At 37.5% G+C, this 144,179-nt stretch overlaps 2 protein-coding genes across 4 annotated transcripts; one reads left to right on the forward strand and one right to left on the reverse strand.

The window, feature by feature from the left end:
- Positions 1-31,805: 31,805 nt before the first annotated feature.
- On the reverse strand, positions 31,806-77,949 carry TMX3 (thioredoxin related transmembrane protein 3). The gene is made up of 16 exons (XM_030868138.2): positions 77,707-77,949; positions 76,628-76,682; positions 69,979-70,018; positions 68,643-68,766; positions 60,786-60,831; positions 59,152-59,232; positions 56,939-57,038; positions 56,169-56,246; positions 53,802-53,868; positions 50,094-50,192; positions 47,245-47,302; positions 46,994-47,047; positions 43,821-43,877; positions 39,801-39,930; positions 38,408-38,476; positions 31,806-36,928 (listed from the first exon to the last, which is right to left on the reverse strand). The coding sequence occupies exons 1-16, from the start codon at positions 77,750-77,752 to the stop codon at positions 36,668-36,670; spliced, it is 1,365 nt and encodes a 454-aa protein (XP_030723998.1). The 5' UTR covers positions 77,753-77,949; the 3' UTR covers positions 31,806-36,667.
- LOC115859328 (uncharacterized) lies at positions 77,216-109,779 on the forward strand. Of its 3 annotated transcripts, XM_070046968.1 has the most exons (5): positions 77,216-78,229; positions 82,262-82,402; positions 108,636-108,723; positions 109,573-109,623; positions 109,708-109,779. In XM_070046968.1, the coding sequence occupies exon 1, from the start codon at positions 77,515-77,517 to the stop codon at positions 78,160-78,162; it is 648 nt and encodes a 215-aa protein (XP_069903069.1). In that variant the 5' UTR covers positions 77,216-77,514; the 3' UTR covers positions 78,163-78,229; positions 82,262-82,402; positions 108,636-108,723; positions 109,573-109,623; positions 109,708-109,779. The 3 variants fall into 3 exon arrangements, with proteins under 3 accessions (XP_069903069.1, XP_069903068.1, XP_060166335.1); XM_070046967.1 differs by lacking the exons at positions 109,573-109,623; positions 109,708-109,779 and adding an exon at positions 109,349-109,424; XM_060310352.1 differs by lacking the exons at positions 108,636-108,723; positions 109,573-109,623; positions 109,708-109,779 and adding an exon at positions 86,814-88,015.
- Positions 109,780-144,179: the final 34,400 nt, after the last annotated feature.

Genomic DNA, 144,179 nt, shown 5'->3' on the forward strand with positions numbered 1-144,179 from the left:
AAAAGTGCACAATAAAAGCACCTCATGTTGAAAGATGATTAAATAACTTTACAGGACATACAAAGGGCCGTATAAGAAACGAGAGAGGCAGCAGGTAAAAGAGAAGTTAATAAAGCCATAGCGAGGATTGACACAAAAAGAGACAAGAAAACCAGAGAGAAAATGCAATTTAAAAGAAAAAGAGTTCCCTACTCTGTTCAGAGTTCACGTGTTGAACAAGTAACAGACACCCAGCTAAGAGGGGGCATACGACGGTGCCACTAAGGCTATTGTTACATCCTGAAAGGAATTCCATATCAACATGAGGCCTGTTTACAGGATTGGATCACTGAGACAATTCCCTATACATTGAAACTCCCAATTTATCCTTACAATAAAACCGGATTAGCTAAGCTGCCTGAAATTATGTTTTTTCCCTCCATGTGAAATGAAAAGTACTATTTTATATAATCTAATTTAAATCTACAAAGGTATTTGTAGATTTGTATGCGTGGCAATATCCTAAATATGATCATGCAAAGAGATCTGCCCCCGGGCTTCCCTGGTGGCGCAGTGGTTGAGAGTCCGCCTGCGGATGCAGGGGACATGGGTTCGTGCCCCGGTCCGGGAAGATCCCACATGCCGTGGAGCAGCTGGGCCTGTGAGCCATGGCTGCTGAGCCTGCGTGTCCGGAGCCTTCAATAGGCAATCTATTTTTTTTTTCAAATTTTATTTTAAAAATTTTTTCCTGCTTTATTGAAATTTAATTGCTAAAAATTGTATATATTTAAGGTGTACAAATGTGATGATTTAATATATGTATACATTGTGAAATGATTACCATAATCAATTTAATTAACACATCCATCATTTCACATAGTTATCTTTTTTCTTTGTGATATGAGAATAAGAGCTAGTCTTAGCAAATTTCAAGTGTACAATATAATATTATCAACTATAGTCACCATGCTATGAGTTAGATCCGCAGAACTTATTCATCTTATAAATGAAAGTTTGCACCCTTTGACCAATAAGTCCTCATCTCCCTGTACTCCTAGCCCCTGGCATCCACCTTCCTACTCTCTGGTACTATGAGTTTGACCTCTTCAGATTCCACATGCAGTATTTTTCTTTCTATGTCTTTGCATACTGTTCTCCAGATTCATCCATGTTGTCACAAATGTCAGAATTTCCTCCTTTTGATGACAGAATAATATTCCCATATATATACCACATTTATAATATATTATACATATATGTGTATGTATGGCATCTGCTTTTTCCATTCATATGTCAGTGGACACTTAGGTAGTTTTCATACCTTGGCTATTGTGAATAGCAGTGCAATGAACATGGGAGTATAGTTATCTCTTCAAGATACTGATGTTCTTTCCTTTAGATAAGTGCCCAGGAGTGGGATGGCTGGATCATATGGTAATTCTATTTTTAACTTTTTGAATACTGTTTTCCATAATGGCTGTACCAATTTACATTCTCACCAACAATGTACAAGGGTCCTCTTTCATTCACACCCTTATTGATACTTATCATCTCTTGTCTTTTTGATAAGAGCCATCCTATCAGCTGTGAGGTGATATCTCATTGTGGTTTTGATGTGTATTTCCCTAATGATTAGTGATGTTGAGCACCTCTTCATATACCTCTTGACCATTTGTATGTCTTTGGGAAAAGGTCCAAATCAACTAATAAAGTTTAAATGTAGGTCATGTAAGGATCAAGATCTGGACATTTTAAGGGGCATTCTTATCTCACTTCTGTGCTCCTGAGATCCAAGAAAGGAAGAAAGAAAGAAAGAAAGAGAGAGAGGGAGGGAGGGAGGGAGGAAGGAAGGAAGGAAGGAAGGGAGAGAGAGAAAGGAAGGAAGGAAGGGAGAGAGAAAGGAAGGAAGGAAGAAAGAAAGAAAGAAAGAAAGAAAGAGAAAGAGAAAGAAATAAAGAAAGAAAGGAAGGAAGGAGAGAAAGAGAGAAAGAAAAGAAGGGAGGGAGGAAGGAAGGAAGGAAGGAAGAAAGAAAGAAAGAAGGAAAAGAAAGAAAAGAAATGAAAGAAAGGAAAAGAGAAAGTTATACTTATGGAAAATAATGGTCCATATGTACACATAATTGTGGTCCCAGAGAATAAATTTGAAAATGGAAGAGAAAAATTATCTTCAGATATATAATAAAAAGTAAACTTTCTGGTTTTATGCCAGTACCATCCTGTTTTATGACTGTAGCTTTGTAGTATAGTCTGAAGGCCAGAAGCATGATACCTCCAGCTTTGTTCTTTGAAAATTGCTTGGTTATTTGCGGTGGACAGTCTCTTCAATAAGTGGTGCTGGGAAAACTGGAGAGCAACATATAAAAGAATGAAATTAGAATATTTTCTCACAATATATACAAAAATAAACTCAAAATGGATTAAAGACCTAAATTTAAGACCAGAAGCCATAAAAGAAGAAAACATAGGCAGAAAACTCTTTGACATAAATTGTAGCAATAATTTTTTGGATCTGTCTCCTAGGGCAAAAGAAATAAAAGCAAAATTAAACAAATGGGACCTAATTAAACTTAAAAGCTTTTGCACAGCAAGGGAAACCATCAACATATGAAAAGACAACCTACTGAATGGGAGAAAATATTTGCAAATGATAAGACTTATAAGAGGTTAATAGCCAAACTATACAAACTTCATATAATTCAATATCAAAAAAACAGCCCAATCAAAAAATGGGCAGAAGACCTGAATAGACATTTTTCCAAAGAAAACATACAGATGGTAACAGCACATGAAAAGATGTTCAACATTGCTAATCATCAGGGAAATGCAAATCAAAACCACAATGAGATATCACCTCACATCTCTCAAGATGACTATCATCAAAAAGTCTACAAATAACAAATGTTGGAGAGGATGTAGAGAAAAGGGATCCTTTTACATTGTTGCTGGGAATGTAAATTGGTGTGGCCACTATGGAAAATAACATGGAGATTCCTCAAAAAACTAAAAATAGAACTACCATATGATCCAGCAATCTCACTCCTGAGCATATATCCGAAGAAAATGAAAGCAATGATTCGAAAATATACATGCACCCAATGTTTATAGCAACATTATTTACAGTTGCCAAGATATGAAAGCAAACTGAGTGTCCATCAACAGATTAATGGAAAAGAATATATGGTATACATATACAATAGAATATTACTCAGCCATAGAAAAGAATCAAATTTTGCCATTTGCAACAACATGGATGGACTTGGAGGGCATTATGCTAAGTGAAATATGTCAGACAGAGAAAGACAAATACTGTGTGTTATCACTTATATGGGAAACATAAAAAAATAAAACACATGAATGAACACAGCAAAATAGAAACAGACTCACAGATACAGAAAACAAACTAGTGATTACCAGAAGGGAGAGGGAAGGGGGAAGGGGTACAATAGGGGTATGGGATTAAGAGATACAAACTACTATGCATAAAATATATAAACTACGAGGATGTATTGTACAGCACAAGGAATATAGCCAATATTTTACAAAAAACTAAATGGAGTATAATCTATAAAAATATTGAATCACTCTGCTGTACACCTGAAGCTAATATAATATTGTAAATCAACTATACTTCAATTTTAAAAGTAAATACATAAACTTTCTGAAATAAAGTTTTGAATTTTCATATTAAAAGAGGAAAAAATGGTAAAGAATAACTAATTCCAGAACGTGTACTTACTGATATTGGGTTAGAGGAAGAAAAATATTTTTATGAGAAGGAAAAATCAGGTATCTCAGAATGTTCCACTGAACTTCCAATTCAGCAAACTTTTGAGCAAAAGAAAAATGTGAAGAGAGAATTTTATACCTATTCATTTTTTTTCTAAATGCATTAAGGAAATAGATACTCATTTTCAAGCACATATAATTCAGGGAACATAGGACCCATAAGCTCTTCTTGAAAAGAAGAATGTATTTTAAGGTGAAATCCAGTCAGCCTGGAGCAGGTTTAAAACAAAGAACTCAGGAAAGGAATATATGGTACATGGATTGGTGGTGAGCATTACATTGATTTACATATAAAACCATAACTAAACAACTCTGGGAACTGTGGTTACAGAACAGAATGTAAAAATTATAAACCTTATTAAAAATAAAAACGTAACAAGATCAATAGTTTAGGAGAGTGAATGTGGAAGGAAGTGTAAGTAGATTGATTTCCTCATTTTTCATAATGAGACAGTAGAAATGTCTCTAGTCCTTAACTGACTCTCACCGCCTCCAATTTCGTTCATAGTCTTTGTTGTTAACTTGAGCAGAATCTCTCAGTAAATAATATCTCTTATCATGAAAGCATTTTTTCCCTGAATTTCATCTATTCCTACGGATCTATATGAAGATTCAGGAGAAATAATTTGTATTTAAGTTCTTACCACAACTAAAAAAAAATTTTTAAAGAAGATAATACTCATCCTTAAATTTATTATTCATCCCAAAGAAAAGCACATAATGGTAAAGGAAGGATCTCAGGGCTTCTAGAAACCAATTCAGTTTTTTACTGTGTCCATTTTCATCAAAAGGCAATCATTGCTGAATCAAAAGATTACCTTTTAGGAAAGAAAAGCAATCCGTGGAATTAACCCCTATACAATGGTATGTTCCCTTGTTACTGACATCTGAGTCTGATATGATAAACATAAATCATTGTCTCTTGGCAATCCTTTTTATCATTGTCTCTTTGATATTTTGCTGCACAAATAGTCCTAAGTGACACTAATATCAACAGTTTACTACTCAACAATGAAATTATCTGGTAGAACATGAAACTAATTGACACTTTTTTTTCCTAATCTATTACTGCTGGAGAGTAGAACTTCAGTAAATATTTCTACGATGATATCAGTATACTCTTATTTAACATAAGCATCTAGGAATTTTCTTAACCAAGGGAAGAACTCTATGTGTGACTATTCCTATGCCATCACTTTGGCTCTGGAGGACCACATTCCTGCCTGTAGACTTGAAAGAAAATTAAAATTGCTAGTTCCTTGACTCAGCAGTTTGGCATGCAGACAGCTTCCTGAGAAGTGCAAACTATCCCTGGACATATCAGCACCCATATTTCTCAGCCTTCTTTCCTACTTCCTTTTTTTATCTTTAGCTTTCACTAAAATTCTGTATTTTACTTATTTGTCTTATTTACTGTCTGTTTCCCCCACCAGTATATACACTCAATGATGGGAGGGCTTTATTTTTGTTTACTACTATGCTCCCAGATCCTAGAAATGTGACCATGACATATTTGGAGCTCACTAGTTATTGAATCAATAAATTGAATGCATGAATCTATAAGTTATAACCATATGTTATCTGCCATAAAAATATATTTTAGAAGGAAGGTATTATTTCCTTGAGTCATCACTTTAGTTTAGCCACATTACATTCAGAATGTGGCTTAAAAATGTAAGAACGTGCCTTAAATTTTTTGCATGCAAGTACTTACAAAAAACTACATCTGCGGCCTTAAATCAATTCTGATATTGAAATGACTACTAAGAACTAGGATTTGTGCCAAGATATGTGCTCTAGCAACCAAAAAATATACTTTTCATTGGAAGTACACATTGGACAGATACAGTGATTTGATAGTGTTATTCTAGATGAAGATCTTTGTAATTCTCATTATTCCATCTCAAAATATATAAAAGTATTAGTAGGTTTATATTAAATTCTTCAGTAAAAATCACATTTTAAAAATTTCTCCTACCATAGGTGTTCCTAAACCATATTAAGTAGTCACATGTTAAGTGCAGAAAGACTCGTGTTGAAGTCCCAGCAGCTCAATTTACTAAAATTGTTAACTTACTGGAAATGAAGCTTACACACTGCATATGCAGACCTTGAAAAATTACCTAGTCACTAAAACGCATTTCTAAACTGTAAAATAGTGTAGAGATGTCTAGTGTTTACCCACACCAATTCTTTTCTCATTTTGGTATGTAGTCAGATTAATCTTTTCTACCCCTATAATGTATCAGGACTGTATAACTGGTCCTTACCAACTGGCTATGAACATAAGTTGCTCTGGCAACCAAGGAGTCCTCCTGTTTAAGATGGTGTAGCACAAGACAGCAAAGTCTCCCACAGTCTGGGCCCCTGAGTAATTATGTGTAGCAGAGCTTTCCATCCACTAACCCATCCACTTATGAACTATAAACAAGAGATAAAACTCAGTGTATTAAGCCACTGGGAGTTGTATTTAATCTGTTATTGAGACATAATCAAAATCTTAAATAATATAGGTTTATAACACTGATATTTACCTCATAAAATTATTGAGTGAATATCCAATACATTTAAAGCAATAGGCTCAGCGCCTGAATAGCCCTTTTAAATCTTTGTGATTTATCATTATTATTATTAGCTCTTTATTCACTTAATCCTTTTAAAGTGGACTCAGGAAGATAAGGGAAGAGAGGAGAAATGAGATTAAATAAGGAAGTCAATTTAAAAAGGACATTAAACTGAGCTTAACATTTGTAGTGATGAAGATGACATACAGAACTTAGCTTCTATATCCGAAGTATTAGCTTACATTTCATTACATTAAACAAGACTTCCAAAAAGAGTGAATTGTGAGAAACAGGAGGCAGAATCAATGTATGAAACGATGTATGAAACTATCTTCCAAAGAATCATTCAACTTACCAGCTTTAGTTAAAACAGCTACTAGGAAGTGAAATCACCTACACCCTCCCCTCACCCACACATAGAATATAGGTTAGAAATAAAAATCAGTTACTCCATTTTATAGAAATAGACAAGCTTATTCTAAACTCTATATGGAAAAGCACAAACTCTAGAATAATTAAAACAATTTTGAAATGGAAGAATGAAATGGGAGGAATCACTGTTCCCAATGTCATGGTTTACAATTTAGCTACAGTAATCAAGACAGTATAGTATTGGCAGATTCAAAGATCAGTGAAACAGAAACAGGATAGAGAATCCAGAAACAGATCCACACAAATGCACCCAAATGTTTGACAAAGATGCAAAAGCAATTCAACAGAGAAAGAATAATCTTTTTAATAAATGGTGCTGCCACAATCAGACATCCATAGACGAAAAAAAAAAAAAATTACCTAGACCTACACCTCACATTTTATTTTAAACCTAATTTAAAATAAATTCTGGACAAATGTAAAATTATAAGACTTCCAGAAAAAACATAGGAGAAAACTTCATGATTTAGGACTAGGCAAAAAAGATCTTAGACTTGACACCCAAAGCACAATAACAAGGAAAAACTGTAAAGTTGAATCTAATCAAAATCTGAAATATTTGCTCTGTGAAAGCCCCTGTTAAGAGGATGAAAAGACCAGTTACAGACTGGAGGAAGTATTTGCAAACCACATATCTGACAAAAGACTAGTATCTAGAATATATAAAGTACTCTCAAACCTCAACAGTGAAAATAGCTACAAATACAGTTAGAAAATGGGCAAAAGACATGAACAGACATTTCACCAAAAAATATAGAGAAGACAAACATATGAAAAGATGTTCAATTTCATTAGCCATTAGAGAAATGCGAATTAAAGTTACAAGATATCCTAGAAACCTTTAAAAATAGTGTCAGCACCAAATGCTAATGAGGATGCAGAGAAACTGGATCCTCCATGTGTCACTGGTGTGAATGCAAAAAGGCACAACAACTCTGGAAAGCATGGTGGCAGTTTCTTATAAAACTAACATGCAACTACCATAAGACTCACAGATTGTACTCTTTTGCATGTATCCCAGAGAAATAAAACCACAAAAAAAGCCTTACACCAACATCCATAGCAGCTTTATTCATGACAGCCAAAAGTTAGAAACAATTCAGATGACCTTCAATTGGTAAATAGTTAAATAAACTGTGATACATCCATATTGTAGCATATAACTCAATGCTAAGTTGATACAGGTGACAACCTGGATGAATCTCTTGAGAACTATGCTGAGTAAAAAAAGCCAGTCCCCAAAGGTTATACAGTGTATTATTCTTGGTATAACATTCTTTTAATGACAAAATTAAGAAAGAACAGATTAGTGGTTGTTAGTGGTGAAGAATGAGTTAAAGGGTGTGGTAAGGATGTATGTTATAAAAGAGCAATATGAGAGTTCCTTTTGGTGTTGGAACTATAATACTAGTTCATACCTTGACTGTGGTGGTTTATACAGAAAACTACACATGTAATAAAATGGCATAGAACTATATATACACATGCATACACGACAAGTGAGAACAAGCAAAACGGGGTCTCTGAAGAAGATTAGTGGATTGTATATACATCAATATCTTGGTTGTGACAGTTTATTACAGTTTTGCAAGATGTAATCTTTAGCCGAAACAGTTAAAGTTCATGCCCTCTCTATTATTTCTGACAATTGCATGCAACTCTACAGTGATCTTAAAATTAAAAGTTTAATTAAAAGATGTTAACCCAAAGCACAAGAATGATATTCCTATCGCTAATATAGAAAGTTAAGAAAAAAGAAGCAATATTTTTAAGATTTTAAAGGAAAATAATCTTGAATCTAGAATTTTATGTTTGAATTCTCATTGAAATCTGATGACCTTCTCAGATATAAAAGACTAAGAAAGATTATCATACTTTGACCTATTCTGGAAAACAAAAGACAACAATAATTTGAACATCTAGTTTAGCAAAATCATAAAGGACTCCAAGAGAGGAAAACATGAGATTAGACAAATTACTTAAGTAATATATCATAATAGCAATTATAACTGGAATCATCATTGCAAATGTTAGGAAAGTATTCCTTAAAAATAAAGGCATTAGATTAAAATCCCAGATGGTTCTTTATTTGATAGATAAGTATGTTTAAATCAGCCTTTTAAAAATTTTAGATCATCTTCTAAAGTAATTAAAATAAGATGAAGAGTATAAAGATCACTGGGGAATCAAAAAGAACAGAGGAAATTCTAACAATTGATCAAAAAGCTGAAATAAAAAGAAAAATATTAAATAATAAAGTATAACAAAGAATATCAAATGTCACAAATAGAGAATAACAAATAGAGAATTATCACTAATCTAATAAATGTAAAACTATCAAATCACCAAATTAAATAATATAGATTATCAAACAGGGTTAAAATATTCAGTTACATTCCCTTTACAAGTGATGCATCAAATCAGAAAGGTATCAAAAGGCTGAAAATAATGGAACTGAAACAGAAACAAGCCAATAGAAGAATGAACAGTTTACCAATGAAGAAAAAAAATGAATGGCTAATAAGAATAATATAAGTAATATTTACCCTCACCTGCAAAATCAAACAAGGTTTACTTTTCTCATATTAGATTATACTGTTTTAAAAATAGTGTCTATTTTTTATAAAAGTGTGGGAACTTAGCTCTTTAATAAACTGTTATGAAATAAAATCAAAAGAGTATGTGTATATATTTTATGGATTTATAATTCACATTAGCATGTAATAGTCCCTATGAAATTTGCAGTTTAAAAAAAAAAAACTTTTTGTGATATATTTAACTTCTTTACCAAACATTTTTGACCACAGGCCCCTTTGCTAAGCAAGATATATTAACATCCTGTAAAACAATTAAATCCAGGCTGCCTTAGTCAGTGGATTAGTGAAAGAAAAAAAAAAAAAATGTAGGTACATGGGTCTTCCTACCCCAGAACAAGTGACCACTAAAAAAGGAATAATAAATACAACCAAGTCATTTGAAAGAAAGGGAAAGCTTTTTATATGAAGACTCACAGCTCCTAGAGCATATCTTTCAGCTATCTCCCCTCCCCCACTGTTCCCCCAACTCCCATCCCAGTGTATCAAAACTCAGAACTTACCATTTTCAACTACATTTGAATGTAGTTGAAACTACATTCTACATTTGAATGTAGAATTCAAATGTACAACTACATTTGAATTCTAATCTATTTAGTCTCTATCACAGAGACTAAATAGATTAGAATTAATTCACATTCAATTTTCAGTTTCTCTTAAAACCATTGTTGCTTACTTTCCAAATATGAAAATGATTTACCTGGTTATCTTTTAAGATAGGCCTTGATATTTGCTATTTTTACAGAAAATTACTGGAAGTATTTTTCTGAGCATTTTAGTTAAGGCTAAGTTGTCTCTACCAACTGTCATGGAAAAATAGCCTATTCGTGTGCTATCAACCATATTACATCGGAATATAAAAATGTCGTGAGTTTTAACTAAGAATTTGTGTTTAATAGCAGAGACTGGTTTTTAGGTGAAACAAGCAGAATTATTTACTAATTTGATCACAGAGTAAATATGCTGTTACAAGGTATGTCAGCAGGAAGTGAATTGGGAAAAGCCATTCCATGCCTAACAAAAATGTCATTTTGATCGCATATGCAGAAATATGGTAATCTGTAAAATTTACTATTCCAGAGAGCTGATCTCATCCAAATGCAGAAACCCAAGTGCAGAAAAGGGACTACACCTAGTCCCTTTCCCTAAACCTTATCAATGCCTCACCATTCCACAGACAGAGATGACTGACCCAGTGGGCTGGGGTTGTCCTTTACCTTCCTTTCGATGCTTGGTCTATGGTCTGAATGTTTGTGCCCCACTCCCACCCCCGATTCAAATGTTGCAATCCTAAAGCTAGAGTTGATGGGTATTAGGAGGTGGGACCATTGGGAGGTGTCATGGTCTTGAGAGTAGAGTCCTCATGAATGGGCTCCAGAGAGATCCGTTGCCCCTTTTAAGGAGTTGTCTTTCTTAATTGTTTATGTTTCCTTTTGGTTCTCAGTAGAACGCCCTTGAGCTGGCTGGACAGCTGGGGAGGAATAGAAAGGTAGTTGAACCCACCTCGGGTTTGCTCACTCATCATCAAATTCATAATCTTAAGTAGAGCTGGTCACCATAGGTCAGCACACTGGCTTGATATCATTCCACTGATTCTGCCTACTCTTTTAAGAGGATTTGTGAAGAGCTACCTTTTATTTAAGAACAATTGCTCAGCATGGCTTAGAGATAATAAACTTTACTGGGGAGCCAAGGTGGGTGATCTGTCCCTGGAAACCTGCTCTTTCAAAGTTTGGCTGTGTTTTATTGGAAAGTCTCAGAGTTGGTACTTGCTCCTCCAGATATAATCTTTCTCTAAATAACCACCCAATAATGTGTGGTTAGAGATGAGTGACAGGATGTAATGAGAACATTTGTTTGCTCAACCCCTGGACTTTTTCCTAAGGAGGAAATATAAACCTAAATAACTCATGTCACGCTACCGCCTCCCACACTGTTGATGATAATTGCCAATTTGCTGCCCCTCCAGCCATCCCAACAGGTTATTACGTACAGATTGTGGTATTATTTGCTGCCAGGATATCATTTTTAAAAATAAGTATAAACAGGAGGAAATTTTTAGCACACCAGAGAGTTCCTTTCCCCTTAAAAAGAACATAAGCTGCATCTCTCATTTTTAATTAATCATATGCCAAGAGTAGATCCTAAAATTTCAAGTAGGATCAAAATGAGTGGCAAATGGTAAGACTGAAATAATTGCATAGAGTAAGGAATGGAAGTTCTTAGGATGAATTTTTTTGTGATTTAAGGCTAATGACAGAGTAATCAAATTTTGATCATTTTTACTGACAAAAGACTAAAATTAAATGATACATTAATTAATTAGACTATAAGATAGCAGTCTGTTATAAGGTCAGGCTCCTGGATGTGGAGAGAAAAATATGAAATATGGCAAGCTATAAAAATTACTTATCATTTATTAGCAACTAGGAGATTTTTAGTTAAATATTAAAGAATTACCTTGAAGTGTTTCCTTTTCCTCTTCAGAAGGCTGAAAGAATTCTGTTTATCTTATTCCAATAGCCAGATTAATAATAAGCTATGTAACCAATACAGTGTACAGTGTACACCTTCTGCAGTGTACCAATCTGCAGAAGGTGTAACTAGGAAAAAAAACACTATTACATCATAGAGCAAAAAGTAGCCTCTGGGCTGAATACAAAAGGAGGACTAGGGGGTCCTTTCTGCTTCTTGAAAAATGCTTGGTTTTGATAATCTGTTTCCTCTAAGTCACAGAAGCAACAGAATAGTAATAATTTATAGTTCTAGATTTTCTTGGCGCTGGATCTATTTGTAAATGTAAGCTTCTCACAGTTTGTTCTAATATTTGTGGCAAGTGTTTTCTTACCCCCAAAATTACCACTAATGTACCGTTTCAACTAAAGATGGTTGAAAGAGCTCATGGCAATGGTACCGCAGCAACAGCAGCAAACCGCAAAACACTTTTCAGCCCTCATTCATGCTCCTGAGGCGTGGCACCGGTGTAGGTCAGGGTAGCCGTACTGATTTCTTAATGACACTTGATTACAATTTTCCCATGTATGTCTCTCCCCTCAAGACTGAGGGAGGCCCCTAATGTCCAGATCTTTTTTTTTTAATTCTAGTTACCAAACATAGCATTTGATGTATAGTGGGTGATGAATAAAGTCTTCCTGAATTCAAGTCAGTTCAAACCACTACCCACTTTACTCACAATACAGGCTTTTAAAATAAAATAACTGAAATGATTTGTTTTCTGTGCATTTTCATCTACACGGCCCAAAACACACACAAACACACACCCCACCTCTGCTCTTTACAGCCCTCTGATATACTTTGAATTCAACTACTTATGCCCATTTGGTTCTCTCTTAAAGAATGAAATACATTCTGAATTGCTTAACAAATTGTAGTCACACCCCCTGCCGGCAAGCTTTGCCCAATCATTTGGCACTCCTATAGCGCTTTGGATTTGCTGAGGGCTTTTTTTTTTTTTTTTTAACATCTTTATTGGGGTATAATTGCTTTACAATGGTGTGTTAGTTTCTGCTTTATAACGAAGTAAATCAGTTATACATATGTTCCCATATCTCTTCCCTCTTTGCTGAGGGCTTTATAATAATTTTTATTTTCTTGGCTATCATACTTCTGAGGAGTAATCATATTTCAAATGTACTTATTACCTTCTAATTGATTCTATACATTGATAAGGAGGAGAAATAGGGATCACGTGAGATGTCCTTGAACAATATTAGTTTGAGAGTTTTTATTCAGAATATTAATATTTCAACCAAGTGGAAAACTTTGGAATAAATAATATAATGTGAATTAAGTCATCATTACTCTCCTATAATTTAGATTTATTATTATTCATGTGAAACTGCTGGCTACCTAACTTTCTAAAGCCGATTTTCTGCCATATCAGACTTGTCAGTAAATCACTGATCCGCTGACGATTTTTCAGGTTCTATGACATTTTTTTTTTCTTTGTTTATATCACATCACTCTGGGTCCCTTGAGATAGTCACATTTTACCTTCAACCTAAGAGAGAATAAAAATCTGTATTTATAGAATATACATTTAGATTTTGGGGGGCTTTCAATAATTACAGTGTTTCAGAAATACATCAGCTATGAATCATGCTGCGTTTAGCAATTTTCAGCATCATTTGCTTATATATACTCAGATTATATATCAATATATCTCATGAATTCAAAAGCAGTGAATGATACAGTATTACAAACTGAAACTGCAAATCAACAACCCGTGTTGCCTGCTATTTGTACAACACAGTATTATTCACCATTACTCTGTCATAAACCCTTCAGACTGTGCAGACTAATTCACTTATTACTAGCAACACATTGATTCAGGACCTGCCTTAACTTTATTCTATAATCTTGGATTTCTTTCCTTATTACCAAGGCTCATTTAAATACCAACAATCTTTTCATATCCAATATTCACTTCCTCAAGAACCTGCCGCAACTTTTGTAATCCATAGATTTCTTAGGAAGTGTGTAATAAAAACATAATGAGTTGCATTTTTTTTTTTTAATATTTTTGCAGTACGCGGGCCTCTCACTGTTGTGGCCTCTCCCGTTGCGGAGCACAGGCTTCGGACGCACAGGCTCAGCGGCCATGGCTCACGGGCCCAGGCGCTCCGCGGCGTGTGGGATCTTCCCGGAACCGGGGCTCGCACCCGTGATCTCCTGCATCGGCAGGCGGACTCTCAACCACTGCGCCACCAGGGAAGCACAGTGAGTTGCATTTGAGTCCTGTCTTAAGTAAGTGTTTGTTCCTATAACACTGGGCACATAGTTTACTTCACTTAGCCTCAGATTCCTCATTTGTAAAACTGGATGGTAATTATACCTATTTCTCAAGTATACAGTTGTTCTAAAATGAAATAATTCAAAACAGGTAATCATCAAAAGTTATAACGTATAAATCGTTTTTAAATGTCCATATGCTACTATTACACTTGGGTCTATGCATACGACCTAGCAGTTGAATAGCACAGTGTGTTCTGTTTGTCTTACCCTCCAGAATAGATTGCAACCTTAGTGAGGTTGCTAAAAAATTTGTACAGAAATTTTATGGTGTTCTGCAAAACATGTAGTAAGTACAGTACTAGACAAACACCTGATTCGGTAAAATTTGATTAGAGGTGGATGGGTTCTTTTTTTTATTCTTTCAACTAGAGGACTAAATAGTTCGATTAACAAATGAGTTTAACTTGATGGATCTCATTTGACATTTCATTACCTCTTTTCTTCAGAAGTGATTAAGGCATCTGAGTGATTTGTTTAAGAGAGTTTCTCTCTGGAACAAAATATTGGAGGAGTAAATAAACAAAGCAGGCATACCCTTTTGTGATGGAAATGAAACCTTGTTTTAGGATAAAGCAGTAATAAAAATCACTGAAGAGAAGGTCACATACACTGAGAAGACTAAAACTGAGTAGGAATTAGCCAAGGAAGGAAATAGAAGAATTTGAAGATGGTCTGCCCAAGACAGCTCCAAGTTCCTGCTACACGGAGAGGAATTGGGAAGCTGTGGGAAAACTGAATTTTGGTGACCACCACATTCTAGCTTTGGGACCTTGCACAAATAGGTTAAATTCTGATTACTCAAGTTTTCTCATCTATAAGATGAGGCATAATAACACCTGGTTCATAACAGTAGGGAATATTGCTTAGCAACTGTTAATTTGATCAAAAAGCAAGTTCTCTGATTTGTTCCCTAACTTTGGAAATTTCCTCTAAAACATTAGTCTTAGGAGGAGTGAACTAGAATGATCAAATCTGAATAGATAATTAACTAACATAATTAAGCAGATACCATGACTTTTCTTCATGATTAACTGAAAACTAAACCTTTATCTCTTACTTATGTAGCATGTTTTCTAAAAAACAGTTTCCTAATACCAAGTGAACTATGCAGTGATCGTAATGATTCCATGTAATAAAATACAAAAATATGTATTAAAAATTTATTAGGTTACAGCATTCACAACAATTAACTCAAAATATATCACAGACATAAATGCAAAACTATAAAATTCCTAAAAGATATCATAAGAGAAAATCTAGATGACCTTGCGAATGACAATGACTTTTTGGATGCAAAACCAAGGCATAATTAATTTAAAAAAATTGATAAGTTAGACTTAATTAAAATTAAAGACTTCTGCTTCATTAAAGATACTGTCAGTAGAATGAAAAGGCAAGCTACAGATTGGGAGAAAATATTTGCAAAAGACATATCTGATAAAGGAATGCATTCCAAAATATACAAAAAACTTAAAACTCAACAGTAGGAAAACAAACAACCCATTTTGAAAATGGGCAGAAGATCTGAATAGACGCCTCACCAAAGAAGATATACAGATAGCAAATAAGCATTTAAAAGTTACTCAACATGATATATCATCAGGGAAATGCAAATTAAAACAATTAAAACTACACACGTATTAGAATGTGGAATCCAAAACACTGACAGCACCAAATGCTGGTAAGGATGTAGAGCAATAGGAACTCTCATTCATTACTGTTGGGAATGTAATGGTGCAGCCACTTTGGAAGACAGTTTGACAGTTTCTTACAAAACATACTCCTACCATATGATCCGGCAGTTGTGTTCCTTGGTGTTTACCTAAAGGAGTTGAAAGCTTATGTCCATACAAAAACACGCACATGGATGTTTACAGCAGCTTTATTCATAATTGCCAAAACTTGGAGGCAACCAAGATGTCCTTCAGAAGGTGAACAGATAAATCAACTGTGGCACATGCAGACAATGGAATATTATTCAGGGCTAAAAAGAAATGAGCCATCAAGACATGAAAAGACCTGGAACAACCTTAAATGCATATTATCAAGTGAAAGGACCCAGTTTGAAAATGCTGCATACTATATGATCCCAACTATAGGACATTCTAGAAAAGGCAAAACTGTGGAGACAGTAAAAAGATCAGTGGCTGCTAGGAGTAATGGGGGAGAGAGAAATGAATAGGCACAGCACAGAGGATTTTGGCAGTGAAAATACTCTGCATTATACCATCATGATGGAAATATGCCATTATAGTATATAATGTATACTATAATATATATAATCTATATGTAGTATATATTTGCCCAAACCCATAGAATGTACAGATGAAGAATTAACCCTAAGGTAAACTATAGACTTTGGGTGATTATGATGTGTCAATGTAGGTTCATCCTTAGTAACAAATGTACCACTCTGGTTTGGAAAGTGGATAATAGTGGAGACTATGCATGTATGTGGGCAGGGGGTATATGGGAAATCTCTGTACTTACCACTCAATTTTGCTATGAACCTAAAGCTGGTCTAAAAAAGTAGTTTATTAAAAAAAAAAAAAAAAAACTCTATTAAGGCATCTGGAGAGGAACAAATAAGTATAAATCATTGATGACTTCAAGATGATTGCCAAGCTAGTTATGTTAAAAGTTAACATCTGAGGGCTTCCCTGGTGGCGCAGTGGTTGAGAGTCCACCTGCCGATGCAGGGGACACGGGTTCGTGCCCCGGTGCAGGAAGATCCCACATGCCGCAGAGCGGCTGGGCCCGTGAGCCATGGCCGCTGAGCCTGCGCGTCCGGAGCCTCTGCTCCGCAGCGGGAGGGGCCGCGACAGTGAGAGGCCCATGTACCGCAAAAAAAAAAAAAAAAGTTAACATCTGAGCTTGAGTTGGATGAAGGAGATAATACCAGGTGCAGGAGGTCATGAAAGTTCCACATGGCCCATCCAGTTTCAAACTGTGAACATGAAGCATTTACTTCCTTAACCCTCCTGTGTCCAACCTTCTTTATACCTGACCTTGTTCCTATTTGAAGGATTATTAAAAATTGGTTTTCAAATGCCTTATTTCCATACCTATCCTAACCTGATTTCAATTCATGTAACTCTTTCCTATTGCTCTGGTTTTGATTCCTGGCTGTATCTTGTCTCTATTTAACTCAAAAGAACAGAGCAATAAAAATCCTGGCCCCTTTTCTTGGCATTAACCAGCGTACGGCAAACCTGTATTTAGGTAGTGCTCACCTATTTTCTCAAAAACGGTAAATTTAATCCACTTCCATATACTTCCAGGTTAAGTTTTGTTCTCAAAAATAACACTCTTGTGATGTATTAAAATAAAAAGACTTTTTAACCTGATAAAATAGGCTGCAGAACTGTTTGGAAATAGTTACTATATAATTTACATTACATATCTATACGTATCCAAAATAACTATTACCAACCAATAGAAACTACACCAGCAGCAATGAAAAACACACATCCTTCACACACACAGGCAATAGGGTTTTAGTTTCTGACTTCCATTGAGGTCAGGGCAAGAGCTGATTTGTTTAAAAGCTAACTTTGAAAAGATCTGCTGGAAAAAAATGTTAGACATTTAGTAAGTCTATTTGGCATTGGGTTTTTTTTTTTTTCCTGAAAAGTGGCTTGTTTTATTCATATGCATATTAAGAGTATTGCTCAGCTTTGACTCAGTTGTCAGTAATCCTAAGCTTGCTAGTTCATCTTGGAGGATCATAAAGCAGAAACATATCCGTGAATACGTAGTTGCTATCTCCGTTGATCAATATGACAGTGATCACTTATACCTTCATCCTGGGAAGCAATTCCTGTACTACTCATCCTTATCACACTAAATTAGGAATAAGAGTATAAAAATGTTGTTTTCTTAAACATGACATGTTTCAAGGCTTTTTTTTCTCCTCTTTATTTAAATGCTAGATAATAGAGGTTAAATGAGACCAGATTTGGAAAATTTCAAAAACAAGTGTTTGGGTTTTATTTGCTCCTACATATTCTTCATAAACCTTTTGAAGATAGGGGAAGATTTAAGATGCATACAGCTGACAGTAACAGAAAAATCACATCCCAAACCAGTTTAAACAACGAGAAAAATGCATTATCTCACAAAGCAAGAAGTCCTGAGGAGAGCAGTTCCAGGGCTCGGTGAAGGAATAGCTTAAGCCCAAGGTTCTCTTCATCCTTTCACACTGCCTGCATGGCTCTCAGCGTAATGTCTCACAGTCACAAGATGGATGCCAGAGTTCCAGTAGTCTCATGCTGACTCCACAACAGTTAGCAAAAATAGAATGAATATCTTCCTGTGTGTCTTTTGTTCTGAGGGTAAGTGTTCTGAGGAGAGGGTTGACAGAAAATATGCTCCAAGCCCATTTTAAAATCCATCACTGGCAAGGAAAATTGGATTACCATGACGTAGGAATGAATCAACGTCTTTTCCTAAGAATAAATCCTGCAGTACCATCACTGTCTGTTCTGCAACTGAGAAGCAAAAACTTTCCCCAGCTTTACTGAGGTATAATTGACAAATAAACATTGTATTTATGTAAGGTAAACAAGGTGATATTTTGATATATGTGTGCGTTGTGAAATCACAATCAACTAGTTGACACATCCATCACTTTGTATAGTTTCCTTTTGTGTGTGGTGAGAACACTTAAGATCTACTCTTTTGGCAAATTTCAAGTATATAATTTGTATTATTAATTATAGTCACCATGCAGTACATTAGCTCCCCAGAACTTATTTGTCCTTCATAACTGAAACTTTATACCCTTCGACCACCATCTCCCCATTTCCTCCACTCCCCAGCACCTGGAAACCACCATTTACTCTCTGCTTTTGTCAGTTCCACATTTTTAGATTCCACATATAAATAAGATAACACAGTATTTGTCCTGGGTTCACTCCCTGGCATCTCCAAACAGCCAGAATCCTTTGGACAGTTCATGGCGTAATAGTGAACATTATGGACTCTGAGAAGCAAATTATAATAAACAATTGAGACATTGCTTAATTATTCTTTATCATGTGCCATTTATTTTCTGTACTCTTTTTTTTTTAAACATCTTTATTGGAGTATAATTGCTTTACAGTGGTGTGTTAGTTTCTGCTTTATAAAAAAGTGGATCAGTTATACATATACATATGTTCCCATATCTCTGTACTCTTTTTCTATGTTTGCTTTCACATACTAAATTTCAAAATCCTTTATTTTGAAGATAATCAACTTACACCTTTGTGTATTTTCAGTATACACAAAATAGATATGCAATGAACTTTTTTTTTTTGTAATTTATTATATTGTAACTCAACAAGTCATAAATAAAATACTGTCTCTAGGGTTTGGCATAAGAAACTTGCCTCCAGTCATGAATTTCAGAATAATAAATAGTGTTTTATTTAGGTTAATGCAAGCTACTATAATTGTAATTAGTCCCTAAATATGTAAAGCTAAAGAAACAAATAACAGTTTGTTTCTTGCCTGCCCAAAGGTACTTGTCAGGTAACAGCAGTAATGCGGCTCACTTTCATGCAGTCATTTCTGGACCCAGGATAAGAAAGCTTCCGCTATCTTTAATTTACAAGTTTTCCCGAGGGATTATCTCTTTGCCAGCCTGCTGGAATGGGCACAGAGCATGGGGCAAGCCATGTTCTTCTTATGAACCAGGCTTAGAAATGTTACAAGTCATTTTTCACTCACGTCCCATTGGCTAGACCTCAGTCACAGTGTCACAGCCATGGGGTGTAGCTGGGAAGGGAGCCCAGTTCTGTTCCAGCAAGAGGACAACATAGATAGAGATGAACTCTTTGACACACGAGTAGCGTGTTATACACTGATGACCATGTTTAATTTTCATAATTACCCCGTGATAAAGATGTGGTTAATACTCCCGTATTGCATATGAGAAAACAGACACATTCAAACAGATTAATCCATTTTTCTTTCCAGTAAGTAGTGATGCCTGGAGTTGTAATTTCCAGGTGTTATCCTTTTATGGTACATTTGGATCTCTGAGGGGAAATAAACTTCAGTTATTTGTACTCTTAAGATTCTCTCAGTCATTCAGAGAGGGGAATGATGTGCTTTGCTTTGGCCACTGTCTGCCTGCTGCAGGAAGTGTCTGTTCTCTTACATATTGAAGCCTCAGTCACCCACTGTGCTTGATGCTTTAACATGCAGCCTTATTGCCTCCTCTGCCCTCCGTGTCAGTCCCACCTTTATCCACTTGCGTTCCCAGAAATTTCCACAAAAGCTGCTTTCACTCAAACCCTGTTTCACGGTCTGCTTCTGAGAGAATCAAAAACTAGGATACTTAATCTCAAAAACAATTTTGAGTGAAAAAAAAAGTTGCAGAAGAATTCACTGAGTATCATATTACATAAAGTTTAGAGACGTGCAGAACTAAATAACATATTGTCTAGGGATATATACGTATGTGATAAATCATTTTTTTAAAAGTGTGAAGGAATGAAACACACATAATTCAGGACAGTGCTGCTTTGTGGAAAAGCAGGTGAAGGCATCGTCTGGGAGGACAGGGGGCTTCAGTGTTACTGGGAGTGTCCTGGCTCTTTTGCAGGTAGAGAGTATATTGTGTATGTTTGTTATTATGATTTATAAGTTACAAGTGGATGAGCGCACATTTATTCAGATGAATGTAATAATACATAATAGTAAAATGAATACATTGAGTAAAGAACATTAAAAAAATCTCTATGGTCTAGAAGAGATAAAGTAGGTGTCACCTTAAATCCTTGAATCTCAGTGGAGGATTTAGGGACAGCTGGGCTGCAACTTAGTGTTTCTAAATGGATGCTGTCCAAGGAGAGAGAGATCAAGAGCACACAGAATGGCTCACCTGACGAGGTTTGTCAGGAAAAAACACAGAATGCCCAGTTACATTTCAATTTCAGGTAAGCAACACATAATATTTTAGTATAATTATGTTCCTAGTATAACTATGTCTCACTTTAGCCTGGTGATGTCTGTTTTATTTATGTCTTTTAGCCCAGTGGGTATATAGCTTTTTTTTTTTTATGTTCTTTACTTAATGTATTCAAATATTGCATGGGATATACTTATACTAAAACATTTGTGGATTATCTGAAATTCAAATTTAAGTGAGCATTCTATTTTGGTTTTTTCCCAAATCTGATAGTCCTACCAATGAGCCTGCAACATCAGCATTCATGGGATCCTAACACAGTTGTTATGAGTGAGAAGTTAGTTAGACATTTACTTCCTTTTATGTCTCCCATGTTTGAACAAGTGAGAGTCGATTAAGATATAGGCATTATGGCTTCCCTGGTAGCGCAGTGGTTGCGAGTCCGCCCGCCGATGCAGGGGACACGGCTTCGTGCCCCGGTCCGGGAAGATCCCACATGCCACGGAGCGGCTGGGCCCGTGAGCCATGGCCACTGAGCCTGCGCATCTGGAGCCTGTGCTCCGCAACAGGAGAGACCACAACAGTGAGAGGAGGCCCATGTACCGCAAAAAAAAAAAAAAAAAAAGATATAGGCATTAATTGATTTTAGAGTAACTTGATCCTTGCCTCTGAGTGTCCTTTTCTCATATGTCTTTCAATTTACAGGGCATTTTTTAGCCCTTTCAAATATAATAACTGTACTAAGCATCAGAGAAATGAACTTTAATTAAATTCAGTTTCTTCACACACATATATACATAGCAGCTGTCATCTACTTCCTAGGGGTGTAGTACATGTGATCAAAGAAAATTCCCTAAGATGAAACTATCAAAATACTGGTTTTAGAAATGAAATCCATCGAACTGAAAAGTATACACAATATTACTTACCATATTGCAATTTCATGTCATTTAGGAAAAGTAGAGTATTAAATTTTTAATTACTAGCTCCTCCTTGACAATGTGTAATGAAAATAAATACTAGAAGTTGACATGCAATAAAAGTAGTTTTGATTCCAGTGTGTTGATTCTATTTTCAGGCACAACTTATTATAAAACAAGTCAAATAAAATGAGATAAGCCGGCTAAAGGATAGGAAGGAAGCTAAGCCTAACAAAAAGAAAAAAGAGTGAATTATACTAAAAACTCTTTAATCACATTAATTTTCACATTAACTATTGAAGACAGGCAATGCAAAAATATAGAAAGTTAAATTACCATTTTTATATCTTCCCCTTAATTCTCTAGGAGAACAGAAAGAATATATTATTTGTTTAAGTTGCAACTGACTAGGTAGAGGGGATGGTAGTTGTGGTAAATTTGATGATAATGATACTAGCAGCTAAGATGTATTAAGTGTTTTAATTTGTGCAAAGTAAATGCTGAATGATACATTATATTATTATTTATTACTCAAGTCCATAATATTAATTGCTTCCATTTACAGATAAGTAACTCTCTCAAGGTAACAAAACTAGGGAGTAATTGAATAAGGATTCAGTCCCATGAAATATGACTTTCCAGTAGGAATCCATAGTTATAATTCTTGTGTTGGAGCTTTAAGTGCTAGAGCCTTTCTAAAATGTACTGTTTCAATCCCTGTAATAACTGGATCTTTCCCAATTTTTAACAGAGAAGCAATTTAATAATTACGTTAGAAAATTATAGACTTCTTCATTTGCTAGATGTGTAATACATATAAGAATTGAATTGCTATACTGAATAGGACTATTGTACTCCAAAACACACAAAGAAGGTATTAACCCCATAGAGATTATCATGAAAAATACATTTATAACACATGCACACACAGACTGGGGGTTTAATCCCAAAAAGGGTACCTAGAGGATTGAAGCTGTACTCACTGTACAAAAATCAAAACATGATCATCAGCAAAGAAACATATAAAAAGATGCTCCCCATCATATGTTATCAGAGCAATGCAAATTAAAACAATGAGATAGGGCTTCCCTGGTGGCACAGTGGTTGGGGGTCCGCCTGCCGATGCGGGGGGCGTGAGTTCGTGCCCCGGTCCCGGAGGATCCCGCGTGCCACGGAGAGGCTGGACCCGTGAGCCATGGCCGCTGAGCCTGCGCGTCTGGAGCCTGTGCTCCGCAACGGGAGAGGCCGCAACAGTGAGAGGCCCGCGTACCGCAAAAAAAAAAAAAAAAAAAAAAAAAAAACACAGAAAACAATGAGATAGCATGATGCATCTATGAGAATGGCCAAAATCTACAACACTGACAACGTCTAATACTGACGAGGATGTAGAGCAACAAGAACTCTCATTCATTGCCTGTGGAAATGTAAATGGTGCAGCCACTTTGGAGGACAGTTTAATAGTTTCTTATAAAACTAAACATACTCCTACCATATGAACCAGCAATCATGCTCCTTGGTGTTTACCCAAAGGAGCTAAAAGCTCATGTCCATACAAAAACCCTGCACGTGGATGTTTACAGCAGCTTCATTCACAATTCCTGAAACTTGGAGGCAACTAAGATGTTCTTCGGTAGGTGAATGGATAAATCAACTGTGGTATATCCAGACAATGAGCTACTTATTATTCAAGGGCCAAAAAGAAATGAGCCATCCAGCCATGAAAAGACCTGGAGGAACCTTAAGTGCACATTACTGAGTGAAAGAAGCCAATCTGAGAAGGCTACACCCTATATGATTCCAACTATATGACATTCTGGAAACATCAAAACTAGGGAGACAGTAAAAGACCAGAGGTTGGGTTAGGGGTTGGTGGGGGCGGAGAGGAAATGACTAGATGGAGCACAGAGGATTTTTAGAGCAGTTAAAATACTCTGTGGGCGCAAGAGGGAAGAGATACGGGAACATATGTATATGTATAACTGATTCACTTTGTTATAAAGCAGAAACTAACACACAATTGTAAAGCAATTATACCCCAATAAAGATGTTAAAAAAAAAATACTCTGTGGGATACTATGAGGTGGGATACACGTCATTATACGTTTGTTCAAACCTATATTCTATATGTCATATAGTAGTAGACATATGTAATTTAGCAGTAGCTAAAACTATATATATTTACTGTCTAGTAATACTATGTATTTACTACTCCCAGAATGCCACTAAAGGTGCTACTTTAAAAATGTAATATAGTAGTACAAAATTAATGTACAATAAAGGCACAAGACATGGGATGCTTGTGAGCAAAGAGATTAGTAAGCATAAAGGTAAATCTAATCATAAAGTTAATAATAATGGATGATTTTGTAGCATCTGAAACATACATTATTAGACAACTAAAAAATAATCTCTGTAATAATAGTTCCATTTAAGGCTGTCTTCTTCACATCTGATGATGTAATAATATGGAAGATAATAATGAAATGTTCAGAGTTATAGGTGTTCTGAGTGCTCTCTATACGTTGGAAGATTGGAGTTTTTATATAAGGTGAACTTTACAAGTTGACAAGTCAAAGATTTTCTTGTTTAATTTCACTACCCACATCATTAAACCTTCTAGAGCTTTCCTACTCTCGTTTTAAAAATGTGAAAATAATTCTGCACCTTTCACTTTGCTAATATCAAATGAAATATGAATGATACAATGGTTTGAAAGTCTTAATGTACAATAGAACTGAAAGAAGTATAGGGAGTTGTTCAATGGGTATAAAGTTTCAGTTAAGCAAGATGAACGACTTCTAGAGACCTACTGTGTAACATCATGCCTATAATTAACGATACTGTATTGGGTACTTAAAAAGTTTGTTAAGAGAGTAGATAGATCTCATCTTAAATGTTCTTAGTATAAAAATCAAAATAAAACAAAAGGGCATGTGGAAACTTTCAGAGATGACAGCTGTGTCTATTATCTTGATTGTGGTGATGGTTTCATGGGTACATGCACATGTCCAGGTTTATCAAATTGTAACATTAAATATGTGCAGTTTTTGTATCAATAAAACTGTCACAAAGAACAAGATTTATATAACCACATGAGATGGGTTTTTTATGCATCTGCTTGGCTAGGCTGAAAAGCATTTTCCAGAATTCCCTTTCCTGTATGCGTCTCATTAGGATGGGCCACAAGAGAATTTTTTTAATTGAAGGATAGTTGATTTACAATATTATACTAGTTTCAGGTGTACAGCATAGTGATTCAGTATTTTTATAGATTATACTTCATTAAAACTTTTTATGAGGGCTTCCCTGGTGGCGCAGTGGTTGAGAGTCCGCCTGCCGATGCAGGGGACACGGGTTCGTGCCCCGGTCCGGGAAGATCCCACATGCGGCGGAGCGGCTGGGCCCGTGAGCCATGGCCGCTGAGCCTGCGCGTCCGGAGCCTGTGCTTCGCAACGGGAGAGGCCACAGCAGTGAGAGGCCCGCTTACCACAAAAAAAAAAAAAAAAAGAAAGAAAGAAAAAAAAAAAAGAAAAAAATAATGTATAGCAGCTCACAGGATCTCCACATGTTATCTGACCATGGAGCGAAGACTGTGACAGGGAGAGTTAAATGGAAGCCATTCAAACTGGCTCTGCCTTTGTCTTCTGGTTTTGTTTTTACTTTTTTTTTTTACATTTTACTGAAGTTTAGTTGATCTACAATGTGTGTTAATTTCTGCTGTACAACAAAATGAACAGTTATACATATATATTCTTTTTCATATTCTTTTCCATTATGGTTTATCACAGGATAGTGAATATAGCTCTCTGGGCTATACAATAGGACTTTGTTGTTTATCCATTCTATATATAATAGTTTGCATCTGCTAATCCCAAACTCCCACTCATTCCCTCTCCCCCTCCCCCTTTCAAGGCTCTGCGTTTGAAAATAGTAAACCAAAGGCAATACCACATTCCTGGAGGGACTGCAGAATTTACTGCTGTCATCAAGGACTTAAAAAAATGGTGGTTCCATTCAAGTCGCCTGTTGTGCCTGTATAGAAAACAGATGGGTATTGAAGAATGAAAGTAGATTATTGAAAATTTAATCAGGTGGTGACTCCAACTGCAGCTGCTGTTCCGGATGTGATTTCTTTGCTGGAGCACAGAACACATCCCCTTGTATCTGGTAGGTAGCTATTGATCTGGTAAATACTCTGTACCAGGCAAGCTATGGTGTGCTGGCCAAATCCAGCATGTAGCCTGTTTTTGAAGAGGCCTTGAGCTAAAAAATATTTTTACATTTTTTAAGAGTTTAAAAAAAGTAAAGAATATGTGACAGAGTCCATATGTGGTCCTCAAAGCCTAAATTATTATCTGGCCGTCTACAGAAAAAAAAGGTTTGCTGACCCCCTGTGGGGCTTTAAAGAAAATATTTTTATGTTTCTGCGTTTTGAGGACTTTCAGAGCAAATTTTACTCAAACTTGGGATCTGAGCTGAAAGCAAGTATTGGAAAGTAATTTATGAGTGTTCAAAAAAAAAAAAATCTCGATGTATTGCCAAGATTCTCACAGGAAACAAGAATTTACTATAAGGCCTACTCTACTTTTTTCCCCAACGTTCATTTTGAAAAATTTTAAACCTACATAAAAGTTGCCAGAATAGTACAACTGGTGATTCTAGGTGGAGGGTACATAATACCCACATGTCCTTTACTTAGAATTATCAATTGTAAACATTGAGCCACATTTGCCTTACTTATTTTTCTTTCTAATATATACAATAAGAAGTCTTTATAATGTATTTTTTAAAAAAAACTAGAACACCCAAAACTGATGAAAAGCAGAGTTATTGGGGCAAAGCCATGGTACCATCTCTTCTCTTTCTAACGGGCATCACTGCATGGGCACTGGAAATTTTAGTTCCTCGTGTTTTCTTATTATTCTACAGTCTGAAGTCAAATAATCCAATTTCCTAGTGAAGAAACTATGCTTGAGCACAGGAGTCCCATTATCTAGAACTGCACTGCACTGTAGGGTGGTCCAGCAGAAATGCCCTCCCGCAGAGCTGTGCTTTGGCTGTTTCTGGCTTTGGTCTTAACATTACTAAGTGGACATCTTGGCACACAATTTATATTTGGGAACAGCTACTGGTCCCATAAAATCTTGTTTTACATTAAATTGTGTAGAAGCAAGAAGCACAACTGTGCATATACTTTTGCATTTTAAATTTCATTTTCCACACAAATGACTCATGAGGATGAAGTGAAAATTTGAAACCTTGAGGGTCATATCTCCTTAGACCTCCCCTGTCTCACACGCCCCCTTACAGAAGGGGTTGATTTCAGTCCCCTGAGCCATCGCTCATCTTGAGGGGAAATGAGAAGTAAATCATCCCAGCTGCACATAACCTACTTTCTTGTGTTCAAGAATAAATATCACTTTCCTGAAGCTGCTACTGCTATGCCAGTGAGTTGACTCGCAGTCGGCCAAGGCCGAGGGGTCACAATGGGGCTATTGAAGCATGTCATGCTCTTGCACCGTCTTTGACTTCTGAAGGCTCACAAGGAAATCACAAAAAATACAACTTCTCTCAAAGGCACTGACACTCTGACCCCTCCTACTAATCAGTTAAGCCATTGGTTCACCACGTGGAGTACACGTGGAAATCAACCGGGGAAGGTTTTTTTCTCTTTGTTCTGGCTTCAAGCAGAAGTTCATCCAAGACCAACCAAATAGATTTTCTAGGATTTATGTATATTTCATCTGAGGCAATCGATGCTCTTGTAATTCTGATAAGCCCTGTTGGTTAAGAATCCCTGATAAGCCCTACTCGTTAAGAATCCTTGACTTAAAATATAGTAATTATTACAAAGTCTTAACAATTTTAGATGGACATTTGCAAAAGAGATATTTATTTTTCCATTGTATTTGAGGGGCAGAGAATGTCTGATTACCTAAAAGTTTCCATGTTCTTGCCTCTAATCTATTCTTATTTTCAGTGACCATATAGATTTTAAGATTTTAGATCCTAAGCTAAATAATATAACAATCTTCCATATTAATACATATTTTACATGTTTTATAAATACAAAAATATTTCCAAAGCTTATGATTCTTTTATGTTAATTATCTTTTTTTACTGCTGAAGTCATTAAGCATTTAGATACTTTTGGAACATGCATTTAATATCTTCAACTAAAAATGTGTGCTTTTGATTTTTTAAAAAATCAGAAACCTTCAACTCTAACACCCTAGTGATAAATACATCATTATATAAATACACTATATTCAGTTACTCATTCATTCATTCTACAAGTCTTTACTGAATGCATAGTTCATGCCAAGCATGTTTTAGCAACTGGGAGTATAGCCTTGAAAAAAAATAAAGTCTGACCATTCAGAGCTTACATTTATTGTGTATTTGAGAGGGGAAACAGGCAACAAACAATGGATAATATTATAAAGAAGAGCTTATACAAAACAAAGCTGCAGAATAAAGGGGTTAGGGAAAGTGGGAGGCCAGGAGGTGTAATCCATACAGACTGGTTAATAAAGGTGTTAATGGGCAGGTGACCTAAAATAAGGAGAGCGTGAGCTGTGAGGACATCCAGGAGAACATTATTCCAGGCCAAGGGAACAGCAAGGACAAAGAAGCATGCTTGGTGGGTTTGGGGAACAGCGAGGGGCAGAAGGCTGTAATGGAATGAACAAGAGGAGGGGGGAGATAGGGAGGAGAGAAAAGTGGTAACGAGTGGGGACTGAGAAAAAGCATTATAGGCTGTATCAGTTGGCTAGGGCTGCCGTAACAGAGTACCACAAACTGGTGGCTTAAATAACAGAATTTTACTGCCTCACTGTTCTTCTGGAGGCCAGAAGTCAAAGGTCAAGACGTTGTCAGGGTTAGTTCTTGAGGCTGCGAGAGAGCATCCATTCCATGTCTCTTTCCCAGCTTCTGGTGGTTTGTTGGCAATCTTTGGTGTTCCTTGGCTTGCAAAAGCATCACTCCAATCTGTGCCTTAATCTTTGTATGGCATTCTCCCTGCATGTGTGTCTGTCCCCAAATTTCCCTTTTTGTGAGGACACCAGTCATACTGAATTAGGATTCACCCTACTTCAGTATGACTTTATGCTAACTAATTATATCTGTAACAAACCTATTTCCAAATAAGGTCACATGCTGAGGCACTAGGGGTTAGAACTTCAATGTATGAAGTTTGGGGGACATATTTCAACCAATAACATAACCAAAAACATGGGTATTATGCTGAGTAAGATAAGAAGCCACTGGAATGTTCTGAGCAGACAAATGCCACGATCCTCCTTGTATTTTAAGAGGATCCCTTTAGCTGCTCTTTTGATGGTGGACTGCAGTCAGGCAAGGGTGGAACAGCAAAGCCTGGTAACGGATACAGCAGCCTGAATAGAGATGGGAACCTGGAAAATGGTGTGAAGCCTGACTTCTTTAAAGATACAGCTAAGGCTTCCCTGGTGGCACAGTGGTTAAAAATCCGCCTGCCAATGCAGGGGATACGGGTTCGAGCCCTCGTCCAGGAAAATCCCACGTGCCACGGGGCAACTAAGCTCGTGCGCCACAACTACTGAGCCTGCGCTCTAGAGCCCGTGAGCCACAACTACTGAGTCCACGTGCCTAGAGCCCGTGCTTCGCAACAAGAGAAGCCACTGCAATGAGAAGCCCGCGCACCGCAACAAAGAGTAGCCCCTGCTCGCCGCAGCTAGAGAAAGCCCGCGCGCAGCAACGAACACCCAACGCAGCCAAAAATAAATAAAATAAATAAATTTTAAAAAAGAGATACAGCTAACAATTTCTCACAGATTAGATATCAGGTGTTGAAGGAAAGAAGCTATGGATAGATCCGGGGTTTCTGAGCTGAATAATTAGAAAAACGAAGTTACCATTTACTGAGATGAGAAAGACTGAGTAAAAGCAGGCATTTGGTGGAAAATCAAAGTGTTTAGGACATGGTGTTTGAACTGCCTATTAAAACACCCAAGTAGAGATGTCAAGTCAGATATACAAGCTGGAGATAACAGATTTGTGAGATTTTTAAAATCAAGAGACTGAATGAGGAGTGATGTTGAGTACCTGCTAGTAGTCTCATTGACCACTTGGAAATTCTCTTTTGTAAAGTTCCTATTCCCATCCTTTGTGCATTGTTTACATTGGGTTGTCTTTTCCTTATTGATTTACAAATGTTCTTTGTATATTCTGGATAGAAGTCCTTTGGTAGATGTAAAAATTGTGAACATCTTTCTTTTCACTGTCTAATGGTGTCTTTTGATAAAAAGAAATTCTTAATTCTAATGAGATTCAATTGATACTTTTTTTCATGTTAGTCGTCTTGTGTCCTCTTTAAGCAATTGTTCTACACCAAAGGTCAGGAAGATTTTCTTTAAGAAAATTTTTCATATTTAGGTCTATGATCCATTTTGAATTAATTTCTGTGTATGGTGTTAGGTGGGATCAATCAGTGGTCACTCTTTTTCCCCATGGGATAGCCAACTGATTTAGCATCATTTACTGAAATCCTTTTCCCCACAGAAATTCAGATAAGAAAACAACGTACAGCACTTACTACTTCCTGGAAATACCGTGTTTTTCCAGATAGAGAGCTAGGAGATCATCATTTGACAGTAGAGTGAGCAACGTGGTCAGGAGACTCTTAAACTATCGTTCCCTGTGGCCATATGTGAGTGATTCTTAAATTAATCCTGAAGCAAGGAACTTGGCTTTTGCAAGTAAAAAAGGAAAATGTTTACCTCAGTCACATACTGTTGGCTTCAGGGAGAAGGCTCTCTGCAGAGCTGTATGCTCCCTTCCTGTTTTCCCATGCTGTCTCTTTCCTATAAGGACCTTCCCGAAGATCACAGGCAGTGGCCAACACACCCTAACGTCTTGACATTTTTCTACCGAGTCCCATAAAACTTCAGCCTCTTTATGCACATACATGATAACACGACCGAGTTTAAGGTTCCCAACTTCACTCCTGAGAAGGGAATGGGGGGGACAAGCCACTGCCCCCCCCATCAGAGATAATGAGCAAGGGAGGTTAAGTGACTTGTTCAGATTTAAATAATTATTGAGCGATTCTACTCAGATATCAACCGCAGTTTATCTCCAAAGGCTCTTTAAACTATACTTCATGCTATACATTTAAAAAGATTAATCAGAAACTAACACACCATTGTAAAGCAATTATACTCCAATAAAGATGTAAAAAAAACATTAAAAAAATAGATTAATCATCAACGACTTTCCTCCATAATATCTGAGGAGTACCTCATAATTTAATAAACTGGATCTTTCTAGAAAAAAATGTTCCCGGTGTATCTTCCTAGAGGTCCTTAGGAACCTGTGGAAATTACCGTTATGCTTCACAGTTAATATTTAAATCACTCTATGTATTTACAAGGACCATAGAGAAAAACTCATTATTTTGAAGGCCAGCAATTCACAATTTGAGATCATACTGTCAACTGAGAGGAATAGACTGTAGTAAGGGTAATAATTTGGGCAAAAGAGGTTTATATGATAATCCTGAAAACTAAACTACCTAGTTTTTATTAAAAATGTGAAATTAACCTATGTCCAAAAATAGGGTGAATTTTGTAAATTCTTTTACTCCTTTCAAAATCACCTGTTGTACAAAAAGGGAGTAATCTTTTACTTTACAAAAATCTTTAAGTCCTTCTATCAATTATTTGGTTTAGAACAATAAAGTATTGTTTGGAAAAGTCATACAGTCCAGAAGTCTCAATAATGCCAATTCAGAATCTTATAGTTTAACAGTCAGTTTAAGAATAAAAAGGAGACAAAGGAATTTAACACAGATTTATTAGTTACACAGATTAGTTTTGAGTGTACAACATCAAAATACTAAATGTCATTGTATGAGTCATTAAAATCTGATCATTTACTGTAGTTGTGACTGGATTCTTATGGTTTGATATAGAATTTCTACTAACATCAAACATATGTTCAGAAGCTGCAGAGTATCAAACAACTTCGAAGGAAGAAAACCACTGTTCCATAAATCTTTAAGTGACCCTAGTGATGAAGACAGGGATGCCGGATCGATGTGAAAACTCTGAATGAGAGGAAAAATATCCTCAGTTCCTATTACATATTCATCAGTTTCACTCGACTGCTTCATCCACCCAACTAAAATTTACCATATAAAAGCTGGCCGACACCCTTTTGGGACATTTGCTGGAAAGGGAAGGGACGGTTGTGAACGTTGGTGTAGAGGGTGGCTTTAGTGCTTGCATTTATGGCCTTATGCCGGCTTATGTTTACATATTTTCCATGTGGGGATTCTGACCCCCCCAGGAAGCCGGCTGTGTCCCTGGAGATTGCTTTCGCCCAGAGCTCCCTCACGTTGAACTGCTCCCCCTCCGTGTCATCCACCCACGGACAGTCACAGACATGCTGAGTAAATCCCAACCCTTCATACTGATGCCAGCTGTATTGTCCTGGTCTCCTACCCTCGGAGTCCCAAAGATCCCAAAGATCTAATAGCAACAATTAGATGCTGAACAACAAATTATATGAGAAGGGAAACTAAGAAAAACAGAAAAGTAGAAAACTTACAAATGAGCGCGTGAAGTAAGCCCGAGTACCAGTTACTGCAGCTAAAAACTCCATGAGGACTGAGGCTGTGACTGCCTTTTACGGCTGCATCCTCAGGAGTACGTAGAAGACATGTAATAAACATTTGCTGAAAGAATAAACTGCAACAAAATAATAGCCCCTTTTTTTACTACCTGTTTAAAACATCTTTTCTGTTTATAGGAATGGACTTAGAAAAAAGTTGAGAGCTCTTATCAGAAGAGGCCCGTCCTAATCAGTCAGTCTGCACACATCCACAGGCTGTGTGGAACCAATTTTGTGGCTGTTATTCCTCTGCCAGAGTGATTCTCACTAAAAGATATGCTCATGGCATAAAATGGGAAAAACAAATTACAAAACATTAATCTGCATAAAGTTTTGTTTTTTCATAATATACTTTCCCCATTTGTCTGCTATTTTAAAAAAGAAAACCTTGAGGCTTTAGATTCCCATTTTAGTGACAGTGAAAGTGAGGGGTGGTTGTGTTGTGTCCAAGATGACACTCTGGCAGTTGGATCAAGGACTCAAATCCAATTATTCTAGCTCTAAACTCTGTAATTAATATTTAAAATGGTCAGGTTTTACAAATACAAAATATATCAAACCTATGAATCTCAGGTTCTTCACCTTCAATATGAAAGAATTAGATTACAATCTTATCTCTATCAAGTCTGTTTAAATTTTAAAACTATGTTTCTATAATTACAAATAACTTACAATTAATAAAAGGAAAAAAAAAAAAACCACCGTGGAAGATGAAGTCTCAACTGTCCTTTTTGCTTTGCATAGAGAATTATTTACATCCCAGACAACCAAAAGATAAATGGTAAAAATAACGAACGGTTACATGTTTTCAATTAATTTATTTTAGAAAAATGAAGATTTACAATTGGTGCCTTAAGGCAGGATATCATGAATTCAACGAGTTAGTAACACAAACTTTCAAAACCCTTTATAGATTAGTCCAAAGTAGAAAATTATTTTTTGCCCACTCTTGGACTCAGACACATTCAGAAAAAATATATATTTATAAAAATAAAATGGCAAACCTAATCCCACCAATTAATTGATAGTCTTAACATCCTACACTTGTTTATTTGAACACTCTCTATATAAAAAGAATAGCTGAGTGATTTTTCCCTGTCCTACTTCCATATCATGTGAAGCAAAGATGAAAATATTTAAATTACTTTTTGCAAAATCAAAACCCAAAAGCCCCTGAAACAAAACACAAGAAATATCAACAAGAACAAATATCCACTGAATGAAAATATAGCTAATTGTTTTACTATTCATATAGACCCGTCCTTCAGCCGCTAGACATTTGGCTCTTCACGTTATTTCTAACTCAGATACCAGGGAGCACTATGTATAAAGAAGCAAGTGAAAACTCCAGGTCTAATCCACCTAAGTTTCAGATATAGAGAAATATTAACGTATACAATGAAACAAAAAGGACGGCAAGCTATAATGAGGTGCGCTGCTCCATAAAAACATGCACTTTCTCTCTTTGAAGTATCTTTAAAAACTGTCTGAGCACCAGATTCAGCAACAGCAAGCATCTAGCATCTTGAATATTAGAAGTCAGAAACAGAACTTTATTGCCACTGAAAGAGAAGGCAAAACTCCAGCTTACTGAAGGGTATTCCCCCTATTGATATGTAATCACAGTGAGATTCATCACTGAATTAGGATGATATCTATGTTCTTCTACAAGATTCATTAAGAAACCTTCCTTTATTTTGAAGTAATTTTTCCTAAAACAAAAACAGCATTTCTAGTAAACGCTGATATCACATTGAGGGGAAAACCATACTAGTGAGCAAAAACTTTCAACTTGTTTTGTGAGGATATTGTGACAATATCCTAAAGTAGAGACAAGTAAAAAGCAAAATTTTAATAAAAAAATTATTCACTTACAAACCATCTACACTTTTTGTTTCCCAAATAGACACATTTTGAAAACACAAACAAGAATATGGGGCAACAGTACAGTGTTGTGAAAAAAGATAACAGAGAACTAAGGCATTAATTTATAGACAAGAAAATCTCAAAATACAAAGAACACTGGACTTCGTTGATACATATTAAGCTTTGCTCCTTTTTTTTTCTTTTCCCTGTTTTGGTCTTTAATTTACAGGTGTGCTTGACAAAAGACAAAACCATGCAGATAACAGACATCTGTTAGTGATAAACATGAAGAAAGAAGCCATGACATTTTTACAGCTTCCTCCTGCCACTAGTAGTGGCTAAGCTGTAACTTCCCTACCAGGCCGAGACTAACGTGAGGCATCTGTATTTAGCTAAGCTTTTCACAGCTGCAAAATAAGCTTGACTGCTGCCAACATTAATATCTATTTTCCAAAAGACTGTCTCATTACTCTTTAGAGAGAAATTTCCTTGTTAAATTAACAGCATTTTTCTCCAGTTTCCATTTAAGAATAACATTTCATTCTAGTATTTCGTGAAATTTCCTGGGACTGCATACGTGCTTCATTTATAAAAATGATAATAATGGGGCGCCAAACATCAAGAACAAGTAAGGACTATATACTAAAAGGTACGAGAGAGCAATTCCTAGTAACTCCTTAGGACAAAGGCACAAGAGCCTCAGGTTAGTAGTGATCAGCTTGGCATCAGAAATAGCCCCAGGCTGCCCTGGGGGCCACAGCCCTAAACAGCTTCACTATCAGGACCATGAATTACATAGTTTTAAAGTGATGAAACATTTAAAAATGTTTCATAACTCAATGAATAACCACCCAGATTATAGTCACTTAATAAAAATCCTAAACTTAGCTAAAATGAAGGCCTCAAACATAAACTAATCTACCATAAACATACCACACTGTTATTTAAAAGATACCAGTTTTCGTACATAACTTGGGATAGAATTCCTATGTTATTCCGTTATGGAGAGAAGATGAGAGGTCATTAGCTGAAATGAATAACAATGGGGAGGACGGAGAAGGTAACTGGCAGATGTCTTTAATCACTGGACATGAAGTTTCTTTAACAGGCTGATTATGCCACTCATTACTCATTATGAACACAGACACGCCCATAATATTACATAACAGATGTATGTCAATAAATTTCATATGTGTATATGTATATATAGATATACATACACACACACTAGATTATAAATTACTATAAAGTTACCATACCATAAAATAAAAACATGATATATATTACTTTTTAAAAAGCAGCATGAGCTTTTTACGAAAGAAAAAATTTTAGACGAAATCCCAATATATAAAACAGAGAAATAAAAGTATGCTGTTCTGGCTAAAGCAGTGTAGGGGTGACAGAGACCCCCCTCCCTTCCTGCAGTGTTGGCTGAAACACCTTCTCAGTGTCCAGGGCATCATTTGAAATCACTGATCCAAGTAAATCCTGTTTCTGCTGCAAAGATTAAACATAAGACTATTTTTTTTTCCCACGATATAGGCCCGTATGAAAGTTTTATAATGTAACTGAGTATAAAGGTAAAAAGTAACATTTCCTCTCCTTTAAAAATAACAAAATAAAATCACTATGCTGTATAAAACCAAATTATTTTATCTCATAGTCTTAATTTGATCCTTGGAAAAAGTTATTAGTTCTCCTTAAAGTGCCTAAATTTTAAACACTTAATTTTGTCCATATAAATCTTATCCAAAACATGAGGAGAATGGATGGTAGGAGGTGGAGGTGTTATTTTTCTCTATCACACACGTATCTTCTACCTGCCTGGCCAATTTAAGTATTCTGCCCAAGAATCTTAATTTTGTCACAGAATATTCAGATAGAGAAACATGCAAATAGAACTCATCTGGTAGAACAACATCTATAAGGTAAACTTCGATGGAGTGTTTTGATTTTGTTTGTTTTAGACAAACGTTTCATCTCTTTGCTCCAAACATCTCCCCATTTACGGAAGGACTATTTTATAACCCATGCAGTTGATGTCAGCAAAATACAAACACCGTGTTCTCTTCTGTAAAGGTCATGATTAAATGTCTAAATTCAATGAATAGACTCTTTAATAATTCGAAATCCTATGAAATATTTTATCTTGGTAAAGTCTCAGTCTTTCTTCTTTTCTAACACATCTTTGGGTTCTTGCACTGCAGGCACCAGAGAGTCCCCACTCCTGGGCTCCTGTTTTTCTTTGCTCTCTTCTACCGGTTCTGGGCTTTCCGTCTCACTTTTGGACACTTCATACCGTTCTTCTATGTAACCTTCGTCTGTGTCAGCCGTGTAGATGCCGTAGCACATGATGCTGATGACACCCAGTGGCAGGCCAAAGAGAAAGCAGCCCATAAGTGGAGAGCTCTTGAATATAGACTGTGGAAAGATAGTTACATCCCTCATTTGTATTCTGATATAAAAAGCACAAATGAATTTAAAACCACCACAGATTTCTTCCTCTTGCTGCCATCCAACTTGCTTTTAGTTCCAGTGAATCAATGTCAATATTTCCGTTGTGACTATCACGTGAAAGGCCCTTTAGAAAGTTTATACCCATGTATGTGTGTATGTATAACCAGCTATTGGCAGCAGAAAAAGGCACCAAGTTGTCCACTACCTTTTCAAAAGATGTTTATTTTTCTCACATTAATCACAAAGGTCTGTTTTGAGATGGCTATTATGTGCCAAGAGCTGTACAGTTATATCCTGGCTATAGGAATCTGCTATGGAGAAGGGTGGTTATTGACCATATAATACTCTCTTCACATAACATTTTTAATAATATTTTACTTGTCCGGTTAGTAGTAAAGCAACATTAACTTGATAATTTCCCTCAGTTTATATACTGTCTCCTCGGCTCCCAGAAAAGTAAAAGCAATTTAACTGAATAGGTTTTGCAACTATAATATATTCTATGGATTGTGACTATAACTCTTGAGAACTAAATAGACAAGTTCAGAGGAGAGCAGGGTCACTTTGGATTGAGATAATGGAAAAAGGCATCACAGAATAAAGGTGTTTTGAGGCAGAAATGTAAGCGTAAGAACAAGGCAGGCCAGGGTACAGTGTGAGCTCAAAGACTGAGAAGGAGAACATGTGAGACGGACGGAGAATTGTGAGGGGCATCACAGGAAAAGGGAAGGAAAGTGATCAGAACTGATTATTTTAGTGGTACTAATTAGGCAGAGGACTGGAGGCAGGGCAAGAGGAAGTGTGAAGACCAAGTGGAGGCTAGGGCAGCAGCCACACATAATGGGATAAGGGCCCCATCCACAGAAAGAAGGTCACTGACAAACTGAAGGATGCACGGAGTAACTGATGAGTTATTAGCGTGACTTGACTTCCCACCAACAGAAGAAGGTTAGCTCTGTTTTGCTTTTGGCCGTAATGAACGAAAATACCCGTGGAGGAGCTCAAGATAGACAACTAGAACTAAGTTAAAGGCTCCAACAAATTTAGGGCTGCCCTGCAGTCAGGCTGACTGACAGTGGAAGCTGGGATCGTAAGAGAGATTTCTTAGAGTTCTCAGCAAGAAGGCTTCAGATCCAAGGGCTGAAAAGGGCAGGAGGAGGAAAGAAACTCTGAAAAACACTTTAAGTCATGCTATCAGGTTCAGTGATTCTGAATTCCAGTTAACTCACCAATCATACAGAAATGAATAATTGGAGAAACTTAATATCCACCTGATTAGTATCTTTTCTTAACGTAAATATGTACTAGTTCTTATCTTGCAAGTTAAGAATATGTACTTTTACCGAATCCTTTGAAATTCCAGATTTTACCTTAGTTAGACATAACCTATATACCGATATAGTCTCAATTATTAGTGACACTAAACACACTGTCACAACTTACCACAATAGTAGATTTGGCATCAAATACTATTCTTTTCAATCTCTGCAAAATGCTATCCCCTCCTTGGGCCTTAAATTTAACAAGAAAAAAACAATTGTTATTTCAGTACTATTATTTCATTTTTCTGTTAGATAATCTTACAATTGCAGGTCAAGAGTTGACTACAAAAGATTACACAGAGCACCTGGAAGAGCCGCGGAGTAAATATTTACTGGTTTCTCTGTCCCACCCTCCTTCTGCTCTCGTATGAACACAGTCTGATTCTCCTCTGAAAATGCATCCTCCCTGGTCACAGTCCAAGCAGCTCGGCTGAGGCTGACCCACCCAAGTGCCGGCCTGCCCAGCTTTTCAGTTTAGCTGAGGGTGTTACAGTTGCTGCAGGATATCCTCACTGTCCTGCAGGGAAAGTCTCTCCGATGATGAAACCCAAAAAGAAAAAAGTGCTGGAAGGCAGAGGGAGAAAAATTCCTGATGAAAATCCATCAAATCCCTGCATTCAGCCATGCCTGGAGTCTGGCTCATTCCCTGAATTTCACTAACTTACAAATAGAAGGGTTCTCACTCATACAGGTGAGCATCATTTCAACAAGTGTTATTTTCACAAATATAAAATTCCTACTATGTGATTAAGAGTGTTTCCAAAGAAGAAATACTTGTTACTCTGTGAGGCAACTTTCAAATAGTTTGTGTAAAGCTGAAACAAGTCTCGCAAAGTAATAATTACATTTCACAAAAGCACTGAAGTCTCTTCTCTTCTTATCTTATTCTAGTATATTGAATTAAGATGCATGTTGGCCACAACCTGCTGAAGTGATTTCATGACCCTCTAATACGGGCTACAACCCAGTTTGAAAAACACTGCAATATGGTTTACAGAAAAAAACAGTTAAGATTATCCATTCATCATTTCTGAGAAATATTTTGTAGGATTATATCTGGAACACTCCACTGGGGCTGGTTTTAAATACATTTCCTGATCTTTTAAGAAACTGTGGTGCTATTCACAGATTTTTTTAGAAAACCAATCCAAGTAACTTAATGCAATTGTATTCTTGAATCCAGAGAGGTACTAAGAGTCAGGAAGTTCACTATCGGATAGCTCTGTACCCTGCAGACCTCTTAGCATCCCTAGCCCCTGACTCTAAATGCCAGTAACACCTCCCCGCATCACTATGACAACCTATGTCCTCCAAATAACATTCCACCCATTAGCAGCCTCTGCCACTTAGGTCCTGGGGAAGGTGACTCTGCGTATCATGTGAGAGAAGCAAGGATGGAGGCCTGCCCCTCACCCCGGGTGATGGCCGACTCTTTCTTTCAGAATCAGAAGAAAATAACTCATTTCTCCTCCACCTCCTCCCATCACCCCATTGCAATTAAAGCAAAAACTCACATCTACTGTGCCATCCAAAACGTTATTAATGAACTGGACCATGTCTTCTGCATTCTTAATCTGTCTATCTAGTAAAAAGTACTGTTGGTTTGAAGTATTCAGTACAACCACAGTTGGGACTTTTAATTCACTGAAAATAGAAAAACAAAAGAAATTAAAATACATGTTAAACACAGAGACAACAAATATTCTGATACTTATTTGAATTATATCTAAATAACTAGATGTGCAAAAGGAGGGAGCTATAATACCTTTGCCTTCCTTTGTTTACATAAAGAAAAATTCAAATTGTGCATCAATTTAAAAAATAGCTAAATTAACATTTATGAAAACTATTAGTATACAACATCAGAAAAATGAGTATTCACGATCAAACCTAAGGATAAAAATTATTATGTATGAAGTATCAATTTCTGGGCAATATAATTCCTGGCCAAAAGTTTATCTTAAATACCATCACTTTAATTATATACAGCCCACCTCAGTTAAAGGGCATTCAGGCAGCTAGAGAAGGAACAGCATGGTCTCCAGAGTTACACTGCCTGTGTTTGGATCTGATGCTTTCCCAAAACTTTGTTTAAGTCTAATACTTTTCATTTATAAATGAATAAAGGTGTGGGGGGCAGGGTACCTATCTTGCTACAGAAGTTAAATGAGAAAATTCAAGTTAAATATCCAGCACATTCCTTGTATCAATACATCATATACATTCAACAAATACTATTCCAAATTCTCTGAATGCCCACTACCCTATGGTATAATCACCCCATCCTCTTGGGTGCTTCAGTGATATACTAGACGTCAATTCAGTTTGCAGACAAAAACCATAATATTACTAATGTGTCATTTACTTCAAATAATTTTTTATCCCTTCAAGAATAGGGTTTTGCGTAATCATAAAAAGGTGCTTAATTCTGTATGCCACCTACATTATCAATTTATGGTTACTCATGTGTCCATATGAATGTATTATGCAAAAGTACAAAACTCTACAGTAGAAACAATTTACAGCACTGTATTATCACCACATAAGTAACTGGGTCCAGGAGGTTGCTTTCTTGTTTATAATTCTCTATCCCTCCCCACACCACGTCCTTCTCTCATTGAGGCAAAACATGATCCCTGATGTTGGGCTCAGCCGTGTGGTTTGGCCAATGGGAAGGCACAGAAATGACTGAAGCAGAGGCTTGAAATGTGCTTGCCTTCTTGTGTTTCTGCTACTGCCATGAGAAGAACATCCCCCAGGAAAATATCCCTCCAGGGTCAAGGACATGGAAGACACGTAGGGTAGACCTGGACCTAACTGGCAGCTTGGAGCCACGTCTGGCTGTACCCGGCTAAGGTTAGCCAAGCCCAGACGAGTGAGAGAGAATAAAGGATTGCTGTTTTATGCCACTGGGTATCAGGGTGTTTTGTTATCCAGTATTATTGTTAGGCAATAATTAACTGTAACTAAAAAAAAATCTTAGCTTCATTCTTGTTTATAAAAACATGAGACAACTTTTTAACTTATAGTAGTTTAGTTATCATCATATTGCATCAGTAGCAAAATTCTATTTTTATGGAATGAAGTAGAACCTGGTCTTCCTATAAAAAATCCTATGAAAAAGTTAAATACACAGCTGAACTAGAAACAATTTGTTCTGAAATAATTCCATCTGAGTAACGATGAAAAATAGCACCTCATCCTATTCCCTCTTAACTATACTCACAAAAATCAAACACAAAGTAATTTAACAGACCAAAGGTCTGAGAGTACCCTGTTTACTTTGAGAAAAAGTAAAAAACATCGTCAACACTACAGTGTTAACTATCTTATATAATATCACGTATTTGCCCTAAGTTAAAAACTTTTAGGCATCAATACTTATTGAATTCTACTAATTTATGTGTCAATACTGATCTTACAGTAGTTAGGAGATTTTGCAGTAAGAGAGATCTGCATTTGAGGACTGGATCTCTTTGACTTACTTGCTGAGCATCCTTTGGCTTATTATTTAACTTCCTTGAGTTTCTTCTAAGAAATTTCAATTTCCTCATCTATATAAAATGGAAATAACAGTACTTATACCTTACTGAGTTAGTGTAAAAGTCAGAAAACATACATTGACAACTCAGTACAGTGTTGGTCACAGGGTAAGTGCTCGTTAAGGACTTTCGATAATTATATAGCCATCATTATATGCCTTCTGTCTTCTCTCAAAAAAAAGCCAAGTATGAATTTAAAAAAAAAAACAAACAATAAGAGGTTGGTGGTAGAGATTATTGTTCTCTGACCATAACTGCAGCAAAACTTCTATCTCACAACTCACATTAGAAATAATACTCATGAAGGAATGTCCATCCATCTCTAGAAATTCTGAATATTATCCTGAATCAAGGAGTTATTTATCAGATGCAAATTGCTTTGGCCTCTTGCCCAAAATGTTTTACTGCATCACTTTATTGGCTTGCCTCCAAGGACATTATAAATGGTTCTATCGAAGTCCCTACTATATATACTGTAAAGGTCCTATTAAAAATAAATTTCTATTATAATGTGCCCCCCCTTTATGAGATTATATAGCATAGCAATTCCTCTTAGGTTTCTACAAGGTCAGCCATACTCCTATAAGCAACAGTTATTCTATAGGGGACGGGAAATGTATAAACAATGTTCTTCTACTTTGTCTTGAGTATTAAAAATTCAAATTGTTTAAGTACCTTTAGTAATTGTATAGATCCTTTATTTTATTTCCCTTTGTCTTGATTTCTTCATTATATATTACATCTGGTACTTTATGTCTTCGGTAAACCCTCTCAAATTCTTATTGGAATAAGGATAATGAATTGATTATAAATGAATAAAGGTACTTTACTTCGTAATTTTAGGCTCTTACCTGAAAATTATGAATGTTATTCTGGGTTTATGAGTTGGTAAAGCTCTGGAGGGCTTCCGCCATCTTCACGTCCAGGCTATTTTAAGACCCATTTTCCAAACACTCTTGTGTTTGCTATTACACTCTGCCTGAAATAACCTCGCTGCATTCTTCATTCAGCTACTTCTCATTCTTTAGACTCTCCCTTAATTACCGGCTCTTGTGGCAAGCGTTTCCTGAGCCCCTGCGCCTTGCTGTGCATTTTGGTGTGGCTGGGTCTCTCCGTGCTTCCAGAGCTCCGTACCACACAGGCCTTCCCACACAGTGCTGGAGTCACCGTACTGTATCACCCAGCAGACCGTGAGCATTTGAAGACAGGGCCTCTATAATTTACTCATCTTTTTGCATCAACAGTGTAATGCCAAACACAGTGTGTGACTTACAGCAAATATTCACTAAACGTCCGCTGAACAGAGTAGGCTTTTATTTGAAACTTATTAATTCAGTATAGGTCTGGTAAATGTTTTCTAATATCAACTTTCTGAAGTGACAAATCAGATCTTTACATCATAAGCATAATCAATATTATATTAGAGCTGCAAAGTTTTCCTATAAACTTACTTTAGTCTGTTAAATTCTTCTAGAATAGCAATTAATTCTTAAATGCTAAAAATTTTCTACTTAAGTTACATTTATTCATTAAAACAGAACTTAGGGTTCATATTAAACAGAAACTACAAAGTTTACAAGTTTTTGAATGATGTTTTCTTTCCAAAATACTATAAATTGTCAACATTAAATTGGGAGGTTTTTTTTAGTATAGAGAACTTTAAAGTTTAATAAGTTTCAAATACAGATTTTAAAACTAAAGTAAATATTTAATGGGAGAATATCTGCATTGGCATATACAAAGGTTTGCTTTTTTCAGCTATTAGTCCTGCCTGTCTCTGAAAAACAGAAATTTAAAAATTGATAGAGTCGGGACTTCCCTGGAGGTCCAGTGGTTAGGACTCCGTGCTTCCACTGCAGTGGGCACAGGTTCAATCCCTTGTCAGGGAACTAAAATCCCACAAGCCACACAGTGTGGCCAAAAAAAAAAAAAAAAAAAAAAAATTGATAGAGTTGATAGCAAAATCATTTCGTCATTTAGCATTTTACTTACTCCATCAGCAAGGTATTTATATAGTCATTTCCATCCATATGGCCAAACTGAAAATCCCTAATCAACAACAACCAAAAAGAACAGAGAAAGAGAGGACAATATTAAATACAAAAAAAAGATAAATACAAAGCACTGAATTTAGGGTTTGGTAAGCATGCAAACACTGTAAACATTTAACATATCAATCACATACAATAAATATAAAAAAGTATGAATCCTACTGGCTTTTGAGATACAAACACGTAACAAATTAAGCAAATTTTAAGACATTTCTATTTTGTTTCATACTGTGTAACACAAGAAATACATATATCATTGATATATTTGATTAGAAGACTTAGAATAAAAAGGGCATAATAATTAAGTAATGCAACAAATTTATATTGACTGTCTTTTATAACAGTAACAAACTGATTTAGCATACAGGAAAAAATATCACCTATTTTTTATGTTCCTATTAAAATAGGAACATTTTGAGTTCCTATTAAAATCGTCATCTGTATCTGACTTGTGATTCCTCATTTAATTTTATTTCAAATGTATGAGTATACAGGCAACCTCCTTTTATTGGGCTTTGCTTTACTGCTGTTCCCAGATACTATGTTTTTTACAATCTGAAGGTTTCTGGCAACCCTGCTTTGAGTGAGTCTATCTGTGCTATTTTTCCAACAGCATTTGCTCACTTCATGTCTCTATGTCACATTTTTGGTAATTCTCACAATATTTCAAACTTTTTTCATTATTATTATATCTGCTCTGGCGATCTGTGAGCAGTGATTTTTGATGTTACCATTGTGATGTTTGGGGTGCCACGAACTGTGCCCATACAAGACTTCGAATTTAAGCAATAAATGTTTTGTGTGTTCTGACTGCTCCACCAACCAGCCGTTCCCCCATCTCTCTCCCTCCCCCTCTCCCTGGGCCTCCCTATTCCTTAAGACCCAACAATATTGAAATTAGACCAGTTAATAACACTACAATGGCCTCTAAATGTTCAAGTGTAAGAGTCCCCACGTCTTTCACTGCAAATCAAAAGCTATAAAAGATCAAGCTTAGTAAGGAAGGGAAGTTGGAAGCTCAGATAGGCTGAAAGCTAGGCCTCTTCCAGCAAACAATTAGCCAAGTTGTGAATGCAAAGGAAAACTTCTTGAAGGAAATTAAAAGTGCTACTCCAGTGAATACACGAATGGTAAGAAAGTAAAAAACAACCTTATTACTGATATGCAGAAAAGTTTCTGTGGTCTGGGTAGATCATCAAACCAGCCATAATATTTCCTTAAGGCGAAGCCTAATCCAAAGCAAGGCCCAAACTCTCTTCAATTCTATGAAGGCTAAGAGAGGAGAGGAAGCTGTAGAAGAAAAGTCTGAAGCTAGCAGAGGTGGGTTCATGAGGTTTAGGCAAAGAAGCCATCTTCATAACATGAAGTGCAAGGTGAATCAGCAAGTGCTGATGTAGAAGCTGCAGCAAGGTATCCAGAAGGTCTGGCTAAGATAAGTCATGAAGGTGGCTACACTAAACAACAGATTTTCAGTGTAGATGAAACAGCCTTATACTGGAAGAAGCCACCATCTAGGATTTCTAGCTAGAGAGAAGTCAACAATGCCTGGCTTCAAAACTTCAAAGGACAGGCTGACTATCTTGTTAGGGGCAAACATAGTTGGTGACTTTGAAACCAATGCTCATTTACCATTCTGAAAATACTAGGATCCTTAAGATTTATGCTAAATCTATCCTGCCTTTTGCCCTACAAATGAACAACAAAGCCTGGATGCAGCACATCTATTTACAACATGGTTTACTGAATATTTTAAGCCTCACTGTTGAGACCTACTGCTCAGAAAAAAAGAGATTCCTTTCAAAATATCACTACTCATTGACAATGCACTTGGGTCACCCAAGAGCTCTAATGGAGATGCACAATAAGATTAATGTTGTCTTCACTCCTGCTAACACAACACCCATTCTGCAGCTCATGGATCAAGGAGTCATTTTGACTTTCAAGTCTTCTTATTGAAGAAACGCGTATCCTAAGGCCACAGCTGCCATAGATAGTGATTCCTCTGATGAATCTGGGCAAAGTAAACTGAAAACCTCTGGCAAGGATTCACCATTCTAGATGCCATTAAGAACATTCATGATTCACAGGAAGAGGTCAAATATCACCATTAACAGGAGTTTGGAAGAAGCTGATTCCAACCCTCATGGATGATTTTGAGGGGTTCAAGATTTCAGGAGAGGAAGTAATTGCAGATGTGGTGAATACAGTAAGAAAACTAGACTTAGAAGAGGAGCCTGAAGATGTGAATGAACTGGTATAATCTTGTGATAAAACCTGAATGGATGAGGAGCTGCTTCCTCCGGATGAGCAAACGAAGAGGTTCCTTAAAAGTGGTTCCAGGAATCTACTCCTGGTGAGGGGGCTGTGAGGACTGTTGAAATGACAACATTTAGAGGATTCAGAATATTACATAAACTGAGTTGACAAAGGAGCAAGGTTTGAGAGGACTGCTTCAAATTTTGAAAGATGTTCGACTATGGGTAAAATGCTACCAACGCTACGGAGAAATCGTTCATGAAAGGAAGAGTCAATGGATGAGGCAAACTTCACCGCTGTCCCATTTTAAGAAAAAGCCACAGCCACCCTGACCTGCAGTGACCACCACCCTGGCCAGTCAGCAGCCATCAACATTGGGGCAAGACCCTCCACCAGCAAAAAGATTACAACTCACTGAAGCCTCAGATGATGGCCAGCATTTTTAAAGTGTGTACAGTTTCTAGACACAATGCTACCGCACACTTAATATACAAAAACGTAACTTTTGTATGTTAAATAAAACCAAAAATTTCATGCGACTTGCTGTACTGCGCTGGGCTGGAGCCAAGCCCACCATACCTCTGAGGTATATGCCTGTATGTGCATATTTTCTTACCACCAACTTATCCCCAATCCTATCAAGACTCAGGTATGATACAAATTACAAGTTTTTTTTTAAACCTGTAAGACATATATCAATAAACTTCAAACAATTCATACTGAAATGCTACATGCTGTAATTCACTTCAGCTCCTTGATTCATCTTTGAAAGTATGAAATACTTCTGTGTTTGCTTTACTGTATTACAAAACCTAATTAGACAGAGATAATGGAGCCTTCCAGAATGCAAACACCTACCTGTGGAACTGGTCTCTATAATCTCTAGCAACTTCCTGAATAATTGACTTTAATCTGTGAGAAAACAAAAAATACATGAATATTCCATTTCATCAACTTGAAAAATATAATTACTCAATTATCATATATGCTGCCTTATCTAATATCTAACACTGCAGGAAAAGTAAGATACTATGTCAAGTTTATCTGAAGCCATGTAAAGTCTGAATTGGATGATATTTGAAGCTTAAAACTATTTCAAGGCACCATACCTGGTATGTTCAACTGATGTATTTTTCTCATCAATTACTGCGATAGCCACAAGCTTTCCTGAAATTAAGAATGACATATCTAAATTCAATAATCCTCATTAAACTTTTCAATTATTACTGTAGCAATGAATAGGAAAATAGTATATAGTTTCCAGAATTCAATTCCAATTATCTTAAACATGTTATGCTTGGCAGAGTGAAACAGTGAACTGTTGACTCCAAGTGATAAACTCCCACCTACCTCCCATCCCTGAAATGTAAATATCAGTAACAGTAAATATTTAACAATTCATATACTCAAATTGTTATTTTTTTCACACAACCCACACACTGAAGTATTTTGTTGAAAACTAAATCTATAAGGAACCAGTTGATAAAAGAAATATACTAAGAATGACTACAGCTCTGAAAAAATGGTATAGAACAAGAAAATGATTTTTACAATGTTATTCTCTTTGGTACCACGGGCCACTGTTTGCTAGTAATTAATGCACAAAATAAAACGGACTCAAGTTTATTTAACCCTCAACAGAACATAAATCATATTCATCTCTGACATCCTCCAGGACGGCAGCGTGACGTAACAAGCAGAGCACTGGTATGGAAGTCAGAAGACCAGACCCTGCAATCCAGCAGGGTCTATCATGTTCCAGGTCTGGGAGAACAACAGTGAAGCACAGCATCCATTAGCCATGTGCCTTAACCTCAGAGGACGCCAACTTATTTTAGAAACTATTATCTATTTCAAAGTCATCTGGAGAGCTGAATGAGATTACATGTACAAAAAGGCTGGGATAGTTTCCGGCTCAGAGTAGGTACATAAACGTAGGATTAAATCGACAATCTTTCAATCTCATCCCCATATCTTCTCTAATTTCATACTTAAATTCTATACAAACTTTAAATTCTACACAATCTTGACGCTTCTTTTAACCTTCAGCTAAAATCATTAGTTCATAATGTTTATTTCCCCTCTTGAAATATTACTGCATTTACTGTTCAGTGTTTGGTTTTTACTGTTATGTCTTTAATTTAAAGTGCTTCATGAGTGTTTTCAAAATGCCTACAACATGTCCAGCATCTTCCCACAGGCCGACACAGGGGGTTTCTCGCGTATTAAGTTCACAGTCACTGGGCGCCGAGCAGTGGACCCGGCACAGGGCTAGTTCCCGAGGCCACAGTGAGGAGCACACCGACACAGCTCTGCACTTGGGGAAGACAATCACACACACGCAGACGTGTGGTTAACAATCAGAAGACTTGGGGAGGACGGGGACATGGGGTTTATAAAAACATTTTATAAGAGTAAACTAATGTAGTTTCAGGGGGTTAGTGAAAGACTTTCCTAAGAAAGCAGTATTTGGTCTGAGTTTGACAGATGAATATAAATTCACTACACTTTTCCAGGCAAAGAAAACAGAATGTTTAAAGGTGCTCTGGTGCAAGGTACACAGCCTTTTCAGGAAACTGAACAGTCAGCGTGGCCGGAGACGGGAGAGAGTGAGACAAAACGGGAAAGTTAGCAGGAGTCGGAAGATGCAGGGACCTGCAGTCGTCAGAAGTCCTGAAAATACACTAGGTGTCTGAAGCCACCGAGGGCCAGGAGTCTGTTGCGGGGCTTATATGACAAGTGTCCAGGGAGGACCACAAGCGGGGCACAGCCAAAGCTGACACCCAACCAGGGCAATTACACTGGGAACACAAAGAAACATTGCCATAGCCAATTTCTTTCCAAATCAATCTGGGAGAAGACACGGAAGAGCTTTGGCAAAGCTGCCTATTTTAATTGCCGCCTCCTTCGATGCTGTACTGAGAGCAGAACTACTGTATTCCTGCATTCTCCCCCTTTTCCCTTCACGCGGGCCTGCATGAATCAGCAGGTAAACCCACAGTCTCTGACAGTATCCGCGTCAACTTCCAACACTGAGCTAACACACACCTCCCTCTGCAAGGAAAGCAAAGACAGAAGCATCACCAGACACAGAACATTAAAAGAAGGCTCAGGAACCAGAACAAATACCATCCTGTGAAAGTTACAAAGTAACAGAAAAATGTGTTGGAGCGCTTCTAATTTGTATTCTTAACCAGATCCAAGAGCAGGAAATCATGAAGAAGAAACTCTATACCTATTATTTCTCAGATTAAAAAGTTGAGCCTTGACTAACATTTTCCCATTCTTTTAATCTAAAACTATACGTTCATCCAACTATCATAAAGTTGTGAATGGAAACAAATGTGGCAACAATAACCATGACTTATTTCTTATTTGTAATTCATTATAAATTTACAAAACACTTCCTCCTAAAATTTACATGGTTAGCGTCTTACAATTTTTGTAGTTCACATCTATTTTAGACCAGTCCTTACAGCTGTAATTCCTTACAGCTTTCTTTTTTGCATCTATATTTCTATTTGCTTTGCTTATCACTTTCAATTACATAACTTCAAGAAACCATGCCAATCTGATGCCCATATTTTCTTCACAGGTAAAAGCAGGCTTTCAAAGGTTGTGCTAATTTGTATTCCAACTCCTATTACAAAATCAGCGTCCTGCGGACAGCTTTCTAGTTGGTTATTTTTTCTCATTTCCTTATTCTCCAGGCTCTGTTTTCCCTGTCACTATCACTTCTATTAGTAAACCCTTTCTAGCTCATCTTTATTCCACATGCAAAGGTATGTTCTTTGGTTAATATTAATCTATAGTCTCATAAAGTTGACGTGGCATTCAGGTCTGAAAGAAGGAATGATATTATGAAATAGAACTTAAAAAATTCATTTTCTACAGATTGAAGTAATCAGTTAAGGAAAAGTTTTGTAGTGTGATGGAGAGTTGTATATATGCTTGTTACCGGTATCTCCAAGTTCATACAAGAGGAAGCCATCCATTGTAAGATAATTTTGAAACCTCTCCCTGTTGATCCAAGATGATAGATCACCATCTTCGTACTCTTAAAAAAACAAAACAAAGTTGATAAATTATAGTGTAAATATGATGTTAAAATGTTTATAATGTTTAATCTAGCAGCATGTATAAAATGCCTGACAGAGGATCATAATCTTAAATTCATAAATTTCATTTTTAGAAAGCTATTTGAAGCAATCAAATGTAAAAAAAGGATTAATGCATAAAACAATTCATCATTATAGCACCACTGAAAATAGCAAAGATAGATAAAAATAAAGGAAATACTGAAACATCCTAAACAGGAAATAATTTAAATCATTATGGTACATGTTGAGAGAGACCATTTATAGATTTTAAAAAATTATAGTAATTAAGTGGTAAAGCAGGTAACAAAACAATATTACAACATGACTGTAACTCTGTAAAAAATAAAGTATGAAAAAAACTGATAGAGTGATAAAATGAAGGCATATATATACTCCTATAAATAGTTTTCCTGAGTTGATGGTTAGTCTTGGATGATAGCATTATGGGCAATTTTTATTATAATTTCTTTGTTCTTCTCTATTTTATGACATTTTGACCTCAGTTTACAACCCTCCTTCATATGTAAAACAAACTCACATATAAAGTCACACATACTATTTCAGCCCTTTTCAACGTCAAATACTTCCTCTGATGAGCAGACAGGAAACATTTACAATATCCAAGAGAATTATATCCTGATTAGAAATATAATTCTGAAAAATTATTACAACTGCATGAAAAAGAAGTTGATGTAAAAGCCTACCAATATGGATGAAGACTGGATTTTACTGATTTCTTGAAAGATGTGCTTTTTCTGTCACTTGCATTGCTAAACAAAACATTTTCAAGTTATCAAACCTATAAAATAAGTAATATAATGCAAATCTGAAAGCATTTATGGATTTGGATTTATGAATTAGGAAAACAAACATAAAACTAGAATTTGATTATTGGGCCATAATCTCCACTCCAGGTCAAAAAAGCAAATTTTCTAAAGATTATTCACAAAAGTGATAAATCTAAAACTCATTAGGAAATAAACTATCCTCCTAAGCCCCATCCCACTGTTCCTGAAATTATTAACAATGTAATAGTAGGATAAGCATTCAAAGTAACCTTTTATCTGAAGACTTCAGGCAGGTTCTAAGTACTGACTACTGAGTTAGAAAATGTTGGCCTTCAAAACATCTGTAGATACTGAACACATTACCCCTCTCTTTCTTATGTATCGGAGGCCACATCTGAAACATGGATGGGGAAGGGCACTTCTTAGCCATTATTTAGACTTAAATGTATTCTTTAATAAAGAAAATCAGAGCTTTTTCCAAAAAAAGTGAAGTGGCTCTCTGAGTTAAGAAACTCATAATGCAACTAGAACAAGAGATTTGAAGGCTGAATCTTGATTATACCATGTACTATTTTAACTTGGAAAAAACAAAAACAATCTCTTTAATCCTGTTTGTTTATAAAACAGTAAGACTGCTGATCTCAAAAGACTGTTGTAATGATCAAATAAGACAATATATTGAATATACTAAGTGCTTATCATACAAGGAGTGTAGATAAAGAATAAGTGGATGGAATATGAATTTTCCTTAACACATTTTCACATATGCAAGTTCCTCTTAATTTCCTTTTTAAGCCCAATGTCTCATGCAGCCATTCAACAAATATCCGATGAATGCGCAAAGGAATGAACCTGTAATTTAACTACATATCTCTCTCCTTTATCTAACATTCTTAGTTACCCTCTCTGTAATCTCAGGATATTTATCTATCTGTCTTACTACCAGATTAAGGTGAGAATAAAATGAAAATATCGAGTTAAGCAAATAGATAGTACCTGCTGTACAAAACGTAACAGGTAATGGTGGTTATTACACTACATTAAGAAATAAAACACAGTCCTCACATTTATCTAAAGATAGTGAAGATATAAGATTTTAGAACTGCTTTGTCTTCATGTTACTGTCAAAACAATTAAAATGCTCCTTTGACTAAAACAGGACAATCAAAATATTCCTTTTATTAGATATTCTTCTATTCATCTGAGTCATTTAAGCAACTCAAAGCTTACAGCTCTCAAACACTTCTAGTTTCTTCTCCGTCATAAGATAATGTGACTGAGCAGAACCCCTAAGGGGCAGTCCTGGGCGACCCTTCCCCCATACTCTCTGCTTATGTAACTGTATCTGATGCACTTTCCTGAGTTGTTTTGATGACCAGGAGCACTTATCCCCCAGGCCTACTGCAGCCTAAGGATTGATGATGTTAACTAACATGGCCCTTGCTGTTACCTCACCATCAACCAATCAGAGGACCGTGCACCAGCTGATCACACACCCTGTGACTCCCCTCCCTCACCTGGCCTTTGAGCACTAGCTGCCCTGGACTCCCTGCCTGGCGCCCTGCACTGAAGCTGCCCTTTCCTTCACCACAACCCGGCGTCAGCAGATTGGCTTTACTGCACACAGGAGAGTGGACCCAAGTTTGGTTCAGTAAAAATAACTCTCTAGAATGTTTCTGATATGAATAAAATGGTCCCGATCTGTGCTCTCCAACAAAAGCCACACAAGGCCACTGAGTATATGAAAAGTAGCTAGTAAGAATGAGAAACTGAATTTTTTATTTCATTAACTGTATGTAATTTACAATGTTACTAACATTGCTAGTAGGTGAGATTTTGCATTTGCTTTTGCTTTTCAGTGGCTGTGTACTGTCCAACAGATGTCGAGTTTCAGTGCTTCCTGAAATCCGAACTATCTCCGCATGCCCTGTGAGTCTGCTGCACTGCTCTTAGCTACCTCAAAGCCCAGTTTGCAAACTCTGGTAGTAAGTATTTGATAATACCAAGGAATTACTGTTAATTTTGTTAAGTGTTACAATAGCATGTGGTTATCTTAAAAAAAGAAACTCCCAAAAGCCCACATTTTTAAAGAAATGCATAATAAACGTGTAGTCAGGGACGCATAATGAAGCACATAGCGATGAAATGCCACTGGGATTTGCTACAATGCTTCAACAAAGAAAAAACATTGTTGAAGCAAACGTGGTAAGATCTTAGTAACTGTCTCACCTGGGTGACAGGTGTGTATGTAGAGTCTTACTATTTTAGCATTCTCTTTACTATAATGTGTGTTTGATATAATAAAAATATTTAAAAAATAGACCAAGTATTTGCTTCAACAGAGAAATGCTGAATAGCAGGTGGGTGGTTACTTCTGTCAGGGAGGGAGAGAAAAGGCTACAGAAGAATACCCCAGGGCTTCACCACTATTGAAGATGGTTTATTTCTTTCACATCTTTGTGTGTCTCAAATGTTAGACTTTTTAAAATTAACTTTGAATATTTTAAAGTAATGTACAGAAATTGCCTAGGGCTCATTTCTAAAAAAAGGCAAATGATCTGACAAAAAGAGAAATTTACTGTAGCCAAACTCAGGATGAAAGAACACTGAGTGGAAAAACTAAAGTTGAAGGGTAAGAAAAACCTAGCAGTCATTCAACTAACAGGAAATGTAAGCAGTAGCTGCATTTACTAAATCTTTCATCAACACCTAAGCCCTATAATAGATACAACATTGTAATTATAAAGTGTTTACATGAGTTAAAACTTTGGAACTTACCATCATAAACAAAGTAAGTTTCATCTTTGAAAACAAGCACAGCGGGCATCTCTTTCAGGGTCACATACTGCGAAAATCAGAAAAAAAATTTCAGTTGGTAGCCATGAGTTCAAAAGCATTGAAAGTTACCGGGGGGGTGGGAACCACAATGATGACCACCACAAAAAAGTTACCAACAGTTAAAAAGAACACAGTCAATCCCTAGCTCATCCAAGGACTGGGCTTGATACCTCTTTATACACCCCCTGGCACGGTGCCCTGTTTGCCCTGGTGAAACCACGAAATATTCTTAGAGTTGTTAACAGACTCAAAGATATCACAGGAAGTGAAGGCCAGGAGGCACTCTGAAACGGCGGAAGAGCAGGGGCTAAGGTAGCAATCAGCACAGGTAAGTTCTCCCCAGCACTCCCAGGCTGTGAAACGAGTCCATCACTTCACCCGGGGAGTCGGCTTCCCGTGAATCCAGGTCTCAGAGCACCCACCTCACTGAGGAGTTAGGAGAGTGAGATCTGCTAACACACGTTGAGAGGTGAGAGCAGGCTTAAACGATAAACTGCTTTATGAATGGGAACTTACAATGGCCATTAATAATAAGGAATCCATTCAGTGGGTACCTGCTTCTTATACCTGTGTTGTACTTATTTCAAAATAATAAAATTACAGTAGAGAAATCAGTATCAGAGCAGAAAAGATATAATTTAGGTAAGCCACACAGAATTACTACATGAGTGTGGCAATACTGAGCATAACAACAAATAAATCAGTAGATAACTAATAAAGTAAAAGTAATAATAAAATTAAAATAAGGACAGCTATCCTGGAAAGGTTAAAAAGGGAGGAAGGTATGTCACAGGTGATCTAGAATGATCTGGTTACATCACAGCACCATGAAAATAACTATTGTAAGGGCAGTGGTAAAGCTCTCAGGTGAGGCTCTACCATCCAGCATGCCTCTCTTCACCCATGGTTGGCAACTCATCCACACAGGTACCCTGGGATATTTCACAGCATTCAGCATCTCTCCCTTTCAAGGGTATCCCTGAGTGAGCCAGTCTCTGATATCACACCAGTGAGTCACTTGTCCCCATTACTCCTCTGAAACTGTTTCTCTTAAAACCACCAACAACCTCTATGGGGACAAACACCATGGTTCTTTCCTCTCCTCACCTTGGTTGCTTCACGGCATCTTGCACAATTGGCCACTCCTTTCTTAAACACTTTTTATCTTGGCTTCCCATTCACCTTGTTTTCCTACTTTACTGGCAATCTCTTCTCATTGTCCTTTGCTGTTAGGACCTGGACCCTCTTATCTCCCCCCAGATTTGCATCCCATGTCTAAGAAGTTTATTTCATTTATGCAGCCGTGACTTATCTCCAAACCCTTATCTGATGCTTGTACTTGGATGCCTAATATGTCAACTTAAAGTAAAATAAACCTTCAAAACACCATCTCTCCTCCCATACTCCAACTTGTTCCTTCCCCAGTATTCCCCAGCTCATAAATAACACCACCATCTAACCAGGTGTTCAGGCCAAAAACCTAAGAGTCATCCTTGATGCACCTCTTTTCCTCTAGAACAAGCTCAAAAAATTCTATCTCCAAATACAATTCTTTCACTTCTTCCTAATTCTCTTAATAACTTTCAAGCCTAAATCCTAGATTTCTTCAAGAGTTCAACTGAGCTTCCTGATCTAGTCTCATCCTGATCCAATTGTGTCTGCACTTAGCACAGAGTAATGTCCTTAAAATGAACTTGATACCAAATCCTCACATGCGTGGCCCTGACCTAGAAGGCCTCCACTGGCCTCTGCCTACCTCCCATCTCCTTTCTCACTGCAGTTCAGCCACACTGGCTATGGCTCTGTTACTCCACTATGCCAGGCAGGTTCTCATCTTGGCCATCTGTAATGTCTGTTCCTTGTGTCTGGTTTACTATGGCCACAGATCTGTGCGTGGCTCCTTCACATCCCGTAAGTCCCAGTTCAGATGTATTTTCTCCTCAGACAGACATTTCTTGATCAATCAAACAAGAGTAGCCATCCCACCTCTAAATGTCCTTACTATCACACTGCTTCTTTATTATTTTTTAGAGCAGTTATGATATCCTGTTTATAGCTTTGTTTACCGAGGACCACTATCTCAGTCTGAGGACCCAAGGAAGGCTGTTATCTACAATACTAAAACTCAGTCCACTTCCCCCACCCATGAGAACGTAAACTCCATCCTATCAGGGTCCTGATGATTTTGCTTGCCATCAATAATCCAGGACTTAAAACTGTGCATGGCACACAATTAAAGGACAACAAACAGTTGTTTAATATATATAGTAATTAATATACTACTTAAAATCCAACTTTAAAAATTACCTCAGGGACAACTTCTTCTGAGGCAGAAAAAAAGTATGTATATACAATTAATTCTGAAGCAGCATCGATGTATTTCTCCTGTGAAGATACAAACAGAAAAAAGGTGACTTTTAAATATTAATCAAGATCAAAATTCATTCCTCATTAAACATTCAGAGCAAGTAGTATCACTGCTAAGTAGTATCATCACAATTAGCTACCTTAAGTCTTTTCATGTGAAAAGATTAAATATAAGGAAATGAAATAAACTGTTTCTAAGGCAAAAGACCATTGTAACTAAGTGCTTGTATATGCCTTCAAATAAAGTTCATTAAATATAACAAGCTCAATTCATATTTATTAATTTAATTTGATGATGATTATAGGAAGAGATGTGTGTGTCTGACATGCAAACACAAACATACATACATGCAATAATCTTAAGACAATGAGCTTTTGCTTTTAAAAAGTTTACACTCAAACTGCATGTTGCAGTTTCAAAGACTCAAAATGCTAAAAAGCAATACAAAATCTAAATAACCAGGTCAACAGAAGAAATATACTAACACAGGCAACACCCACCCACTTTTTACTCAATTCTGTTTCATGAAGGCAAATACTATAGAGGGTATATGATGAAGTGTTTTTATTATAAAAATACTTAGATTCAACTAAAGTATTTCTAATAAGAGTGAAATAAGCCCTGAGTTTTTGGTGAAGCCCTCGTTATACAGAAAATTAAATTACAATATATCTGTGCTTGTGGATTAAAGAATAAAATCATTTGATACCTTCAGAGGTGACTCTCCACCTATATAAACAAAAAATACACGATGCCTCTTCTGCACATGTTCAAACATTTGCTGACTTGGAAGTGGCCGAATTAGAGCCCTGTTTGAAAATAAAACAAAAAAACTTGCACTTGAACTAAGGGTAGTACATAATTTACTCCTATTTATATGTCATCCTATCTAAAGTTACAAAGCTTTAATATTGTACGAATTGCATTTTAAGTATATCACTCAATCTACATAAATCTAATACACTATGGCCCATGACCACTATTATACCCATATAATAAAAATATAGTACCTACAATTTAATCTACCAGTTTAAAAAATAAGCTTTAAATACATCCCTTTAGAGAGTATCATCTTAACCAATGTTTTGATAGGCAAAGATGGAACTATAATCCATTTAGAATTCTCAGCTAAAAACAAAACAATCCGCGTGAGAATTATTTTTTTTCTCCCTTTCGAAAGATCATTCACACAAACACACTGTGAAATACTATTCCAGGAGTTTATAATATTATGTTTAGAATATTTATGTCTTACTCGGACCATTTAAATGCTAGTTTCAAAACACACTATAAAGGTTAAAATCTAAAATGTTTCCTAAGTATGTTATTCTTCTCAGGAAAAATACAATGGAAAATGGTAGTCATAATAGCATATAAGAATCTCATGAAGAGAAAACAAAACTACAAAAAGTTTTATTATACAGTCATTTTCAAAGACAAATAGGCTGAGAAATGAATTATACCAAAGATTATAAAACATATCACTTATGAAATACTATTAAAAGCTAAGAGGCAGTCTTTTTTTAGTGTGATCTATATTATTAGATTTTTACTCCATCACATTTGCAAAAAAGAACAAAATGTATTCTGCAAAGGCAAACATTTTCGAAACACACAATTCTTTAAATGCACTGCATCACTATATTCTAGCCTCTATTTTAATACTTTAGTAATTAACTAGTAAGTGATGCAACTCCAGAACTGACTCTTGAAATTCCCTTTGCAGTAGAGTCACTCCCAGTTACATCAGAAGGCCATCTTAAGCTTAAACTAAAACTCATTAAAAATTGCCAAAACATAAAGACTAATTTAAACTACAGGGGAATAAAATAATCCTACTGGCGACCCCCTCATGTAATATAAAGTTATCTCAAAATTTATTTACTCACAAAACAAATAAAGAAAATGAAATATGCAATCAACAAGAAAATACAGTGAAAATTATACTTCACTAAAGCTTTGCAAACTTTACTATACAAAGACCATTCCTAATTCTGTGCCTTTTCTCAAATAATTTAAGCTAGATAGTATCATGCCACCCAACAAATCCATTCCAATATGTTAATTTATCATAAAATTATTTAAAGCTATCAATATAATACATCCTGTCAAACTCATAAGCAACCATACTTTCAAAGTCAAAGTAGGTTAACCTATTTTGATAAATGTCCTCTTCCAGAAGTTACACATAATCACATTAAATAATTATATGCACCAACTTTCTTTATACACCAGCAAGATGTAGAGTAAAAAAAAAAAAAATCACCACATTCAAACCAGAAGGAAACACAGAAGAATTTCTGATTCCTCAGCAGTAAAACTTCAGAGATCTGTAACTCAAAAAGATCTCTGGGTTCTAATTATATTACCTTCTAAGCGAAATGTGCAATAATACCTCACAGTTGGCATAAAGCAGCATGTGAAAGATGAGGGAAAGTAATTTAGCTGCATCTAAAAAGCATTTTCTGGTATTAAAGGCTAGGGATTAAAGCCCAAGTTTATTTAGAATGTAATAGTGTGGGGTTTCTCTTAAAACTGAAATTCGATAACAAGAAAAATAAATGAATGTAAACCAGGCAGTACAAAGGCAAAATTATAATAAAAAAATTAAGATTCACAAAGTTGTTAGAAGTAATCAAGTTTTGAAAATGTATTAAAAATCCATTGGGGAAAATATTCTTCTATAGACAAAGTGAATTTAAATGTGAGGCTAACAAGTACATAAGATCATGGACCCTTTTATTCCTCTCGAGGAGCTCTTTGCATATGCTACGCAACCCTAGCTTTCCTTTATAAATAAACAGACAAATTTTATTTAGGCTAAACACCTAAAAATATGTATGTTCGATATGGCTACTCAAATACATTTAACTTGCAAATACTAATATTATATAGTAAAGGCCCTTCATAATACGAACTTACCCAGACACTCTGTGAGCAAACTCAATTATATCATCTTTAGTTCGTGGTCCTCTGTAATTATACGCCAGGTCCCCTTTTAATCTTAAAAAAAGAAAATAGGGTAAAAGTTTAGGTTATTTCAACTGTTTTCACATTTAATGATAATCACTCTCTATTGTAACACAAATTACAGCATATAAAATAGTAAATGCAGTGGAGTTTTAGAAGTAGCATAATCATGTAAAAAACAGCCAATAACTGGCTTCAGGGAACCAACAACCAAAATGCAAAGAAAAAGGCTGTATTTTATTAAAATTACACGAAAATATTTTACTCTGTATTTGATAACTGCATTGTGTCTATGCCTTCTGATAAATGAAAAATATATATATTCACAGTCAAGAACTCATCAAAGCTTAATTCTCACTATCTTCTCTATTAAAAAGTACGTGAAAGGACAGGGAATTAAAACTATTTTGGTAAAGGTAAAACCAATTGTAAGCAATACAACATCAGAGTAACATGACAGATGTTCCAAGATTAAAGAGTAAAACAATGCATAAAAATACCTCTTCTAGAAAATTAGATAATTTTCCAAAAGCCTGCCAATGAATTGTGTCCAACTAACTGAAATTTAAAAAAAAAAATTGTGAAAGCACAGTAGAACATCTATAATTAAACGGAAAGGATAGAAAAGATAATTTACTGAACACAAGAAAGTCAAAGAGGCTTACAAACTTTTTTTTTTTAAAGGTTCTGCCCTGGAAGTATTTTGTGTGTGTGCGTGTGTTTTTTTAATTTAATTTTATTTTATTTTTTTGGCCACGCCGTGTGGCCTGTGGGATCTTAGTTCCCTGACCGGGGACTGAACCTGTGCCCTCAGCAGTGAAAGCAAAGAGTCCCAACCACTGGACTGCCAGGGAATTCCCTTAGCAAACATTTTTAAACAGTGGGGGAAGAAAGGGAGGCCAACACAAAATCCAAGAAATAAAAAAATTAAAATTAGTCAAATTTTAAAATCTGAGATTTTAAAATACTAAAATAACTTACTTTATAATAAAAATAAGTTTCAAAATAATTCCTCAACTTTCCACATTATTGAAATAAGGATGAGATCAGGATTAAACTCATGAGAAAATTCAATAACATTATGATTATAAAACACAAGTCCTTTAGAATTATCACAATATTTCTTCTACCATATATGCTCTTAGACGTGATCAACATCTACAGATGAGAATTAACATCCATCAGTTTGATTCTCTTTTCTTTCATCTCTAATGAAATAAGTCTATTTCAATCATAGAAAAGTAAAATTTGTTAAGAGACAGGATTCACAAGTTAAACAGAATATACCCTTGAGCTCCTCAGGGGTAGAGCTTTCCTAATTTACAACTGTATACCTTGTCCTGCTCAGCACCTGTCACAGTAAACTCAAAACACATTTGGTGAATTAGCCATAAACCACACATTAACTTAAGTGCAAAGAAAAGCACGGATGAAGTCCCTCTCCCTGGATCACACACTGCACCTAGAAAGAACTGTGGAACCCAAATCTTCAGTCCTCCAAGGAAGCTACTAGAAATTAATGTAATAAAATGTAAGTAGAGTGAACTAATAAAAATACACATATAAACATACAACACTCAACTTACAGCTTAATTGTTGGATAACCTCGAACTCCAAACTCTGAAGCAATGCCTTGACAAGAAAAAGAATAAATAATTCTAAATTTTTTTAAAATGAGAAACTAGGTAATAAATGAGCCTTTTACTTAAAAAAAATATATATTTATACAAACCCATAGATATGCTGTTTTCAATTCTTATAAAAGAATATAAACACATACAAAAAAGAAAAAACATGACATTCTCATACAAAATAATTACTTAATAATCCAACTTATGACCTGCACAAAAATACTATAACAAAATAAAGAAAAATGCCAAAAGAGTAAATTTTTATCTCTAAAGTATTTACTTTAAAAGATATTCTTGTTTTAAAAAAATAGTATATATATACACACACACATATATAAATAAAGTCTCACTCCTCATTTGAGTTCATTTCCAGGACAAATATTTCTTCAAAAAAGGCCCGTCTCTTCCTTTAGTGTTTTCTGAGTCTTAAAAGAAATGCTTTGTATTTTAATGTTAAAAACATAAATCATAGTTGCAAAATTAATTTAATATATGATCTAAAAGCAATTTTATCTACTTGTTTTAAAAGTTTCTGCTTCTGTAATAACCTAGAGTAATTCCAGTTATTTCAAAGATTATTCTGAAATCGCACGTTAATTAAAATGAGACACACACTACAGTGGCATCTTTTTGAGGGAAAGGAGAATAGTAATGAAAACAAGCAAACAACAGAGAATTTGGACTTTAAGAGGTATAATAATCAATATGGGAAATTAATACTATACTACTTTACAGATTCAAAGCAATTAGGACAGGAAAGAAGAAATAAAATATTCTCAGTTAGTAGACAAAATACAATATACTAGTATATGCAAAGTATACTGTATTTACTCACATGATCTCTCCTTTTATTTCCAGAATATATTCTTATGATAGCTGGGTATAAGAAAACTACCTCTATATGTGAGTTCTGATTTACTCATCACTTTAGTAATCATTAATTTTGGTTTCTCATCACTCCCCATCAATACACAAGAATAAAGGCAAAGTGAATTAGTGGCAAATAATATCGAAAATCTCTCCTCCTTCCCTTTGTCAACTCTAGAGCTTCTCCCTTAAATGCATGGAGAGAGGTGACCAGAAGGTTCCAGACAGTGATCAACAATGGTTTTTATTAGAGGCAACACAAACAACAGAGGTAACAAAAATAGGAACTTGGTGTATATATATATATATATATATATATATATATATATATATATATATATATGAAGATACAGGTTCTGCCTCTGAATAGTCATGTGAACTTAGACCAATTACATAATTTATTTGTGCCTATCTCTAATTTAGGACTTACTCTGTCAAGTCTATATATATACACACATATACACACACACACACATACATACATACACACACACATATTTTATTGAAGTATAGTTGATTTACAATATTATATTAGTTTCAGGTGTACAGCACAGTGACAATATTTTTATAGATTATACTTCATCTACAGTTATTATGGCTGTATTTCCCTGTGCTGTATAATATATCCTTGTTGCTTATTTATTTTATATATACTAGTTGGTAGCTCTTAATCCCACATTCTTATCTTGCCCCTCCTTGCTTCCCTCTCCCTACGGGTATCCACTAGTTTGTTTTCTATTATCTGTGAGTCCGTTTCAGTACTGTTATACACATTCGTTTTATTTTTCAGATTCCACAAATAAGTGATAACATATTTATTTTTCTCCGTCTGACTTATTTCACTAAGCATAATACTTTTTAGGTCCATCCACATTGTTACAGATGGCAGAGTTTCATTCTTTTTATGGCTGAGTAATATTCCGTTGTATATATATACCACATATTCTTAAGCCAATCGTCTGTTGGCCCTTGGGTTGTTTCCATGTCTTGGGTATTATAAATAGTGCTCCTGTGAACACTGGAGTGCATGTATTTTTTCAAATTAGAGTTTTCATTTTTTCCAGATATATACCCAGGAGTGGGATTGCTGGATCATATGGTAGCTCTACTTTTAGTTTTTTAAGGAACCTCCATACTGTTTTCCATAGTGGCTGCATCAATTTAATTCCCACCAACTGTATACAACTGTTTTCTCCACATCCTCACCAACATTTGTTATTTGTAGACTTTTTGATGATGGCCATTCTGAGAAGTAAGAGGTGACATCCCATTGTAGTTTTGATTTGCATTTCTCTAATAATTAGCGACGTTAAGCAACTTTTCATGTGCCTGTTAGCCATCTGTATGTCTCCTTTGGAGAAATGTCTATTTAGGTCTTCTGCCCAATTTTTAACCAGGTTTTTTTTTATATTGAGTTGTATAAGCTGTTTATATATTTTGGTATTAAACCCTTATTGGTTACATCATTTGCAAGTATTTTCAGGTCAAGCATATTCTAATTGAATAATGCTGTTATTGAGATTGCCCTCTTCCAAGAAAAAACACAGATTATGTGTGTAATGTATGTTCTTTTTTTTTTTTTTTTGCGGTACGCGGGCCTCTCACTGTTGTGGCCTCTTCCATTGCAGAGCACAGGCTCCGGACGTGCAGGCTCAGTGGCCATGGCTCATGGGCCCAGCCGCTCCACAGCATGCAGGATTCTTCCCGGACCGGGGCACGAACCCGTGTCCCCTGCATCGGCAGGAGGACGCTCAACCACTGTGCCACCAGGGAAGCCCAGTAATGTATGTTCTTAATGCTCCCCATCCCAAATTAAGAAGGCAGGTAAATATAAGCCATTATTACTTTCAACTAAACCTCATTAAAAACTGCCAAAATATAAAGACTAATAAAATTGACTGGAGGGGGCGGTGCAGCCCAGTAGCAATTGCTTACATAATTTAGTGTAAAATTTATTTGTATACAAATCAAATTTAAAAAATGAAATATGCAATCAATGAGAAAATACAGTGGTGGTATTTTATAGCTGACGTTATGGTTCTCATGATAAGCTTCAGAGAGAAAATCCCAGCTCCACACGTACCATCACTTAATTTCCTTGACCTCAGTTTTCTTACCTATAAGATGGAGATGATACCACCCACCCTTTAGCCCTTTGGTTCTTTGAACATTACTTTCATCTCTGACAGAACTTCAACTGACAATGACTGCTAAAACTTCAAAGGTAGGTTTTCCTAAATGTAAATGATTGTATAATTAAAGAGGCACACAGCAAGGCATGAGTTACAGGCACATAACGACCCAGGTTAGGGTTCCAACGTCTCCATTTATTGTCCATGCAGCTCAGCGTAAGCTCCTTCACTTTAGATTCTGTTTCCGCTTCTGGGGATACCACTCATCTTGTAGGGCTATGTGTGGTATTTAAAATAAGGAAGTGTGGAAAAGAATCTTAACAGAGAGTTCAGCACATACAGATGCTCAAATGCTGAGTCCAGTTTCTTCTATTCTTGGTCCTGACCTCACTGTTAAGTAATTACCTGTTGACACACTAATGTGCAAAAAATATTACTAAGAATTAGCATGTGTAGATATCTTATAATTGGCATTAATATGCCTTCAACTACCCCTCAAAACAATTTTGTGAGGTGGGGTGACAGATGCTAATGTTATCTTTCAGATAAGCTAATACTTCGGAAGACTTGTTAACTTGTTAGAAAGCAAGCATTGATTAGGCAGCAGGACCGATGCTGAAACTCAAGTCTGAGTTTAAATCTTTTGTTCTTTATTTTTTCCTGTCAAAGAACAATGGTTTATATAGAAACCTGAGATCAATTCCATTACAAACTGAAGAATCCATCTGCAACGTGAATAACTTCCCCGGAAATTTTGTAATTTTAAATGTTCAGAAAATAAGGTTAAGCATAAAGCTCCCTATTTCATTTGTTTTCTCCTTGAAATGATAACAACTTGATGGTTAAGATAGGCCTGATTTTGAATCATGGTGATCTTGGATTCTGGGCCTAATTCTGTTGCTGACTTTGATGTCCGAAATTAGTAAAGTCAGTTCACTGCTAATTACCTTCTGTTACTTCATCTACACAATGAAAGGAGGGAAAAAGTGAGGAGTTGAACTCAACCTGAAATCCTTTTCAGCTCAAAAATACTATTTTTCTTAGTGTTTACTGAGTGTCACTATGTGTCTAAAATGGGAAAGGAATAAAATAATGCAGAGGTTCTCAACTGGGGATGATTTTGCCCTCAATGTCTGGAGACATTTCTGGTTGCCACAACTTAGGGGGTGGGGAGAGAAGGGAGCTACTGGCATCTAGTTGGTAGAGGCCAAGAATGCTGCTAAACATCCTACAACGCATAGGAAAACTCTTCTCCCCCCCAGAACAAAGAATTATCTGGCCCAAAATGTCAACAGTACCAAGTTTGAGCAACCGTGAAATATAGTCACTGACTAAAAGGGCTTATAATATAGAAAGGTAAGACTGATCTACAAATATATCTGAGATCTAAGAATCAGAATCAGAATGTTATTGGCCAGATGCCCTTGAAAGTTTATATATGAAAGGGGGGTAAAATATGATCTTTACTATAAAATGATGTCACACTTAGGTTGAGGAATAAATGGAATTTCAGTGGTTTCATAATAGAAATCAGTACATGACTACAGGTAACATCATAACATTTTAAGTGGTGAATGAGAAACAATTTTTGTGCTCATTTTTGAAGGAATATGTAGAAAAAAGAAAGGCTAAAATAATATGTGAATTTACACTGGACATTATACAACTTTTTAATGTTATTTGATATATTATTAATTAAAACCATGCATCAAGAAATTTTTGATACACACAGGGCAGGGTAAATCATGAAAGTTCAAATCCCTCCTGTTCAAAACTTCTGTACACAGAGATTTGTTGGACTGAGTGTGATGGCATTTATTTCAATCACTGCAATTACATGATTGAAAAATAAGCTACCACCAAACAGTCTAAGAGATTTTCTACACTTAATCACGGAATAATCCTATCCCACCCTAAACTGAGATCCTATAAATAACTATCCATCAAAATAATACTTTACTCTGTGATTCTCTAACTTGAGTGTGCAGCAGAATCACCTGAAGTCCATGTTAAAAATACAGATTCTTATGACTCAATCTGATTTTCATTTGGTAGGGTTGGTGTGGGCCTTTGAAATCTGAATTTATACTGAGCACCCCAGGTAATCCTAATGCAGGCAGCCTGCAGAATAAACCCTGGGAAACACCGATGCTATACCGTCTGAAAAGCAACCTACGGGGATGGAAGAAACATGTACAAAACAACCAATCCTTTAGTGCTCTATAGTTAGATGCAGAATACTGCCAACAGCTAGCCTGAAAAAAGAAATTCAATTTCTTCACCTATTTGATTCCAAGTTCTACTGAAATGCCTGTATTTGAGCTGCCTTGAAATATTTAAGAAAACTTTAAGAATTATATGCCAAAAATCTATTTGTAATCTCTAGACGGTAGTTTTTGAATACTTAACTACATTTTTTAGGAAGATGATATTTCTTTTCTCCATAGCACATAAAACATCTTCTTGATTCTATAACAGAATGAAAGATTCATCCATCGTCCGCCTGCCGATGCAGGGGACACGGGTTCGTGCCCCAGTCCCAGAAGATCCCACATGCCGTGGAGCGGCTGGGCCCGTGAGCCATGGCTGCTGAGCCTGCGCGTCCGGAGCCTGTGCTCCGCAACGGGAGAGGCCACAACAGTGAGAGGCCCGCATACCGCAAAAAAAAAAAAAAAAAAAATTCATCCATCACTGACATCAAACACTACACACCAGACAATTTATTTATGTTTATTAGTTATCCTTTGACTGACTGAAATAAATGAATGACTATATAGACGAATGTATGTGTATGTATGTCTAATCAACATATATATGCCTAGACACAAAAATTTACTTTCACAACAGTTAAAAGGAATAATTTCTTAAACACTGTAAAAGCTTTATTTCAAGAAATACCAACTCAAGAATATTATCTTATCTTTCTCTTTCTAAGATAACTTCCTGCCATAGATCTCATCCCCTCTCAAAGTCGCAGCAGTTCACTTGTGTGACTCAGTAATTCCAGTTCTAACATCTCACCTGCACTCTAGTTCCCCATATTCCCAAACATCAATAAAGCAAAATACCACAAATTCAAAACAGCTGCTAACATGAAAACACACACAAAATTAAATGTATTATTCTTTTCCATTTAACCAGTGGTAATGTAGTTCAATGTGAATTGTGCTAGGAATCTTACACTATTTTCAATTGTTTTTCTTTATACCAGAGCCAATCTAGCACATCCGTGATTTAACCCTTGCAAATGTCTATAAGAATTACTGTTTCCTCTTTATTGCCCTGCCAACCACCCAAGTCTGCCCTCCCAGCACCCTATACCAAGATGCATACAAAAGTCCACTTAGATGGTCTGTTTGTCTCTAAATGTTCTTCTTTTCATCTGTTCTTCTTTCAAAAACATTTTTATCAAATCATATGTCTTCTCAAAAATGTGTATTACCTCTCAATTGACAAGTGATAAAATCCAAAACACTTTATCCCACCTGAGAGGCTCTTAAAATCTGGTATTATCCCTTAGCACCTTGTAAGTACTAGCCATTGTGCTAGGGGTTTTGAATAAGAAATATTAATACAGCCCTCACAACCTTGAGAATTATCACTCTCTCATTTAGACAGGGAAACTAAAATTAAGAGAGGTTAAGCACTTCCCCAAAGCCACAAAAGTAAGAGATGATAGACTTGGGCTTAAAACATACGTCTGTCTTGTTCCAAACTTATATCCAGAGTACAATGCTGATTTCCTAAAATGAAATATGCATTTTGCATTTCATACTTCCACTTTCTTCATTAATTAAAGGAAAAGGGAACCTACATTTATTGCATACTACAAGGGACTGTACATGTGCTACCTCACTCTAATCTCAAAACAACCAATAAAAAATTCATTATAATTAAATATTTACCCGTGTAGAAATCAAAGTTTAGAGACGTTAAGAAACTTTCCCCATGCTACAGGGCAAAAGTAGTAGGCAGAGCCGTATTTGATCTACTTTCTGAAGCCATGCTCTTCCCAAATCTGTGTGATACCTCATACTTCTCTGAACTTAATTTTGCGTTTTCCCAAATCCTTTAAGACAGGTGTTGGTAAACTTTATCTGTACAGGGTCTGATAATAAATATTTTAGGCTTCGTGGGGCCTACAGTCTCTGCTGTAACTACTTGAATCTGCCTCTGGGACATGAAAACAGCCATGAATAAGGGTAAACAAAGGAGAGTGACTTGTTCCAGTCGAGCTGTATGTACAAAGCAGGCGGAGGCCAGACTGTCCAGCGATGTGGTTTGCCAGTTTCTGCTCGAAGACATTCTAGTCTCTGGTACAGACTCACTAAACTCTTTTTCACCTCTATGATTTTGGTTTGATATTCTCTCTAATGTGAACACTTTCCCAATCCTCACTTGTATTTATCCTAACTCATCTTGTCCTTCGAGTTCCCGTTACTCCTCTACGATGCCATTCAGGCTACTCAGACAGCAAACTCTCACTCTTAAGCCATGCAGCAATGTCAAGAGTTCAACACTGAAATTTCTGTGGCTGTCTCAGGCAACTGATTATCTCAAGTGGGCTCAAAATAGGAAAATGGCTCATACATCTATATTGGGTATAAGATCAACATAGACTGCATATTACATATTCAATGGTTAATTCATCTAACTCATAAAATATAGTCTGAAATCTCTAAGATAATTTTAATTTTACATGAGCTAAAAAATATATATATATATTTCTTCCTCTTACCTTGAATACTGCTTCATGTAATTAAAACACTTTCATTACCAGAACAGTAGAATGATAAACTGAGTAGATGCTTACTGGAATAGGAAGTAGCGTCCATCTTTCCAACTTTAACTGGAGAACCAATGCTTTTCATCTCTAGACCAACTTCATTCCAAATTGGTTCCAGTTTTTTACAATGGCCACACCATGGTGCATAAAACTTGTTTGAAAAAAAAAGAGAGAGAGAAAACCACTAAGATACTGTGCTACTTTGGGTATCAATCTTAATTTTAAAAGAATCTTTTTGACTAAATGATTGGATAATAATCTATTTTAGACAAAAAGTCTAAATATAATTTTTAAAGTGGTTTCAAAATAAAAGAACACACATATACACAAACTAGACAGGTCATCTCCTAGGATATACCTCAACACTGATCCTACTTTAAGTTTAAATGACTACTGATATCTATTTAAAGTAGATGATTTACAGTAAAGCATCTTTGCTCCCAGGTATGTCCATGTTATATATAAAATTAAACCACCAAATACACTTCATATATCACATGCACACCCCTTAAGTGTTAATGATAAAATTTATTTCTATTACAAAAATTCCAACACAGTAGGTGCCTCTGCTGTTCTAAGCGTAACCACCGGTAAGACGTGGGGAATCATCAGGATGACTGGTTTGGTACAGTGACAAGTCAGTCTGATGAAACTAAAACCCTAGTTCTTTCTGCTTCAGAATCACCAGATGGCTGGGGTGGTAGTTAGGTTCCTCCAGTGAAATAGTGTAACAAACTGCTTGTTGTACTTTTATGAAACAAGATTTCTCTCTCTTTTAATATTACACTATGGAAATGTTCAAACATATACAAAAGGAAAACAGACAGAATTAAACAAGGGACCTTCACGCCTCATTGCCTGGCTTCAATAACTGTCAGCTCTGCCATTCTCATTCCATCTCTTTTGCTGCCACTCTACTTTTTCACTGAGGCATGTCAAAATGAATCCCAAACATCATAAGGTTTAAATACATTCAAAGCGTCCAAGTGAGGAAAGGAAGATGAAAATCTGATTTTGTTCACTACTAAGATGAAAATACGATTTTGACTGCCAAGTGATATTAATATACTCAATCTCTTGGTTAATATGAAAAAATAAAGAGTGAATTCTGTAATAAAATCATACCATAATCTCCCTCAGACATAATCCACAAGTGGACCTCATTGAATTTCATCATTCCCCTGCCAGGAATCCTAAGGCTTTGAGGTTCACTTAAATATAAAAACCCAAATGGTACTACATGAGCAAACAAAGTGGGTAATATACATTAGTACTGTCTATTACATATTGGGGTGAAGAGAATGCAAAATAACACTTAAAATGGTAGGGGCGGTTACTTAGTACAAAAAGTTTACATACTCACATCTACAAGCCAAATGTCATCTTTTCGATTTTCTTTAAATCTAAAAAACAAAAACAAGAAAACAAATCTTTGATTGTAGGTTTCCACTTTACAACTGAATAGTACAGGTAAAGATAATAAATTGATAAATATAGGAGCATAGAACAAATTCTTTCAAAAAATTTTTATTTTTACTGAGAGACCTCTAGATCTTATCCATTAAACATCTTAATAAAAGTGGAGAAATGATAATAAGGAGTAAAGAGTCAAAAAAAAAATTAAAGTGGGACTTTGTAGAAACACAGACAGACAAATGCTTTAGCTTGTAGCCCCTCTACACTCCACTTATACCTGTGCATTACAGAGCAGGCCTGAGGGGTTAGCCTTAGAAAGGTCTGCTTGCAGGACTGGTTCCTGGGTGGCATCTGGGAAGGGTGGTTCACTGGTCTCCCGCTGTACAATGTGGTTTTGTGATGAACAGCTACTTTCCTTCAGGAAGTCTGGAATTTTGGTAATGGCTAGGCAGAGGGGTGCTTGCATGGCCAATCCCCAATAAAAATTCCTGGGCAGAGTCTCTAATGAGGTTCCTTGGTAGGTAGCATTTCCCACTTGTGGTTGCAACTCCTGATGAAGAAATCAAGCACGTGCTGTATGACTCTACTGAGAGGACTCTTGGGAACTTGTTCCTGGTTTTCCCTGGAATTCGCCCCACGCGCCCTTTCCCTTTGCTGATTTTCCTTTGTGTTCTCTCACTGTAACAAATCACGGCTCTGACTTCCACGACAGGCTCAGTCCTCTGAGTGTTCCTGGTCAATCAGTGAAGCTGGGGGTGCTTTGGGGAGCCCTGACACAATACTCTACAAAGAATTTTCCTAAAACACAGTTCTGATCATGTTACTCTTATTTGACATTTTCTAGGTCCCTTCCCACCACCTACAAAAAAAGTACAAATTGCTACACTACTCTGGCTCCAACTTCTCTTCCCACTCAAATATAAGCACCCAATCAAATATATATGATTATATATTTGAGTATATAATCATACTCAAACATGAGTATGATTTCCAATCAGACTATGGTACTTACCACAGCTAAATTCACAATGTTTGACTTCCTACATTCTTTCATATTCAAATCCTATCCAGCCAAAAGCACTGCTAACTCTGTAATGCCTTCCTAAATTCCTCAGAGCTAGAAACGATCTCTCCATATCATCTTTACCCTCTTTATGATTTTCATCAATTTCCACACGTTGTAGTTACTTACATATTACCCAACCATAGATACACTAAGCGAGGAGTGTATTTGTTTCATCTCCTAGTGCCTTGCTCAGTGATCTATATTCAATTTGTACTAGATGAGTGACAGAAGTTCTCTGTGGGGATATTTTAATAAGATTCTTAACCCTATAGGTAAGACAAAGAGAACATATCCCCATATCATAGCTGTTAGGTCCAAAGGTGTTCACATCTACACAACTGCAACACAGTCTGTTGTGTACCATGGACAAGGACAGCGCCCTTAATCAATCCCTCAAATATTTTGGTTTGGCTCCCCTTGTGGTTTATAGTAAAAAATTCTATTTTATATTCATCTCGTGGGGCTACCCAGGAAAGTGTCATGGCCACCTTAAGCAAGTTGTTGAACCAGAGCCCTCTAATTGATGGTCATTATTCTTGAGGTCTTTGTAGACAAAACCCCATGCTCTGCACGCAGCGGCCAATGTTGGAGTCTGCCGTCCCCCGCTCCTTGATGTTTAACAGCCATCCTCCTCTCCCACCAATTTGAGTCGTTGGGAAGGAGTCGAAGGGTACAGAAGTCCCTTACAGGGCCCCACATGGAGTGGAAAGTGTCGTAATTGTAGAAGGGCATACGATTAAAGGAAGGGGCAGACAGCGTGTTCGCACATGCAGGGTTAATGAGAAGTACCGGACTGGGGAACTGCTGCCTTTAGCCCCCAGGCCGCTTGCCTGAGCTGTGTAATCCAGGCCGTGGTAATCTTGTCCCCTCCCATCCGCTGATTAAACCTGTTCTTTAACTGTTCATTAAAATGCTCAACACCCCTATGGATTAGGGGTGATACGGAGAGTCCACTGTACGCCCCATGACTGAGCTCACTGATGTGTAGCTTGGACTGCAAATCCAGGGCTGTTACCAGATACAGTGCTCTCAGGGAACCTGAATAGGAAACAAATGTCATCCTATAGGGCCTGAGAGTGTGGCCCGAGTCAGTGGAATGCGTGGGGATGGCTAGACGAAGTGTCAGCTGCAGTCAGGATCCGGGGGATACTACGGGTGGGATGAGGTGCCTAACGTGTTCTATCTGCTGAGAACGCCCTGGCCCAACGTGAAGTAACGTGTTCCTGGGTAGTTATGTTTAGCCTTGACCAGGGTCTGACAAGCGGGACGGCTTTTTCATGCTGGTTCAGTCTTCCCACAGCAGTGGCAGTCTGTGCATGCCAGCTCAACCTACAACGGTGTCTGAATTTCCAAGGGCCATCCTCTTGTGGGTCCAGGAGGAGGCAATTAGCTGCACATCTGCTTGCTCTGGGGTGGAGAGCAATTCAGTTCCTGTGTTCAGCTGACAAGCACGGGATGCTCATTGGTCATTTCCCTTTGTCAGCACAGGGCCCTTCCTGGTAAGCAACCACGGAGGGAACAAAACACTTAGTAGGGGCAGAACCAATCGTCATCCCAATGTCCCATCCTCACAGGGGGTCTGCTTTATATGCCACACAACCAATGGCCGAGCCATTTGCCAGAGCCCAGCGAGTGGGTGAACACACAGCAGGGCCTATGTGCGAGCGCTGGAGCAAGGAGCAGGGGGGGGGAACAGCAGGACAGATCTGTCTTCCACACTGCATGAAGCTGCCCATTGTGCAAAGGTCCTTTACCACGCTTGGGAAGGACAGGTCTCTTTCAGGTTGGAAGTGGGCTGCACCCAGTTCCGTCCCAGGAGGAGCCATCAGTGAACCAGGCCCACAGGTGGCATGGGAGGTCTCTATGTCTGGGTCCCCCCTGGGCCAGAGGAGGCAGTGGCTCCTTGGGTATTACTCCTGGGAGGTGGAGGGACACTCGGGAGACCTTTTCACTGAATTGTGAGACTCCAGCTGAGCTCCTGGAGGTGCCGTTCCTAGTTCATGAGATTCCAAAGCTATCGTTCTTCAGCAACATGATTAGAATATCTGCTCGTGTGTCTACTACCACACTCGTCCACCAAGGGCCAACAGGCCAGTAACTGCCTCTCAAAAGCTATGTATCTTTCAGCCAACTTGGGGGGCTTACCAGGTCTGTGCTGGTTTGTGATGTCGTCCTTCTGCCACAGGCTCCCATCAGTGAACTGAGAGGTTGCTGAGATGTGTAACTCAAATGGCAGATGCGGACCAGTGAGACCCAGGAGAAGGGAAGCCTGGTGGCCAGCCTAAGGGCCTCTAGAGTATCCTGTTGGTTGGTGCCCAGCTAAAAGGCAGTGGCCTTTCTAGTACCTGATAGATGGGTGCCAGATTCCTGCACGAGTTATGTGACAACATCAGTAGCCCAATAAGCCCATCAATCCCTGAGCCTTTTTTATTTTGGGGGTCAGAAAGGGCCAAGAGTTTGGTAATGATCTCCTAGAATGAGATGTTGTACTGCTTCCCAGATCACCCCCCAGGAATCTCAGTTGTTACACTTTGTTGGTATTAACAGCCCAGCCATGTTGCCACCTGTGAGTCATCATGGTGTCAGGTCCTTGTTGGACAGTGACCATGTCTGGGCAATCTAGGAGCTGGTATCAATATAGTGGAAGGTCTGTGCTCCCTCTAGAAGTTTTTCCAGGTCATGGCCTACCTACTGAGAGCAGACAGGCAGGGAATTTAGATAAGCATAGGATATTAAAGGTGTGTTGAATCCATTCCAAATGAAGGAAATTGATCCTTATCAGCCCAGTGAAGACACATGCTGGCATGTGACATCATTAATGCCACAGACCAAGCTCCCTCTAGTAGCATCTTCCTGATGTCAGGTACCACCATGGTACTGAGCCACCTGTCATCAATGTTGAGTCTCCAGGTACCCAAGGCCTTGTGCACAGGCCAGAAGGGGGTCGGGGGGTGGGGATGGGGGGCTCCTGAATAGAAAAAGGCTCACAGAGCACTCTGGCTTCCTTCAGCTCAGTTATTTCTTTTACTCACCAGGCAGCCAACACCGTTCTGGGGAGACAATGGCACTGAGAGCTGAAGGTCGGGTAGGTTCAGTCTTCCAATGCTGCAGGAAGATGGCCTAAAGTGCAGCAATCCCCACTGGGGCTTGGGGACCAAGGCCAGCAGGAGTGCACACAGCTAACACATCTGTGCCAGGTAGCAGGCTGACGAGTAGGGGCCCAAAAGCACTCAGCCAGGACCGGGCCTGGGCAAGCGTGCTGGCACTGGTCATCACAGACCCAAAACCTGAGGGCATTATGCGTACCCTCCTCCTCCTGGTAGCAGGGGTTGTAGGCATCACACTCACCTGTATACTGATATCCAAAAGGCCCAAGACGTGCAGTTCTCCTCCACCTCCCCAATGAACTCTGACCTTGGCAGCCCCTGCCCCCGGGGAGAGAGAGGCCTCAACCGAACACCCTGTCAAGGTCTGGGTAAAGGTTTTGGGACTCTCTGACTTGTCTCCAGACTTACTAGGCAGGATGGTGGGTGTAATTCTAATAGCCACAGGGCTGTCATCATGCTGACCTTTGAAAAAGCCCATCAGACCCCTCACAGGTTGGTACCTGGCCATGAGGTCCTTGGTAAGGAGCCTACCAGTCTCCTCCTTTGAGACCCCATCACTGAGCAACCTCACTCAGAGCTTCTGGAAAGGCTCTTGCATGGGTCATCCCAGAGAGGGCACCCAGTTCCCACTTACTGTTACTCTGTGCTGGTCAACCTTTGTGCTCTTCATGGTGGCTTTTTCCATGTCCAGAAATTTGTCAGTTAAGGCTTGGATTGTGTCACAGCCTGACTGACCTGACTTCATGAGGAGGCTTAACTGGGTCCAGTAACAAACAGGAACAGAAAGGACAAACCTAGAACTCTGAGTCTGGTTAACAGTCTCATTACTCACTGTTCCTAATCCCTCCCCACAGGCCCAGGAGACCACCAGGAGGCCTGCAGGGCCACTTGAGCCTCTGTGAAGGTGGGCCACATGTGTTCTTCAGTTACTGGAAATTCGCTACAGATGGGCCAAAACCATTAGTCCACGTAGCACCCGGCCGAGGAAGGTTAGGGTCTTGGGCATCCGCACCTGCCTATCCCTGCTTCTTCCTCCTCCTTAAGCAAAGTCACGCTGCTGGGGCGTTCTTAAGGATCAGGTCTAGAGCGACACACCCTTCCAGGCACCATGAAGTTTAACAAAATCATCTCTGTGTTAACAACGGTTTCCCTGAGAATCAAAGTGCCCATAAGCAATCCACTAGGGCGCCCCAATACCCATTAGCAAGGCTGCTGAGTGCCCCGTGGGATCTCTGGGCTTTCTGCTCTTCCAGAGCAGGACTGTGCTCAACTGACCACCCTGCTGCTGTACCAATTCTGTCGTGTACAGGTGGTTAATTAGGACAAGCCAAACTGAAAGTCACAATCAAGACTTTATTCACTTACTACGGCAGTGCAAGCCAAGAGGCAGAGAACACAGGTGCCAGCTCCTCAGTGTTCCATTTTTCTGAGTGGAACTGGAAGAGGCGAGGCGGCAGGCGAATGCAGCATAGTCGGAGACATTCACCTCACTGCTGAGCAGCCCTGAACCAAAGGCTCCTGCCTCTCTCAGGACCCATGGGCAGAGGGAGGGAGAAGGGAAAGGACAGGAGTGGACGGGTACTGAGTCCAAGTAGAGAAAAGTGCCTCAGCCACACCCCTCAATAAGGAGTTTCCCAGAGGAGGTTTTCCTAAGAAATGCCTTAGGTGAGGCCCCCAACAAGGAGGCCTTCACAAGAGGCAACTGGGCTAAGATTGAAGACACGCACATGAGCACGGCTGCCCTGGGGGCCTGAGTCTATGACTACAACTCCCTCCAGAGACTGCAGTGCATTGGCTGTGCCCCAAGTCTGGTGTGGGGAGGGCAGCTTCCCGCTGGAGGCCTGCCAGGAAAAGCCTTGTAATCGCCTATGGTCAGGTCTGAAAGATCAATCACGCACAGGATTTTGGTCTGAAGCAGCACTCCTCACCTACCATAAGCAAGGCCTTGTGATTAATGCTGTGTTACTGTGTGGTTACCAAATTCCAGCCCCCACTCAGTAGGGACTAAGGCCAAAAGACTTAACAAATGTACAGGTAAAATGGTAAGATAAAAGAGTCTGCCAATTTTTTATTCTTATAACTGTTCATAAAACTCTTGAGCACAATCCCATTTCATACATATATAGCACTTAGGGCAACTCCTGGAACAAAACTGGTGCTACATCAGCATTGGTCATTACTGTCTCTGTTATTAAAAGATTACATTCACACTTCACAGTACATTCGAAACTAATATAATATTGTAAATCAACTATACTTAAAAAAAAAAATCTACCTCCATACAGAATTAGCGGATTATGTAGTGTAGATTAAGTGCTCAATAAAACAAGTGTTATTTAAAAAAATATTAGATTCATACAAATATTCAGATAACATAACAGTTGGAAGAAGTGAAGATACTATTTTAAAAAATATATACTCACGATTCATCTAAATCTTCTACATATCCTTTAGAGAAAGCCATATCAAGTAAAAAAACTGAAAAAAAAAAGACAAAATGTATACAGTATAATAAATGCTGATTTATCTTTTGGCTTATATGCTTATTCACCTATAAAATGTTTGTTTTTGGTTTTTTACAGCCTACCAAAAAACTCATCATTCATCCATCCCAGGGCACAAATGATGCAAAAGCATAAGTACTGTAGTTCACCTGTTTAATAAACATTTATGACCGTATGGTGACAGCAAGTTCTATGTAGGCTAGTAAATCTGTAAATGTAGGCTAGTAAATCTGTAATCTAGTAAATTTCTCTTTAAATATGTTTATTTGCATCCTATTTTTCCTTTTTACCATTCCATCTTTTTGGAGTAGAGATGAAAATTGTTCTTCTATATTTCTTTTTCTCTAGTAACAATTATCTTGTCAGTATAAAGTTCAAACGCCATTCAAAATACCGTTCCCCTCGCCCCCAAATTGATAGAAACAAAATTGAGCTACGCTCCTAATACTAATTATAGAACAGTGCCTGGCACGTAGAGGGAACTAAACGGCTGCTGTGTAAGTGGACACACTGAGGTGAGAACCAGGGTACCCGATGCTGGCCGGAGAATGAGAAAGGCCAACACGCCCGCAGGTCACTTCTCACATCGCAGAGCCCCCAGAGGCCCGACCAGGACCCGTCCTTGAACCTCCCTCTCTTGGCCCCCGCGTGGGTAAAGATTCTTCAGATGTGACAAGACTCAGAACCTAAAGGCAAAGCAGGTTTGGCCACCAGCTGGTAAGGCAGCATCCTTGACACCCATCGACGGAATCAGCGCTCCTGAAACTTCCTGCCGCACCGAGAACGGAAGCAAACGGAAGGCGCGGATGCCCAGCGAAGCTGCGCCGGGGAAGGACCCTAAGGCGTCCGCTCAGTCTCGGGACCCAGGACCCGGAGGGCATCTCGGTGGCCCCGCAGGCCTCTCCCCACACCGGGCCAAGACCCTACCAGGCCCCCGCAGCCGATCCCATCGGGGGAGGGTCCCCGCGCCCGCCCGCATCGCCCCGTGCGGCCTTTACCTGTGGCACAGAGCCGCAGGGCGGCCCCGCGTCTCCGAGCTGCCATGCTCGCCGCAGGGGAGCTGCAAGAGCCAACTCTGCGGAGCGGAGAGAAAGAGACACCGGCGGCCGCCGCCTGCGCTCCCGGAAAGGGAAGCCGGCCGGCCTGGGCGCGGAAGGGAAGCCTGGCGGGGGCGGGGCAGGCCGGCCTCCGCTACCCTCCCAGGACCCCTCCGACCTCCGCCTCTGAGCATGCGCGGAACTACGGCGCCTGCGCGGAACTGGGACGCCTGCGCGGTCGCATCCTCAAAGCCTCTGCTTCGGGGACCGCCTCGGGGATCGTGGGAACCTAGTGTAGGGGCGCTTTCCTGTGGGGCGGAGTGTTGCGTGGGTGTGCGTCAGGGTCGGGGGCGTTTCCGGGAAGTTAAACGCCTGCTAGAGTTTGAGCGGAAGCTGAGGGAGAGTGGCAACGCTTGAGGCTGAATCCTGCAGTCTCTTTCACCTGCTGCTCTTGAGCAGTTAGCAGTCAAATTCGTGAAAAGAGGTGGGTGTTAGCAGTGGGTAGAAAGATGGAAGGCTCTGGGTGCTGCGTGACCTTACATATGTCTACAGAATGAATTTGGAATTTTCTTTGGCCCTGTTTGCAAAATGCGAGGTCTGTCTCATTTTGCTCCATGAATGCGTTTTTGCAGAGTCCCCTTTAAAAAAGTGTTTCTCTTGAAGCCTGAAAACATGAAGCTGATCATGGGATATTTTTTTTTTTGATGATTTGTTTCAGTTTCCTGATTTTTGAAATAAGTAAAATACTTACCATAAAATATTTATATTGCTATCTGTTTTTCTTCGTAACAAAAGTAATTTATAAAAGCGGTCTAGTTTTATACGGTAGTGACTGCTGCGGGAACTACATCTGACAACATGAAACTTTTATAGGAGGAGAAATACCAGAGGATTTAGATTAAGTCAGTTATTGAATGTGTGTTATGAGAACAGAAATGGATTATGATGTCAGCCCATTCACCGTAGGTTCAAAATTCCATCAGGCAGAGAGCTCATAATGACTAGAAGATTAAGTTATAATCTGATTGAGAGCAAACCCTAGGTTTCATCCCTTTTATGCATACAGCATAGTAGCCAGTGCAGGCATTCAGCATATTCAAATACGTATATTTTTTAATTGAGCATCTAGTTTATTCTAGAAGTTTAACATATGTAAATATTTACTCCTCACGAAAGTTCTCAGAGAAATAGTGTAAATGAGGACCAAGGGGCTCAGAAGCCAATTTGGTTAATAATTTAAAATGATGGAGTTGCAGTTTGAAACAAAGTCCCAGACTCCAGAGCTGGAATTTTTTCTGTAACAGGACATTACCTCTCAGGATTTCTTTCTGCCCTGGAATTTTCTCCCTCTCTCTCGCTTGTCTCCTTTTTCAGTCATCCTATTTTGGCTAATGGTACAAATGTTTGACCAATTTCCCTGGAAGTTATGCTAGGTATTTCCCTACTTAATATTTTCCATATTCAACTGCTCACCACATCTTGTGTGTTGCTTTTATTGACTAAATCTCTCTTCAATCTGTCCCCATTTTCTTCATCTCCGTTATCCCCAGGTCAGGGTCTCATCTTCTCTTGCTTGGATAATTGAAATAGCCTCCTACTTGGGCTCCTAGCCTCTAGTTTCCCCTCTTAAGGCACTCTGTGTGTCACTTCCTAAATGGATGTTTCAGAAATACAATTCAGAACTTTAATATAAAATCAGATTACTTTAAACTTTAACACTGCTCGCTGGGATACAGAATAAAATCATAGCTGTATACTATGTGTTAGTACTTTCATTATCTGTTGTTTCCTCTAATTTCTCCCCCATTAGTCCCGTCCTCCACTAACTATGCAGCGCTCGCAACAGTTCACTACTGAACCAGCCTTGCTGTTTTCATCCCTTGCACCTTGTATAAAATAATCTTCGTTAGTTAGATTGAATCTTATTACCATCAGCGTGTTTGCTATTTTAGCAAAAATCTCCTATGTTGCACTCTCTTTAAAAAAGGCTTTACTTTTTTAAAAGCAGTTTTAGATTCACAGCATAATTGAGAGGAAAGTACAAAGGTACCCCCTAAAAGAAGTAGACTAAAAAATTCTCATTCTCATCTGTTTCAAAATTCTGTCTTCCACAGTGTGTAAAAGGAAATATATTTTTTTAGAATTTTCATCACAGCTTAAATTGGCAGGTGGAGCACAACAAAACCACTCTTGACCCAGGCCTGTGCTTCCCAATAGCATAACCACTAGCCACATGTGGCTATTGAGCTCTTGAAATATGGCTAGTGTGATGCAGTTACTGAATACTAGTTTTATTTAATTTCGATAAACTTAAATTTTAAATTGATACTTGATTCAGTTACTGGAAAATGTTTAAGTATGGCTGGAAAAACCTAAAAATACACTGGACTTTGAAGACAGTAAAAAAAGAATGTAATGTTTCTCATTATCTTGATTATGTCGAAATTATAATATTTTAGGTATGAGATCATAAAATGTATTAATTTAACCTGTTTCTTTTTATTTTTCAATGAGACTACTAGAAAATTTAAAACTACATATGTGGCTTGCATTGTATTTCCATCGCACACTGCTGACCTAGACAACTTGAAAATAATCAGAATAGAGCATTGATCTGAAAATGGTCAAAACAAAACAAACTTTTTAAAGGTTTTTGTATAGAAAACAGGCTAAATTTACAAATGCTAAAACTTGTGTTTAGTAAGTTCATAGTACAATATGGAATACATTTTTAATTAAAAATGTGTGTTTTTCCTGATTATCTGTCTCCAGTGGTGATGAATTTCTTTGACATTTAGAAGGTTCTGTATTAAATACGACATGTTTTTAGGAACCCTTTCAAATGAACTACATATTATGCATATATATGCCTTGTGTGTTATACATACACATCCTAACCAAAAGGCATGTACAAGGATGTCTATAGCAGGTCTATTTGTAATTGTAAAAAACTGAACAACTCAAATGTCTAATAGCAGAATGGATACTATAGCAATGTGCTTTGTAGCAATAGAGAATGAATTAACTTTTGTGAAGGGAACTCCATTGATGCATCTCATGAACAAAATGTTGAGCAAAAGTGAGAAACCAAAGAAAGGTACTCACTACATGATATGATTTGAGCTTAAAGCTCAAAAACCAGCAAATTAATCAAGAGTGTTAAAAGTCAGGGGTACAGCTAATGTTTTGTTTCTTGATCTGAGGGCTGTTACACAGATGTGTTTACTTTGTAAAAATGCATTGAGCTCTGCCCTTATGGTTCATGTACTTTTCTGTATATAGACTCTAACAATAGAAGTTTAAAAATAAGAATAAAGCTATATTTTTTTAAATGGAAAGATCATTGTACAGCATTAAAGCAATGCTTCTCATATGTACTAAGCATCAGTTACCTGGAGAGCCTGATCAAACACAGTTTCCAACCACTCCTTACAGAATCTGAGTCAGTAGTTCCGAATTTGTATTTCTCACAAGTTCCTGGGTAATGCTGTTGCTTCTGGTCTGCAGATCTCATTTAGTGGTGTTGAGGGGAAATAAATTCAGAAAATACTATTAATTTTTAGATTGATTTGTGTAACATATATGAGGAAAAAAACTAGAAAAAAATACATTTTATAGTTGTTTCTTGATGTTTAATGGTTTTATTGTTAATTTTAAATGACAATTTTAAAAAGTTTTATTTTTAAATGTCTCAGTTTTAACTTCTAATATGGGAAATACTGTTAGATACAACCCGCATTTTTTAAAAAAAGGTCTTTGGGGTCCTCGGTATATTTTTAAGAATATATAGAGGTCCTGAGACCAAAAGTTTGAAAACAAAGTAGACATTTATAGAACTCTACATTCAACAAGCAGGGAATGTATACACATGGAAAAAGTAAGAGAAAATCATATACCTAGTGTATCATAAAGTAAGTTTCAACAGACTGAAAAAAAATTGTTATTACGAATATATTCTTTGACCACAACACAATTAGTTTATAAATCTATAACAAAAGAAAATATTACCCAAATCTAGAAATTTAAAAACACAAATAACATGTTTGAAAATGATAGGAACTAAAATATACTTAGAACTAAACAAGAAAGGAAAATATGCTTATTAAAATTGTAGGATGCAGGAAAATTTGTACATTTAGAGAAATTTATAGACGTAAATGTTCTTTTATTTTAGAATGAAAATTAGTGAAATAAATATTCTCTTTAAGAAGTGGGAGAAACAACAGAAAAAGAAGGCTCAAAAGATAAAAGACATTCATTTTATTTTACTCTGCTAGGAACTGTCCTATGGGCTGAGAACATAGCATTGAACAAAGTGGACCCTAGTGAAGTTTATTTCCTAGTGGGTTATAAGAGTTATCACTTATGGTACATATATAGTCAGGCTGTGTTCTAAATGCTTTAAACCTTAACTCATTTAGAGAGATAGGAAAAAAGATACAGTAGAGAGACTCAAAGAAGTCCTAAAGTGTGTTTTTTGAAGCAATCGATAAAACGGGTACATTTCTTGTTATAGTGAACCCAGAAATAGAGAAGACATGAAAGAGGATGAAGAAATGAAAATACATCGAAAGCATTCAGAAATCACCAGGATACAGGCTGAATCATACTTCAGGCCCGGGGAGGTGGAAGTCATTTTAATCTTGGACCAGTTAAAGTAAGACAGCTCCTTCATTCATCCCATTCTTATTCCCTACATACCAAGTCTTGACGAGTCAAGGCCCAGTTAGCTAGCTTGGAAAGGCAAAAAGAGAGAAGGTAAATCAAGACCCTCTATCCCACTGCAAGTTTCCAGCCTACAACAGTCTCTTGGAGAGGAAGGAGAAAATGTTGCCATTATTGATTATTCAATAAACTAATTACTAATTAATAATAGGACCAAAAGAGGGGCATAAATATAGATAGCTGAGATTAAAATGATCAACTTTATCACAATATCTATGAAAAAATAAAATCGGAAAGTTATAAAAATTCAACATACCAAGATAGATTCTAAAACTAAAACGACGGTAATTGGATAGCCATTAAACAAATCGAATCAGAAGTTTGAAATTAAAAAGAAAATACGCTATACAACTTTTATGGAAAAAAAAATCTGTTACAAACTCTTCCAGAGAATAGAAAAATAGGTAACACTCCCCAGTTGGTTCAATAAAGCTTGTATAAACTTAGTAACAAAACCAGAGGAGGCGTGGAATGAGAAAGGAATTATACAGGTCAATTCATTCATGAACAAAAATGGAAAAAAATTCCAAGTAAAATATTATCAAACCAGGTCTAGCAAAGCACCAGAAAAACAAACGTGGATTAACATTAGGGGGAAAAATTAGTGTAAATTTTGCATAGTAACAGATAAAAGATGAAAAATATGTAGTCATTTAAATGATTAAATGCAGTGAAAGAATTTGATATCTATCAACTCCCCAGTCATAATAGAAAATTAGGAATAGGACCATTCTTCAACATGATGTGCTGTGCAGGTTAATTTCTAGCAGACCTGGAATCTGTCTGAACTGTATTGCTAAAGTTCCTGCATGACACTAACCTCTGGTTCCAACACGTGAAACATGCTGATTAGTAATGTCGCTTTTGTAACCATGGTTTGGAGGAGTTTTAGGGTGGTTTTTACGAGCCTGTCAGCATTGTTTATTGGCAAGAATGAGATTGATGATTTGCATCCCCCCCCCCGGAAACTTCTACCGTTAAGGCTGATTTTGTAACAAGAATATGTGTATAAGACCAGCAAAATATTTTATAACCCAGTGATATTCCATTTTGGGCTACCTAGTTCCAAGGCATTCTATGCACGTGTAGATCTTTCTGATCCAAGAAAGAAAGTGCTTACAACCTTGACCCTTATAGAAGATAGAAACTTGTACCAAGCCTTCCCAGACCCCTCGCTATGAGATATATAACTATAGTTATATTGTATCCTTTTCCTATAGTAGAGTATAAATTTATAAGCATTGTTATTTTGGGTCCTAAGCCGTCTTCTTTAGCAATCAAACACTCTTTTGGTACAGTTGGCATTAGATGTGGGATTGCTTAGTAGACTTCTGACTTACTTTTTGCTGAAAGTGTGGCTTAGGCATTATTTAGAAAGAAAAAGGATGATTCTGAGAAAGGGGATGAAAATGAACTGTTGGTGCAGAGGTGGTTTCCACACTTGGTTTGAAGTTGCACAGGCTTTGAACTCAGTTACTGATTATAAGACTTTCCATTGCAATCTAGAAATGATAGAATCTAAATGCCAAGAGCGAGCAAAATTAGAAGACAAGAGCAAACTGATGGCAGGTTGGCTAAATCCGTTCCAGTTGAAGCTTTTAACGTTAGCAAAAGTAAAGGTTCAGTATATCCTTGGGTTGAGTTTCATCCTCTGGCTAGCAAGTGGAGCTCCAACCACAGGAACCTGGGCAATATAACTTCTGATGGGTCAGTTTAGCCTGGGAGACCCGCTACAGCCAAGAAGGTAATCCAGGCAGGGCCAGTAGATCATGGAGGGCAGGAAGCCAGTGGAGTAAGGGATTAATTAGTAACAAAGTGGAGGCATTTTGTAAATTGTTACAAGCACTGTCCTGATGACCCTTGTTAAAATGGCTCCTGAGAATTTTAGATCAAGTTGCAGTGTCTCTGGCTTGGAACATTGTTGAGTAGAGGGGGATGTTTGCATTCATCCCTGATCCTTTTGGCTGCTATCTTTGTGGAGATAGTTCTAGGAAAAATCATTGCTGACGAGAGTGGATTAGGACAGGAGCTATTCATTCCTAGAATGAATAGAAGAGAAGAGTAACTGCTCTGTCCTTCCCTTGTCATTGAAATGTCAGTATCTACTGAAGCTGCAGAAATGCTGCTGATGCAGACAGTGCTGGACTGGCTCTGTGACAGTGAAACAAACTCACTATTTGATGCCCCTCACCCAGGTTATGATACAAGACATCCCACCACCATCGACACCATATGTGATTTTGTTCTTGAGACCTCAGAGGATGTAAAAGAGGCAGCGTGGGATCTTTAATCCCAGCTTCCTCCCATAAGACTTCAAGATAATACAAATGTTTGGGTTTTACCAAAAAAAGTAATCAAAACAAGTAAAAGGCAAGAATTCATGACCTACTGGTATAGAAGTCTTTAGATGGTTGATTTAAAATGGCATTAAAAGAGGAAATTGGGGCTTCCCTGGTGGCGCAGTGGTTGAGAGTCCGCCAGCTGATGCAGGGGACACAGGTTCATGCCCCGGTCTGGGAGGATCCCACATGCCACGGAGCGGCTGGGCCCGTGAGCCATAGCCTCTGGGCCTGCGCGTCCGGAGCCTGTCCTCCGCAACAGGAGAGGCCACAACAGTGAGAGGCCCGTGTACCGCCAAAAAAAAAAAGAAAAAGGAGGAAATTGGATAGAATTTTATATGAAGCCAAGGAAACACAACTGTCTCTCCTTGAACTTCCCAAGATATAAAAATATCAAAGCAGAAATGCTTGTCTTGTCCAAAATTAGGGGAAATTCAGATAGAGAAAGGTTCTCATGAGCCTACAGCATCGAGTTCCCAAAATGCATACATTTACTACTAAGGCAAGGTATGGGTTTTCTATTACTACTTCTTGAAACAATAGACTCTACTATCTCATGGTTCTATAAATTAGAAGCCTAGTAAGCTCAGCTAGTTTCCTTGCTCCAGGTCCCACAAAGCCAAATCAAGGTGTCAGAAGGCTCTGGAAAAGAACTTACATGCTCATTCCAGTTGCTGGTAGAATCCACTTCCATGTGGGTGTGGAACTGCAGCCCGCTTCCTTGCTGGCTGGTGGCTGGGAGTTCTTCTCAGCTTCTGAAGACCACCTACATTCCCTGATTGTGGTCCCCTTCAAAGCCAGCAGCAGTCAATCTAGTTCTCATGCTTCAGATCTCTCTAACTTTCCCTTCTGCTCCAACACTCTGGATTCTGCCCTTCCTCTTCAGTTTTCAAGGGCTCATGTGGCTACACTGGGTCCACCTGGATAATCCAGGATGCTCTCGCCATTGTAAATTCACCTGATTAGTAACCTTAATTCCATCTTTAAAGTCCCTTCAGGGAAGTGCCTAGATTAGTTTTCAACTGAATCAACAGGGTATGTGAATCTTGATAGGACATCTTTAGAATACTGCCAACCACAGGCAGGAATAGGGGAAGAGCATGACATGAAGGATGGGCTCTCCTGACCAATTCCTGTGCGAGAACCAAGGCCTTTTACAAATGTGTGGGTGAGATGGCCTGCCGATGGAGAAGAAACTCTTTTAGGTCAGCTGGATACAGGAGCAGTGCCTTGGCCTGCTCGTGAGCCCCTTGGGGAGGTGATAGAATTCATTTAGGGGAATAGAGAGATGCTACTATAAGAAGAATAAAAAGTAAAGTCATTAAAAGTTGGAATAAGTGATTTTCAAAATTCTGCTGTGGGGGTAACTTCCTCACCTGAATGTATCATTGCCATCTATGTAGTCATTGACTAAAAATCCTTCCCTGTACTGAGTAGAACAAGGAAGATAAACAACTTGTAGAGCTGCCCTAAATCCAGTAGTAACTGGATTTGAATAATGGGAGCCTTTAGAGTTTTGAAGTGGTTAATTTGAACCACTGTCATGTGTCTACAGCCACAAAAAATTACCGTCCTAATTAAGGACAGGTGTGTTGATCCCACACCCTCACTCCACAGTAACCTGATGTTGCCCGTGAGGAAGATGATGGATCGTGGAGGCTGACCCAGGGCTACAGGAGACTCCAGTAAACAGCAGCCCTAATAGCTTCTGCAGTCCCCAGTATGGTCCAGACTGTTCAACTGCTACACATTACTCAACAAACTAAAGATGACCAGTTTTCCATAGCTGACTTGGCTAATGCCTTTTTTCATTATCGGTTGCTAGGGAGTGTCATCAACAGTGTGCATTCATGTGGAACTTTTTCCAATGTACATTTGACTCAAGGATATTTGAACTCCCTTAAGTACTGTCACAAGGATAGTGAGGCAGATCTAGTGTAATAAAACTAGATTACTGTGTTCTAGTGCTCAATAGAGATGACATTATGATTATTTCTGAAACAGAGAATCAACCTGAAAGCAACTTTACTATGATCATATGACTGATGGAAGATGGTTTATGAACCCCGAAAAAAATCCAGAACCTTACATAGACTGTAAACTTCGGGAGGATTATATGGGCTGGAGTGCCCTGTGATACACTGCAGACCACTAGGGATACAATGTTCTTTTTCTCCAACCTCCATTATTAGACTAGACAAGAGGCCTAATGCCTAATAGGCCTACTTGCTTTTGGAAAAATCATATCCCCCACTTAAAGACACTATTGGGCCTAATTAATTTACATCACCTGGGAAAAGGTCATTTTTGGTTAGAAGCTTGAACAACACAAGCCTTCTTGAAACTGCAGAGTCTGTAGCTCAGACTATCCTGTGTGGACCGTAATGGACTGAATTGTGTTGGAGCTTTAAATTCATATGTTGGAGTGCTAATGCCCAATCTGATGGTATTTTGAGGTGGGTGTTTGTGAGGCAGTTAGGTTTAAATGAGATCACAGCAGGCACATGATGGGGTTAGTGTCCTTATAAGATCAGGAAGAGACCAGAACTCATGCTCTGTCTCTCCACCACGGGAGGATTCAGAGAGAAGACAGCCACCTGCAAGCCAGGAGGAGGGCCATACCAAAGCTCAACCATGCTGCTCTCCAATGTTGGGTTTCCAGCCTCCAGAATTGTAAATCTTTGTTGCTTAAGCCACCCAGTTGGTGGTATTTTGTTACAGCAGCCTGAACTGACTGAAGTAGCTGGTTTCACAGGTTCTCATCTGGAGAGGAATTTACCTCAAGATGAATCATACCTCACATCTCACCACGTCTAATTTAGATGAGACTTTGGACTTATTTAGAGTTGATGCTGGAAAGAGTTAGGATTTGGGGGGCTGTTGGGATGGGTGAATGTATTTTGCATGCAAGAAGGACATGAATTTGGGGGATCCAGAGGCATAATGTTATAAACTGAATGTTTGTGCCCCCCTGTAAATTCATATGTTGAAGCCCTAACTCCTAATGTGATGGTATTTGGACATAGGGTCTTTGGGAGATAATTAGGTTTAGATGAGGTCATGGGGTGGGTGGGGCCCCCATGTTGGGATTAGTGTTCTTATAGGAAGAGGAAGAGACAGGAGAGCTCTCTTTCCCCCATATGAGGAAGCCACTTGCCTGCCAGGAAGAGAGCTTTCATCAGAAACTGACCATGCTGGCACCCTCATCTCAGACTTCGCAGCCTCGAGACCTGTGAAATAAATGTCTGTTGTTTAACCCACCCAGTCTATGATATTTTGTTAAAAGCAGCCTGTGCTGACTAATACAGACACCAATGCAGAAATGCTATTCAAAGTGTCAACCACCTGCCTTCATGCAGACTCAAGTCTTCTTGGCAAAAGCCCATAATCATGGTCAACTAGAAAATTATCTTATACTGCTCAGATATACTGTGGTGTATTTCTTTTAAAGATAGTTACTAGCTAGTTATTGGGTGTTTACTCTGACAGCCCCATTAACTGAAGAGCATAAAATTATATCGACTGCTGAATTACCCCCATGTCATGAGTAGTATCAAAAAAGCATCCCAACAAGAAGGGAAATGTTGAATTCCATCATAAAATGGAAGCGATATTACAGCCATGATACACAGTGGGACTCAACCTATTCATAACTTATTCATGAGCAAGTAGCCTGTTTTCCACTAGGATCTCCGAAAAGGCCATCTGAAGACGTGTCTGCTGCTCTTACTGATGGGGCTTATCATTCCAACAATTTCCCAAGGATATGAGGGACTTGGCCTGATTCACAGGTGGCAGTTCCAGAATGGAGAGCCATGGCTCCATGAGGAAAGTAGCTGTCCTGTGTCCAGCAAATCACAAACCCTTCACAGAAGAAGGCAAAAGCAAGTCAGCAGCCCAGTGGGCTGAGCTACAGTCCCTATTCCTGGCAGTAAGAGAACTGGACGCAAGTAAAATCCCCACAATTACGTGCTTATTGAATCTTGAGTGGTTGCTTATGGACTTGCAGTTTGGTCTGGTAAGTGAACATAGATAACTGAATGATAAAGGGACCCCTGTGTCACGTACCATTCTTCAGAAATCACTATGGCAATCCTGAGTGCAAATCAAAGTAGAGCTCTTGCTCACCAAAGAATTCCTTCTAGTTTCTGAAGGTGACTGAAATAAAGTTGATGCTCTAGTTCTATCACTCGAAGTGGCAAAGTGGGCCCAGGAAAGGAGTAGACATAGTGGAACTCAAGCCATGCAGTGATGGGCTGAATGGCAATATATACCACCGGGCTCTGCTGAAGTTCAAATAGTTCATAAAATTATGCTGCTTTCCAATAGGAAAAGCAACATTTGCAGCTATTTCTGAGAAATATTCCTAGGGGAGAAGGTTCAGCACATAGCAGGTTACACTGACTCTTTTCCTATTCTTCCAAGAGGACTCGAATGGAATATGCAGGTGTGATATTTATTCTTGATTTGCCTTTGTATACCCAGCAACTGAAACCACTGCTGCTAATGGTACCCAAGGACTGAACAAAAGAAATAAAAATACTGGGCCAGTTTGGTCCTCCTAGTTATTGGGTTAGCCAAAAAGTGCCTTGAGTTTTTAAGTAAAAATAAAACACACGTTTTTCATTTTCACCAAGAAGTATTGAACAACATATTCACCCTTTGCTTCCACTACCTTCTGCCATTTTTCAGGCAACTTCATAATTCCATCTTCCCAAAACTTTTTATCTTTTTGAGCAAAGAACTGTTCAAGGTGCCTTTTACAGTTTTCCAGGGAATAGAAATTTTTTCCATTAAGAGAATTTTGTAAAGACCTAAGTAAGTGGAAATCCAAAGGTGCAATGTCTGGTGAATATGGCCGATGAATCAGAACTTCCCAGCCAAGATTTGACAGTTTTTACCTGGTCATTAAAGAAACATGCGGTCTTGCGTTATCCTGATGGAAGATTATGCATTTTCTGTTGACTAATTCTGGATGCTTTTTGTCAAGTGCTGCTTTCAGTTGGTCTAATTGGGAGTAGTACTTGTTGGAATTAATCGTTTGGTTTTCCGGAAGGAGCTCATAATAGAGGACTCCCTTCCAATCCTACCAAATACACAACATCACCTTCTTTGGATGAAGACTGGCCTTTGGAGTGGTTGGTGGTGTTTCATTTCGCTTGCCCCACGATCTCTTCCATTTCATATTATTGAACAGTATCCACCTTTCATTGCCCGCCACAATTTGTTTTAAAAACGGAACCTTTTCATTACATTTCAGTAGGGAATCGCATGAGGAAATACGGACAAGAATGTCGTCTTCACTTAACTTAATGTAGAACCCAAATATCAAAGCGATTCACGTAACCAAGCTGGTGCAGTGATTTCCAACACTTGATTAGACTATTTTGAGTATGTCGGCTCTCTCCCACATGGGATAACACTGATTGTTCTCAGTTAATGTCTAGATTTGATCTCTATCAACTTCAACGGGTCTACCCAACCATGGAGCATAATCCAGGGAGAAATCTCCAGCATAAAACTTCACAAACCACTTATGACGTGTTCGATCGGTCACAGCACCTTCTCCATACACTGCACAAATCTTTTTTTGCATTTCAGTTGTGTTTTTACCTCTCTTGAAATAATAAAGCACAATAGGTACGAAAATGTTGCTTTTTTTCTTCCATCTTCAGTATTAAAATGGCTACACAAAAACTCACCAATTTTGATGTCTTCTTTTAAATGCACACTGATATGACAGCTGTCACATACAATCTAACAAAATTGTTTCGAATGAAGTTAAAGACAACTAAGTGCTACTAGAGCCATCTTACAGAAATAAACGAACGAAACTTTCGGCCAACCCAATACATTCCTCAGATCAAGATAAAGCTTTAACCTACAAACCAAGAATATGTTGCAGCTGTGCTACCATGTTATCTCCTCAGCCTTAGGTGCAGCTGGTGTTGCCTGAGTCGGCAGAACAACCTGGTCTGTTGTCTCCTGCCTTGAGAAGCCTCATCCATTTCCATCATTGCATGCTGAAAACTGTATTTTCTGTGGGTGCTAATCATGCTCAAAAGGTTGGGAAGTACCAGATACATAACAAGGGTCAATAACTTACACTCAACATTATAAGGGTAAAAAAAAAAAATAGAAGAATTTCCTTTAATATCAGGAACCAGATTAAAAGTTTATTATTATCACACCTATTGGACATTGCACTGAAAGTCCTGGCTAAAGAAAGTCCTATTAAAATAAAGAAGAAAAGGAGATAGCAAAAGGATGGGAAGAAAAGGAAACCGTTATTAATCCTAGATAAAACTATGTATATTGAAAATTTTAAAAAGATTTCATGCAAATTATTAGCACTAGTCAAGGTTCAGCAAAATGTCTAGGTTAAGATCATTATGCAAAAATTAATTGTATTTTTTAAAAATAGCAATAAAGAGAAAACATACATTTTAAAAACATGTCACTTATAATAATAACAAAAAATGGTGCCTTTTTTGTGAAATAAGACTGAGGTATGATAGCCATATGGATAAAATTATAAACATTATTTAAATAATCTAAACAAGACACCAATAAATGGAAAGATAAAACACTTTGGTGGATAGAAAATGCAACATCACACAGGTATCTGTTATCCCCAGATTACCTATCATTCAATGACATTTCACTGAAAATCCTAAGTGTTTTATAAGGATCTTGACATGCTGATTTAAAAATTTGTATAGAAGAGCAAACCTTCAAGTATATCCAAGATGTTCATACAGGAAAAGAATAAGGTGAGAGAATTTATTCTGCTGGATATAAAGACTTAAAGCCATATGAGGATGATATGGTATCAGCACAGGGACAATTGATCAATGGAATAGAATAGACAGCCCAGAAACAGACTCTGCATAAATGCAAAGGGCATGTGACAGAGAGAACATTGAAGAAAACTATGATAGAACATATTATGCTGAGACGATTTCATATGCATAAAGACAAAACAATTCATTTGGATCCACATCTTATACCATTAACAAAAATTCATTCCAGCCTGAAAGAAGGCAAAGGGACAAGAAATGTATTAAAACCTTTAGAAGAATATATAAGAACATATTTGACTCAAAGAATTTCTTAAAATTGCTAGTCAAAAGGAAAGTGTTGATACAGTTGTTGAAAGACACTATAGAAAAAGTGAAAAGACAAGCAACAGAGTTGGAAATGTTACATGCAACATAGATAACTAAAAACGGTTTAGTTAAAAAAATCAATAAGAAAAAATACAAAGCACATAATGAGCAAAACACACAACCAGGCATTTTACAAAAAGGAAACACAAATATCAAACAATTTGCAAAATGCTCTACTTCATAAAAAGGCATTAACTTCACTGGCATACCATTTGGCTTTCATTTTGTAGGTGGTTGTGGAACATTGGGAATTCTCACACCCTGTGAGTAAAATTTATTTATGAAGACAGTTGACCTAAGGTTCTCTTAGATGTTTTAATCCTGAATATAAAATGTAAGGTTTCATCTAAATAAACTCCTTGACTGCATACCTCAGATTAGATTCCAAGCTATCATAATAGGTCAGATTCTCTTAGAAATGCAAAAATATCAATGCTCTATTTTAACTTTCACAAAAATGCCTATATTTACTAAATCTCCCTAAGGCTGAAAGGGGCTAACCCAATTATGGAAGTCAGTTAATAGTCTAGTTAATTAGGTTATTCACTTCTAGAGAATTTGCCCAGAGGAATAAACTTAGATTCTTGTCGATCTGAAGAAACACTTTAAACCTTTTTAGTTATTATAATTCCTTCATAATTTCAACAGAGGATTGACTCACGTAATTCTCTCTGCTCATAGAAGTCTGCAGCTCCACCCAGGATAAGTAGCTGATTAGAACATTTAGATCTGTAAATATCTTTTCCTCTGAATTCTAAGGACTTTTAAACTTTAATGCAATGTTCAACTCATTCATATTCTTAAAAACATACAAATCTGACTGATTTTAAAAATGATAGATTGATCATAGTTGTCATGTCTTCAATCTGACTGCATGTCTCACTTATAAGGCCATTTCCTTGAGTCAAAAAATGTCTTTTAGGTGATATATTTAATGCTTACTAGATTGTGTATCGTTCAACAATATGATCAATGTGTCAACAATAACTAATAAGATCCAGTAGGAATATATTCTGATCTCTTGACCTTCTTCAAGAAGGTGTATTTAATTAATATTTATCTTTTTGTGTATCATGGACTCAGGACTTTAATAGATTTAATGTATTTCAGTTAACGGCAGTCATTATTCTGTTTTTGATGCTCATCTTGTCACAAGCAAACCTCTATAATTTGGTTCCTGTTCTCTTTTGATCTGATTTCACTAACCCTTGAATGAAACCTTGGCTTCTGATAAAGAAGTTCTACATTCTTTTATACCTTCATTCCCCAGACGTGGAATCAATTATCTTTCCAAAAATCCTGCTTCCTTTTCATGGAAAATTAATTTTAGAAATTATAATCTGGGCTTTAAATTAGGCTGGTCCCTTCTGAGATGCCATTACCCTTAGGCCATTTCACTGGACAGAGGGAGAAACCATTAATTTTATTAATAATTATATATATGTAAATCTATATCTGTTATATAATATGCTACATAATAATGTTAATTCAGGTATATATCAATTGTCAAATTCATTTAGAGGAAAGCTCTTCAAACAGACAAGTGTTCCACTTTGAACGTCTGGACACCATTTCCACTTCAATTAAAATTCAGAAAATTATTTGAATTGGTGTAGTTCAAGCTCTTTTTGGAGGAAATATATATTTCCTGATGTTTTTCTTTCAAATAAAAATAATTTCTCAATCCTCTGACTTTAGTATTCTAAAATCACTCAGAGGAACTGTCTCCATTTTGATACATGTTCAGTTACTCAAGTGTTAAAATTCAGAGAGTGGAAGAGTTAATTTCAATAAAGTATAGTGCTTTGGGGAAGTGATGCTGACTCTCCTCTATGTGGGCCAGGCAGAGTTTTCTGGAGTTCAGGGCTTTTACGTGAGTACCCTGTGTATTTTAAGTGTTTCTGGTGTTTCTAAGATGGACCCCACAAAGGACTCAGAAAACAGTAATCATACCTTGAGGTCTTATTCCTCTAAATGGGTGTTTGGCATTTCTTGAGGGCTTTTGTAGGTAGGTCTCCTGGTTATCTTTCTTTTGTAACTCTCACCTGCCCACAGATAATATGATTTCATCTATTCAGGGTTGAAGTTTTCCAGTTCTCTCTTATATGTTTCAGAATATTGTGGCTCTCAGAATCATGGATAGAAAACCATAATTTTGAGTCATCCCTGCCATGCCAGTTGCACATTTACAGACCTAGCTCTATAAAGGTTTAACATCGATGGAACCCAGTCAGGGCCTGATCTGACCGATCTTTGGACTGGGAATGTCCGCTAGAGTGATCTAGGCTAGGGACAAGAGGGAGACGTCCAATTTATAAGGAGAACTATGTAGAGATGTAAGAGCTGGGGAAAAGGTTATGCAGAGGCTAAACAAGCTCAGTTTGTGGTCCTTATGTGAATTCACAAGTCTTTCTGCACTAAAGCAGCTCAGAAATGAAGCCAAAGGCCAACCAGGTCAGCCTCAGGCAGTGAAGGGGAGATACGAGATGGGCCTGAAAGTAAGATACCAGTCACTCATACCTCTGGCATACTTAATCTTTGTTGTGGAAAATAAGACCACATATTCAGACTTAAAATAAGTATTGTTCACTGAGAAACACATGAAGAAATAAATGAAGGAAAGGAGAGGAATACACATCACATATTACTTTCTTAATGTATCAAAATTACAAAACTGGTTGTTTAAGTCCGTTTGAGAATTACCTTGTGGTTACCAGGAACAGACAGGGAAGGAACAGACAGGGAAGAAAAGATACTGTGATAGTAACCAAGGGAGAAGACGGCTGAACTTCGAGTCATAAGTTTGGAAATTTCAAAAAGTTCTTTGAGAGAGGCACTGAAAATGTAGATTTCAATGGGATCATAAAAGTTTTTCTAGTAAAATATTAAGGAACTATCATTTTGTTGAGACTGTATCGCTCACACTGCTGACTACTTAGGGATTGAGTTCCTGATACTTTGGCTTTGCCACGCAAATCCTATTTTTGAAGCACTGCAAAATTATTTGTCAAAGGCGTACCGCATGCCATGCATGCCGGGGCTCATGGCATGTGTTACTATGTAACACTCGTAGCAACTTCAAGTGTTATGAATTGGTAACTCTTCTTTATAGACAAGTAAACTAAGACTTTGGAAATAAACTACCAATAACTTTCCTAAAATGAGAACTTACCTAAAAGGTCTTCCAACCAACCATCTCTATAATTTCAATTATTAAAAAAGAAAATTTATACTTGATCGCCTGTGTTTACTTCTCTTTTGTGATATTTCCTTCATAAGAGCTAAGGTGGTTTCTATCCACCTGGAAGGACCCTTAGGTTCAAATTTTGTTTAATAATGAGAATGGCGACATCTGCTGGAACCATGGGTTTCAACATCGAAGAGCAACTGACTTCTGTTATTTGCCCAAGTTGTGCCTGCATTTCCCAGGAGAGGTTACAGATACACATACAAATAAATGGAGAACAACCAAGTCCATGCTTTATAATAAAGGTTTATTATGGACAAAGCCTGGCTTTTTAAGGCAAGAGTTTTAAAAAGCTGAAACCTTCTACAGTATCTTTGCAAAGAGACACACAATAATAAGCTTAAAAAGCCAGAGAAAAAGCATTTAGCAGTGGTTGCTATAGTTGCAAAAATAAACCTGTCCTCTGGGAAGAACTGAAAAGAATAGTTTGCTGCCCCTGAGGAAGTTGGTTTCAGGGCTCATTAAGAGGCCCAGGGTGACAAGAGATACCTAGCTTGGAAAACACAAACAGCTAGAGAAGTGTCCTCTGTAAGTGTGTTTATTACACAAGGCTGCAGCATCAGAAGTCGAGATTAGCCAAAACAGCAGGGGACCAATATATGTGTTATTTTAAATCCAACCTGCAATTTAATGTCAGCCTGGTGCAGTATGTTTTGAATGCCGCAAGATGACAATAGCAAGCGATTACCGTCATCACCTTGCTTAGGGAGAAATTTTATGTATCACGTATATTTAAACCACAAATAGGAATCCACAAATGCCAAGGATTTTTTATGTGTAGTGACTCAAATGTCACAATTTTCAGTCTATTTCAGATTTAAAGCAATGCTTCCTAAACTCTTCTCAAAATGAGTTTCTCCCATTTATTTCCATGCAGACTTTCATAAATGTTAACCTTTTCAGATATTTCTTCAGGCCAAAGATCACAACCATATTAAGTGCATTTTTTTTTTTTTTTTTTTTTTTTTTTTTTTTTTGTGGTAAACGGGCCTCTCATCGCTGTGGCCTCTCCCGTTGCGGAGCACAGGCTCCGGACGCGCAGGCTCAGCGGCCATGGCTCACGGGCCCAGCCGCTCCGCGGCACGTGGGATCTTCCCGGACCAGGGCACGAACCCGTGTCCCCTGCATCGGCAGGCGGACTCTCAACCACCGCACCACCAGGGAAGTCCTAAGTGCATTTCTTGAAAGAAACACTTGATCATTTTATGTACCATTCTCTAGTCATGTTCTATCTTATTTCCCACAACCTGGCAGGACAAAAAGGGAGTGGAAGGTATGAGTAGTTACATTGTCTTCTTCCTCCTCTACCTGCTGATATTGTCTAGAATTTAGAACAGAGCTTTTATGGATATTCTTTCTTTTGAATTTCTTTGGCATTTGGTTTTTTTACACTACACAATACTTTATGATGTCATGTGATCATCATTCTCATATCTCTTGAAACAACTCATTTTACTATTTCCTTCATGAGTGTTTATAAAGGACTTCTTAATTTAGACAATTATCTGAAGCCTTATATTTTTGATATATATTTTTTTATTATAACAACATATTTAAAAGGACATTTGCTTGGGTATATAATTTCTTTTTTAAAAAATATTTTCCATGTCTCTATTTGATTTTCTTTTTTTAATTTTATTTAATTCTGGCTGCATTTGGACTTCGTTGCTGCACGCGGGCTTTCTCTAGTTGCAGCGAGCGGGGCTCTTTGTTGCAGTGCGCAGGCTTCTCATTGTGGTGGCTTCTCTTGTTGCAGAGCACGGACTCTAGGTGAACGGGCTTCAGTAGTTGTGGCTCGCGGGCTCTAGAGCGCAGACTCAGTAGTTGTGGTGCACGGGCTTAGTTGCTCCGCAGCATGTGGGATCTTCCCAGACCAGGGCTGGAACCCGTGTCCCCTGCATTGGCAGACGGATTCTTAACCACTGCGCCACCAGGGAAGTCCTGGGTATATCATTTTATATCCAAAATTCTTTTCATTAAATATTAAAAAATCGTTCTACTTCTTGTTTTCTTGTGTCCGTTTTTTCTGTGTGTGTGATTCCTAATGTCTTTCTGATCCTTGTTCCTTTGCAGGTAATCTGCTCTAACACACTGTAAGCTTTATAAATTTATCTATGTCTTTGATGTACTTAAATTCTACTGTAGCATTTCCTGGTGTAGTGTTTTTGATGTTTGTTTTTTATATAACCTGTTTGGCATGAAGGCAGATCTGGTAAGGAAACTCAAGTGCACACACACCCATGACTTTCCTGGACACTTATTACCGGGCGCTCTCACCAAGCTGCAGGTTTACATATGTCCAGGACTCTCTAACAAGAAGTCCTTTTTTTGATAAGTCACATGTGAGATACAGTATAAACTCACCTATTAGGACGCCTAATGTTGCAACATCTGTGTTGCTCACAGTAGTTCTAACTGAACATTTTTATTTGCAAAGTATGTCTTTTGCATTTTCTTCTAGAGATTTTATTCCATCCTTTGAACCTTACGTTAGAGCGACATCATGTGGCGGGATGAGATTATGCAGGCAGCCTTGTTGGTAACATCACCTGTTTAATCTAGTGACTGGATACACTTTTTCTAACAGCTCTTTTTTTGCCAAATACCATACCTTTTTGTACATAAACAATATTTTATCACTGCATAATAGAGTTAAACTGGGCAAGAATTTTCCGAATTTTTTAGAAAAATTTTTTTTTGAAATAAGCATTTGGAGTAACAAAAGGCAGTCCTACGACAAACACCAATCAAAAGTGCAGGGCTTCCCTGGTGGCTCAGTGGTTGAGAGTCCGCCTGCCGATGCATGGCACGCGGGTTCGTGCCGCGGTCCGGGATAATCCCACATGCCGCGGTGCAGCTGGGCCCGTGAGCCATGGCCACTGAGCCTGCACGTCCAGAGCCTGTGCTCCGCAACGGGAGAGGCCATGGCAGTGAGAGGCCCGCGTACCGCAAAAAAAAAAAAAAAAAAAAAAAGTGCTGGGGGGGATGTCATTTTTGAGAAAGTCTCAAATTTAAAATTATTTAAAATTTGAATCCTAGTCCCATCTTATTCTGTGGGTTCCCACCTTTTTAAAGAAGTATGAATTTTTTTTGTTCATCAAAACAATGATGATAATCTTAAATATTCAGCCCCGGAATGACATCTGTAAAACACGAAGATCTCTCCCCAACTTGAGAGTAAATTCATGTTAACTGAGTGTGAGTCAACGTAAGACCTGTCTAACTTAAGTAGTGTTTTTCTAGTACTCTGATCAAAACCATTATTCATGTTGTTGCTCCAGGCACATCATTTGGCATTGTGTGCTAATGCTGTCGGTTAAGCACATCACACTTGGAACTTCTTCTTTATACCATAGTGCTAGTTATTATATTTGCACTATGTTTTCTTCATACATTTTTATCCTGATGATTTATATCATATCTATGTCTTAAACCAGGTATTGTCATTTCAGCATATATCAATATTAAGCCTATTAACGAAATATCTTCCCTTTTTTCATACTACATCTTTGAAATCCCGTGTGTAAACAGCATATCTCATTTCAGGTGCTTGATAGCCATGTGTGTCTGGTGGCTACCGTATTCAACAGCACAGCTCTAAGCATGAACTGCACAAGATTGGCCCTATCTTGAGAAAAGGGAGTCAACCTTTGTAACCTCCTCTATTTCAGTCGGTTATTGGCTATAAGTTACCCTCAGAGAGTTGGGTGGAGTGGCCCGGAAGGGGCAGTGGCTTCTGTTTGGCTGAGGGCATTTCTCTGGGGAAAGTGTCTTCTGTGAGTTTTGCCAGGTGGCGGGTGGGTGTACCTGCCATGAAGGGGACCTGGGTATTCAACTAAGTATTCACTGCACTGTTCATGTACACTTGTTCTCACATTACATTCTTTCAACGCAGGCTCTGATTCTCTAGGATTCCAGTTGGCTACATTTTCTGGGAAAACTGTAAGAGGAGGGCTGATGGGACCAAGGGTAGCCCCTGCTGCAGAGCTGGTTCCAACGCTGTGACTTATACCCAAGGGGTCGAACCAGCTCCAGCAAACATTCATGAGCTGAACCAAAGAGATGCACCTTTCCTGAGTAGACAGGATTGAGCCAGGGATTGAATTCTTCCTCACAAGAGAACCTGATGCCTCTGTCAGTAAACAGAACCACTTCCAGTGCAATCCTGGGGTAGCAGAGAAACGGGATCCAAAAGGAAGCAGGAATGAAGAGGTTTTGAATATGGTGAAGGGGGTAGGAATGATTGTGCTACAGGTAAGACTCAGGGATAGGATCGCCAATGTGGCAGATGTCTCAACTTTGCAACAGGCAGGTATGTTCCATATGTGGCCTCCCTGAAGAAAGAGAAAGGACCACTATCCAAAATTTGGTCCAGATGTCAAGAGTGTTGGCACCATAAACATGCAGAGAAAGTATAAATGTTTATTACTCACATAACAGGCTTTCCGGTGAGAGGTGCAGAATGGCTTGAGGGGGCAGGGAAAGGAGGCTGGGGCTTTTGTTGTGATTAGTGGGTGGGACCAGGGTGAGAATTACAGCAGGTGATAAGGCGGGGTGGGGCGCTGGGCATCCGTATCTGCTCTCCCAGATGTGGGGTGGGAGGAAAAGAGGGAGAGATGAGGCTTAATACCTGCCAGCAATCAAGCCAAAAAATGGAGTCAGGCTGTGTATTAGTTTTCCAGGTGTGCTTAACAATTGACCACAAAGTGAAGGCTTAAAGTGATACCACAGTATTGCCTCTAAGTTACAACGGCTGGAAATCCAATATCAAGATGTCTGCGAGGTTGGTTCCCTCTGGATGCTCTGGGGGAAGAATTTGTTTCATGCCTCTTTTTTTTTTTTTTTTTTAACGTGGGATCTTCCCAGACTGGGGCACGAACCCGTGTCCCCTGCATCGGCAGGCGGACTCCCAACCACTGCGCCACCAGGGAAGCCCTGTTTCATGCCTCTTCCCTAGTTTCTGGTGATGGCAGGCAGTCCTCGGCATCCTTGGCTTATAGATCACTCAGACCTCTGCCTTTCTCTTCCCGTGGCGTTCTCCCTGACTGTCTCTTCTCCTCTTCTTGTAAGGATGCCAGTCATGTTGGATTAAAGGCCCACCCTCCTCCAGCATAACTTCATCTTAACTAGCACCTTAAGGCCTTCCACAAAGACTCTGTTTCTGAAGTTCACATTCACGGATACCAGGGGTTAAGACTTCAGTGTACCTTTCTGGAGACACAATTCAAGTCACAAAAGACCATTATATTCCATATGTCACTCTGATAGAAGTGATTTATGCCTGGATACAAGATAAACACCATGGCAGAATTCACTTCTTGATGGCTAATTTATCCGTTCTGGAGGTTTAATTTAATTGCTCGTGGACCATACCGCAGATTGGTGGGTGTGGGTGTTCTGATAGAGATGGAAGCAGTCATGTTTTTCATCTACCCTCCTCCCCTCAATGCCAGTGAGTTTCTCCTATGTTCTTTGTTCTTCTACTATGTCCTACTAAGTATTGGGTAGCATGAATCAAATTTGCTTACCTAACTGCTTTTCGAGGCTGCAGATTGCTTTGCTTTCTAGATTTGCTGGGTATAGGGACAGTGTAGTGATAATCTTTAAAAGAGAGACTATGGGATAGGGAAATGTACGGTTGGTCTGTAAATGGATCTATCTTTATTTCTGGGGATGCCTAGATGTCTGGCTTTGACTCTAGGCCAAGATAAGGGTAATAGAATTTACAATGTGCCATGTAATTCTGACCCGGAGGGCCGCTTTGTTTACTGATGATTTTCAACTGGCATAATGGGTTAGACCGTCTGACCTGACTATGTGATCAGAGGTACATTAAAAATCTCTCTTGGAACTTCTGCCTTGAGCTCTCTGGAAGCCTAGATTCACTGCACACATCTTGGTGGCTCAATCCAGAGAGCACTTCAGTTTGCGAGTAAGAACCCTGGGGAGTCAGCACCTGGATGTCTCTCAAAGCCTCAGCGCTGCCTGCCCTCCATTCTCTGTCTCTTAATGGATCATATACTTTATACTTTGACTTTATATAAGAGCCAAGTAAGAGTAAGTTCTATGGACTCGTGTCCTTCCAGATATCTGAACTTCTCAAATCTTTGTTGAGGCTGATGGAAAACTTGGGATTGAATTAACACAACTTTTGAAGCCTGAAGGAACTTTAGTCATTTCAGGGAGTGATTCCCTAGCCTGCTGCTATGGAAAGAACCTCCAATTTATCCAGTTATTAAGAATCTTTTTTAGCTGAGACTGAGCAGAGAAAGAAATTGAGGAGGAATTAATTTCTTTGAACTTTAACTTAAAAGCGCAAGAAATTTTTTATTGGATTTTAATTCTTTCAGATTTTGAAGTCTTTGAAATTGAAAACTTTTAGTATTTACATTTAATTTCTTCCTGGGAATTTCATTAATGAGAAACTATATTCAACATATGGAACATTTCTATACTGTTTACATTTTATTATTGGAATATCTTTTTGCAACTTATGATTGGATTACCTTATTGGTGTCATTTAATCTCATTCAAGGTCTTCTGATATGCTTTGTTTAATTACTTAACTGGACACAAGTTAGATAGGAAATAGAACAGAGAGGTACTTTTCAGTCTCGGTGGCAAACTTGTCTTGGAGATAATATATTCTTCTGAATAATTTCAGATCTTATGAGACAAAATCAACACTAACAGCTCTTGGACTGTGGAGGTTTTACAACATGTCTGGAAATCTTTTGCTGTTCCTCTCATGAGAGTTGAGCGTTGATGATGTTCTCTCCTCTGGAATCTGGACCTTTTAGTGACTAGCTTGTAACCAATCAAGTGCAGCAGAAGTGAAGTGCCTAAACTCTGGGACCGGGTCAGGGAAAGCCATGCAGTTTCCATCTAGTTCTCCTGGGATACTTGTCTGGAAGCCTTGAGTTGCTATGTAAGAAGTCTACCGCGTTGAGGTGTCCAGGCTGAGAAGAAGCTCAGACACATGGAGTGGCCATGAGCAGCGCTCCTGCCGACAGCTCCAGCTGAGGTTCATCCAACAGCTTCAACCCACACATGTATGTGAAGATGCCTCCAGGTGATTCCCACCTATCCAGTTACCCCCAGCTCTTGAGTCACCCTGGTTAAGGCCCCAGAGCAGGTGAAGCAGAGACAAGACATCCACACTGTGTCATTATGTGAGCATTAAAATATTGTTACTGTATACCACTATGTTTTCAGCAAATGTAACCAGGGGAGGGGCTCAGAAGTCTATCCAAGGGAGCAGTAGTTGGTATTGTGGATTCAGTCCCATTAAGGCTGATTGACATTTGGTTTCCTTCCCCTAGAAGAATAGCCACGACCTGATGGAACGTGGTGTTGGCTCAGTGAGCTAAGAGAAAGAAGAACTGAGCCATGTTGGGGCTGACCTGTCCTTCCCCACTTTTGGAGTCAGGGGAAGAGCCTTTCCTTCAACACTCCTGGTCCCTCTACCTTCTCAGTCATTCCCTCAGGTGGGAGGGAGTGAGGTACCTGGTGGAAATTTGAGAAGAAGGAATGTGCTAGGCTTGGTTAAGCTCAGATCTGCTATCCTCTTTGGAAGCCAGCCTGACCAGAGGCAACCCACATTCTCTGCTGCTTTGACCATGTCCTGTGTTCAGGGGCCCAGCTCTTGTGAGGAAAGCATGTGACCTTCCAGCTTCTTCTGTGACTAGGACTAAGCCTGCAGGTCAGATAGCTTATTTCACCCCCTGCTACATGCTACCTCCTGCAACTTACTCTCATGAAGAATAAAGATGATGTTTCCAAAGGCCTTATTCGTAGCCTAATTTTTATTATGTTCAGAACTCAGATGGGGATGAAGGGTGCTATTTATTGGGCTTTCTTAAGATGCCGAGACAATTTCTCTGTATTTATCTCTTACACTCAGTCATATTATTTGCACTGTCATGTGAATTACCTGACACAGGACAGAGTAGACCTTTAATGTTTGTACTAACTTATAGCAAATTAAAAAAATATATACAGTGTACAACGTCTTGTCTTAATCCTTAGAAATGGACTCCAGATGTATGCTTGAACACCAGTCTCTCAATATATTACTACCAGATTAAGAGTTTCTTTCAAAAGAAACAAACTTTGCATAATTTCTGGGCCCTTAGACTTACCCTTACTTTCACTATTTCTGAATACAATTCATCACCTGAAGAGGTGATAAAACATTTGGAGATTACTAAAAAGACACTTTAAGTGTTTTTGGCTGGGAATCCTGTTCTATCAAAAAGAAATTTCAAAGGGCTGTTGGAAGATTTATTAACTTTTTCTCAGAAAGGAATCTTAAACAGTTTCTTACTCAATGTGATATGCTTCTTTTCTAATCCAAACCATACTGAGATTGCGCAAAAGAATAACAAGGTCCCTGATCACAGCATTTCTGAGGAGCAGTGATGGTCTGGCTTCAGAACTAGCAGTAGCCCAACGTCTTCTTTGGTCTTAAGATAAATGCAGTCATGAAACTTTTACATCTATAGGCAAAAATTTACTTCTGAAATTCTCCTTCAGAGTGTTTGGTTTTATGCTCTAGCCCTTAAATTACCTGCTAGTTTTTTTTCTCTTTAGCCCCACAGAATCTATACCATTACAAGGTTTTCATCTTTTATTTAAGAAAGCAATTACTATTATATTTGGTTCTGCCTTAAAGGTAAACCTTAAATAATTTATATAATTTTAACAGCTTTCCTAAGGAATAATTGATATACAAAGAACTGAACATACTTATGTGTACAATTTGATTAATTTGGACATATGAAGACACCCATACCATTACCACCATCAACGTAACAGGCATTTCCCACAACTTTCTGAGTTTCTTATGTCTCCACCTCCCTTTTGTTTTTTGGTGGTAAGAACATTTAACATGAGTTCTACTCTCTTAACAAATTTTGAAGTGCACAATACTGTATTGTCAATGATAGGTACTATGTTGTCCAGCCGATCTCTAGAACTTACTCACTGAGCATAACTGAAGATTTATATCCATTGAACAACAACTCCCATTTCTCCTACACCCCGTTCCATCACCTAGAACCACTATTCGATTCTTGCTTCTGTGAGTTTGACTATTTTAGATACCTCATATAGGTAGAAATATGGAGTATCTGTCTTTCTATAACTGGCTTATTTTACTTAGCATAATGTCCTTCAGGTTCATCCATGTGATTTTGAACATTTTACTTAAATTTTGTGTACTACATTCTAAAAAGTTCTTCTTGAACTGTATTATCTTTCATAAGGAAGGCTAGATTTCCCCCCAATCACAGTCAGTTCTGCATTGTGACATTATTGTTACCTGTCAAGAGCCAGCAGGTAATTTGACAAGAGTTTAAAGGGAATATTTGCAAAGGTTTTGGTAAGGCATAATGAACCTAACAAGAGCTAACACATGATCCTGGAACTAGACACAGTGGAGTGACTTTACCATTCGTACTTCAGATGTGGGGGGCAGGCTGGGGGGGGAAGAAGGGGTACACAGAACCCAAAATAATAGGTGAATGGAGAGGAGTTCGTGAAAGGAGCTGTGGTCTTTGGTGGAAGGTCACATAGCTGACACGTGCTGACTCCACCAGGAGAAAACTGGGGAAGTCAACACCCTCCTGCTTCACATCCTTGACTCATGCTTCTCGCTGACCAAACCCAACAGGAGGCCAGAGAGCAGTGAGGTTGATGTCAGCCTCCTGGGCACAGAGCAGGTAGAGCAGAGAGTGCTTGTGGGAGCGGAGAAGGGAGAGGGAAAATACCCAGTACAGTTACCAAATGCCCTGATAGATAAATTCATTTTTCAACACTCCAGGTTTTTACTTTATTCAGCCTTTTATTCAGCAAACATATATCGAGCGCCTAATACTCCATAAGATCGGGGGTGGGGCTGTAAGTCAGGAGAACAACTATATCATATGCTTTCAGGAATTCTGTAGTTTAGTGAGAGAGCTAGAAAAATTAAAATAGAAAGTTATAATACAAGGAAATAAACATTTCTGAAGAAGTGGGTATGAGGTGCCCAAGAGTACTTTGTAGGAGTAGAGGGAGCGTCAAGAAAGGCCTTCTGAAGGATGTACCTGTGATGGGTCTGGGAGGTAAAAGGGGGAATTATCCATGTGAAGAATGTGGAGAATGATATTCCAGGTGATTGAGAAACATATACAGATGCTCAGAAACCTTAAGTAGCATGGAGCTTCCCAGGAACACTGCAGCAGAGACAATGTTCTTCTACTTACTCACTAATGGAATTCCTTTTTGTTTTGAGTTGGTGGGGGGGACTAAAACTGGGGTCTTTGATGTAAGTCAAGAGAATTAAAAAGAACTTGCCTCCGAAAAATTGAGATAAGTCATGTATTCAGCAGTAACAAGAAAAAACAGATTTAACCATGCAGGAACTCTAGGTGTTGGAACTGTCAAATACAGAACGTGAGAAAAATGAGTGTAAAATATTTAAAGTAATAAAGGATACAGTTAAAATGTAGTTACACAGTAAGGAATTTGAACACATAAGTTTGAAAAAGAACACAAATGGAACTTTTAGAAATGAAAATTAAATCACTATTGAGATAAAAACTCAACGAACAGGTTGAAAAAAGAATTAGTGAACTCAGAGCTCAGAACCATGTATACATAATCCAAAGTGCAGCAAAGAGAATAAAAAGAGACACCTGAAGAGAGGGGAGGTGATATGGATCATAGAATGTGAGTAACTGGAGTTCTAGAAGAGGAGAAGCGAAAAGAAAGAATTATTGAAAGAAACGATAATAACAATATTTACAGAAGAATTAACAAACATTAATCTACCATCCAAGGATCACAATATAATTTTTTATTTTGAGAAAATACACATATCATTAAATTCACCATTTTAACCATTTTAAAGAATATAATTCAGTAGCATTGAGTACACTCACGATGTTGTATTAAAGTATTAAAAGTTCATGGTAATGTTCTTAAAAGCTCATTCTTATCATTAGATATGATTTACAAAGAATAGTGTAATAATAATAGTTGTTTACAGTCATTTAAAATTTTTAACAAAAACACGCAAAATTAATGTTAAATATATTAAAGTTGATTCTTCCAAAGAACACATTTTAGTAAGAGAAATTAAAATCATTTATGATAAAATATGTACAAGCAATTTTAAAATGTTTTTAATCTCTAGTATATTGAATGAAGAATTAAATTTGAGGTTTCAAGTTATCATTATTGTACTTGTCTATACTTAAAGAATACACCAAAATAAAAATGGTGGTACTTAAATAAGCACTTATTTTTGGAGACTGACCTTTTTTCTGAATCTTTTTGTGGTTTACAGTCATCAATATGCAATTTAAACTCTCAGGCTAATTTATTACAACTGGCAATCACATTGATAGCACTACAAATCTAAATATATCTTAATGGGAGTCTACAAGGATTTATAATCCAAGTAGAAAGACTTTAAGGAGTGAAGTTATTGATCTTGCATTACATGATAGGCAATGGATCCAATTTCCTGCTTCTAAAGACTATTCTTAAACCAGCAATGATGGGTTTTATTATCACAGGGACAGTAGTTGCTCCGCGGTGACAGCTTTTTCCAGGGTTTAATCACATATTCACTTAGACAATTCTCTTTTGATCTCATCAAATTCATGCTGTCCTTTTCAGATAGGAAAAGCAGCTAGTGAATATTACCCCAGATAACCTTTCTATGCCTAAACATATAGAGTCACATTATTCTTTGTCTCTTACCCAGAGTCAAGAAGCTGAGTGCCTCCTTGGCCTTATATCCTCTTATTTTGTGTTACTGATGACTTTCCTTTGGAATATTGCACATTTTTATAAATTATTTAGCATGTGATTACTAAACGGGAAGTGAAAGAACTTAGGTAACAAAAATCAAAAGCATGAAAGTTCAGAGGGGTCATTCAGTGTTTTTGTTAAATACAAGGTAAATATATACAAACAATCTATTTTTCCTGCCTCAAAATTTCATGTAGTCTCTACTTCTAGATTCAATAAATAGAATTAGATATATTAACATTTTTGATTAATTTAATTAATGTTTATTGTATTAATATCTAATGAACATATGAGATCGAGTCTCATCCCCCTCAAGTAGTTTTCAAGCTAAGGAGAAAACATGCATAAAGAATTCAGTATGACACCATAGCATGCAGTAGAAGATATTGCAGAGGCATAATTTTAACTGAGATAAAGAGAAATAAGGTAACATGTAAAGATGGACTTTATAGATAAGTATGGTTTTTATAAGCACAGAAGAGGATGAAAACCATCACAAGGTAAGGAGAGAATAACCAAAGACAAAGGGTGTACAAGGTTTGATGTGTATTAATCCTGAAGTGGAGGATAACATATGTGAGACAAACTCTAAGTTAGAAATGAAGATGAGTCAAGGGTATGTTCACTGAGAAAAGAATGTATTTGGGAAATTAGGTAATTAGGTGTCCACAGAGTGTAAGAAATAGGAAGAGTACGGTGGGAGCTGTTACTTTAATCAACTTTATGTTAAATACCAAGGAACTTAGACTTGATTTGATAAGTAACAGGGAATCATTGCAGGTTTTTAAGTATGAGAACAACCTGGTAAGTCTTACAACTAGTTAACTAGTATGGAGTGGTATGTAAATGAATTTGTCAGGAGTGATACCAGAGTGAATTGAATACTCGTATGGGGAACAAAATGAAATTGGACTCCTACTTCACCTCTTTTAGAAATTCTGGGTAGATTACACACATGCATATAAAAAGCCAAACTAAAACACTTTTAGATCTAGATAGATAACATATCAATATGGCAGGGTAGGATTTCTTAAACAAGACATGAAAATCTCCAACAAGAAAGAGAATATTTATAAATGTATTAGTATTAAAAACATACCAAATTTTCAATAATTAAAAATTATCAGTCAGCTTAGGCTGCCATAACAAAATAGTACAGACTGGATGACTTAAGCAACAAGAATTTATTTTTTCACAGTTCTGGAGGCTGGAAAGTCCAAAATGAAGGTGGCTGGCTGGTTCAATTCCCCAGTGAGTGCCCTCTTTCTGGCTTACAGGTGGCCCTTTTCTTGGCTGGCTACATCCTCACTATGGTGGAGAGAGAAAGGAAGCAAGTTCCTTGGTATCTCTCCTTATAAGGTCACTAATCCCATTGTAAGGGCCCCCTGTCTTCATGACCTCATCAGAATCTAATTACCTCCCAAAGACTCCATCTCCAGATACCATCATACTGGTGGTTAGGGCTTCAACACATGAATTTTGAAAGGGACACAACTGGCTCATAGCACACCCTATTTTCCATTTTCCACTTCTCACTCTCTCTATTCCTACTCTTGCTGCTGGAATCATGCCCAGATAAACTAACTGCTTTCAAACTTTTGTCTCAAGTTCTGTTTTTGACAGGAATCCGGACTAAGGAGTTGACACTGGAATTGTGGAACTCACTGGCCAACTGGCAAGAAGATTGTGGCTAGTGGTAAGTGAAGGCTGTGAGTCAAAAAGAGGCAAGTTCTGTTCAAGGAACCGACAGTAATTGTCCTGGCTGGACTGCACAGAGCACGGCTGAGCTCAAGAACCAAGGCTGGGCCAATTATGTCCTTGTATGTATGTATGTATGTATGTCCTTGTAGGACATGTTTCAGTTTGGTCTTTCTCCTAAAGCAAACAGGAAAGCATAGAAGGACCTTAAGCTGTGGAGCAACATGGTCATATTTGCATTGAACGTATTAGCATGAGGAACAGACTAGAAAGGGGTGGGTGGTGACAAGAGAGGACCCTGGGAGGTGGGTTTAGAGGCTATTGCATTAGTCCAGGGGAGAAAGGGTGGTAGCTTGGACCAGGAGGTCGGCGGGAAGCAGAGGCCATAGGGACCTTGCCTGGAATTTGAAAAAGAACAGACGTTTCTGCATTTAATGGAAGATTTGACCAGTTGACTGTAGTGGCTCCTCTGAATACCCTTTGAGAATGTCTGATTATTTCACTAAAAGGCAAGAAACCGCTTAATAAAAATCCTGATTTCCTCAGTCTTCTTTTGCTTTTATTTATTTTTTTATTTTTTATTTTTTATTTTTTTGGCGGTACGCGGGCCTCTCCCGTTGCAGAGCACAGGCTCCGGACCCGCAGGCTCAGCGGCCATGGCTCATGGGCCCAGCCGCTCCGTGGCATGTGGGATCCTCCCAGACCGGGGCATGAACGCGTGTCCCCTGCATCGGCAGGTGGACTCTCAACCACTGCGCCACCAGGGAAGCCCTTCTTTTGCTTTTAAATCGCTACTAGTTGATACAACACAAGGAAAACAACATCCATATTTCTCCATTCCAAACAGTATCGTTCAGCCGGCTTAACCAGCACCCCAGCATCTCCATAGCATACAACAGTAAGTGTTTATTGCTTGAGCATCTGTGGGTCAGCTGTGGGTCAGCTGATCTGGGAGAGGCACCGCTGTGGTTTCTGCTTCAAGGTGTGCATCTGGCTGGGCTTGGAACCTGCTGGGGGTGGGCTCAGGTGTGAGCCATGAATAATCAGCATCCTGAGGCCGGGGCTGCAGTCGCAGCAGCCACAGACGCACAAGGAGTGACTCATGCTTCCAAGGCTTGCAAGCGGCAGAGTGCTTCTTCTTCCATTTTCCACTGGACAAAGCAAGTCACAAGGCGAAGACCACTATCGGTGAGTTGGGGACATGTCCTCTGCCTCTAAGAGGCTGAGGCAGGACTGTGGATGCAGATTACCATTGTGGGGAGGATTGGGGCTGATACTCAGCCCATCACAGAAAAGAACACCAGGGCCTCCTCTGCCCCACAAAACCTGAAAGAATTTTGACAGTTCCTTTCACCTCAATTCTTTCCTAACTAGCCCAAAGTGGTTCTTTTCTGTGTACATTTTTCTTAAAGGGATGGTTGATAAATTCTTTCACAGAGAAGTCTATGTAATTTTGTAAGGTGTTTCTCAAATTCGAAGTTGCAACGACATTTGTAAAGACAAATATATTTATTCATAAGAGCCAGGCTTTGTAGAAGTCAGAAAGGATTTTCTGTGATTTTCAAAAGCTAAGTTTTAAAAACTGAAAGCTAAGTCCAGAGTACCGAGCATAGGCTTTTACACACAATACGAGTTGCTCTACCTTGAAAGAAAGAACAGTTGTCAGTAGGTTAGAAGAGACGGTTCCGAGGGTACCTAGACCGGTCTCAGTGCTTGTAGGTTAAGAAGGCCTCTGAGCGAGACGGTGTCTGATTTGGGGGACTCATAGATGAGGGGTTTTGTGCCTGGCCTTCCAGACTGCAAGGAGAAAAATATAAAATCTGTTTAAATTATCAGCAGCTGAGGGACGGTGTTGAGGCAAATGGACCTGGAGATGGCCTTGTAGAATGTGGCATAGCCCGGGGTGGTGTGGCTGAAGTAGCCAGGGAGTTCCCGAGCCCCATAAAGGGGAGAAGAAATCCTTAGAAGAGACCTTGCCTCCAAATGAGAAAATGTAGAATTTATGACAAGTCAAGACGTATCATTTGGAAATAAGAATTCCCAAGATGCTTAGTTCTTAAACGTCTGGTCAGAGTCTCTTAAGGTAAATAAGTCCCTCCTGTTCTGTAATACTTTAGGATTATTGTTTCACCATGCAGTTGTTTTGATTTTTATTGTTTCAGTTATACGCATTTCCAAGGTTAGAGATTAATGTAACAAAGTACATAGTCCAGTGTAACGAGGAGCAGAATCAAATTCTTCTCCCATGATATCAGCCAAAGATCCAAGAGTTCGCAACCCCAAATCTGAACACGCTGGCTCGGCTATCAAAGTAACAGCCATGTACACAATCTAGTACCATTCAACAGAATGAAGATTTGTTCACTCAGATGGATTTATTTTACTAAAATCTTTTTTCTGTTGTTGCCAGCACAAGGTGAAATGGAATGTTGGAAGTAAGCCTGAAAAGCTGGTCAGCATAAGTAGCCGAACAAGATAATTAGCACAAAGCCACACTCAGCACCATATTCTTAGAACCTGTAGAGTACAAATTATCTGCAGCTGTGAATAACTTCTAATAGTTAAGCATTGGGTAAACATTTTGCTTTTGACCCGAACTGTATAGCTTGGCTCTCTCCACAAGCATTATGGCCAACTTTCCATTTTGTTTTGTACTTTCTGGACTAGGGCAAAATCTGGACTGCTAAGAAACTGGATAATTTTGTTCTTAATTTTGTAAACTAAAGCTGAACTATTTAACAAGTCATTTATTATTCATTGAGATATACTGTCTCTTGATAAATGATTGAAATAATCCAAACATTAATTTTATGTTTATTTAGAAATTGAGATTTGGAAATAATTTGTCTAGTCCAAGGAAAGAAGGAATGTTAACACTGGAGCCAGATTTGTCTTGATCACTCTAAACAGACCAATTAAAAGAATAGGCTTAATATTTTCTTTGGGAGAGCTAGCTAGTACGTATTGCCAGAGCACTCAATAGTTTAACAGAAAAAAATTCTGGAAGAAAGAATATAAAAGAGATGAAAAATATATTTAAAAGAGAGAGAGAGAGAGAGAGAGAAAAGAAACACTGGCATGAGTCTGGAAAAGGGAGTTAAAACTCTCTGGTAAGCAGAAAAAGGGCAAATGAATGTTACAGAATTTTGATTCCTGGGATGTAGACCGTGAAAGGTGGACCTTAAAAGAGAATTACCAAGTGAAGAAAAGGAATGAATCAATATCAACATGTGCTCAAAGATGTATCATTAGCTATAAGAGCTTCTTCCAGAGTAATATAGTATGTTTTCATTCTTGGAAATAATCTCTTCATAACTAGAAAAAAAATGCCAAGACAATGGAATTGGATTGAGTATCTCCCTTAAATGTTAAACCTGGTCATTGTTTTCAGTGTAAGAGGATATCTACAGGATGTAAATAATTTGTAGGGAAGTGCTAAGAACAAGGCAGCCTGGAGGGGAGCCAGAGAGGAAGGGAAGGTTAATTGGATAGGTCCTGCAGCATCCAGGAAATTAGTTTACTTCATATGCGGTAAAAGCAGATCCAAATCTACCCAAAATAAATATCTTTAAAGTTAATCTTCTAGATCTTAATTTTTTCCATAAAGTTTTAATTTAAATGGACCTACTGGAATTTGTAAAAACTTAAATGACTAAAACCCTTTGTTGCATGGCATCCTAATAATAAATTAATACTAAATTGTGATTGTTGTTAAGCAGCTTTCCTTAGAATAATTTTATTTCTTAAAATTGAATACAATTTCTCTAATAAAAATGTACTTTTCAAGTATATAAAAATATAAAGCATATTCTTTATTGGCTATCATTAAGGGTGAAGATTTTGAGAGGTGTAAAAACACTTTCATTTTAAAGATAGTTGTCTGAAATATAAGCAGGTTTGATGTGACTGGTATTAAAATATTTGAGTGAAAAAACACTAAGATGTCATAAGTGATTTTCACATTAGCCTATACTTAGTTTTGACTAAATATTCTCTTCTTCAAACATCCATTCCTTTCTTTGAACAATAAAAACAATAATAATACCACAGTCAGTATAGCCAAATATTAAATTAATTCAGTACGAATTTTGCCCATGATTGAAATTTTGTTTGCGCTTAAGAGAGAAAACATGTTTGCAAAAATGTACACCTTTTCTTTAAATGGTACTTATTATTTGTTAAGGGGTAAAGTGACCATAATACTATTAGTTTTAAAATCTGATAAAAAAGGAAACACTAGAACACAACAAAATTTAAAATCAGGCAGGTGGTTCACTAGCATTCTTCAATAGGGAACACTGAAGTTGTTATTTTTATTGATGCTTAAATTGTTCTGGCTCCCTTGGATGGGAAAATGTATTTGAAGACCAGTTTTTGCTGTTGGGGTAATCTTTGCTACCAGGGTTGCCATTATTCCTAGGCCTTTTTATTTAACAAAGCTAGGATAAAGCTATATAGTTTTATATGTATTTTTGTATGTGTAGATAATAGTTATATGTATTTATATAAAATACAGAATGGGGCTTCCCTGGTGGCGCAGTGGTTGAGAGTCCGCCTGCCGATGCAGGGGACATGGGTTCGTGCCCTGGTCCAGGAAGATCCCACATGCCGCGGAGCGGCTGGGCCCATGAGCCATGGCCGCTGAGCCTGCATGTCCGGAGCCTGTGCTCCGCAACGGGAGAGGCCACAACAGTGAGAGGCCCGCGTACCGCAAAAAAAAAACAAACACAGAATGAATTCTCACAGATACATCCATTAACAATCAGGACTTGGATTTATACTAACCCCTTTCATCTTCCATCTGTATCTCTCTTCTCCCATGTTACAAATCCTGGCATGATAACAAGCATATCACAGATAACATAATTTTTCATTGACTTCCTGCACAATATACACATAACAGTCTCCGAATAACAATACCAACACTACCACCAAGAATTTGACCAGTTTGCAGTTTTTTGGGGGTCAAATTATCATGATTTAAATAACTTGGAATCATTAATCACTGTGTGGCTATGATACTAACTGGATATGCATATTAATTCATTTATTTCATTTTAGTTTGGAGTCTTAGAGATTGATTACTTTTTCATTTATTTTTACGTGGTCCCAAAGTTGAATCTACTAACTAAGGAATATGCAAACAAGTTTAACGTCTGTTCTCATTATCCAAGAACTCCAATAATTGTCATTTTAAAAATATTATAGTTTACCATTTATTTTTAAATAATCATATATAATATGTATTATATATTAAAATTATATGTATATATTCATATCTTGTCTTTCCTAGGTAATTTATAGCATACAATATTTTCTTTTCTAGTTTTTGTTTTGTTTTTTAAGCACTATATTCTAGATATCACTTTATAGTCATGTGTGGAAATATCCCTCTTTCCTTTTTGTAACTGGATAATTTGTTGTGTTAATATGCTACTACTTATTCATCCATTCTAATATTGACACATATTTGTGCTATTTCCTATCTATGCTTTTTAAATTATTCTTGCAATTAATGGTATTGTGTATATGTCTTTTTGTATTTTAACCAGTTTATCTTTGGTATATATTTGTAAAAGGGGCATTGTTACTGCGTGAAAAGATAAAAGGTATATTTAATTTAGAGTGCCAAGTTCCTTTCATTATATGTGATCTCATTTTTTATGTTGTTTCTCTAGAATTAGATCTAGACAAGATCGATATATTACATTGAGTTGATATATATTTTTTCTCTTTTAATCTGTATATCTCTTTCTTTTTCTCTTGAAATTTATTTATTGATGTAACCATGTGTAGAACTTCATTTTCTTCTCTTTCCTGTGTTTCTTATAAACTCAGTGGTTGATTTAAAGGTTTGATTTGATTTAGGTTATTTTTTTTGGCATGAAGTGCCAAAAACTTCTATACAAGAGGTGTTGGGTATTTCCACAAGGAGACATGTGACAACTGGACGGCTCTCTTTGTGTGATGTTGTGATGTTGATAGTCATTGATAACAATCTCCTGGATTCATTGTTAATTAGCGATTCACAGAATGATACTCTAATTCTATTGTAATGTATCTTTGATTATTTATATCCCCTGTTCTCTTTGTGTTCTCCTTCTGGAATTACGATTAGATGTATGTCCTATATCTCCTCATCATCCTACATGTTTCGTAACCTCTATTTCATATTTTCCATATCTTTTATTTCTGGGGTACATCCTAGATTTTTTTTTTGATTCTATTTTCAAGTTCACTAATTGTCACCTTAGCTGAGTCTAATCTGCTGGTTAACCCTTCCAATGAATTTTTAAATATTCAATCATTTAGTTTTTACATGTAGAATGTCTCTTTATTTTAAAACTACTTGGACAACTTTCATAGCTCTTGATTTTGCTTATATTTTTAAGACATTGATACACTTCAGGCATACTTGTTTTGTGTCTGCCTCAATAATTCTACTACAGAAGTCTTTATAGTTTTTGTTACACTTCATTTTTTCTTCCTGGTTTTACTCATCGCATCACATACATTCATGTGCTGTGCTCTCTATATGTGTGGTGTGTGTGTGTGTGTGTGTGCATGTGCGCAGATCATTTTCCTTGGAACTTTGTCTGTGAGAGTTGTTTGAGGTCTTGGGAATATTTTCAAGTCAGAATCATTTTAAAATAAATTTGCTGAGAATTTTTGGACTAAGCAGGTCCACAGGAAGTCGAGCAGCACACTCATACAGGTCCAGCTCTGCTTCCAGATGTTCAGGGGATATTTCCACCTCTAATATTCAACACAAGTTCAAGACAGGCAGATGTTAATTGAACATTTACATCCTGCATAGCAGGCTAATTGATCGTTTACTTTTGTGCTGAAGTGGTAGCTGTTTGGAGTTCCAGTTCAATGTGAGGGTCTCTGCTATTAGATCCCCACCTTGACAGGTTCTAGGCTCAAGTTTACCGATTTTTGGAAAATAACCTCACAATGAAAACTGACTAGCATTCTATTCCTTGATTTCTAACTTTCACTTCACATTTGGCCTAATATTTCTTGGTTTCTTTACAGTTTAGCACAACATTGTTTCTTTTTATACCAGCTATTTAAAGTTGTATCATTAGTAGAATCTTAAGGAGATATTTAGATCTCTGTGCTGCCAGAGAGAACTATTTCATGGTATACAGAATTTTAAAGTTGGTATATATGATAAGCTATTAAAACAAAGGACTCAGCATCCCATGCCTCAAATGAAGGAGATTAAAAAGTAACTCTACGAGTTTCTTGCCTGGAAGTAAAAAACCAACAAAAATTAAGAAGAATTTCCTAAATACATCAAACACGGTTATTACGATTATTGGATTCCCTAGGGACAGAAAGAAGCTTCAGGGTTGGCAAGCATATTGCAATAAATTCAATGGAAATTTTTCTTTACCGTTTTAAAGGAATATTCTTATTACTAAGTTATCATTTGCTAGCGTGTTAAAGGGACTAGATTAGAAACTAGTTTAGAAATGATAGGACTTGTGTGAGGGTCTTAATTAAACCACTGATCCACAAGTTTAACAAGGGAGGCAGTGCTTTCTGGCAAGAAAGTGAGAGATATAACTCGAGATATTTGCACCTATAGTCTAATAGTAGGAAACAACTTCATGATGGTTTGCTGTACTTGGGAATCTTGAGATAATCAACATGTTTCTTTCCCATATGTGTGACTGTCCTTTTATTAATGACAAAGGTTACTGGGTCCCAAATCTTTATTTGCCAGCAAAGTAATTTTCTTGATTAATATTCCAAATATAACATCATTTAGTTTTATCTAAGTTTTCTCGTTTCCTTTTCACCAACTGATTTACTCTTTTTGAGTTCATAAAGATTATCTACCATTTTTGTATGAATCAGAGGCCCAAGAATGCCTTCTTTTACCTCTGACAATCTTGTATTTGTAATTGAGTAGTTCCCACCATTTTGGGTGAGATGTACTCAGTTTTAGTTTGCTACCTCACCAAATGTCAGAGATAAACAGGATTTGGGGTATCAGCAGGCCAAATCCTTTTTTAAAAAGTAAGTACAAAAAAACAAACAAAAAAGACAAAGTCACAGTGATTTGAGGAACTATTCCCATAGTCATTTAATTAATTAAATACCTTTATATTAAAAAAACTATCCAAATCCCTGATGCATAACTGATTGAGTAACTCATATGCTTATTCAAAGTGTGTTTATTGAAAACCTAGTACTTATCAAGCCAGTGTACTTGAAATTGGGTATAAAAGGTGAACAAGGCATGGGCACTGCTCTGAAGGAGCTCACAGATCAGAGGAGTATAACTATAAAGAAATAATTTTGACTCCCGGTCAAAACAATGTCTAGTTATAGCCTTCAAAGCCTCCTTTCCAAATTTATCATTACAAGGAAGAAAAAGGAGAAAACTCAAGGAAACACCAGAACAAAACAAAAACTGAGAAAACCTACTGCTGGAACTTTGAAGAATTGAAGATAATTATAAGGTAGATAAGGTGCATATGTGAAAAACTAGACCTCAACATCTGACCCATCCTAAATTTTGATAGAGGTTATTCTGAATAAAAATATGAAGATGCTTTTCGTGTTCCTGTTTAATGATGTATACCACCCCGAGAAATTGGCAGCCAGCCACTCTCAAGTGTTTTTTTATGAGGGTGGCAGATGTTGTTTCCAAATACTTTGCTCTCACCCCCCAGTACCTTGGTAAATAAAGAATGCAAATGCCAACAGTTTACTCTGGTAGGAAATCTTTGTGCACACACGTGTGTTTGTGTCTTTATAGAGATGTGTGAGCTGGCAGTGTAGCAAGAAATTATGAAAAGTATAGTCTTCATCACAAAATAATTATAAGGGGGTATGACAGCAGGAAACCTACCAGCAGTGCATCCTGGAAATTATATCTTTTCCACTTACTATGTGGCTGGATTGCTTAAGGCAACTGGAAAGTAGAAAGTAATAAACAGTTATTTACATTTCAAAATTTTATTTTTCTTAAATTTGTATTTTCATAGTAGTCATAATATACATCACATACTGGCACAGTGGTATAAATGCTGTATTTTATACATGAATTCATGTACTTGTATTATGGGTTCACATTGAATATGACTTGCTGGTGACTGCATAATCAAAATGCTTGCAGATGACTAATGTAGACAAGCAGAAAATCATGCAGTGAGGGAAGGAAAAAAGCAGTAAAAAATATAGCTGACTATAGAGAAGAGTTATATTAGTAATTCTACGGAGGCTTGCTATTGATTATAAGGAGCTCTGATAACTTAGGCAGACTTGCTGCCTTACACACGGGTTGATTTTTTAAAATAAAACAGCTTTGTTGAGATATAATTCTATGCCATACATTTCACCCATTTAAAATGTATAATTCAATGGCTTTAGTAGATTCACAGAGTTGTGCAACCATTATCACAATCAGTTTTAGAACATTTTTATCACCCAAGATGAAAGAAAAGGAGGAAAGAAATCTGTGACCTTTAGCAGTTATCCTCCATTTCCCACCAACCACAACTATATGCAAACAATAGTCTACTTTGTTTCTATATATTTTCCAATTCTGGACATTTCATGTAAAGGAAATCACACAACATGTTGTCTTTTTCCGACTTCTTTTACTTGGTATAATATTTTCAGTTTTCCTCAATGTTATAGCATGTACCAGGACTTCATTCTTTTTTCACTGCTAAATAATATTCCATTGAATGGATATACAACATTTTGTTTATATATTTATTAGTCATTGAGCTTTTTTTTTTCTATTTTTTGGCTATTATAAACAGTGCTGCTATAAACATTTGAGTACAGGTTTTTGTGTGGTTGTAGGATTTTATTTCAATTGCATATATGCCTAATAGTAGAATCACTGGGTCATATGGAAATTCTATGTTCAAAATTCTGAGGAACTGCCAGACTATTTTCCAAAGAAACTGGACCATTTTACATTTCTACCAGCAACAGATGAGGATCCCATTTCTTCCACATCCTTGCCAATACTTGTTATATGTCTTTTTGATTATGGTTACCCCAGTGGATATAATATAGTGTCTCATTGTGGCTTTGATTTCCATTTCCTAATGACGAAGATGCTGAGCATCTTTTCATGTGCTTTTTATCTGTCTGTGTATCTTTTTTGAAGATATGTCTATTCAAGTTCTTTGAACACTTATTAATTGGGTTGTTCATCTCTTTGTTGTTGAGTTGTAAGAGTTATTTATATATCCTGGATGCTAGGCCATTATCACATATGTGATTTGCAAATATTTTCTCTCATACTCTGGGTTGTTTTTTTTCTTTTTCTACATAGTGTTCTTTCATGAACACAAAATTTTAAATTCTGATTAAGTTCAATTTATCTATTTTTTGTTGTTGCTGTGCTTGGTGTCACATTAAAGAAGCCACTGACAAAATCCATGGTAATGAAGATTTGACCTTATGCTTATTTCTAAGAGTTTTATAGTTTTAACTCTTAAATTTAGGTCTTTGATACATTAAAAAAATTTTTTGTATAGCAGGTTCTTATTAGTTATCGAGCTTATGCATATTAGTGTATATATGTCAATCCTAATCTCCTAATTCATCACACCATCACCACCACCCCCTGCCCTCATTTTCCCCCCTTTGTGTCCATACGTTTGTTCTCTACATCTGTGTCTCTATTTCTGCCTTGCAAACCAGTTCATCTGTACCATTTTTCTAGATTCCACATATATGCATTAATATACGATATTTGTTTTTCTCTTTCTGACTTAGTTCACTCTGTATGACAGTCTCTAGATCCATCCATGTCTCAACAAATGACCCAATTTCATTCCTTTTTATGGCTGAGTAATATTCCATTGTATATATGTAACACATCTTCTTTATCCATTCATGTGTCGATGGGCATTTAGGTTGCTTCAATGACCTGGCTATTGTAAATAGTGCTGCAGTGAACATTGGGGTCCATGTGTCTTTCCGAATTACGGTTTTCTCTGGGAATATGCCCAGTAGTGGGATTGCTGGATCATATGGTAATTTATTTAGTTTTGTAAGGAACCTCCATACTGTTCTCCATAGTGGCTGTAACAATTTACATTCCCACCAACAGTGCAAGAGTGTTCCCTTTTCTCCACACCCTCTCCAGCATTGGTTGTTTGTAGATTTTCTGATGAAGCCCATTCTAACTGTTGTGAGGTGATACCTCATCGTAGTTTTGATTTGCATTTCTCTAATAATTAGTGATGTTGAGCAGCTTTTCCTGTGCTTTTTGGCCATCTGTATGTTTTCTTTGGAGAAAAATCTATTTAGGTCTTCTGCCCATTTTTGGATTAGGTTGTTTGTTTTTTTAATTTTTGAGCTGCATGAGTTGTTTACATATTTTGGAGATTAGTCCTTTGTCCGTTGATTCGTTTGAAAATATTTTCTCCCATTCTGAGGGGTGTCTTTTCGTCTTGTTTATGGTTTCCTTTGCTGTGCAAAAGCTTTTAAGTTTCATTAGGTCCCATTCTTTTATTTTTATTTTTATTTCCATTACTCTAGGAGGTGGATCAAAAAATATCTTGCTGTGATTTATGTCAAAGAGTGTGCTTCCTATATTTTCCTCTAAGAGTTTTATAGTGTCTCGTCTTAAATTTAGGTCTCTAATCCATTTTGAGTTTATTTTTGTGTATGGTGTTAGAGAATGTTCTAATTTCATTCTTTTACATGTAGCTGTCCAGTTTTCCAAGCACCACTTATTAAAGAGACTGTCTTTTCTCCATTGTATATCCTTGTCTCCTTTGTCATAGATTAGTTGACCATAGGTGTGTGCATTTATCTCTGGGCTTTCTGTCTTTTTCCACTGATCTATGTTTCTGTTTTTGTGCCAGTACCATATTGTCTTGATTACTGTAGCTTTATAGTATAGTCTGAAGTCAGATAGTCTGATTCCTCCAGCTCCGTTTTTTTCCCTCAAGACTGCTTTGGCTCTTTGGGGTCTTTTGTGTCTCCATGCAAATTTTAAGATTTTTTGTTCTAGTTCCATAAAAAATGCCATTGGTAATCTGATAGAGATTTCACTGAATCTGTAGATTGCTTTGGGTAGTGTAGTCATTTTCACAATATTGATTCTTCCAATCCAAGAACATGGTATATCTCTCCATCTGTTGGTATCATCTTTAATTTCTTTCATCAGTGTCTTATAGTTTTCTGCATACAGGTCTTTTGTCTCCCTAGGTAGGTTTATTCCTAGGTATTTTATTCTTTTTGTTGCAGTGGTAAATAGGAGTGTTTCCTTAATTTCTCTTTCAGATTTTTCATCATTAATGTATAGGAATGCAAGAGATTTCTGTGCATTAATTTTGAATCGTGCAACTTTACCAAATTCATTTATTAGCTCTAGTAGTTTCCTCGTGGCATCTTTAGGATTCTCTATGTATAGTATCATGTTATTTGCAAACAGTGACAGTTTTACTTCTTCTTTAACAATTTGTATTCCTTTTATTTGTTTTTCTTCTCTGATTGCTGTGGCTAGGACTTTCGAAACTATGTTGAATAATAGTGAACACCATTGAGAATGATGTTTGCTGTGGGTTTGTCGTATATGGCCTTTATTATGTTGAGGTAGGTTCCCTCTATGCCCACTTTCTGGAGAGTATTTTTTTTTATCATAAATGGGTGTTGAAATTTGTCAAAAGTTTTTTCTGCATCTATTGAGATGATCATATGGTTTTTATTCTTCAATTTGTTAATATGGTGTATCACATTGATTGATTTGCATATATTGAAGAATCCTTTCATCCCTGGGATAAATCCCACTTGATCATGGTGTATGATCCTTTTAACGTGTTGTTGGATTCTGTTTGCTAGTATTTTGTTGAGGATTTTGCATCTGTATTCATCAGTGATATTGGTCTGTGATTTTCTTTTTTTGTAGTATATTTGTCTGGTTTTGGTATCAGGGTGATGGTGGCCTCATAGAATGAGTTTGGGAGTGTTCCTTCCTCTGCAGTTTTTTGGAAGAGTTTGAGAAGGATGGGTGATAGCTCTTCTCTAGATGTTTGGTAGAAGTCACCTGTGAAGCCATCTGGTCCTCGACTTTTGTTTGTTGGAAGATTTTTAATCACAATTTCAGTTTCATTACTTGTGATTGGTCTGTTCATATTTTCTACTTCTTTCTGGTTCAGTCTTGGAAGGTTGTACCTTTCTAAGAATGTGTCCATTTCTTCCAGGTTGTCCATTTTATTGGCATAGAGTTGCTTGTAGTAGTCTCTTAGGATGCTTTGTATTTCTGCAGTGTCTGTTGTAACTTCTCCTTTCTCATTTCTAATTTTATTGATTTGAGTAATCTCGCTCTTTTTCTTGATGAGTGTGGCTAATGGTTTATCAATTTTGTTCTTTTTCTCAAAGAACCAGCTTTTAATTTTATTGATCTTTGCTATTGTTTTCTTTGTTTCTATTTCATTTATTTCTGCTCTGATCTTTATGATTTCTTTCCTTCTGCTAATTTTTGGTTTTGTTCTTCTTGCTCTAGTTCCTTTAGGTGTAAGGTTAGATTGTTTATTTGAGATTTTTCTTGTTTCTTGAGGTAGGCTTGTATAGCTATAAACTTCCTGCTTAGAACTGCTTTGCTACATCCCATAGGTTTTGGATTGTCGTGTTTTCATTGTCATTTGTCTCTAGGTATTTTTTGATTTCCTCAGTGATCTCTTGGTTATTTAGTAACGTAGTGTTTAGCCTTCATGTGTTTTGTGTTTTTTACGTTTTTCCCCCCTGTAATTGATTTCTAATCTCATAGCATAGTTGTCAGAAAAATGCTTGATATGATTTTAGTTTTCTTAAATTTACCAAGGCTTGATTTGTGATGCAACATGTGATGTATCCTGGAGAATGTTCCGTGTGCGCTTGAGAAGAAATTGTAATCTGCTATTTTCGGGTGGAATGTGCTATGAATATCAATTAAGTCTATCTGGTCTTTTGTGTCATTTAAAGCTTGTGTTTTCTTATTAATTTTCTGTCTGAATGATCTGTCCATTGGTGTAAGTGAGGTGTTAAATTCCCCCACTATTATTGTGTTACTGTCGATTTCCTCTTTTATTGCTGTTAGCATTTGCCTTATGTATTGTGGTGCTCCCATGTTGGGTGCATATATATTTATAATTGTTCTATCTTCTTCTTGGATTGATCCCTTTATCATTAGGTAGTGTCCTTTCTTGTCTCTTGTAACATTCTTTATTTTAAAGTCTATTTTGTCTGATATGAGAACTGCTACTCCAGCTTTCTTTTGATTTCCTTTTGCATGAAGTATCTTTTTCCATCCCCTCACTTTCAGTCTGTATGTGTCCCTAGGTTTGAAGTGGGTCTCTTGTAGACAGCATATATATGGGTCTTGTTTCTGTACCCATTCAGTGAGCCTGTGTCTGTGGTTGAAGCATTTAATCCATTCACATTTAAGGCAACTATCGATATGTATGTTCCTATTACCATTTTCTTAATTGTTTTGGGTTTGTTTTTGTAGGTCCTTTCCTTCTTTTGTGTTTCCCACTTAGAGAAGTTCCTTTTGCATTTGTTGTAGAGCTGGTTTGGTGGTGGTGAATTCTCTTAGCTTTTGCTTGTCTGTAAAGCTTTTGATTTCTCCACTGAATCTGAATGAGATCCTTGCCAGGTAGATTAATCTTGGTTGTAGGTTCTTCCCTTTCATCACTTTAAATATATTGTCCACTCCCTTCTGGCTTGCAGAGTTCCTGCTGAGAAATCAGCTGTTAACCTTATGGGAGTTCCCTTGTATGCTATTTGTCGTTTTTCCCTCATTGCTCTTAATAATTTTTCTTTGTCTTTAATTCTTTTCAGTTTGATTACTATGTGTCTTGGTGTGTTTCTCCTCGGTTTTATTCTGCCTGGGATTCTCTGCACTTCCTGGACTTTGATGGCTATTTCCTTTCCCTGTTAGGGAAGTTTTTGACTGTAATCTCTTCAGATATTTTCTTCGGTCCTCTCTCTCTCTCTTCTCCTTCTGGGACCCCTATAATTTGAATGTTGTCCCACAGGTCTGTTAGGCTGTCTTCATTTCTTTTCATTCTTCTTTCTTCATTCTGTTCCTCTGCAGTGAATTCCACCATTCTGTCTTCCAGGTCACTTATCCGTTCTTCTGCCGCAGTTATTCTGCTATTGATTCTGTATAGTGTATTTTTCATTTCAGTTATTGTACTGTTCATCTCTGCTTGGTTGTTCTTTAATTCTTCTAGGTGTTTTTTTCTTTAATTCTTCTAGGTCTTTGTTAAACATTTCTTGCATCTTCTCGATCTTTGCCTCCGTTCTTTTTCCAAGGTCCTGGATCATCTTCACTATCATTGTTCTGAATTCTTTTTCTGTAAGGTTGCCTATCTCCCCTTCATTTAATTGTTTTTCTGGGGTTTTATCTTTTTCCTTCATCTGGTATATAGTCCTCTGTGTTTTCATTTTGTCTATCTTTCTGTGAATGTGGTTTTCATTCCACAGGCTGCAGGATTATAGTTCTTCTTGCTTCTGCTGTCTTCCCTTGGGTGAATGAAGCTATCTAAGAGGCTTGTGCAAGCTTCCTGCAGGGAGGGCCTGGTGATGGGTAGAGCTGGGTGTTGCTCTGGTAGGTAGAGCTCAGTAAAACTTTAATCCGCTTGTCTGCTGATGGGTGGGGCTGAGTTCCCTTCCTGTTGGATGTTTGACCTGAGGCGACCCAGCAGTGGAGGATGCAGGCTCTTTGGTGGGGCTAATGGCAGACTCTGGGAGGGCTCACGCCAAGGAGTACTTCCGAGAACTTCTGTTGCCAATGTCCTTGTCCCCGCGGTGAGCCACAGCCACCCCCCCACCTCTGCAGGAAACCCTCCAACACTAGCAGGTCAGTCTGGTCCAGTCTCCTATGGGGTCACTGCTCCTTCCCCTGGGTCCCGAAGCGCACACTACCTTGTGTGTGCCCTCCAAGAGTGGAGTCTCTGTTTCCCCCAGTCCTGTCGAAGTCCTGCAATCAAATCCCGCTAGCCTTCAAAGTCTGATTCTCTGGGAATTCCTCCTCCTGTTGCCAGACCCCCAGGTTGGGAAGCCTGAGATGGGGCTCAGAACCTTCACTCCAGTGGGTGGAGTCCTATGGTATAACTGTTCTCCAGTTTGTGAGTCACCCACCCAGCTCTTATGGGATTTGATTTTATTGTGATTACGCCCCTCCTACCGTCTCATTGCAGCTTCTCCTTTGTCTTTGTATGTGGGGTGTGTTTTTTGGTGAGTTCCAGTGCCTTCCTATTGATGATTGTTCAGCGGTTAGTTGGGATTCTGGTGCTCTCACAAGAGGGAGTGAGTGCACGTCCTTCTACTCCCCCATCTTGAACCGATCTCCTTTGATAATTTTGTTTTTTTTTAAATATGTTTGGTATGAGATAAAGGTACAGTTTCATTTCTTTGCATGTGGATACCCAGTCGTCCCAGTCCTATTGGTTGAACAGATTACCCTTTTTCCATGTAATGATCTTACCACTCTTGATGAAAATCATTGACCATAGATGTATAGCTTTATTTCTGGACTTTCAGTTCTATTTCATTGGTCTATATGTTTATCTTTATAACAGCACCACACTGTTTTGATAAGGATAGCTTTGCAGTGAATTTTAAAATTGAGAAGTGTAAGTCTCCCAACTTTGTTTTTCTTTTTAAGATTATTTGGCTGTTTGGATACCTTGTAATTACATACGAATTTTAGGATTGTACTTTCCACTTCTGCAGAAAAAAGTCTGTTGTGATTTTGATAGTAACTGCTTTAAATCTTTAGATCACTTTGAGAAGTATTGCCACTTAACAATATTAAGTCTTCTCATTTTTGAGCATGAGATATCTTTCCATTTATTTATATATTTTTTTAATATCCGTCATCAGTGTTTCACAGTTTTTAGCTTACTATACTTGCACCTTCTTGTTTAAATTTATTATTAGATATTTTATTCTTTTGGATGCTATTGTAAGTGGAATTGTTTTCTTAATATCCTTTCAGGTTGTTTGTTGCTATTGTATAGAAAAACAAGTGATCTTTGTGTTGATCTTGTAACCTGAAACTTTTCAGAATTTGTTTATGTGCTCTAACAGTTTTAATATGAGTTCTTTAGGATTTTCTGCATATGAGGACATTTCAACTGTGAATAGATATAGTTTATATACAATTTTGATACTTTTGAATTTATTTTTCTTGCCTAATTACTCTGGCTAGGACTTCCAGTACAATATTGAATAGAAGTGGTGAAAGTGGGCATCCTTTCTCATTATATTAGAGAAATAGTAGAGATAAAACTTTCAGTGTTTTTAAATTGAGTTTTATGTGACGTATGTGTTTTTCATATATGCTTTCTTATTATGTTGAGGACAGTCCTTTCTATTCCTATTTTACTGAGTATTTCTATCATAAAAGGCAGCTGGATTTTGCAAATTGCTTTTCTGGCATCTATTAACTTGATCATATGTGTTTTTTCCCTTCCTTCTATTATAGTGATGTATTACATTGATTGATTTCTGTATGTTGAAATACCCTTTTATTCCTAGGATATATCCCACTTGCTCATGGTGTAAAATGCTTTTAATATGCATTAAATTCTATTTTTTAGAATTTTGTTGAGGAATTTTTTGCTCACATTTATAAGGGACATTGTTGTGTATTTTACTGTGCTGTCGTTATTTGGCTTTGTCATTAGGGTAATGCTGGCTTCCTTGAATCAGTTAGGAAGTGTTACCTCTTCTATTTTTGGAAGAGTTTGAGAAGTGTTGGTATTAATTCTTCTTTCAATGTTTTTTAGAATTCACCAATGAAGCCATCTTCTGGTCCTGGGCTTTACTCTGTTGGGATGTTTTTGATTATTCATTTTTCTTTACTTATTAAAGGTCTGTGATACTTTCTGTTGCTTCCTGAGTCAGTTTTGGCAGTTTGTGAATTTATAGGAATCTGTCCATTTCATTTAGGTTATCTAATTTATTGGTGTATAATTTTTCATAGTGTTTTCTTACAGTCCTTTTTTAAATTTGTGTAAGGTTGGTAGAAATGTCCCCACTTTTATTTCTTTTCCATTACTATGATTCTTCTCTCTCTCTCTCTCTCTCTCTCTCATTAATCTAACTAAAGGTTTGTCAGTTATGTTGACCTTTTAAAGAACAAACTTTGGTTTTGTTCATGCTCTGTATGGTTTTTTATTCTCTATACTGTTTATCACTGATCTAATCTTTCTTATTTTCTTTCTGCTAGCTTTAGGTTTAGTTTTCTTTTCTTTATATATGTCCTTAAGGAGTAAAGTTAGTTTACTGATTGGAGCCCCAAATATCTCCTACTCTGTTTCAGTGAACTTTCTCCTGGTTAATTATTTGTTTGGTTACTGTAAACCTTTGCCTATCTTCCAGTTTCAATAGGTGGATTCTGACAGTTGTAACAAGTTTTCAGTGTTTTTGAACTCCAGAGTTGCCTACTCTGCCATTTTTGCTGATGTTATTAGGGTCAGAAAAATTTTGTATTCACTTGGAATGGACAGCCTTGTCACAGATCTCTGTTAACTCTTCTAATCTCTGTCATAATATGTTCTGAAGTGACCCGGACCACTGTCAGGAAAATGACTTTATGCTAATCACGCCAGATGAGGGATAAGTAGCTAGTTCATTGATGGTCTTGCTAAGACACCTGCCCTACCAAGAGTGGAGGAAGAAACCATACCACATCAGTAAGAGTTTTAGGTATACAGGACAACACATTCAGATTAGTATATCTTGTACCTCCCACCATGTTAAAGGAAGCACAAATTATCTGTTGGTCATAACTAACAGTATCATGAATGGTACGTGACAAGATGTCTTCATTACTTATCCGATCATGGGAGTCATGGATAATAGTCTTATTCAGGCTTATTACTATCTTCTGATCTCTGTAAAAAGAAATATCCCTTAATTATGTAATAAATATTTTCGACAAAAACATATTTAAGTTCTCAAGAAATTAAGAGAAGAATGAGTGGGTGGACAAAAAATTTGGACGTGTAATTTTTCTTTGCTGAAGTCAAGATTCTTTATCTGTAAAATAATGACTTTATTATATTAGTTGTTTTCCAAAGTGCTCCTTAGAGTCTGGGGAGTCTGTGGATGACCTCCAAAGACCATTGTCGGAGGAAATTAGATATGAGGAGAGTTTCCAAGTGGGCAGTTATCCAAGCCTTTCTCCAAGCATTAATGGGAGAAGTTCCACTTTTGACATATAAGACTTCTGTGTAATATATACTGTATTTTTTCTTCTTAAAAGAAAGAGTGCCACTATGTTAAAAACTTTTTGAAAGCCAGTGTGAAAAATAATTTCTTAGGTTAATTCTAATGATAAACTGTCAAAATATTAAAATATAATTGTTATTTTTTTAAATTACCTACAATGTCATCTGAGTTTGGCCTGTATAATGATTTGTGGAATAAATAGAAGACAAAAGTGTTGGGTATGGGCATTTTAAAAGTTTTTATAACAACACTTATTGCCAAGCCTTGTAAATTATTTCAGGTAAAGTGATAATATACATTAATTTTACTTTTTGACATCTAAGACATATTATAAATAGAATAGTCCTTGAGGTATTTTTGAGGGTTTCTAAAAATCAACAGATAAAAGAGACTGTAAATACACAAACTTCCTTTATTATAGTTCTCTTTTATTAATTTTCTATTGTTTAACTAGAACGGTAAATTTTCACCAGTCTGAACCACTAACAATGCATTTCCTGCCTGAAGAAACAATTATAGTCCTGTTCTTATACTATCCTACCAAATACGTTATCATCATTGAATTCTCTTGGAAAGATGTTTAATAATGTTTATAGGCCCAATTTTAATATATTTTTCATTTTGAACTTCCAGGATTTGGATGAAACTATACATTTTCATTTGTCTCATCACCAAATTGTTTCTATTTTTATTGATTTGGGACATTTTAACATTCATGAAAAAAATGAACATATACATCTCTATGTCATTATTGTATAGGAATATACTAAAATAAAATCACCTTTCAAAAATATCAAAAAAATATGAACCTTGATTCCTTATTTGTTTTCTCCCATAGTTTTTCAAAGTTAGTAGAAGTTATGCCTGGGTAATGGAGATATGTATTGAAAATATTTGTGCCTTTTTTAAATTATCTAATGGTACTATATAGTTCATTTTTACTTAAGTTAAAACAATGTTTTTGTTTATCTTTTGCTTTTGTGTTAGAGTTTGATATTCTCAGTCATGCTCGATCTTTATCAGAGGCGTATTGCCCTCTCACAGTTCAGAGATGCCACTGTAATGCTCCAACTTACAATAGCTGGAAATAAAGATTTGAATTCTTTAATATTGATTCACCAGAATTAAATAAAATTCTGAGGGACATTTATTCCTTTTAAGTGCTTAGAATAAAAAGAATATCATTCACTTTTTTCATGTTTGCTGTATAATTGAATCTATATGATGATGATGATGATGTTACTATTATTTTTATACCTACCGTTTAATTGAGTGCATGCTATATGCCAGACTCTGGATTCTGTTCTGCAGGTTCAAAAGAATCCTTACAACAGTGTGTTGCAGGTGAGGTGTCTGGTGCCAGTGGAGGTTGGTGTAGTGGGTACATTTGTTTACCCAGCTGATCTGGCCCCTGAAAGGACCCCTTGATGAGGGCTTTGTGAGCCTGTTTCCAGGAGGATTTTCCACTGTGGTGTGTGGGTGGAGAGCAGGAAAGCAAGCTCTAGATACCACAGTCATTTTTTTTTGTCTTTTATTTTTAAGTGGATTGCTTCAGTGTATTTCACTACCAGTGGGGTCTCTTTTCTTTATTCTTAAGGGTTTTGGATTTACATGAAGCTTTGTTGCACTTTGTTACACTTCCTCGCTGAATGTTGAGTTGTGCTCTTTCAAGAAAAAATGATAATTGGTATTATCAATTTAGATGTATCAATGAGAAGCTTTTTAGTTTTTGAATATGTGGTCATTCTGGAGTTGAAGTTACCAAGAAAAATTAATCATGATACTGTAAGACTGAATTAGAAGTGGCTTCCCTGCATTAGAAATGGGTTCTGTAATATTTTTTTTACATTTTTTATGCATTTGATACCCTGACATACACAGACTGTGTGAGCGAGTCTGAAAGGTTTGAGTAGAGTGGTAGTGTGTGTGTGTGTGTGTGTGTGTGTGTGTGTGTGTGCGTGTGCATGTGTGTGTCTGTATGTACGTGTGTGTCTCTGTGTGTGCGTGTCTGTGGGGGGGATACATATGTGTTGTGTCTGTGGGGTGTGTGTGTGTGTGGGGTGTGTGTGTGTGTATGGGGTGTGTGCACGTGTGTCTGTGTGTGTGCGTGTTTGTCTCTGTGTCTGTGTGTGTCTGTGTGTGCATCTGTGTCTGTGTGGAGGGGGTGTGTGTGTGTGTCTGTGTGTGTGCGTGTGTGTCTGTGTATCTGTGTGTGGCGGGTGTGCATGTTTGTGTGTGTATGTGTTTCTGTGTGTGTCTGAGTGTGTGTCTGTGCGTGTGTGTCTGAGTGTGTGTGTGTCTGTGTGTGAGAGAGAGGGAGAGGGAGAAGAAGAGAGGCTAAGGTGCTTAATGTTTTGGTAAAATAAGCTTTTGAGAGTATCTAGTCTGATTTCCTGGGTGTATATGTGGGGAAGATAAGGCGTGGAATGATAGAGTCACCTTATGTACCACTGACAGCAGATTATTAGCAAAGCCAAGCCATGTCTTAGTCTCACCTTCCCACCACTCCATCACTCTAAACAATAAATCTCCACTGATAGAAATTTTGCACCTCAGAGGACATTTGGCAATGTCTGGAAACATTTTTGGTTGTCACAGCTTGGGTGTTCTGCTGATAACTAGTGGGTAGAAGCCAGGGATGCTGCTGAACACCCTACAATGCACAAGACAGCCCCACATAGAGTTGTTTGGTCCAAATGTCAACAGTGCTGAGTCTGAGAAATCCTTTCAAAATGTGAAGTACATCACATCGTGATTAACCAAGGAAAGAAGGCTTAACCATTAACCTCTGCTATGAATTTGATCAAAATCCAATGACTAAATATTTAATTCTAATTATGTAAAGTATATCTGATTACTTAAAAAGAAAGTTTTTGCCTCTGGGCCATTGTCTCATTAGTAGGTGTTCCTAAGGACTGTTCAAAGTCTCACAAAGATAAACTTATTATAATTTCACAGAGTCTCACTAAGACAGGTTCATCATATGCTTATTACAAGCCCGAGTAACATATCTAATTGTTTTCAGCAGGCCTAAGCGTTGGGGGCCAGAGCAAGCTTACAACCATGAAGCTACCGCATAGAGACACAGCAAAATAAGTCCATCAAACTGGGCTGTGATTACACCTGCTTCATGTTAATATTTAGAATATAAAACTTTGCTTTAAAATATTTTGTAGACCTTGTACTTAAGTGAACATACTACTTTTAAAAATAATTAATACTAACGATAGCTTCAATTTATTTAATGTTGGGTCTGTTTTAAGCAGTTTATAGCCATTATGTCTAAACCCTCAGCATGTGTCTGTTGGTTATAACATTCGCTTTATAAATGAAGGGACCGATGGGCTCTGAGATGTGACTCTGAGGTCTGCCTGAGATCAGGGCCTCTTCTTTTTAAAATATGTTCTACAGTATGTTTAAAATATGAATCAGATTTATTTTTCTTACAGGTTTTTTTCTTAACTTTTCCCTCAACTGACATAATATAAGTCAAGTTGGCTTTGTAGTACAACTTAGACATTTTCACAGAAAATATGCATTGTTCCTGTAAATCAATTCTGGACATTGTGAAACAATAATTCCTATTTCTAAAATGGTGAGAGAAAAGTGATATTTTCTCTAACACTGCAGTAAGACTCACACATTGACATTTAGATTTATGTGGCTGGTATATGTGGGTAGGCACAAGTCAGTTTAATAAAAGATGTGGCTTCCCAGCTGGTCTCTTGATTGATGAAGGATATATTTGTAAAATCACAGTGTACTCCGTGATTTTGTACATACATGTTTCTAATCTGTGATTTCAAATCACCTAGTGCGTTTCAATCGAAACCAAAATTGGCTTCCTTGCAAAAATTTTTCAGTTACTGAGACAATTATATGTTGCTTTAGAATAACCTACAAATATTGTTAATGCCATTGAAATTGTAGCAATTAAAAGTTAACAGCTGAATTCACATAGTTACTGAGGTCCACAGAAAAATCTTTTCCATTTATCTTGCTTTGTCTATATTTCTATTTTTTTTTACTTTGTCAGTGAGAGGCATATACGTGTAATGTTTGGCACTATTCTTTCAACTTATAAAAGTAGGAAAAAAACCAACATTAGAAGAAATTTTAAAATCACCAAACACTTATTCAATGTTTTAAAGTATATCTTTCTAATTTATTTTCTCTACAAGTCTCCCAATCTTGAAATACTCTCATTCTTTTTGTTTTCTTCATTGCTTTCATAGAACATCCATATATTTATTCATTTATCCATTTATACCTTCATTCATTTATTCATTAATTTATTTGCCTATTTGCAGAAGATTTGAAGACAAATACAACATTATCTCCTTAAGAAACTGACAGTTCTCTGAGGAAACAGACATGTAAATAAGTCATGAATATCGCCTTTGGCTGTAGCATTAACTCTTTCTGTGGGGACCAGGAGAGGTGATTTCTCACAGAGATGGTGAGAAATAGCTTTAAAATTGGGTAAATGTTGCTTGAGTTTTCAATTTCATAGTTTCTTCAGGGCTCCTCAATTAAGTGATAAGGATCCGGAGTAAAATCAGTTCTGATTACTATTTATTCCCAATGGTTTCTGCAGTTAGATGCTGTTACAATTTTTTATTGGCCTGTAGCTCCCACTGTAATAAATAAGGCCACAGGAGAAGCCTGATGACAGTGGTTTAACCAGATAAGTTCTCTTTTCCTCCCATCACCCAAGTCTGCATGAGCCAGTCATGGTCCCAACTCCTTCTGCCCTTCTTAGTGTGGCTTCCGTCTGAGTCTTGACCTCATGGCCTCACAATTAGTTAAAGAATGCTTCTCCATCTCAAGCCTCCTATCCTTGTTCAAGGAAGGAAGAAGAGGAAAGAAGTGAAATGGAGAGTCATCCACATCAGGAAGATGAAACTTTCCAAAAATGTTCTTCAGGCTTTCACTTATGTTTCACCAGCCAAACTGTACCATGTGGCTAAGTGTACTTGTACTGGGAGTCTTGGTAACATAAGGTGGGGTTTTTTTGTTTTGTTGTTTTGTTTTTTTTAAACTGACCACTTTGTTGCCCCAAACAAAAATAAAAATTATTTTTGTAGGGGGGAAGTAGAGAAATAATACTGGTGAGCAAATATCAGAATTCACAGGGAGGACCTAATATATAAAGTGAAATTGGAATAAACACACAAAAATTAACTTTCATTGATGTGTGCTGAGTACCTTAAGCTATTGTGAACTGGCCAACAAATTATGAAAACTCCAAGGCTGAATTTTCTCCTCTTTTTTTCTTACACGCCTCTTTTTTGCTTCTCACTGTTGTGGCCTCTCCGATTGCGGAGCACAGGCTCCGGACGCACAGGCCCAGTGGCCATGGCTCACGGGCCCAGCCGCTCCGCGGCATGTGGGATCTTCCCAGACCGGGGCACGAACCCGTGTCCCCTGCATCGGCAGGCGGACTCTTAACCACTGCGCCACCAGGGAAGCCCACATGACTTTCTTTTTATGGGATATTTAGTGTTAACATAAAGGTGTATGTAAGTCATAGTGGCAATGTACCCTTTCAACTAAGGTGGAGATGAAGGATAACTCTGTTTCTACGATTCTAGTAGGTACCACACTATCAATCTACAAAGCACTTGTGAGCCAGATTTTGTAATAAGGACAAAGCAGGACACCTACTCCACTTTCTGACCCCAAGGGAAGTGAAGTTGTGTGGAACAAAGGAGCCTTCACTTGACAAACTTCCAAGAGAGACAGTGCCCTCCATATATAGCCAGATTTTACTGATCAGTAATTTATAAACTTGCCAGTAAAAAACTGATGTGTTAAAACAAAATTCTGATTGTTATGGGTTCAAAAGAGCTGGGGGAGATGGAAGTGGAGACAGACAAATAGTCAATTCTTTCAGGTTTTACTATAAAAGTGAGTTATTTGAAGGGTGAAGAGAAGTGAGGACTCAGGAATAGTAAAAATTTTCTGTCTCAAGAGACTGGATGATGGCTTCTCTATTTAAGAGTGATATTTAAGAGTTAAGAGTTATTTGAAGGGTGAAGAGAAGTGAGGACTCAGGAATAGTAAAAATTTTCTGTCTCAAGAGACTGGATGATGGCTTCTCTATTTAAGAGTGGCTTCTCTACAGGGAACAGTAGAGGTTTTGGAAGAAATATAACAGATTTGGTGTCTGGAGACTATCGAGGGATTTAAATGGTTCCTAGTGCCTATTTTCATTAGACTGTTAGAAGTGCAGATCTGAAGCTGATAAACTGTTTTGGGCTAGCTATATATATTTGATAATTATTTGTATATTAGTATACCTGCTAGGGCTGTTTAACAAATCACCACAAACTTGGTGGCTTAAAACAATAGATATTTATTGTCTCACAGTTCTGGAGGCTAGAAGTCCAAAATCAAGATGTCAGCAAGGCCATACTTTCTCTCCAAAGGCTTTAGGGGAGGATCCTTTCTTGCCTCGTCCTAGATTCTTGTGGGTACCAAAAGTCCTTGGCTTGTAGATTTATCACTCCAATCTCTGCATCTGTCTTCTCATGGTGTTCTCCTCTGTGTTTCTGTATCTAAATTTCCTTCTTCTTAAAAGGACACTAGTCATTGGATTAGGACCCACCCTAATATGGTATAACCCCATCTTAACTTGATTACATCTGCAAAGACCCTATTTACAAATAAGGGCACATTCACAGGTACCGAGGGTTAAGTATTTAACATATCTTTTTGGAGGACATCATTCAGCCCACTGTAATATATATGGTGAAAGAATCCACAAAAATGGATATGATTACTCTGACAGAGGATGTGGGGTGAGAATAGGACCAGTGACAGTCCCTTGGAGGGATTCCTCCTTGAAAGAGAACAAAGTAATAAAGGGGAGGATAAGGACATGCCATGGCTTACAAGACATAAAAAATAATCCATAAAAGTTGCATGCTGGCAAATGCATTTTGAAGAATAGATGTGATAAGAGGGTTAAAAATCTTCAGAGCCTTCAAGAAGCATGAGTACTGGCAATAGGCCATTGTAACTCTTACTAAAGATTGCCTACTAAACAATTGTTACTAAACAAGCTTGGAGGCAGATAGATCATTTAGGAAGACACTGCAGTGACCTAGTCAGATTATGACAGTTGCCTGAACCAGGATTGTTGCAGTGGGAAGAGAGAGGACTGGGCAGCTTATTGAAGTAAAATCAAAAGGAGGTGATGCTGCATTGAATATAGAAAAGAATTCAAGGACGACTTCCAGGATTTTTTTTGGCAAAGTGTAAGACTGGTTGGCATTATTTATTTATTTATTATTTATTTATTTTGTGGTACGCAGGTCTCTCACCATTGTGGCCTCTCACGTTGCGGAGAACAGGCTCCGGATGCGCAGGCTTAGCGGCCATGGTTCACGGGCCCAGCCGCTCCGCGGCATGTGGGAACTTCCCGGACTGGGGCACGAACCCGTGTCCCCTGCATCGGCAGGCGGACTCTCAACCACTGCGCCACCAGGGAAGCCCATGGTTGGCATTATTGAGGTAAATAACACAGCAAGTCCATGGAGGAATAATGATTTCAGTTTTAAATATCTTGATGACATATTGTCGTATTTTCTAGTAGCAGAGTACAGTGTGCTGATGTATATAAGTGTTGGAGACTCAGAAAAGGATTGGATCTGAATATAAGTATTTGGTAAAGAAAGGTGATAATTGAAACTGTTAGAATGGGTGAAATTATCCAGCGTGGTAATAGATTTACATGAGGACATACCTGCAGTATATGTAGGGATGGGAGGGAAAAGAGGTACCTCCAGAGGGCGGGGAGAGGATGGTGAGTGCTCATGAGAAAGACCAGGAGGATGTAGTGCTGAGATCCGAGAAGTCTTCGTGTAGGTGGGGCTGTGAACAGTATCAAAGGCTGCATAGAGGACACGTAGCACATGGGCTGAGAGGAGTCTACAAACGTAAAAAAACACAAAATGTGCATGTGTGTGCATGCATATGCATGTGTGTGTGGGAAAGTGTGTGTTTTCAGAGCGTCACTTTGGTGTACTAAAGGGAGTAGATGGTAGATTAAATGGGGTTCCTGGATGGAAAGAGCTCTTTCAATCATCTGACCATGAAGCAGAAGAGAACAGTACCTACAAGTGAAAATAACCAAACTGAAAGTGAGATTCATTGGCATAACTGAAACTGACTGAAGAACTGGTGGTGTTTTAAATGTCATGAGGAAAAACCAGATGAAAAGGAGAGTTCAGGGAGAGAGAAGAGAGTATGGTGACTGAGCACATTTTCTGAAAAGACGGAAGGAAAGGAACCCTCAGAGGGTTAGTTCACTTTTTATGGGAGAAAGGTCACCCCCTCCATTGCCTCAGGAAGTAAGGAGGAAAGGATGCTGTTCAGTAGAAATAGATGACAAATAGGTTATTCAGCTAAGAATATTCTTCCAAATTAAGAGGGGAGGAAGAATAAAATAATTTGGAGACATTAGCTCCCTAACTTTCGAATGCTGTTTTCATGCTATTTATAAGGATATAGTGATTGTGTTTCTTCTGCCCTCTCCTCTGAAAAGAAACTTTGGGCATTCTAGGCTGTTAGTTCAACCAGAGAAGCTCTCTTTCATGTGGTCTGCCATCACCCATTTGTCAGAACACTTCCTGACAGCTGCATCATGCCACCAGAAAGTCACTCCTTTCTTTTCCCCAGGGAAAGGGGCTGGAGAGCTCTCACTGGGGGCCCTGGAGACGACAGCTCACAATTCCTGCCAACATGACTGAAATCAAAGGTTTTGACATACATTTTTGTATCATGATTTCTATACCCAAATAGTTTATTAATTTTTTTTTTCTTTTCTGGGGCAATCTAATAAAGATCAGCTTGGACCAGTGATGTTTCCTATTGTTCCTGTAATCTGCACTATAATCTTTCTTTAAATCTTTTGCAGATAGATACGGTATTAGTTCTTGCTTTGCCATTTTATTTTTTCTATTACTATTGCAAGTTATACAGATTGTTATTAAACACACTGGTGGATGAAGGGGTGGATGTTTCTCCCTTTTTCACTTACAGTACAGTTCAAATAGGTTGTGTAGAAAGTATTGGATAACGATACTGAGTTAGGGAACATTAAAATGATTTCATTTTGGATAGCTCACTTGTGATCCACAGAGAGTGTTGTGGTATTGGTTTTGATAAAACTTCACAACCAATGGGAATCTTTTTTGAGTTAGTGTGGAGTGGCCGTAATGCTGGAAATAATCCTGTTGGCCAAGACCCCAGAGCTATACAGATGAGAAAAGGATGCCGGAAATTCTGCTGTTTACATATGTGTCTGTAACACTGAGCCGCTAGAGCAGCCCAGCAAGCCCAGAGGGTAAGATGCTTAATAACCTTGTGGTTTTCTATTTAATTTTTATATTTTCCTGCTGGGGCAGAGCATGTGTTATTCTCAGAGCAAAGAAAAGACAGTTGCTTATAAGATGCAGAACTACTGTAGGTCTGGGAAACAGAGGGATTCAGTGTTTCTTCTTAAAGTGGACTTGATTTCTTCCCTCTCTCTTCCATTTTCCACATTGGTATTCTTTATCCTGACAGCTTGTCATACATTTCCTGTTTTGTAAAAAATAACGGTGTACTAACAAAACTCAGGTAAGATTTTCAGCTCTAAATTTAGACAGTAATATATTATGTTGATAATAAAACCTTGTTTTGTAGTTCCAAATGAATATGAGTTAGTCAATGTGTTTGAAGTAATCTATATTCTTAGAGTAAAAATAAAGTAGAATTATTATGCAGATCCTTATATTTATGCCTCATCCATTTAGAGTTATTTTCATTTTGCTGGTCCTCATGATAAATTCCTGTCACTGTTAGCAGAAAAGTATACTTCAAACTTAGCATTAATATTGATTTCTTTATATAAACTACCTGGGTAGTGTGGAGGAGAAGAGACATAGAATATAATAATAAAATCCTGACCATAATAAAAGGAAATGTGTGTTTAGAGAAAGTAATTACAGAACTAAGGAAAAAGGATCTCTGAAAACCGTTGGGAAGTATTTGCTTATGTTTCCTGCAAAGACAAATTATAAAATAAATGTTAAATGGGTAAATCTGTTAAATAGAAATATAAAGGAGATATTCTTTTAAAAATACAATTATAAACATGTAAGTAACATGGCACTGAAATACACAATGATATTTCTTGATATTCTCATTTAAATAAACACTAGTTTTCCTTTTTTCTAAAATCATCTGAATGCACTTTTGCTAATATTTTTGTGGGATAGGGTATTGTTACAACTTTTGATTAAATATTTTGTTAATCATTTTATTGTCAAATATCCTATTGTCATATCCTTTAAAATATCCTTTAAATATTGTTAAATATCCTTTAAATATTGTCAGATATTTAAAGACATATAAATTAGTCTTTAATTCGGACTTTTCTCCATATTTTTACATAAGCATTAGATTAGAAAGGAATCTTGACAAGTTAGTGATACAATATTTGTATGTTTTGTGTGATTTTGCAATATTGATTTAAAATATCAATGTCTTTGAATATTTAGAAAAATGTTTAATATGAATTGTATTTTCTCCTAAAACTTTAAAAAATAGTTTTCTTGTGAAATAACATCATTTAGTGGTCTCTCTTGCACTGTTCATATGTTTTCATTGGATTCAGTATTTACTTGATCATTGGGACCTAGCTTCTTGGTGCCTCACTATGGGTGTAGCCTTGAAATTTATGAGGGTTTCATCTAATTATTAGAGCCACACATATAATGGCAGTAATTCTTTACGACTGAAAATGATCTCAGGCCACTTCTATTTGAAGAAGCATCATATCTCCTGTACTTGTATTGCAAGGTCAATTGAATTCTGCCATAATGCCAAAACCTTCAAAATTCCCTTTTCAGCAAGATTTTAGAGAAGCCTTGAAAGAGAAGTCTGGCTGCCTGAGCTGAGACTTAAAAAATCAGTGGAACTTGGATAGTTGTTGAAAAGCAAAAAAACTCTTCTGTTCAGAAGTAGTTGGAGCAAAGGGTTTTGAGGCATAAATTAATATACAGCCAGGTAGGATAGGGATGAGTGATTCCCCTCACTGGAGCAGAAAAAAATACACCTTGTGAGTAGTAGACATTGTGCTCAATAGCTAGAGCAGGATGGAGTTGTGGAGCATCTTAAAATTCACACAGATTATATATTATATATTATATATTATACAGTGGGGACAATTGCAAATTTCTGAAGACATGGAGTATTTCTTCTTCTCATCCTCTGCTTCCTCCTTCTTCTTCATCATCTTATTCTTCTTAACCATTATCTTCTTCGTTTTCATCATTGGCATACTTTCAACACATGATTGTGTTTCTTCTGTGTTCAAGGTAACTTACATACCTATCTACAATTTTGATAGCTGTGTGATCAAATGAACTTTATTTTACATATTATCTTTATTTTACATGTGAAAAAATCTGATGTTCAAAAATGTTAAATGATTTCTTTAAAGCCACAAATATAGTAAGTGGAGCCAGGATTCCAGACAATGTCTTTCTGGCTCCAGAGCTATTCCACTGTGCTGCACTGGTATTTTAGGGATGTGAATCTGGCTGGAGGTATTAGCAGGATGGTTTGGAATGGGCATTGGGGTAACAGAACTCAGGGAGGGGCGGTGAGACACAGGCAGATCAATTCCAGCATGTGTAAACCCAGCCAATCACAGTCCTCTCAGGTGGTCCACTCTTGGCATTGGGAATAGAAAGAAGAAATTGATCCTGAAAATAAGCAGGTTTTACATTTAAATTCTGTAATATGCTGTTCTCATATTCATCTCTTATGCTTTCCTCTCTCTTTTATTTTCTTGAATGTTGTAGTCATATTCAGAGAAGATATATTTTGATTTCTCAAAGGAAATTTCATCTCTGATTTTCATCTAATATTACTGATTCACAAATGAAATATGTGAAATGACTGGAAATGATATTGGGATTATGCTGACATTCCTTTGTTTCTTTTTGATTCATGATATGAATGAATGCCTAGTGACCACACCTTCTTAAAATTATGGAGAGATGCAATTATTACCAAAAAGAATTATCCTATAAGTTTTATTTCAATGGGTGAAGAAAATTTAAAATTTAAACATAAATTTAAAATTTATGTTGCTAATAGATAATTTTGAGAACAGTGTATGTATAGTAAAAAGAATAGAACCTATTTATCAACACTTTCCTGTTCAAATATCCAAACCTTAAATGTATTATTTTGCTTTTCCTCTAAATAGAATAAGACTAATCTCTGCAATAGCATTCATTTTCTTCTCTTCTATTTTTCAATGTTTTTAACGAAATAAAATTAGAAAAGCACCTTATGTTATAATAATGAGTTTTGAATAATATGTATAATTTCTATGATATCATTTTATCTTTTAGCATCTTTATTGGAGTATCATTGCTTTACAATGGTGTGTTAGTTTCTGCTTTATAACAAACTGAATCAGCTATACATATACATATATCCCCATATCTCTTCCCTCTTGTGTCTCCCACCCTCCTATCCCACCCCTCTAGGTGGTCAAAAAGCACCGAGCTGAGCTGATCTCCCTGTGCTATGCGGCTGCTTCCCACTAGCTATCTATTTGACATTTGGTAGTGTATATATGTTCATGCCACTCTCTCACTTTGTCCCAGCTTACCCTTCCCCCTCCCCATATCCTCAAATCCATTCTCTAGTAGGTCTGTGTCTTTATTCCCATCTTGCCCCTAGGTTCTTCATAACCATTTTTTTTTTTAGATTCCATATATATGTGTTAGCATACGGTATTTGTTTTTCTCTTTCTGACTTACTTCACTATGTATGACAGACTCTAGGTCCATCCACCTCACTACAAATAACTCAATTTCATTTCTTTTTATGGCTGAGTAATATTCCATTGTATATATGTGCCACATCTTCTTTATCCATCCATCTGTTGATGGACACTTAGGTTGCTTCCATGTCCTGGCTACTGTAAACAGAGCTGCAGTGAACATTCTGGTACATGCCTCTTTTTCAGTTATGGTTTTCTCAGGGTATATGCCCAATAGTGGGATTGCTGGGTCATATGGTAGTTCTATTTGTAGTTTTTTAAGGAACTTCCATACTGTTCTCTATAGTGGCTGTATCAGTTTACATTCCCACCATCAGTGCAAGATTGTTCCCTTTTCTCCACACCCTCTCCAGTATTTATTGTTTCTAGATTTTTTGATGATTGCCATTCTGACCGGTGTGAGATGATATCTCATTGTAGTTTTGATTTGCATTTCTTTACTGATTAATGATGTTGAGCATTCTTTCATGTGTTTGTTGGCAATCTGTATATCTTCTTTGGAGAAATGTCTGTTTAGGTCTTCTGTCCATTTTTTGATTGGATTGTTTGTTTTTTTGTCATTGAGCTGCATGAGCTGCTTGTAAATTTTGGAGATTAATCCTTTGTCAGTTGCTTCATTTGCAAATATTTTCTCCCATTCTGAGGGTTGTCTTTTGGTCTTGTTTATGGTTTCCTTTGCTGTGCAAAAGCTTTGAAGTTTCATTAGGTCCCGTTTGTTTATTTTTGTTTTTATTTCCATTTCTCTAGGAGGTGGGTCAAAAAGGATCTTGCTGTGATTTATGTCATAGAGTGTTCTGCCTATGTTTTCCTCTAAGAGTTTGATAATGTGTGGCCTTACATTTAGGTCTTTAATCCATTTTGAGTTTATTTTTGTGTATGGTGTTAGTGAGTGTTCTAATCTCATACTTTTACATGTACCTGTCCAGTTTTCCCAGCACCACTTATTGAAGAGGCTGTCCTTTCTCCACTGTATATTCCTGCCTCCTTTATCAAAGATAAGGTGACCATATATGCGTGGGTTTATCTCTGGGCTTTCTATCCTGTTCCATTGATCTATATTTCTGTTTTTGTGTCAGTACCATACTGTCTTCAGTACTGTAGCTTTCTAGTATAGTCTGAAGTCAGGGAGCCTGATTCCTCCAGCTCCATTTTTCTTTCTCAAGATTGCTTTGGCTATTCAGGGTCTTTTGTGATTCCATACAAATTGTGAAATTTTTTGTTCTAGTTCTGTGAAAAATGCCAGTGGTAGTTTGATAGGGACTGCATTGAATCTGTAGGTTGCTTTGCGTAGTAGAGTCATTTTCACAGTGTTGATTCTTCCAATCCAAGGACATGGTATATCTCTCCATCTATTTGAATGATCTTTAATTTCTTTCATCAGTGTCTTATAATTTTCTCCATACAGGTCTTTTGTCTCCTTAGGTAGGTTTATTCCTAGATATTTTATTCTTTTTGTTGCAGCAGTGGTAAATGGGAGTGTTTTCTTAATTTCACTCTCAGATTTTTCCTCATTAGTTTATAAGAATGCCAGAGATTTCTGTGCATTAATTTTGTATCCTGCTACTTTACCAAATTCATTGATTAGCTCTAGTAGTTTTCTGGTAGCATCTTTAGGATTCTCTATGTATAGTATATGATATCATTTTAGAAATGTACTATGTACTATTTTAGAAGCTTGCTGTCACTTAAGTAGGCTGTATTGGAGCAATACCTTTTGCCAAGCATCCAAACAGATAAAGATAGTTGAAATGTAAAGATTGATCCTTTTAAAATTATCATTACTAAAAGAATAAGTACATTTGTTGTTTCAAATGCTTTGGTCACTGACTCTATGACATTTTATTTTAATTAAATATGTCTAGGCTGAATTCCAAGATGGTTTTCCAAAGAGGGAATTTTATATGCCCCAGTCCTCAGTGCCGTCACCAATTATAGATGTTCAGCTGTGATCAAGTGTGAATTGAGACTTTGGTTATAAAAAGGAAAACTGGATAGGTATTTTATTGGAGAAAATCAGCCCATCAAAGAGAAGATGGGTTGGGCACAGGGCCATTTCATTGAAATCAATAGCTTTGCAGAGGATTATTAATCTTATTATATGTTTAAGTATTATCTTGGTGATTTATAGTCAATGGTATTTGCCAAGAATTGCTGTTATGTGTAACAAAGATATAAAGATATTTGATGTTAAAATTCTGATAGAAGCATTTTTTTGGTAGCTGAAGACAGAGATATCCTTAGTATTGGGTAGGAAACATGCTCATTGCAGAACTTACCAATCGTATTTTAACCCAATGCTTGCTTTTAGTTTGCGGAATTTAAGGTTAAAAAAAATAGAAGTGAGTCTTTCAGTCACTGACTCATGAACATATGTTTCTAAGTTGCAGGAACTGGTTAGAAATGTAACATGAGGTAAAGTGACAATATTTAAATGAAGAAGAGCCTGAAGCAACTTTAGACTAGTTTTTACGGAAAGAGTTCTGAGGGTTTTTCATAGAGTCTTTCATTTCCTCCCTTAGTGAATTTAGGATTATGAAGGCATTATGTCAAAAGTTGAATGTATGATGGCTGCCAAAGATCGAATGGCCTTATTATTCATATATTCATAGATTTCTTTCTTCTGTTTACTCATCATCTGAATGAGGTGAAAACATAACTCACAAATTATAAGTGCTCAGTGGAATGGTGACACTTTGTAGCAAAGGAGGGAGGGGGAGGTAGAAGTGCCAGGCAATCCCTGGAGTTTAATGTAGTTCTGGAAATTTCTATCTGTAAGCCTTTCCTAGGTAGGAGCTCGAGTAATTGCAGGGGTTGTGTAAGGACTCAGGTGTGCCTCATTCCATTTTTAGTTCAGAATCTCCTGTAGGTTTACCTACGGCAGGACTGAGTCGGACCAAAGCCAGACAACTTAGAGCTGCTCTCATCCCATTCTCTGATGCTGCCCAGGTTTCTCTGTTCTTCTTATCATGACAGAGCTTAAGTTATAAAACTTATGACTGTGTGGATTGAAAACATTGATTGTGACAATTATGATAATAAATGGACTGTAAAAATGTTGATGCTGTATGAATCTACATGCTGGTTTCTGAACTTTGGATGTGGGACTGCAATAAATTTGACCTACTAGTGCAGATTGATGGGAAAGACTCCAGTACTCACCGAGCCATAAGCAGGTCCGCTCTCTTAGAAGTGGGCTTCTCACAGAAGTCAGGGCCTAAGCTTAGCTGACACCAAAGCTCGACTCCTAGGTCTTATATTAATATATTCACTTGTCTATATCTACTCTGTGGCTGTAAGTGGTTATTGAGTATTTTTTCTATATAAATTAATGAAAACGACACATTCTAGTAACCTAGATGTTTATCAGAAACAATATCAGAAGT

This window comes from Globicephala melas, chromosome 13, assembly GCF_963455315.2.
Source record: "Globicephala melas chromosome 13, mGloMel1.2, whole genome shotgun sequence".
Classification (NCBI taxonomy): Eukaryota; Metazoa; Chordata; class Mammalia; order Artiodactyla; family Delphinidae; genus Globicephala; species Globicephala melas.

Bases quoted from the DNA above. Each gene is read 5' to 3' on its own strand.
- TMX3 (XM_030868138.2), bottom strand. From the start codon at position 77,752: ATGGCAGCTCGGAGACGCGGGGCCGCCCTGCGGCTCTGTGCCACAG. The intron at 68,767-69,978 runs GTGAGTATGTAA...TTTTCAAACAAG, and splicing joins ATGACATTTGGCTTGTAGAT to TTTTATGCACCATGGTGTGG. The intron at 38,477-39,800 runs GTGAGTTTTTGC...GTTAAATTTAAG, and splicing joins TTTTGGATGGCACAGTAGAT to GCCCAAGGAGGGGATAGCAT.
- LOC115859328 (XM_070046968.1), top strand. From the start codon at position 77,515: ATGCCCAGCGAAGCTGCGCCGGGGAAGGACCCTAAGGCGTCCGCTCAG.